A 144,179-nucleotide genomic window follows, 5' to 3' on the forward strand; every position below is an offset into this window, starting at 1 on the left:
TTGACTCTACCCGTCTAGTTGATATCCCAGCCACATACCTGTTGGTGGGTTTTTACAGGATGCTAATTAACAGGGTGCAATGTTCCTGAACAGAAGTGTTTCAGGAACCCCTGGTTTAAGTGGGTGTTAATAAGAATGCACACGGACTGTAAAGATGGCGAAGGGTACAAAAGTCTCCCTGCCCCTCAGTCATCCCTCAGGGGACCTCAACACCATCCCACAAGACGTGAGTGCAGAAATGCCGGCATCTGGTTGGCTTGCTGTGTGAAATGTAGTTAATACCGAGCCTGTTTTAAGTACAGGAGTCAGGAGTCCAACCACCTTATTGCACAATGAGGCCTCCAGGTCAGAATGAAAATGTCAGGATATCAGTACTGGCCACAAATAAGCAAGGTCTGTGGTTGCAGAACAAGTTACATCTGAGCTTCAAAAGGGACACAGGGATGGCAACCTGCGAGGACCCTCATGGGAACCAATGACGTGCTCATGGGAGATTCTAGACACAGCTTCAGTCAGGAAGTCCGAAGACAAGCATTCGCCCACCTCTCGAAACCGACCGTTCTACTCGTTCAGTTCTTACTAACCCAGGGTTGCTCCATTCCAGGGCACACTGCGCAGTGGCTTAAGTCCATGTACAACTCAAATTGTCATTTGTTCTCATCTTTAGTCTGCTTTTCCCCACTGACGAAAAAAGGACTATTTCACTTCAACTAAATTATCATTGTCAGGGCCGGGGAGGAGGCTCAGCGGTAAGAACAGCGGCTGCTCTTGCAGAGGTCGGAAGTTCAATTCTTAGCACCCACATGGCAGCATAAAACCATCTATAACTATAGTCAGAGGGAACCCAATGCCCTCTTCTAGTGTGCATATGTGCATGCAGACCAAAAACCCATATGCATAAAATATATACATTTTAATTAAATCATTGTAATGTTTAAAAGTTTTTTCTCAAGTAATTTCTAGAAGATACCTTACACATGCTAAACAACTGTTAAGCTGCAAAGGCATCATGTACTAAAAGACATAAATGAAAGTCAGCTCCCAGCAAATTCATCTAGTCCATTTTATTGCACTTACTAAGAAGTTTATCAATAACCATTATCAAGAACTACTATGTATCATCTTTTCCACCTATCAATTAAAAGCCTAATCCCTATAGGTTTTTTTCCCCAAAAAAGTTAGTTGCCGGTTATTTTCTCTAGGCATATGTGGGAAGTGGTCATTCTGTTGACCTCCAGGGTTGATCTGGGTAGTTTGGGTGACCCCTCTGCTCTGGGTGGTCTTGGGATAGTCTTCAGATGTAAATGCCATGTAAAAAGGGCTATGTGGCCATGTAATCTCTGCAGTTTTGTTTAGGCCATTGATGGCCCTAGTGAATTGTAAGTTTTAGGAAAGTGTTAAAACCACTTTACGGCCTTCAAAACCAGTACGATTCCTTCCCTGAACTGGAGCGCCTTGGTCTGTTAGCAGTAACAGCCCTTCAGACACCTGTCTCTTGATCTGAAGAAACTAAGCTCTTTGAAGCATTAACAAACTCTGTGAAGACACATGGAATTGCCGTTTGAATACATAAGGCTTAAGAAGAAAGCCAGGCATGGTGATGCAGGCCTTCAGTCTCAGCGCCCAGGAGGCAGGAGCTGACAGCCCTCTGTGATCAAGGGCAGCCTGGTCTACAGACCCAGGGCTACACGTAGGAACAGTGTCTCAAAAAGAACAACAACAAGCCATGTTAGGGGATGAACTGGAAATATTCAATTGTTAATATCAGCCTTTATTGAAAATAGCCAGAGCCAGGCCTGGTGAAAAATGTTAATTTCAGCACTTATGAGGTGGGGGGAATCTGTGAGTTTAAGGCCAGCATGGTCCACATATCATGTTTCTGGTCTATAGAGAGATCCTGTCTCAAACAGGTGGGAGGACAGACATAACAGATGAGATGGTCTAAGAGTCTATTCAAGGAGGGTAAATGGCCCAAATTCAAAGAACAGATTACAGTAAGATGTATAGTAAATGAACAGAACAGAAATACCTTCTCAGTAAGCGTAGTAAGCTATTAACTAAAGTCTTTCACATCTTAAAAGTATGTCTTTTTAAAACACATGTTGTGCATATTGAACCTTGAAATCACCAAATTTGTGTCAGCAAAGAAATCAGTGGGAAAGACTGGGAAGGGACGGAAACCAGGAGAATCTGCAGAGGGTGGCAGGGTGGCAGGGCCAAATTCAGAAAGGAGTCAACGCAAGGGACAGAGTAGAGTACGGCTGGATCTGTGAGTGTGGTGGCCTGGAAAAGAACTAAGTCAGTGGATTGTTAAGGGCGAAAGGCAGCTTACGGCAGGTAGAGCAAAGAGAGAGTATGGGAAACCTAGCGCCAGTCATCACGCGTCTCGATGTACCGAGTAGCTGTGCATTCTCTGGTGGGCAGTTCTGAAAAATGTAAAAGGGAAAACTTTCAACCCTCCCCACCATCGCCGAGTGCTAAGAGTTATTGGTGAACAAAGCATTCGGAGCTTCAGTTTGCACTTTGTGTGGACAGAAACAGCTTAGAGCAAACAGGTCAGGTTACCTGGCACTCAACACAGTGCAAGGTTGTGTAAGAAAGGATTGTGCAAGCTTGGGTAAGAACGCATTGGCTGGTCACTTCCACACTTAAGGCATGGCTCCCTATAGCGTGAGACTGAGAAGCCCAAGATCATGTGGACATTTCTTCGGGATTGAACTGTTTTCTTTCAAAATGAAAGTCCTTCCACTTTGAGTGCCGGTTCTGAACTCCACTCTCAATATCTTCAACAACGAAGCTTTCGATTTTTATGACTGGAATCTCAAACGTCTTGTATCTCACAAAAATCCCCCAGTCATGGCTGCAGTTCTGTTTGGCACAGAATATTTTTGCTTTCTTCTCAAAACTATCATAGATCTTTGGTTTAGGGTGTGGCTTACACACAAAGCGCTCCTTAAAAGCATCTCCAAGCACAGTGTAGTGGGATTTCTAGGAGGAAGAGAGGAAACATAGTTTTAGCAACAGTCCGAAGATGCCTTAAACGCCGCTTAAGGGTGAAGAATGAATGTGATCTCACTAATTTTACAGTTGGAAGAAAAGACTATGGCCAGAATCTCCTGTGGGCCAATTAGGATCCATTTACTGGGCCTCTTGCACCTAAAACAGGAGGAAGCCCAGCTTTCCAACTCAGAAGATCACAAACAAAGTGCAAGTTCAACAGAGGCCAGAAAGGCCAGACCCAGAGCACAGGGTTGACCACCCAAGGGTCACAGGGTATGTGTGAGAAGAGGCTCATACTGGCCACAGACCCCAATGCAGACCCAGTGTCCAGTCCTCCCGGGAAGTGGTCTAAAGGGACCACTGTGAACAAGAAGCCTTTGAAATTGGAGCTGAAAGGACCTTTAACGTCTAAAGAATCAACTCGGAAAGAGGATGTCCCTCATACTAAGTAATATAACCATCCCCTAGCTAGTCAGCCATCCGCCACCCTCCGCTGGTGGCAAGAATGCCGACAGCAAGATTAGTCTCTGGAGGGTTTTTTTTTTGTTGTTGTTGTTGTTGTTGTTGTTGTTTTGCCAACCTTTAGTTAAAAGTTTTGAGGGGACCGTGTGTAATGGTACATGCCTTTAAGTCCCAGCACTTGGGAGGCAGAGACAAGGGGATCTCTACAGAGTGAGTTTCAAGATACCCAGTGCTATAGAGAGAGATCCTGTCTCAAAAAAAAAAAAAAAAAAAAAAAAGAAAGTTTTAAGGGGGAAAGGTCGAAGGCTAACCTGCAAGTGTTAACATTCTTTTTCAAATGAGGTGTATTGTTTTCATTATAAAAGCATTGTCTGTCTCAATAAGGAAATATAGAAAACAAAATAGGAAGAGAGAATTTCACTAGCAGAATTATCACTTTCATATATTTAGCCTTCCCCCCCTTTTGACAAAGATGGACCCACACTGGTCATGACAACGACTCCGTTGCTCACGTTGTGCGCAGCCGTAAGGAAAGCATCTTTATAATTTCATCTTCCGGTTATTTTCCCACTTTACCACTAACTTGCTGGCAGGTTGACACTACACCATGTTCGCTTCGAAATCACAGCCTTAACGTTTTCTCTGGTCTAATCTTCGACAGACAGTAAAGTCGCCTCAGAAGATTTGTGAATGTCTCTAACCCCGTTCCAGTTTACACACGGTTAAACATTCGTTAAAACTAAGAAATCGATTACAGATTTTTATGCCTAATCCTTAGGTTCCTGGAACCAATCAAGGGCATAACACTGTACCTAGCATAGCCTTCGTTCTCTATGCCTGCATTTGAAAAATAAACAAAAATTTAAAAAAACAACCTATTTCTTTGGAGAGTGGTGGCACACGCCTGTAGGCCCTGAACTGGGGAGGCAGGGACACACAGAGGAATCACAGACAGGCTGAAGCCACCCTGGTCTACTTAGCGAGGCTGTCTTTCAGAACACACAGTTGTCCTCGCTTCCGGTGTGCAGTGCACTGATCCATGCATGCAGGGATCTCACCAGAGGAATCAGTATTCCCTTCTGCCCGCACAGTCTTCATCTCTCCATACTCGAGCCTTTGAGTCCCTCCCATCTAACTCTTTGTAAGAGTTGTAATGAATCAGAGACGATAAGCAGGACTCACCCTCCTGTGCTGTGGAACTGTAACCCTTACCCATCCTGCCTGACTGTCTGGAGCAACTACGATTAGACCTCCCTCTACCCTCCCGTGCCAGTGCCACCATTCTGTTTCGTACTTCACTAACATCAGCCTTCTGGCCCCCACATAGAATCAGGGTTTTATTTCTTAATACAGGACCATGGCCAACGCTCGCAACGCCCACAGGAGAAATGGCGTTCTTGCTACATGCATTTCTCTCCAGGAGATGGTAAGATTGGACTCGGGTAAAAAAACTACCGAGGGCCACTCACCTCGACCACTCGAATGTCAGCTGTGTAGCACGCAAAAGTCTTGCACTTTCCACACAGCAGTTTCTTGTTTTCTCTGTCGGGGACGGGCTGTGGTTTGTGTTGACTGTCCCTGAGGAGTTTTTCATCCAGCTGTATGCGGTGAACCTACATGCCAACAGAAAGGTTTTTTGAATGACCATAACTAACACACAAAGATATATATACATGCACATGGCCACAACACACACACACACACACACACACACACACACAGGCACGCACACACACACTCATACCTATTTGTATCATTTTGCTTGTAAAACTCAAGTGAATGATTCCTTTGGCTCCCCAACTCTTTTGTAATTGGCACTCAAATACATTAGTCTTTCAGGGACTGCCATAAACATGCCTTTAAAGAGTCACGTGAGCCATGCTTTCTCCTTCAGTGGTTTGCAAAACATTAGCAATCCTTCACAAATAGACATCATACGGACACTTCAGGCATGAGCAAAAGGAATGGATCAAGGGAAGGAATAGTCCTCTCCCTCTGAATCCTCCCCTCAAGCTCAACATGTAGGGTTGGATTCCAAGACAGCACAGTGCCTGCATAGCACAGCTCCATCTAACTCAAGCGTAGGCTTTCGCTAAGTACAGAAGGAAGCTGCAGTGGACAAACCAAATAAAACTGTGAAGAGTGAGGAGAGGGCAGGCCAGCCAGAAGGACCGGGGCGCTAGGAATAGCAAGCTGGGTTCCCTGGACTTCCTCTTCATCTGAGATGTTCATACTTGAAGCCAAAGCAGCTGACAATCAAAAATGCCTTTGGGCAGCAGAAAAAAGTTCCAAGAGAAGCCTGGTGTCCCTCAGAAAAAGACCAGGAAAGGGGAGCCTAACAAACAAAATCTTTAGGACCTAAAATTTAGACAATATAACTACTTTGCGCCCAGGGTGGGGAGGCCCTGTGGTCTAGTCTCTCCCTACCTGTATCAAAGGAGAACTAAGATTTCTACTTTACAAAACTATAATGCAGTCCCAGTTATCAGGATGGAGCTGGGGTCTTCAGCCACGTGTACTGGAAGCACGCACACACTCACACACATACACACACACACACACTCACACACACAAACACACAACACACTCACACACAACACACACACTCACACACACACAACACACACACTCACACACTCACATACACTCACACACAACATACACACTCACACACTCACACACATACACACACTCACACACAAACACACACACAACACACACTCACACACAACACACACACTCACACACTCACACACAAACACACACATAACACACACTCACACACAACACACACACTCACACACAAACACACACACAACACACACTCACACACAAACACACACACAACACACACTCACACACAACACACACACTCACACACACTCACACACACACAACTCACACACTCACATACACTCACACACAACACACACACACACACATACACACACTCACACACAAACACACACACAACACACACAACACACACACTCACACACATACAACACACACACAACACACACACACATACATACACTCACACACAAACACACACAACACACACTCACACACAACACACACACACAACACACACACTCACACACACAACACACACACACAACACACACAACACACACACTCACACACACAACACACACACTCACACACACAACACACACACTTACACACTCACATACACTCACATACAACACACACACTCACACACAACACACACAACACACACACTCACACACATACATACACTCACACACAAACACACACAACACACACTCACACACAAACACACACACAACACACACTCACACACAACACACACACTCACACACACTCACACACAACTCACACACTCACACACACAACACACACACAACACACACACTCACACACTCACATACACTCACACACAACACACACACTCACACACACAACACACACTCACACACAACACACACACAACACACACACACAACACACACAAACACACACACAACACACACTCACACACAACACACACACAACACACACTCACACACAACACACACACTCACACACTCACATACACTCACACACAACATACACACTCACACACACTCACACACACATACACACACTCACACACAAACACACACACAACACACACTCACACACAACACACACTCACACACACACTCACTCACACAACACACACACACTCACACACACACAACACACACTCACACACACAACACACACACAACACACACTCACACACTCACATACACTCACACACAACACACACTCACACACACATACACACACTCACACACAAACACACACACAACACACACTCACACACAACACACACAACACACACACACAACACACAACACACAACACACACACACACACACACGGCCTACCTGCACAGCAAGAGTGGGCCCCTCCCCTTACCCCCTATCAAAGGCTGGATACCTGCTTTCATGGTGAAAAGACCTAATGAGGTCATGGCCTCCTAACCAAAGTCAAGCTGGAAACCAGCTAACACAAACTAGTAAAGTTCAGAGTCTCCGTAACAGCAAATGAAAACATCTAAGTTCTAAACATCTCTTTTCATATTATGAAACAGGAAGACCCCATGCTGAATGAAAAATGACACTCAGAGACACCAACTCGAAAATGATAAGAATGACATGGTAAGGGAACAGTCACGCACACTTGGTTATGTAAAATATTCGGGCTTATAATGACCCACACACACTAAAAGCCTGGCAGATGGTCTGGACAGCAGACTACAAGGAGCAACTGTGAACTAAAAACTTAAACAAGGGCTCACCCTTGCGCTAATCCTTGTGGCTTCTGGCTTGGATGCTGAAGAAGACTCACCCTCTCTAGGAGCCTGGCGTTTGATCATGCTCCAGTGAGTATATGAACGACACAGAATGGATTTGCTTTTTTTGCTTTTTTTTTTTTTTTTTTTTTTTGGTGTGGAGGGGGCAGACATAGGAAGACTGGGAGGTAAGTAGGATTGGCTGTATAATGTAAGATTCCCAATTAACCAATTAAAAAATAAAAAGCTAGAGCAAATGATGGAAGGACGGCTCAGCATTTAATGACAAGTACTGGCTGGTCTTTCAAAGGGCCTGGGTTCAATTCCCATGGCAGCTGATAACTCTCTGTAGCTCCAGTTCCAGGAAACTTGATGCTCTTTTCTGGCCTCCTTGGTGTACAGACTTATATGCAGGCAAAATACATATATACAATATATGGGTTCCCCAGAGGTCATCTCAGGTATCTTCAGGGTACTGTTGGTAATTGCAATGGGTTCTAAATTCCAATGGGTTAAAGCCATTACTACTATGGTTAAAACTTTAAGGCAAACAGTAGCAACTGGTGAAGATGCTACCAAGGCCCTGCCCCACCTGACTCCACACCTATGGTTGAAAAATAACTCCACACACACACACGTGTGTGTGTATGTATGTATGTATGTATGTATGTATGTATGTATGTATGTGTGTATAGATGTATGTATGTACATGTATATACTTATTTATCAAATAAAATTACCCTGATCAAACAACACAAAGAAAATAGACTGAAACAAAAACAAAAAACAAAAGCCAGACTCTTTGGGACACATGGCTACTGAAGGATGTTTTCACAGCTAACATCCTCATCATCAGAGTCCAGAAACAAAAGAGCAGGATTTGGAAAGTCAGAGAAATCACGGCTGAATAATTCTGAACTGGGAAGAGCAAGATGATGACAGATTCATGAAAGCCAAACAAGCCTCAAATGATATAAAGCAAGACGTTCACCCAAAGGTGCTTATCATCAAACCTCTGGAAACACTTTCTCTGCAAAGGAAAAGCAGTCTGGATGACTGCGGCCGGTTCCCAGAAGTCACACAGGACAGAAGGAAAGGCACAATTATTTCTCAAATGCTAAAAGGATTAATGAGGGGAAATGAAGGCATTCTCAGAAGAAATAAAACTGAGGATTTGCTACCATAAATATAGGTAGAAAATAATCAATGCAAGATCCCGATGGCCTCCCACCCTCAGGCTATCCCAACTGAGCTTCCCCTTCTCCTTTGGTCTCACTGTGTAGCTCTGGCTGGCCTGGAGCTCGCTATGTAGACCAGGCTGGCCTCAAACTCAGAGCCCACCTCTAAAGGGCTGTGGTTAAAGGCATTTCCTACCAGCCTCTAAGATTTTCTTGTTTTTGTAAATAAAATGGAGAGAGGAGTGGAGCTGGGTATGGTGCACAAAGAGTCCAGGTATGGAAATTGGAGAGTCAAAAGTTCAAGGTCATCCTCACCTACACAGGGAGTTCAAAGTACCCGGGCTAAGTGAGGCTCCATCAAAAAGAAAGGGAAAAGAAAAGTGGGGGTATGGTCCTGTTTTCAAGAACCGTTTTCACTCCTGTGAAACCATTGCATGATGTGTACTTCCTCCTAACTCTAATTAATTTTGGATGAATTTCTAGAAGAAACCTTAGGCTTATATGATATATACATTTCTTTATGAACAATTTTAATATTAACTTCCCCCTTTTGTTGTTATTTTATTTTCCTGAGACAGGGTCTCTCCACATAACCCTGGTTGGCCCAGAACTCACTACGTAGACCAGTCTGGCTTTGAACTCCCAGAGATCCCTCTGCCTCCTAAATGCCAAGATTTAAAGTTATGTGCCATCATGCCCAGATGTTAACTTCCTTTGTAAAGATACACATCAAAGTGAATGGAGAGAGGATGGCTCACTGCTTAAGAGCATTGGCTGCTCTTCCCAGATTCCCAGCACCTACATCAAAGCTCATAACCACCTGTAACTCCATATCCAGGGGATCCAAAACCCTCTGAGAGCACTAGACATGATCAGGGTACACAGACATGCAAAGTAGGTAAAATGCTCATTCATATAAAGTAAATAATAAAAGATTAAAAGGTTCAGATCTACTCACTATCTCGGGCAGGCTGAAGCTCGGAGGAACGTGGTGGTAGGAAAGAGTAAATATATAAGTGCTCCCCCATAGATATCCAATTGTCTTTTCATTTGCTTATATGTAATAGCTTTTTCAAATTGTACAGTAAGACTCAATTGAATGCTAGTCATCTCAGGTATCTTCAGGGTACTGTTGGTAATTGCTCTAAATTCCAATGGGTTAAAGCCATTACTACTAGGGTTAAAACTTTAAGGCAAACAGTAGCAACCGGTGAAGATGCCACCAAGGCCCTGCCCCACCTGACTCCACACCTATGGTTGAAAAGAAATAACTACACACAAGGGCAGAGCTGGTTTCTTCTTCCCACACTGTAGTTTTCAAAGATCAGATTCAGGTCATCGAGCTTGGTAGCAAGCACCCTTATCCACTGAGAGTGATGGCTAAAGTTGTATTTTAAGTTTAAATTACTGTGCTTAGGAGATCTATAAAACGGAAATGCCTCTAACCTATAAGCATCATTTGCCCAAAGATAGTTACCTTCCTGAAGTGCTGGGTGGGGGCTGGTGCTCTCATCTGATAGCAAGCCACTTGTTTTGGCTTCTGTGAACAAGCTTGATTACCTCAAATGCTCAGGATGTGCTTGATTACACATAGGTGGGAGATACATAGGCAGGAAGTTAAGTCAGTATGTATACTTGTCCCCGATTGAATGAAGACAAGAATGTAGCCTGGTGGGTTTTGCCTCTATAAGCCTCTAACTAATGTAAGTCAGCATTGTGCTCTGGGAATCACAGGCATGGGCCTGGCCAGTTTCCATCGTCCTGGCCAGTATTTAATAAAGCTTGCTTCAAATTTGGCACAAATATTGTGATAGTTGTCTCATTCTCACCTGGCAAGGTTAACATGAGCCATCCTTTACCCCAACCCCGCCCACACAGGTGGAGAGAGCAAAGTGGAACTGTTATAGCAGCTGTGAGCATATACAACGTGCTGGAAGTCCTTCATTCAAAAGTATCACTCATGTCCTATCTTGGCCCCACGAGGAAGGGAAAACAGACTTCTACATGTAGATTTCAGATCACACTATATGACGGTTGTAACTAGAATGGCCCAATAATCTTTACCTCATTTCCTGAATTACCGTCCTGTTCTGAAGCTATTGCCACAGACATGAGTTCTTGGCTCGCCCTGGACTGTACACGTCAAGCTGCTGAAAGGCAACCAAAGCATTCCCAACTGTTCTAATGATGGTGGAGCAAACGACGTCCAGTTTGCAGGCTCAGTCCAGCCCTACAGGTCTCATTAAATACCACAAAAGGGAGTCTCATGCCAGGAACCGCAGTATCTTTTGGTTTTCTTCCATGGCATTTTCACACAGCTCTGTCATGCTTATCAGCTGCTACTGCCCTCTCCCCACACTGAGCTCCCGCTCATCTCTGGCTGGTCCCCTCCATCCCCCAATATGGCTTCCCATCATGTCACATGAATTCCATCACTCTCCCTTTTATCTCTAATTCTGACCCTTGAGAAGTAGAGACCAGAGGACGAGAAGCTCAAGATCACCTTCAGGTCCATAACAAGTTCAAGGCCAGCCTGAGCTTCTTGAGACCCTCCCAAAAAAAAAAAAAAAAAAAAAAACCAACACGGACAGACAGACAGACACACACACACACACACACACACACACACACACACACACTCAGGACTAACCGTGGTCATTTGTTATTTCTAGTCATATTCTAAAAGAGTAGCACAGAAAAAGAGACTTACCGTCTTTTGAAATTTCACTTCATCCCATGTCTGCAGTCTTAAGATGGACTCATTCATTATTTTTTCCTTGACCATGTTCGCCTTTTCTTTTTCAATCACATCAGCACTGCTGGTCAGGAGGAAGCACTTGCTATCTCGTGCTCTTCCTCTGCCTGCCAGAAAACGTTTTGCGTATTACTGTAAAACTCTGATGTTATGTGAAAACAGATGTGAGAGGTATTTCTAGAATTCGACTTTGATTCACTGCATCCTGCTTTCTAGGGAAGCTGAACCGAAGGGCAGACTCAAACGCAGGTTCCAGCCGGCACATTCAGCAGAGAGATAAAACACCTATGGTGGTTTTCATGGGGCCTCCAACAACACGCTTCTGATTGCACAGCCATATTACCAGCAACACTGATTTACAGATAATCAGGCATGAGCCCTCAGCAATGGCACCATGCATGCCCATTTGACCTTTCTGCAATTTGGAGAGGGGTTTGTACCCCTGGAATGCAGTCGTCAGTGCTGTTGCAGAGACAGATGTAAAGAGATATAATGGGCATTTGAAGGAGCGCTTATCCTAGCTGGAAGAAGTGGGCTACGTGTGGCAGAGACAGAGAAGGACCGAACCTGCAGAGTGGCAGTGTGTGAGAAACTGGACGAGCAGGAAGTGGAGTCTGGCTGGCTGAGCTGCACAATAAACGGAGGAGGATGAAAACCGGATGTGACTGGTGAGTGACAGGCACAGAGATGTTGTTCTGGAAAGGGAATGTGGGGGCTGTGCTTGGGGAAACAAGAAAGAAAAAGGAAGGAAGACTTGGGTCCGAGTACAGGGAGCTACTCACAACAACCGTCAAAGGTCTACTTGCGGACTGGCAAAGCCAGTGGGCATGATATTTTCATGAATATGCCATTGAATGCCGGGCAGGCAGCACCACTGTGGAGAGTCACAGTGGAGTAGCATTGGTAAAACGACAACCACCCAGTCCTGACTAAGTAAGTCATCTTTTAGACCAGTACCAAAGTCAACTGTGCCGTCAATCACACAGTACAGCTCAGGAAAGGAGAAAGGCCAGAGGACAAACACACCCACCGGCCACACGGAATGCGGGCGGGGTGGGAATGACATCAGCTGCCCTCACCTCTGGTTTGGATCATCTTGATGACGTTGCCCACGTACTCATACAGGATGACGAGATTGCACTGAGCAATGTCAATGCCTTCATCAGCGACCGAGGTAGCAATCAGAATATTGTTATCCGCATTGGCTCTGAATGCCTCCAACACACACTTCTGTGCAGGGAGCGTCATCCCTGTGTTGGAGAAAGAGGATACTGAACAGCCCACTCATAAACCGGCTACTAATTAAGAACCATTTAAAACTGGGAAGGTTATTTTCACACACACACACACACACACACACACACACACACACACAGAGCTCAGGTTTCACCATTCACATTAACCTGTGAGCTGGGGACAACTTACTATTTATTGCCCCATTTGACAGATGAAGAGAGTAAGGCACAAACGGTACAACATGCTTCACAAACTAGGAAGCAAAAATGCCACAGATGAGGGACTCTGGAAATGTCCAAACACCAAGCAACCTGTAGCTTTTTAGTAAAAGTTCACATTTTTCCCCCAGGTTAGCTATCAAACGAGAAGGAATCGTCCAGAAAACAGCAATAGCAGAACCACCTTAACCCATTTATTCATTCATCCAACACCCAGTCAGCGGTTATGGGTTATGGCTGGGCAGATAAGAAAATGATGCTTAAAGATTACATTTCTATCTACAAGAATGGTGAGCAGGAAGCCATGGTGGAGGAAGTGGGGTGAGATCTGTAAGATGGGAATGTGGAGGGGAGGGGCACCTCGGGTGCAGATGACAGGGACGGCTGCTCCACAGAAGCAGGAGCTGAGTATGGTCTAAATGCATGACGGAAAGATGCATGAATGCATGGGTGTGTGGGTAGATGTGTAGGTACATGAGGAGCAGACAAAATATCCAAGGGTCTATTTGTATGCCAGTAACAAAGCTTGAAATTCAAGTTGGATTCACTTTGAAGTCCAGCCACATTAGGGTAGTCTCAGACTCGAAACCACACATCCAACACTTGCATCCATTCTGTATTTATGAGATCGAGGAATTCCACTTGGGAAAAGTACAAGAGCAAGGCCCGAGGACGGAGAGAGCGGGAGTGGAAACTTGTTTAAACAGCACTGGCAGGAGGAACAGCGAGGACAGGTCACACAGTGAGATACGACCTGGGACAAGGCTGCCATGAGAACCAGCCACATAGGGTTCTTCCAGGAAATGATAACCTTACTCTCTAGACCACACTTGCTTGAGTTCAGGATTGCCTGGACTGGTTTTTAAAAACTATAAAATAGGCAGTAGATAGGGGGAAAAAATCTACTATGTAAAGAATAGCAGAATGTTTCTATTTCCAGAATTTGGAGAGAGAAATCGGCTTAAGAAGTACTGAGAAAGCAACAGTTGCTGTAAAATTATCTGGCTCTGTGTGTAGGACACAAAAAAGGGCAACTTCCTGCATGCAATGAGACTAGGGTAGCTTTTGGCAGCAGGGAAATGTGCTGGCCTTCTGAGGCACTGCATGTCAGGCAGAGCTCCAGCTGCAGCCGTTCAAGCAGATGCTCCGTGAAGCGAGTCTGCAGACGTGGTTACCATCCCTAATCAGTCGAGTGAAATGAGAAGTGAGTTCATCTGGGCGGGCCTGACCTAGTCTTGTGACCCTTTTTGAAGGAGGGTTTAGGCCTTCCCTGAGTTCAGAGAAGCAAACGGTTCAGGGGTCAGGGTTCCAAACAGCTCATGATCTCCTCCTCCTGATTAATGCCCTACAGGTTTCAGACTTGCACTGCCAGCCTAATTGTGTGTTCATTTTCAAGACATCTCTGTACGGATATAAACACACAGCTGGGTATGATGGCATGGGGGACATTAATTCCCAGCACTCAGGAGGCAGAGGCAGGTGGAGCTCTGAGACATGGAGTGAGTTCCAGGAGAGCCAGGGTTACACAAAGAAACTCTATGTCTAAGTGCATAAACAAACAAACAAGCATACTTACATACATATGTATAATTTAGCAGCTTTATTTCTCTGGTTGAGCTCTAACTGATATAAACACTAAAACAATGCCGTGTGGGATACATTTTATATACTTAGCATACTAAACCTAATTCACTGGGCGTAAATACCTGTTGCCTGGTTTGTTCTGCCACGTCCAGTCAGTATGCCAGGTTTTAGAAAACTCAGTGCAGGATTTTCTTCAATCCATTTCTTCAAAGCCTAAAGGTGAAAAGCAATGGCCAGTTGAACACACTTCCTGTAAACTTTAAACCTTGCACCAATTAGATTTATTGAATGCATATACAGAAAGAGAATGCAATTGAAGATACAAATAGATTTCAGACTGACAAACCCGAAATTCCAAGCAACAATCCATTCTAGTGATACAGAAGTCTGGCTCATTACGTCTTAACTTATGAGATATTTTAAGTGATTAAAGAGACAAGCTTTCAGACACAGAATAAGTGAATTCAGCAAGACTTTAAAGTGAAAGGTCAAGATGTGTAAATCATTGCACAGTACATAGCAGCAGCCGGCAGCTGTGACTTGAAGATCTGTGTGCTGTGTGGAGGTGTACACGATGACCATGTTGGTGAGGAATGTGCATGTGTGTGTACATGCATGTGGAGGCCTGAGGTCAACCTCAGGTATCATGCCTGAAGAGCCACCCATCTTAGCTCTGTGTGAGACTGAGTTAACTCCTTGGGACTTGGGCATTGCCAGTTAGGCTAGTTGGCCCACACACGGGTTGTGCTTAACTCTGCCTCGAAGGCTGGCATTACAAGTATGCTCTACTGTACCTGGAATTTTGGCCAGGTTGTTGAAAGCCAGGCTGACACCTGTACTTTAGACACTTTACTGAGATGTCTTCCCAGCCCACACTGAGAACTATTTGTAAGCACAACTTCAGAATGACAATACTAAAATTAATACCTAGATGTGAGTCTGACAAAATGTTCACAGGACCTCTATACTAAAAATGACAAAGCACTAATAAAACACATGGGTCTAATAAATATTAAAAAACACAAAGCACTAATAAAACACTAATAAAACAAAGGGGGGCTGGAGAGATGGCTCAGTGGTTAGGAGAACTGGCAGCTCTTCCAGAGGACCTGAGTTCAATTTTCAGCACCTACATGGCAACTTACAACTGTGTGTTAACTCCAGTTTCAGGGAATGTCATTCCCTCACCCTGGACACTGTGGGCACTGCATGCACATGGTATACAGACATACATATAGAAGATACCCATATATGTTTAAAAAAAGGACAGCACAGATCACATGACAAGCAACCTTTAACGGCTTCCACATCCTATATTCTAAAAAGACTCTGTAGCTTCTCTCTGAAATATGGGCAATGTGATGTTGGGATATCAATTCCAAGTTTATAAAATGACAGTGACTGTCTACTTGGACCTCTTCTTCTCAGTCTCTCATATTACTCACTGTAGGCAGGGGCAGCTGCCATGTTGGAGGCTCAACTTTTCAAGCCTGCCAACAAACCTGCAAAAGGAGCTGAGAGGTCGGTCCTGAGGCTTGAGCTGACAACAGCCTCATGAGACCTTGAGGTATAAATATCCGGTCATTCCCAGACCCTGACCCATGGATTTTATAAAATAATAAAGCTGGAAATTTTCTGGCTCTGGCTTTGTAGGTAATTTTCTACACAGCAGAAATAATGAAGGAACAATACATAAACAGAGAAATATGCTATGGCTTCAGTCTCAAGACTCAAGACTGTTAAGATGGCTTTCTCCCCATAGCCACAGATTCAGTGTAAGCTCAAGAAAGATCCCAGGAGGGGCTGGGGATTTAGCTCAGTGGTAGAGCGCTTACCTAGGAAGCGCAAGGCCCTGGGTTCGGTCCCCAGCTCCAAAAAAAAAGAACCAAAAAAAAAAAAAAAAAAAAAGAAAGATCCCAGGAGACATTTCTTATAGACGTAGACAATATGATTCAAAATGCACATAAGACAATGGAATGGGGCTTTAAAAGCTTGGAAAAGAGTTAAAGTATTTACATTGTTTCATTTCAAGTTGATTAGAAAGCTAGGGGACTCATAACTCTGGAATGGATTCAAGATTCAAGAATTGATGTTTAGGCAGCGGCTCTCTGCTCCCAGGTCCCGTGGGAGGGGGGCCTCGCCGCCTGGTCGGGTGGGCGCTCCTGGGGCTGCGGAGGGGGGGGACCGCCAGCACTGCCCGCCCCTGCCCACATCCCGGAGGAAACTGTGTGGGGCCTCTGGGTTCCCATGGGGGAGGGCCCGGGAGCAGCGGGACCCCTGCGCCTGGGACACCGCCGGAGCCTGGAGGAGGCGGACCGGATGGACGGTTCTCTGCACCCAGGTCCCGTGGGAGGGAGAGCTAAACCTACAGAGAGGCGGGCGCGCCTGGGAAACCGGAAGAGACTGCACTCTGCACACACATCTCGGACGCCAGAGGAGGGCACCGAACGCCATCTGGAGCCCTGGTGCACGGAGGCTCCCAGAGGGGGCGGCGCATATCTTCCTGGTTGCTGCCGCCACAGAGAGCTCATGGGCAGCACCCCGTGAGCAAACTTGAGCCTCGGGACCACAGGTAGGACCAACTTTTCTGCTGCAAGAAAGCTGCCTGGTGAACTCAAGACACAGGCCCACAGGAACAGCTGAAGACCTGTAGAGAGGAAAAACGCACGAAAGCAGAACACTCTGTCCCCATAACTGGCTGAAAGAAAACAGGAAAACAGGTCTACAGCACTCCTGACACACAGGCTTATAGGACAGTCTAGCCACTGTCAGAAATAGCAGAACAAAGTAACACTAGAGATAATCTGATGGCGAGAGGCAAGCGCAGGAACCCAAGCAACAGAAACCAAGACTACATGGCATCATCGGAGCCCAATTCTCCCACCAAAATAAACATGGAATATCCAAACACACCAGAAAAGCAAGATCTAGTTTCAAAATCATATTTGATCATGATGCTGGAGGACTTCAAGAAAGACGTGAAGAACTCCCTTAGAGAACAAGTAGAAGCCTACAGAGAGGAATCGCAAAAATGCCTGAAAGAATTCCAGGAAAACATAAATAAACAAGTAGAAACCCATAGAGAGGAGACACAAAAATCCTTGAAAGAATTCCAGGAAAACACAATCAAACAGTTGAAGGAATTAAAAATGGAAATAGAAGCAATCAAGAAAGAACACATGGAAACAACCCTGGATATAGAAAATCAAAAGAAGAGACAAGGAGCTGTAGATACAAGCTTCACCAACAGAATACAAGAGATGGAAGAGAGAATCTCGGGAGCAGAAGATTCCATAGAAATCATTGTCTCAACTGTCAAAGATAATGTAAAGCAGAAAAAGCTACTGGTCCAAAACATACAGGAAATCCAGGACTCAATGAGAAGATCAAACCTAAGGATAATAGGTATAGAAGAGAGTGAAGACTCCCAGCTCAAAGGACCAGTAAATATCTTCAACAAAATCATAGAAGAAAACTTCCCTAACCTAAAAAAAGAGATACCCAGAGGCATACAAGAAGCCTACAGAACTCCAAATAGATTGGACCAGAAAAGAAACACCTCCCGTCACATAATTGTCAAAACACCAAATGCACAAAATAAAGAAAGAATATTAAAAGCAGTAAGGGAAAAAGGTCAAGTAACATATAAAGGCAGACCTATCAGAATCACACCAGACTTTTCGCCAGAAACTATGAAGGCCAGAAGATCCTGGACAGATGTCATACAGACCCTAAGAGAACACAAATGCCAGCCCAGGTTACTGTATCCTGCAAAACTCTCAATTAACATAGATGGAGAAACCAAGATATTCCATGACAAAACCAAATTTACACAATATCTTTCTACAAATCCAGCACTACAAAGGATAATAAATGGTAAAGCCCAACATAAGGAGGCAAGCTATACCCTAGAAGAAGCAAGAAACTAATCGTCTTGGCAACAAAACAAAGAGAAGAAAAGCACACAAACATAACCTCACATCCAAATATGAATATAACAGGAAGCAATAATCACTATTCCTTAATATCTCTCAACATCAATGGCCTCAACTCCCCAATAAAAAGACATAGATTAACAAACTGGATACGCAATGAGGACCCTGCATTCTGCTGCCTACAGGAAACACCTCAGAGACAAAGACAGACACTACCTCAGAGTGAAAACAACTTTCCAAGCAAATGGTCAGAAGAAGCAAGCTGGAGTAGCCATTCTAATATCAAATAAAATCAATTTTCAACTAAAAGTCATCAAAAAAGATAAGGAAGGACACTTCATATTCATCAAAGGAAAAATCCACCAAGATGAACTCTCAATCCTAAATATCTATGCCCCAAATACAAGGGCACCTACATACGTAAAAGAAACCTTAATAAAGCTCAAAACACACATTGCACCTCACACAATAATAGTGGGAGATTTCAACACCCCACTCTCATCAATGGACAGGAGCCAGATGTGGATCCCTCCTGAGAGACACAGCCAGAATACAGCAATACAGAGGCGAATGCCAGCAGCAAACCACTGAACTGAGAATAGGACCCCCGTTGAAGGAATCAGAGAAAGAACTGGAAGAGCTTGAAGGGGCTCGAGACCCCATATGTACAACAATGCCAAGCAACCAGAGCTTCCAGGGACTAAGCCACTACCTAAAGACTATACATGGACTGACCCTGGACTCTGACCTCATAGGTAGCAATGAATATCCTAGTAAGAGCACCAGTGGAAGGGGAAGCCCTGGGTCCTGCTAAGACTGAACCCCCAGTGAACTAGACTGTTGGGGGGAGGGCGGCAAGGGGGGGAGGGTTGGGAGGGGAACACCCATAAGGAAGGGGAGGGGGGAGGGGGATGTTTGCCTGGAAACCAAAGAATTATTATTAAGTATTAAATAAATTTAAAAAAAAAGAAAGAAAAAAAAAAGGAAAAACGCTAAAATATAAAATAAGATTTAAAAAAAAAGAGGAAGCAATTTAAAAACAAAAAAAAAAGAGTTGATGTTTAGATCAAAGCAACAGATGTGCAAATCAATAAGAAATAGGAATAAGTCCATCCAAATATAGTCAGGTGGTTCTTCTAAGCAACAAAAGTAATTCAATAAAGGATTGCTTGTCAACAGATAATAGGATGTACAAATCCAAAGGAAAAATGAAATCATTTAACTATACCTCACATTAACACAAAAATTCAAAAACTTCTAGATGACAACAGAGAAAAGACTGTGACCTTAAACTCAAGCCAAAGCCAGAAAAATGGGCCTGAAAGATTCAGTGCGCAGAGACACTATTATGATAATTAAAAAGCAGGCTCTGAGCCGGCAGAAAACACTTCAAGTTGCCTGTCTCACAGAGGACTGTTTTTGGCCAGCCTGCAAAAAGAGTCGTAAAGACGTAACCACCAATGGTAATCTCCTTTTTTCCCACAACTGGGGATTAAAGTCACGCATGCTAGGCAAGCGCTTGACCACTGAGCTGTATCTCCAGCCCTCAGCCCAATTTTAAAACTGGTGTTTAAAATCTGAATAGATAATTTTAAAAAGATGACATCAGGAAAACTGTGATGTATATAAGACATCTGAGCACTAATGATTAATTAGTCGTTAATCAAAACCTACACGACGGCTGGAAGTGGAGATTTTAAATGTTAAAAAGGATGCAGTGCTTACTTGATAGTGCCAAGACTTAAGACTGTGGGTCAATAAAACAATGATTAGTGTCAGAATAAGTAATCAGAACACACACACACGTGTGTGATACCTGATTATTGGGCAGTGAAGAATGGGCAACATTTTCAATAAAGTAGGGCTACTCTGTAAACACACATACACAGACACACACACAGATACACACATACTCACACATACACTCACACACACACACTCACACATAGACACACTTACACATACTCATACTCACACTCACATGCAGGCGTGCGCGCACACACACACACACACACACCACACACACACACACACACACACAGAGCTTACATCCACAAGTGCTCTGGTCTTCACGAAGAGAATGGTCTTGGTCTCCGGCTTTAAGTGGTATTCTTCTTGTAAGATCAAGTAGAGGTCTCTTAGTTTAGGATTCTCGTTGCTGGGATCCCTGGAAACGTTTTCTAGTTCCTCCAGTTTTTCTGCAGATAGAGCATTTTGCAAAAGGCTTACAAATGTTAAAGTTTTAGAACAAACCGTGGCCTTCTATTTCAAACAGTTAACCTCTCCACTGTTAACCAGAAGTCTGAGAATTCAACGGTAATTCCAACGGTAAACCCCTTTAGGAGAGCAGCTGAGCAACATAAAGCTCACACATTCTTTGACACGGTAACCCACAGCTCGGAATTCACTCAGTTCTATTTAGAGAACTCTGGAGAAGATTGCGAGGACAGTCAGTGTTGAGACTATGAGCTAAATACAGAAACCGAGCCAAACGCTGGGTACTGAGAACGGCTCAACAGATCCCAGCTACCAAAGGAGAGAAAGACACTGTTGCTATTAAAATTAATGCGTTATATATACACCCGCTGATATGGAAACATCAAAAAGATATAGTTTTTATTTGTGTTTGTTTGTTTTTTGAGACAGGGTTTCTTTGTGTAGCCCTGGCTGTCCTAGAACTTACTCTGTAGACCAGGCTGGCCCTGAACCCAGAGACCCACCTGCCTGTCTGCCTCCTGAGTGCTGGAATTAAAGGTGTGCACCACCACCACCCAGCTTTCAAAAAGTTATTTTAAGTTAAAAATTGAAGCACAGGATATTTTATCTTTAAAAAAAAATGTATGGGGCTGGGGATTTAGCTCAGTGGTAGAGCGCTTACCTAGGAAGCGCAAGGCCCTGGGTTCGGTCCCCAGCTCCGAAAAAAAGAACCAAAAAAAAAATGTATAAATGTGTACAGAAGCAAACACACACACACACACACACACACACACACACACACACACGCACAATGGTGGTATACTAGAGCCAGATCAAACTAGATTATGATGGTCCATTGTTCAGTTCTTCAGACTTGTGGACCTGGTTCTAAATATAACTATGATTAAAAATTCAGCACCGTATCCGTGCCGCCCAATGTCTTATACTGAAAGCTAATACAACAGATGACCACGCTTGTTAATGTCCTAGCTCATTCTATTACAGTTCACGATTATCTATGCTCTTCGGCGTCCGCTTATCCACAGTGTATGTGTGGCAGAACTGGCCGTGTGTGTTACTGCTCAAGTTTACACAAGCTCACGACGGGGCGATGGGCAGACTGATGACCCTAGAAATACCCACACCGTGGGGAGGAAGCACTTGCTTCCTCCTTTACCGTCAGGCTAGACTTTGTAAAGTGCTACGTATACAGCGGATTAAACTCAGTTATCATTCATGTGTCCCGTACAAATGCAGAAATGTCCCACCCATATTTGAAAAACTATCATCTGGCTCGGAAAGATGTTGCTCCCAGAAGCCAGCGAGGTCCTAACACGCCTCTGCTGTTTCGTTTTGTTCTTCACTCCTGGCATTAACAGAAAATGGAACTGACTTTCATTTCAGAACTCCGTATTGGGTGACTGCAGCCTCTGGTTGGCTCTGGGCACACGGGTACTGAAAAGACCACCAAAGGCATTCTGTGGAACACGAATGGCTAGAAGTGATTCACTGTGAAGAGCTCCACGTTTGTTATTTGTGGGCTGTGTGCCATGCCATCTCCTATATCTGGAAAATTTATAATAAACGTATGCACATATATGTGTATACATTTTCTCCCAGAGAACTATCAGTATATTTACCAACACAGCATGTCACACATATGTACAGTAAATAACGGTATAAACAAAAAAGTTATTAATAGTGATTGCTTCTAGGAAAGGTAATTTGAAAGGAGAAAGAAAACGTGTTCCATTTACTGCCTTCCCACCTTTGGACTATAATATAAGGAGGTAAGGCATTTTCCTCATTATTAGAAGTATGCTAAACTGGGCGATGGTGCCACACACCTTTGATCCCAGCACTCTAGAGGCAGAAGCAGGCAGATCTCTGAGTTTGAGGCCAGCCTGGTCTACAAGGCAAGTTTCAGCACAGCCAGGGCTCCACAGAGAATCTGGAGAAACAGAAAGAAAGAAAGAAAGAAAGAAAGAAAGAAAGAAAGAAAGAAAGAAAGAAAGAAAGAAAGAAAGAAAGAAAGAAAGGAAGGAAGGAAGGAAGGAAGGAAGGAAGGAAGGAAGGAAGGAAGAAAGAAAGAAAGAAAAAAGGAAAGAAAGAAAGAAAGAGAGAGAGAGAGAAAGAAGAAAGGAAGGAAGAAGGAAAGAAAGAAAAAAGAGAAAAAGAAAGAAAGGAAGAAAGAAAGAAAAGAGGGAGGGGGAAGAAAGGGAGGAGAGGAGAGGGAGGAGGAGGGAGGAGAGAGAAGGGAGGGAGGGAGAAAGGAAAAGAAAGAAGGAAGGAGAGAGAGAAAGAACATAAAGAACAGCCTTCTTAACATCATCAGAGCAAGTGCTGGTGTTCTTAAACCTTCTAAACCACTGAATTAATCAGAATGGCACTACTTATTACCTGTGGGAAGCACCTTTTCCAAACCCCACTGTTTCCCCTTTCCCCAAACAGCGGATCTGTCTGAAGGCAGTAGAGTTCTCTGCTGACAACGGTGAGATGTACACACCTGCCACTCAAGCCACCAGACCCCGGTGACTTCCGACCTTGGAAATCATCCTCACCTTCAAACCTCCGCGTAAGATCTTGCTCAGTCTCATCAAATGCTGCTTCTCGGACATCATGGAAGAAGGCTTTGAGGTAATTTAGAGCGTCTTTCATCTGTGCATCCTCGCTGATGATGAGGGCGTCGTTGTATTTCTGTTTGAAATGAAAAGTGAGTCTCAATACGTTTCCAAGGTTGCCTGTGCTCACTACACTCAAGTTCAACTCGCTGTGTTTATTAGCACAAAACTGGCTTGGAGAAGTGTTTCTCATACAGTACAGCTGAGGTTTTAAAGGCGAATGGCCCTTAGAGGGTCTGTAATAAAACAAAAACAAAACAAAACAAAACAACAACAAAAAAACCCTCTGAACCAAAAGCTGGTTTCTATTTTTGACTCAGCTAGAAATTTAAAAGTAGACTCACTTCGGATTATAAAATTCCACCTAGGGAGTGGAGAAACTGCATATCATGAGAAGCAGTAACAAAAGCAAGTCAGCCTTGGCATTTCCCCTTAAACTCCAAGTCATAGTTAGAGTGTACATGGGCCTTTCATAACGGTGGCCCTTACCACCTATGCTGAGGGTCCTTTAAACCTTAAGATTCCACAAACCCACAGTGTCCACACCATGTAAGTCTTTAAATAGTTCCCAGAGCATAGCAAATAGAGCTGGGGGCTCTTACGGTTCCTCCTTCCCTCTGTGTTAACCAGAGCTCCCAGGGTTCTAATACGTGGCTTTATATAAAGTTAAGACCACACAAGCATCAGGATGTGACCACAGAAGCCACTTCTTCAGCTCAATTAGACTGTGGTCAGCAATCGAAAGCTGAGGGAGGCATGGCCTAGGCTCTGAGCCTCTGAGCCTTCGTCCCAGTCATGGAGACTCACTGATAAATGTCAGTCAACAAATGAGGTCGGTGACGACTTGGAAAGGTTCCTCATTAAGCTCTTGGATTTGATGAGAGGCTAATGTTCTCTCGGCTACCACAGAAGAGCCCAGGAGACACGGTGGAGAAGATATGTCCTGGCCACGTACCCGCAAGTGGGAGGTGTACAGAAAGAGCGCCTTGCAGATCCTGCTCTCCTCATCTTTGTCAGGCATCTGAAACACCGTGCATGCTTTGTGAACGGCGACAATCCACTGCTCATATTTCTGGGTGCCAAATTCTCGATTTTGAATTTGAAAGAACTTTCCTAGATCATAAGAACAGAAATAAATAAATAAAAGGTTTGCAAGCACTGGTCCTTCTGATTTTCTTTCCTATTCATTATAAGGAAGAGGTTTATCCTGAGGTAGACTTGAGTCCTCAGCTATGTGTGGGGCAGAGGGTATAAAATAACTATTTACTAAATGACCCAAAATCAAAGTTCATAATTGCATTGAGTTTTCCTAATTTCATGAGGTCAAGATTTCATTTTAAAAAAAAAAAAGGAGGAAACAGATTCAGAAAGACTGTGTAAGGAGCTGGAGTGGTGGCTCAGTAGTTAGGCTCTTGTAGAGGACCCAAGTTCAGTTCCCCCACACTCATATTGTGCGGCTTCCAACCACCTGTAAATCCAGGGGTTTTCAATGCCCTCTTCTGGCCCCTGGAGGGAACAGCACTCATCCCACACATGCACATACACATAATTTTTTAAGTAAATAAATCTTCTATAAAAGGAAAACTAATTAATTTACCCAATGTCGTAATGGTCATATTGTGTGGGTAAGGCAAGAATTCAAACCTAGCTCTGTGGTGTCTAAGGTCTACAGGCTTAAGGGGCTAACAGCAAAGTAGTTCAGAAATAAAATAATAGAGAATGAAGAAGAGGAGGGGGAGGGGCGAGGAGGAGGAGAAACGCACTTTGCCTTTCAAAATGAAGATGCCATTAGAATAACAAGCCTCAAGAGCTTCATCCGAGACCGTTATATAAAACTGGGAGCACCAGGACCCTTCCCAGCATGCTCCACTTTGCTATGAGGTCTGAACACCTCATCTCACAGCGGCATTCACAGCACCAACCACAAGGCGGAGCTCAAACATATCTATCCTGGAAGCATCTGCATGGAAGGCAAGCCTCAACCGCTTGGTTCAGCTGTGGGATCCACAGCGATTCAGACTCTGAGGAGAATGTTGGTGTGGGGAGGGGTGAGAAGGCGGAGGGGAAACAGCCCCAGAGGCCTGATCTATTGTTTCCTGTCCTGGGCTTCTTGAGACAAGCACAGTGCGGTAAAATTCAAAGAAAAGAAATGCATTTTTGCATTAAATGATTCCCCACACCCACTCATTTTCAGTAACATAACACAGGACAGGTACCAACAAGAAACAGTGGCGAGCTCTTCTCTGCCTCCACCCCACGGATAGCGGCTCCGTACGTAGTAGCCTAGGCTACCTCAGACTCAGGCTCCCAGATGCAGAGAGTAGAGATGGTACCACCAAATCCAGCTCACAATGAGAAACTTTCCAAGTTCCACAAGAAATGAGGCAGCTACTGACAGATACTCAATGTGATGAGGTGGGAAATTATTCTAAAGTGCGGATGCCTCGGGAGGCAGGGAGAGGCGGATCTCTGTGTGTTTGAGGCCAGCCTGGTCGACAAAGAGAGTTCCAGGGCAGCCAGGGTTACGCAGAGAGACCGTCTCACAAACAAACCCAACAAAACAACAACAAAAAATAAGTCATATAACTCTATGCCTGTCTGTCTGTCTGTCCATCCACCGCTTTAGTCAGACCGTGTCATCTTGTTCCTAGGTAGTCCGCCTAGCTGTCTCTTTACGGTATATCTTACAGAGTTTCCAAAGCTCTAGAGGAGAGAGCATGCGCACTACCCTACTACTTTAGGGCCCTTAGTGGATTCGTTATCCAAACTCCTCCCCCCGGCGCTGTGCCTTAGCCACTGTTTAAGTGTCTTCGGGATGTTCACGAGGCAGAAGGCTGGTCTGCAGTGTGGTGAGGTTGGGAGGTGGTGGAGACAGTGAGAGGGTGTTAGACCATTGGGGGCACTGCTCTTGGAAGGGATGAATGGTGCTCTAATGGCTGCCCAGTGAGGACGCACATCTTGGGAAGAGGAGGAGGCAGATTTCCTAGTTCAAGACCAGCCTGCACTGAAAACAGAGAGTCTGTCTCAAGAGAGAGAAGAAGAAGAAGAAAGTGAATTTAGATGATTTAAAGACAGTATTTTTCAGGTATGTATGTCTAGATGGATATGTTTTGTATTTAAAAAGAGAAAAGGCAGGAGAGGATTAAAGAATTCTTATAAGGTTCCTAAGTAACCTGGGATTAAGAAAGTCTAAATCTGAGCCAGGTATGGTGGCCCACGCCAGCGACCCTGGGGCTCAGAAGGCTGAAGCAAGAGGACTCCTGCAAGTACAAAACCAGACCTGTTTACATAGCAAGTTTCAGACCAGCCAGGGACACAGGAAGACACCTCGTCTTAAAAACAAGTAGAGAAATGGGGGCTGCTCAGTGGTCCAGAGACCCAGCTACCCTTCCAGAGGACACGGGTTCAATTCTCAGCAGATGTGGCGGCTCACAACGGTCTGCAACTCCAGTTTCAGGGGATCTGGTACAGATCATACACACACATACATGCAGACAAAAACACGTATACAAAGAAAAAATAAATCTTTTGAAAAAGGACTAGAGAAAAAAAGGACGGCAAAAAAAGCGTGAAGAGATAAAGAAGATACAGAGAAAGAAGTGTGTGTGAATGAATGAGAAATCAGTCCACCTCGTGTATAATCCCACCACTGAACTAAAGACACTAATGGGCAATATATGAACATCTCTAAATGGAAGGGACACAGAAAAATGAGGTTTATCTCTCCACGACTTAGCACAGGCTTACCAAGTTCCTCAGAGACGTTCTTCGCCAGCCTCTCTGCCTCCCTCATCAGCTGAGATATGATGCATTTAAACGTGTTCGAAGCCCGTGATTCCACTTTCCTGGAAACTAGGGTCAAAGCAGTGTAAGTACTCTGAAGGAAGCCCAGGTCAGCTGCAGCTATTTCCAAGCCCTGCTCGGTCCTGGTGAAGTCCTCTAAAGTCGCAAGTTCCAAGCTCACTGGTGAGTGGCCCAAATCACAGCAGGCGGTCAAAAGCCTTGAAACCGCCTCCCTGTTGGCCCCACTCTGAATCTAATGTCTCTCCAGGTCTAGTCTAAGCCAGCTTCTCAGTCGAGCTTTCCTGGTGCCTCTACTCTGACAGGTGTGACAGCCTTCTGGTTTCTGCAAATACCACACCCCAGCCACGTTTTCCTGAATCCCTATTTTCCTCCGAGTCCTCCAAGAGCTCCCCCCATTGATGTTAGCATTCATATTTGTGTACTTTGAATAGAAAAAGAACGGCTTGTCACATGTCGTGTTTCAGTGACATGGAGTTCACAGGAACTACCCCTGCGTCACAGAAGGCTGGTTCTTCAAGGAAACAAAGGTGAAACCTGCCCTTCGGAGGTCTGCGATCAGGTGCGGGCAAGGCGTCACTGAGCAAGGGGAGGACACCTCAGTCTCTCTGGGGAAGCTGCTGTAAAATGAACGTGGGAAGGAGGAAGGCGGCACAGGAGCAGCTGTGCACAAAGCAGAGCTGGGACACACCCTCGGGATAGCACATGGAGGTTTGCAGAGCCGGAGAAAGCAAAACACAAAATGACTTTGAAGTCGATAAAGCTCCCAGGGCTGAAATTATAGAGAAATCCTTGAGTGTTGCTAAGGGGCTGGCATGGGTGGGGAGGCACCTTCTTCTCACTCTCCACGAGGGACTCTCAGAAAGAGCCAGGGCTGTGCCCCTCGTTCCCCTGTGCCCACCCTGCCTTGGACTCACAGAGCGAGCGAGCGAGCGAGCGAGTGCTCAGGCCAAGATACAGCCATGTGTAACGACTGTACCTCCCTGCTTACACGGGTAGTTAATAAGTAACAACCATCTGCTGGGGGAGCTCGTTTTTAAAACATGTTCTGGTCTTCTGATGAGAACTACTGTGATCTGGACCGTTCCAACAGCAATGATCAGATACACACAAGAACAAGATGACCCCACAGCACCTGCCTAGGGCTGGGGAGCACAGAGGCCTGGCACAGCCACTAGCTATTCAAGTTATCCAAGTGCTTGACTCTCCTCACTGCTTCCTTTACTCTGTGGCGGGAGCCTGTGGACGGGCTTTAGAGACAAAGAGCAGGGATGTTTGTCCCTTTTCAGGTTACCTTTGAGACTCATGCGTCACTGGGGAGAAGAGGTTGACTGGGGAGAAAGGCAGGAAATGTGACTGTTTCTGAAGTCTGTGGTTAAAAATGCTTTTACCAAACACATACAGCATCCAACTTCACCCGCTGTCTCTGAAGCAGGGAACAGAGGGTTACAAACTCCCAAGGGGTGTGCTGCTGAACCCCACTTACTTTTCTGAGGCTTATAAACAACCTGCTCCAGTTCTTCCACGTTGTCTCTGACTGTGGCAATCACTGAGGCATCGAGGGCGGCACAGAGTTTGCAGATGTGCAGCATGGCTTCCTCCACGGTTTTAGCATCTCCAACACCAACGGAAGCAGTCAGCCCAATGACCTGTAAGGAGCAGGCCAACACTGGCTCTCCCACTTCTCCAGGAAGTTTGTGAGCACAAAGCCACCCCCGAACCCCAAGCTGAAGATCTTGATAAATCTTGTCATCAGATCCCAATCGGCATAAGGACCAAGAGGGAATCTTTCCAGGCGGGGCTATTCCTTTCTTTATCCCTGAGTCTCTTACTAAGGGGGAAAAACATCTCAATGGGAATGAAAAAGAATTGCGTGTCCATTCCAGTCACGTCCATATCGCATGCATTTTCTGTGCCTGGAAAAATACCTTCAACAATCGGTGAAGTTGGAAAATGGCTATTTACAAAGAGCTGTGGCCGGTTGTGGTGGCGCACACCAGTAGGGTTTGCTGAAGGAGGCAGAGGCAAGAGGATCATGAGTTCGAGGCCAGCCTGGGCTACAAAAAGAGCTGTGTAGAGTCAGTAAGATAACGTCCTTCGGTAATCGCGCACCTGAATGATTAGCTCGCCAGTAAGAAATCTATTTACTCTCAACAATACTTGAGGACACCAAACTGTAGGTCCTATAGCTAAATGTCCTTTAACCTGCACTTCCTAAACAGTAATTGTTGGAGCAAAAGAACTGCATATAATTCATGATTTACAGCTTTTTGGACCCCCGAGAGACATAATATCGCCATTCTTTATTGCATCTATCCGTTCTCTACCCCGGCATCAAATCTTCTTCATCCTCTCCAGCCCCGTTATATACAGCTCCACTTCTACATCATTGACTTTCAGCAAAGCTCCTGCTTCTCCTATGATTGACAGAAGGGAGAATTTATACAAAAGACTCCCTTCCCTTCTGTCCCATGCAAGAAAGACCCAGGACATCAGATGGGTGCCACACGTTTCCTGTGCTAAGCCATCAACTTGTGCACTGACAATCTGCCCTCCTGATGTCTCCGGGCCATCTGTCATGACAAACAGCTTGACTATTGTTCCTCACCTCACACTACGCTCATGTGATACTGTAGAGTTTTAAGGTTCTGGGACATGTTGGGTCCATCCATTCCTCCGAGCCCCTGGACACACAATACCCTCTTACTGGAAACCATAAGCCATCTACCTAGCCAATTCCTGCTAGTTCCCTTCATCCCTATGAGGTCTTGCGTTACTATCCCTTATGTTCTGACAACACCCTTTACCTGTCTCTGCAGCGTACTTCATGATAAACAGTGACTATGATGTCCCTGGCTCCCTGTGCAAACGTAACTGTACGAGAGCCAGGACCATGTCTTCTATATTGGTGTCCCAGAGCCTAAACAAGGCACAAGATCCATGGAAGCCCATGGTTTATACAGTTGGCCCTCCAAATCCTGAGGTTATATATCTGTGAATTCACACAACTATGGATCCAAAATATTTTCAAAAACCTCACAAGTACTGAACATGTATGATTTCCCCCACCTTTATTCCCTAAATAATACAGTACAAGAACTATTTGTAAAAAAATTTACATCAGACTCAACAATACTAGTAATCTGGAGATGATTTAAAGTATGCTGGAAGAAAGTGTGTAGATTATATATAAATGCAATGTCATCTCATACAAGAGACTTAAGCAGCCTGGATTTTGTTCTCTGTGAAGGGCACTCACCCTGGACACCAAGGGACAACTCCTTATCAAGTGAATGAACCGACATTGAACACTGAGTTGTAACTGACAGACTGAAACCCCGAGGAGGGCAAGCTCAGATGTTCCTACAGAAGAGCAGCTAAGTGGAACTCTGGAAGACTGCGGCTCTTCTTAGAAGTCACCTGACTGGAAATACCTGAGGCAGTGGGTCGGGTGACCCTCCGAGTTTGTGATCTAGGTATCTGAACATGATCTGGTTGTACGGGTGGTGTTTGCTGGTGTTATGACACTCGTCGAATATCATCAGAGTGAAGACAGACAGCGAGGGGATGGCTCCATTGTTGAGACTGTTCACAAGAATCTGGGGTGTCAGGATGACGATGTCATTGTTTTCAATGATGTGCTGCACTGACACATTATCAGCCGTTGCCCCCGAAATGCCGGCGACATTGTACCTGGGAAGTGACAGAAATCCCTTATCACCAACCATGTTGTGAACAAAGAGACAAAGTGGAAGTCTAGGTCACAGCAGCAATTAAGGAAGCGCCCCCGAGCCCCAAAGAGTACAGCTGAGGAGCACTCGAGCTTTCTCACAGTCCTGATGCAAAGCCAGGGACCAGGAAATGCAAGGGGTTATAACTAACTGATCCAATGATCACAATGTTCCAAGTCATTAGAAGATAAACGATTTTTAAAAGAGTAATAGCCAATAAAGTATAAAATCATTAAAAATGACCAGCGTGGGGGGGGTGGATGGGGAGGGGAACAACCTTATAAAAGGGGAGGGGGAGGAGTTAGGGGGCTGATAGACAGGAAACCGGGAAAGGGAATAACATTTGAAATGTAAATAAGAAATACCCAATTTAATAAAAATGGAAAGAAAAGAAAAGAAAGCCATTGATGATCGGAGATGAGTTTATAGATACAAGTAAGGGCAACCACAGGGCGAAGTTGATTGACTTCTGTTGCATTTGTCTTCAGGAAGACGGAGGTAAACGAAGGTACTAAAAAAAACCTGAACACAAGCTACAGAAATGACCTCGCTTGTGTATCCAAGCAAACCAAAGGGATCAGAGATGGGGGAGGAGCAGAGGGTGCAGAGAAATTATACGGAAAATCTAAAATCACTGTAAAATCAGACATAATGATGATATTCACAATAATTCTATAAATGACAAGGAACGTGATGTTTTCTGCAATACTCATCAATAAAAGAAAGATAAAATCAAAAAAAAAAAAAAAAGACCAGTGCATCACCTAAATGTTAAATTTGGCCACCAAGTTATTAATGGTCAGAGCAATCCATGAGGGCTTAGCATTTCTGGTAAAGTTAAACAAAGAATGTTATTCCACAAAGGAACTACTTCTAAAAGTTAAGTCTGGGGTAATTTTCTTTCTTTTTTTTTTTTTTTTCCGGAGCTGGGGACCGAACCCAGGGCCTTGCGCTTCCTAGGCAAGTGCTCTACCACTGAGCTAAATCCCCAAACCCGGTAATTTTCTTTTAATCATAACACAGAACAGCGAGGCCTGCCAAATGCGCTGGAAGGTAGAAGCAAAAGGATCATCTCGTCTAGGCCAACCTCAGCTACAGAGTGAGTTGGAGGACAGCCCCAGCTACGTGATACCCTACAACAAAACCCCCAAAACCAGACAAAGAGGCTAGAAATTTAAAATAAAAACAAAAGACGAAAGAGGTTGGACTGATCGTAGTACATACCCAAATCTTTCGAAATATCGTGAGAACACAGTGGCCTGCTGTTCATACACAGGGATCTGGTTAGCAAAAAAGACCACTTTCCCTTTCTGTCCGTGCGGAAAGTTTTTAAGATGATGTTCGCATATGAGAAGCGACACAAAGGTTTTTCCACAACCTTTTAGCAAGGGAAGGAAAAAGAAAGAGATAAGCGGTGTTAGCTGTTTTTCCAGGATGGTAATTATTTTTGGCTTCTGTATCACCATTGGGATACAAATAAACGAATCCTTCCTCTGCACAGACAGTGACACTTTAAACCATGGCTTAAAAATGCCACCTTCTCCCTAAGTAACATGCGTTCAAGGAGCAAGGACCAAAAGCAAACTAAAAGAGGGCACTCATCTCCCACCGGCTTCCTTGAGAAACACAGAGAGATTGCTGACCGGACAGCTCTCCCAATGGCAAATACGGAAAAACCCCTTGCTTTGCAGCACCCAAAAGGAAACGAAAAAGCAAAGAGAAGGTTCTGTGAGTTGCAGCAACTAACTCACCAGTAGGAGCACATATTACTGTATTTTTCCCTTTCTTGGCAGGCAGGGCAAGCTCCAGTTGGTAATTTCTTGGTTTCAATGGGCTGTGTGAATTATTAGGAGACGCTTCTGTAATACAGAAGGGACAGAGTTATTGAAGGGTTTGTGCCATTCAGTGGACCTGAGTTCTGATCCTAGCAACAATGCCCCATTTGAGGAGGTTTGGGATCTTGCTTCTTAATAATTGTCCCACTTTCCCCTTTGAAGGACACTCTACTCTCTCAATGACAAAGTATCAACAGCAAGGAGGCAGGGGAAAGGCCAAAGTGAATTATTCTTCCTCTCTCTCTCTCTCTCTCTCTCTCTCTCTCTCTCTCTCCCTTCCTTCCTTCCTTCCTTTTTAAAGATTCATTTATTTATTTTATTTTATGTGTATGAGTACACTGTCACTGTCTTCAGACACACCAGAAGAGGGCATCAGATCCCATTACAGATGTTCATGAGCCATCATGTGGTTGCTAGGAATTGAACTCATGACCTCTGGAAGATCAGTCAGTGCCCTTAAATGCTGAGCCATCTCTCCAGCCCCGTGACTTCTTTCTTAATCATGGAAACATTACTAAGAAAAAGGAAAGCAAGAATGGCCTAATTCAGAACATAGCCACTTGTTACAAAGTAAGAACAGATCTTCAAAAACAGCCAGAAAACCAGCTGTTGGCACCAGGTTCTCAAAGCAACTGAGTGTCTAACCGTCCCACTGTAAAGAAAGACTTTCTAGGTGAAGAAAATCGCCTTTGTTTAAAAGTCATGTATGGATCACTGTGTGTCCGAAATATTTAAATCGACTGTGTATCCCTAGGATGAAAACCTGTGTCATTCACTTGCTGACATCATTTGTAAGATGTGTGTGTGTGTGGTGTGTGTGTGTGTGTGTGTGTGTGTGTGTGTGTGTGTGTGTACACATATATATACTGTTTTTAAGAAATCACATCTTTTAACACTATTCATCATTAATATATCTCCTTCCTGATATATATTTTTTACAAATGTTTTGTTTGTTTGAAAGTTGTCTTACAACTTTCTGGTCTCTCTCTCTCTCTTTTTTTTTTTTTTTTTTAATTAATGCTATGTATGTGAGTACACTGTCACTGTCTTCAGACACACCAGAAGAGGGCATCAGATCCCATTACAGATGGTTGTGAGCCACCATGTGGTTGCTGGGATTTGAACTCAGGACCTCTAGAAGAGCAGTCAGTGCCCTTAACCACTGAGCCATCTCTCTAGCCCTCTAGTCTCTTTATAATAAAGGTGTATTTCAAGGAGCATTAGGGCCCTCGTCCAACCACAGGTAACAGAACAGTAGCCTGTGTGTGAGAAGTTACTGTGAGCCCACACACAGAGGCTGCAAACAGCGGCCACACAGTCACCTCATGCTCTCGGACGGCAGCCCTGGCACCCTGAGACGAGACTGAACAAGTGGCTCAGAAACAAGTATTCTTCAGAGAGAAAAGCTGCTTTGGGATGCCACGGGCACGGTGGTACATATAAAGACACATATACTCCAGGGTAGAAGGCTATAAAAGCAGCAGAGGCTATGGAAGACGGGAACCAGAATTCTGATTATAAGTCTCTATCGCCCCACAAATTCTCTTTCTTTTCTCAATCATCCTTAAAAAGGATTTTTTTTTTTCAAAAGGCTTCAAAGTGCTGGGGAAACACCATCATGGACAAGAACAAGTGATGCTGGGTACCTGAAGGAGGGCCGGGATTCTGACTGAGATTCTGACACTCCGGTTCTTCCTGAATGAAAATCTGTATGCTGGCCATCTCTGTTCCGTCATCCTCAACAGCCTTACAGTCAACCCTTCTGACACCTTTGTGAAGACAAACAAACATACAAACAAACACAAATAAGAGCTTAGAATCTTAACGCTATGTGATTACGGTTTTGGTTGAGGAAGCCCCGAAAAGCTCTTATAACCATGACTTCACAGTTTCTTTCTTTCTTTCTTTCTTTCTTTCTTTCTTTCTTTTTTCTTTTTTTCTTTTTTTCTTTTTTTCGGAGCTGGGGACCGAACCTAGGGCCTTGCGCTTGCTAGGCAAGCGCTCTACCACTGAGCTAAATCCCCAACCCCTTCTTTTTTTTTAAAGATTTATTTATTTATCATATTTATATATGTACACTGTAGCTGTCCTCAGACACACCAGAAGAGGGCATCAGATCTCATTGCAGATGGTTGCGAGCCACCATGTGGTTTCTGGGATTTGAACTCAGGGCCTCTGGGAGAACCGTCAGTGCTCTTAACCTCTGAGCCATCTCTCCAGCCCGCTTTGCAGTTTCTCAACATTTTATTTACTTTTGAAATGGATTTGTTTATTGTGTGTGTCACACATGACACAGTGAGTATGCGGAGGTGGAGGACCCTGTCTGGGGATTGGTTCTCTCTATCATGTAGGGCCTAGACATTGAACTCGGTTCTTCAGGCTCAGTGACAGGAGCTGAGCCATCTCACCAGCCCCACTTTGTCAGCTTAAAACAGCAGCAAGAATCATTTTGAGTTTGAAGGTCACTTGGGTGTTTGAATTCCAGTGTCGCCTAGAACTACGAGACTCCAAGTGTAGAACGTGCAGCTATTAGCAGTGCGTAATCGGAGTCCCTCCCCACTCCATAGCTCAGGACAATGACGCAGGAGAGTCACTCCTGAGCACACTAAAGGGACACTCACGATTTCATCTCTGACCAATGACATAGACAGTTTCTGGAATGACTGATGTTCTAGGTGAGAACTGAACCTAGAAACTCGGGTATTTATCAAGGTCTGGTTTAAAGCAAGAAGTGACTTTCCGGAAGCCAAATAAGGTTGGCTTAATCACAGCAAATCTCTGTTTACGCCTTGCTCTGTTCAGTTCCTGATGGCTTCTGGACAAGAGAACCAGTCAACAGCTATCACTCCCAGCGCTCGGCCTCTACTCTGACAGGGAGATAAGTCTCGCAGTTCGAACCTTTAGGTCTAGAACTCTTATAAATCTCGGCAGGAAGCCTTTATTCTTCCTTCTCCAAATTCTTTGACCTGGGTGGGTTAATTCCATGACTTGTAGCTCCCTTCCTCCCAGGACCCAGCTTGTGTCTTCCCACCGCTTGTGTCCTAGGGCCACGGCTTGAGGTATGTGAAGTGAACAGCGTCTCTGATGGAAAGTAAAGTCGGGGAGAACTGTGGGGCCCAGCATGGTTCAGAGCTCTTTCTCAGAGCAGCCCACCTTTATCGACGAGCCACAGTTCACTAAACTTGCTGTTGTCTTTCTCCAAAGCAAACTGCAAAACCTTTGGCCAGTTCTCCTTATCGGATCTGAGAAGACATTGGACCATCTTCTCCGCACCCGCCATCCTCCCTTTAGTGAAGCAGATCTGGGGGAGACAAAGGCACCACACTGATTGGCCAGCTCAGCCTTTCTCCTTGCAAGCTTTGCTAAAGAAACCACATCTACTCAAGCAGTTCTTGGTAGAGATCACTGTGAGCTCTGGTCGAGGGGCCTTAGCATCTTTTTTTTTTTTTTTTTTTTTTTTTTTTGCCCTACCCAGCACTAGCTTTTAAACTATTCTTCCCTTCACCTTTGTCCTTTATAACGGGCTATCAATATGTCAAGGCAAATGTTATCTTCTGAATCCTTACATCCATTGCCTCTGGCAATCCCAGGGTAAAAAGTTAACCCAGACAACGACCGACCCGTTCACCCTAAGGATATCTCAGCATACAGAGCCATTTGGAAACGCCTAACAACACAGCAGCAGTTTGGTTTGGTTTTTTTCAAAGCAGGTATTCTATGATTTTTATTTCTAATGATCACTAAAATGCATGGTGTATATATTGCTATGCATCAAACTGGCAGATATACTTAGTGCGCACCGTCTCGTTTCACCCTAAGAGCATGCTAATAAGGTACATTTTTCTTCCATTAGCTTCTTAGAGAAGCTAAATGGATTGCCGAACACTAGTTAAGGGACTGAGAGACTGTAATAAATGTAGCTACACGCCAGAGCCTGGCCTATTTTTCTTTTCATTTGTTGCCCTGCTTGACGTGATTTGCATGTGCATAAAACACTATTCAAAGAAAAGGTAAGGGGGCAACTTGAACTGCAAATAGGTCAATTTTCCAATAGTCTTGCACAGAAAATTACCCCATTCACTTTAAAAATTCTATTCTAGTCATTATGTCTTCTAGATGAGAGCTTTTATGGGTTTCGATTATCCTTGGGCCTAAAGCACGACAGAAAACGGGGCATTTCCAATGTGTCAGCATTTTTCTTTAAACTTAGTACCTGTACTGGCTTACCTGTCTGATTTCTTCACATTCCTGATTAATCAAACATTCAGATATTTCAGAAAGGATATCTGTCGGGCTAACTGTGGCCTTAAATTCCGGCTCTAAACGTCTTAAAAGTAATCTGTGTTCCTCTAACTTTTCAAGTTTTTGAAAGTCCCAAGTTTCGATGGCTTCATAAAGTCCACAGTAACCTGGAAAGAAAGAAAAAAATGGGGATTTCTTAAAGCGAGCCCAAGATAAAAACGCTTTCACATCAAAATCACAGGAATTCTATTTGAATACATGGTAAGGGAACTCAAAACCATCTGCAAACACGGCCTCAGTCACTGGACGACGGACAGTCTGGGGAGCAAGCTTGGACGCTAGCTGGTGGCGGCCTTTGGAGGTGACCACACCATGCGGGTCCTGACGTCATCAGTGGCAGCACACTGAGTTCCTACAGAAGGACTGACTGAGAACCGTAGCCCCCTGGCACAGCCTTTGCCACCAGAAAGTGCCTCGTTCTTCCACACATGCTCCCCCCAGGATGCCCTGCCTTATGACACATGGGTGGGGAAGCCACAGATCCACTTGGCTCTCATTTTTCTGCCTTTTATTTCTTCAAGCATTAACTCACAGTAGTTAAAGTCAGCGAATACAGCTATTCATGATTTTCAAAAATGGAAGTAATATTCATTTTTGGTACCCAACAGTTTAGGTCTCCTAAAAGTCATTATCCTTCAGGGTAAAGTCCGAAGGACCGATATGAAGCCTTGCATTTGCCCTTAGAATAACATCTTTAAAATGCCCCTCCATGCACTCCATGCATCAACCCACAATTTATTTTTTTAATATTTATTTTTATTTTATTTTCTGTGTGTCTGTGTACCACGAGTGTGTCTGGTGCCTTAGGAGAACAGATGAGAGTCAGATTCCGGGAACTGAAGTTACAGATGATTGTGAGCCACCATGTGGGTGCTGGGAACCAAACCTGGGTCCTTTGCAAGAGCAGCCAGTGCTCTCAAAGGCAGAACCATCTCCTTGGGCCCCTTGATTTACTTTTAAATTAGTCAAACCCATCCTGTTTAGCCTCTCAGCTGGAAACGGTAAAGAAGACAAGAGGAAATAAGAATCTTACATCCTGCCCTTCACACCATTCCAAGAAAAGATTAAGTCAACGGTCAAGTGAAGAAGGAAAATGACTTCCACCAGAAAGAACCCAAGAGCGCCTGACTCTAGGGTTCTTGGACAGAATCACCAGGCTGCCTGCCTCTAAGACCCACAGTTACTTCATTCAGGAGCTTGAGAAGACAATGGTTTTCTCCCCTATGTACCCAAAACCCAAACCAATCAAAGTAGCACCAGGACCAGGAAGGTAGCTTAGTGGGTAAAGTGCTCACCACACAGGCCTGAGGACCTGAGTTCCTACCCCCAGCTCTCATGCAAAAGCAGGCATAGCAGCGAGACCCTAGAATCCCAGCCAGTCTAGCCAAAAAGGGTAAATTCCGGGTCCAAAGAGAGATCCATTCCCCAAAACATAAGGTGGCAAGCTCCTGAGGAAGACACTTATGTCAACATCTGGGCTGCACAGAAATACCCTCAAACCTGTGTGCACAAGCATGCACATACACATGAACATATCCATGTATTATTACTGCAGCTAGTCTTAGGCTCTGCCTCCTAAAAATCCACAAGCTGGAGACCACTCAAAACATCAGTTCGATGGGGACATTTCAAATTTAAACCACAGCACACAGTTATGCCTAATGCCTAACTCATTCCTGTATGTATAACCACTTACCCCAATGTATTTTCATATTGAAGAGGCTGGTTTTCCCCCTTTTGGGTGGTCATGGTACTCCTGTTGAAGAACCTTTGGCCACATCCCTCAGAGTTTACTTCTGGGCTAGTGGTCTATTTATCTGGCTTTATGACTGTCCCGTACTGTTTTGATTACTGTAGCTCTGTGACATGTTTTGAAACCGGGAAGTATAAGTTCCCCAAGGTTTCCAAGTGTTTTTCTTTTCAATACTTTGGCCATGTACTTTGGCCATGCAATACTGAGATTGCATATGAGTTTCAGAGTAAAATGTCCTATTCCTGTTTAATAAACAGCCCTCCCACCACCGTTTGACAATGCTCTTAACGGCTGAGCCAACTCAGCAACGCAAACATTTACATCTGAGCGGTGGGTCCAGCTTCCAACACAGGAGTGTAAGGTGTCATTCATGTCTGCGTCCCTAAGGTTCCTTTCAGAAGTAGTTTATGGTTTTCAGGTCACAGGTCTTTCCCCTGCTTAGCTGGGCTTATCCCTAACTTTATTTAAAGTTCTCAGTGCTGTTATAAAAGGAATCACTTTATTAAAATCTTTTTGCATTATTCGTTAATACTTAAACTGGCAACCTATCTAGAAGATACCGATTTTATATGCTGAGCCTTTTCTGAATTAATTAGTGTGAACCATTCCTTTACGAAACTCTTAGGGTTGTGCACACAAAGCACCCCATCTGCAAAGAGAAGTGTATTCCACCACTTATGCTCCAAGACAGACATTTTAAAATTCCCTTTCTTGCCTAAACTTGAGACTTTTCCTAGTAAACCTCATGTAACTTCACAGTGAAAGTTAGCTGTGCCACTTTTACTTGGGAGACAAGGTCTTAAATATAATACTCAGGTTAGTTAGAGCCTTCCCCCTACCCCCAAGGAAAACAACTGCTTCTCCGATGGGGCTAGTAAGAGATGAGGGAAATAAGCAAAAGCTGGGTTTACTTTTCTCTTTTTTTTTTTTTTTTTTATTAACTTGAGTATTTCTTATATACATTTCAAGTGTTATTCCCTTTCCCGGTTTCCGGGCAAACATCCCCCTCCCCCCTCCCCTTCCTTATGTTTTTGATAGCTGAGTAATATTCCATTGTGTAGATGTACCACATTTTCTGTATCCATTCCTCTGTTGAAGGGCATCTGGGTTCTTTCCAGTTTCTGGCTATTATAAATAAGGCTGCGATGAACATAGTGGAGCACGTGTCTCTTTTATATGTTGAGGCATTTTTGGGTATATGCCCAAGAGAGGTATAGCTGGATCCTCAGGCAGTTCAATGTCCAATTTTCTGAGGAACCTCCAGACTGATTTCCAGAATGGTTTTACCAGTCTGCAATCCCACCAACAATGGAGGAGTGTTCCTCTTTCTCCACATCCTCGCCAGCATCTGCTGTCACCTGAGTTTTTGATCTTAGCCATTCTCACTGGTGTGAGGTGAAATCTCAGGATTGTTTTGATTTGCATTTCCCTTATGACTAAAGATGTTGAACATTTCTTTAGGTGTTTCTCAGCCATTCGGCATTCCTCAGCTGTGAATTCTTTGTTTAGCTCTGAACCCCATTTTTTGATAGGGTTATTTGTTTCCCTGCGGGCTAACTTCTTGAGTTCTTTGTATATTTTGGATATAAGGCCTCTATCTGTTGTAGGATTGGTAAAGATCTTTTCCCAATCTGTTGGTTGCCGTTTTGTCCTAACCACAGTGTCCTTTGCCTTACAGAAGCTTTGCAGTTTTATGAGATCCCATTTGTCGATTCTTGATCTTAGAGCATAAGCCATTGGTGTTTTGTTCAGGAAATTTTTTCCAGTGCCCATGTGTTCCAGATGCTTCCCTAGTTTTTCTTCTATTTGTTTGAGTGTGTCTGGTTTGATGTGGAGGTCCTTGATCCACTTGGACTTAAGCTTTGTACAGGGTGATAAGGATGGATCGATCTGCATTCTTCTACATGTTGCCCTCCAGTTGAACCAGCACCATTTGCTGAAAATGCTATCTTTTTTCCATTGGATGGTTTTGGCTCCTTTGTCAAAAATCAAGTGACCATAGGTGTGTGGGTTCATTTCTGGGTCTTCAATTCTATTCCATTGGTCTATCTGTCTGTCTCTGTACCAATACCATACAGTTTTTATCACTATTGCTCTGTAATACTGCTTGAGTTCAGGGATAGTGATTCCCCCTGAAGTCCTTTTATTGTTGAGGATAGCTTTAGCTATCCTGGGTTTTTTGTTATTCCAGATGAATTTGCAAATTGTTCTGTCTAACTCTTTGAAGAATTGGATTGGTATTTTGATGGGGATTGCATTGAATCTGTAGATTGCTTTTGGTAAAATGGCCATTTTTACTATATTAATCCTGCCAATCCATGAGCATGGGAGATCTTTCCATCTTCTGAGGTCTTCTTCAATTTCTTTCCTCAGTGTCTTGAAGTTCTTATTGTACAGATCTTCTACTTGCTTGGTTAAAGTCACACCGAGGTACTTTATATTATTTGTGTCTATTATGAAGGGTGTCGTTTCCCTAATTTCTTTCTCGGCTTGTTTCTCTTCTGTATAGAGGAAGGCAACTGATTTATTTGAGTTAATTTTATACCCAGCCACTTTGCTGAAGTTGTTTATCAGCTTTAGTAGTTCTCTGGTGGAACTTTTGGGATCACTTAAATATACTATCATGTCATCTGCAAATAGTGACATTTTGACCTCTTCTTTTCCAATCTGTATCCCCTTGATCTCCTTTTGTTGTCTGATTGCTCTGGCTAGAACTTCAAGAACTATATTGAATAAGTAGGGAGAGAGTGGGCAGCCTTGTCTAGTCCCTGATTTTAGTGGGATTGCTTCAAGTTTCTCTCCATTTAGTTTAATGTTAGCAACTGGTTTGCTGTATATGGCTTTTACTATGTTTAGGTATGGGCCTTGAATTCCTATTCTTTCCAGGACTTTTATCATGAAGGGGTGTTGAATTTTGTCAAATGCTTTCTCAGCATCTAATGAAATGATCATGTGGTTCTGTTCTTTCAGTTTGTTTATATAATGGATCACGTTGATGGTTTTCCGTATATTAAACCATCCCTGCATGCCTGGGATGAAGCCTACTTGATCATGGTGGATGATTGTTTTGATGTGCTCTTGAATTCGGTTTGCCAGAATTTTATTGAGTATTTTTGCGTCGATATTCATAAGGGAAATTGGTCTGAAGTTCTCTTTCTTTGTTGTGTCTTTGTGTGGTTTAGGTATAAGAGTAATTGTGGCTTCGTAGAAGGAATTCGGTAGGGCTCCATCTGTTTCAATTTTGTGGAATAGTTTGGATAATATTGGTATGAGGTCTTCTATGAAGGTTTGATAGAATTCTGCACTGGACCTGGGCTCTTTTTGGTTGGGAGATCTTTAATGACTGCTTCTATTTCCTTAGGAGTTATGGGGTTGTTTAACTGGTTTATCTGTTCCTGATTTAACTTCGATACCTGGTATCTGTCTAGGAAATTGTCCATTTCCTGAAGATTTTCAAGTTTTGTTGAATATAGGTTTTTATAGTAAGATCTGATGATTTTTTGAATTTCCTCTGAATCTGTAGTTATGTCTCCCTTTTCATTTCTGATTTTGTTAATTTGGACGCACTCTCTGTGTCCTCTCGTTAGTCTGGCTAAGGGTTTATCTATCTTGTTGATTTTCTCAAAGAACCAACTTTTGGTTCTGTTGATTCTTTCTATGGTCCTTTTTGTTTCTACTTGGTTGATTTCAGCTCTGAGTTTGATTATTTCCTGCCTTTTACTCCTCCTGGGTGTATTTGCTTCTTTTTGTTCTAGAGCTTTTAGGTGTGCTGTCAAGCTGCTGACATATGCTCTTTCCTGTTTCTTTCTGCAGGCACTCAGCGCTATGAGTTTTCCTCTTAGCACAGCTTTCATTGTGTCCCATAAGTTTGGGTATGTTGTACCTTCATTTTCATTAAATTCTAAAAAGTTTTTAATTTCTTTCTTTATTTCTTCCTTGACCAGGTTATCATTGAGTAGAGCATTGTTCAATTTCCACGTATATGTGGGCATTCTTCCCTTATTGTTATTGAAGACCAGTTTTAGGCCGTGGTGGTCCGATAGCACGCATGGGATTATTTCTATCTTTCTGTACCTGTTGAGGCCCGTTTTTTGACCAATTATATGGTCAATTTTGGAGAAAGTACCACGAGGAGCTGAGAAGAAGGTATATCCTTTTGCTTTAGGATAGAATGTTCTATAAATATCCGTTAAGTCCATTTGGCTCATGACTTCTCTTAGTCTGTCGACATCACTGTTTAATTTCTGTTTCCATGATCTGTCCATTGATGAGAGTGGGGTGTTGAAATCTCCCACTATTATTGTGTGAGGTGCAATGTGTGTTTTGAGCTTTAGTAAGGTTTCTTTTACGTATGTAGGTGCCCTTGTATTTGGGGCATAGATATTTAGGATTGAGAGTTCATCTTGGTGGATTTTTCCTTTGATGAATATGAAGTGTCCTTCCTTATCTTTTTTGATGACTTTTAGTTGGAAATTGATTTTATTTGATATTAGAATGGCTACTCCAGCTTGCTTCTTCTGACCATTTGCTTGGAAAGTTGTTTTCCAGCCTTTCACTCTGAGGTAGTGTCTGTCTTTGTCTCTGAGGTGTGTTTCCTGTAGGCAGCAGAATGCAGGGTCCTCGTTGCATATCCAGTTTGTTAATCTATGTCTTTTTATTGGGGAGTTGAGGCCATTGATATTGAGAGATATTAAGGAATAGTGATTATTGCTTCCCGTTATATTCATATTTGGATGTGAGGTTATGTTTGTGTGCTTTCATTCTCTTTGTTTTGTTGCCAAGACGATTAGTTTCTTGCTTCTTCTAGATTATAGCTTGCCTCCTTATGTTGGGCTTTACCATTTATTATCCTTTGTAGTGCTGGATTTGTAGAAAGATATTGTGTAAATTTGGTTTTGTCATGAAATATCTTGGTTTCTCCATCAATGTTAATTGAGAGTTTTGCTGGATACAGTAACCTGGGCTGGCATTTGTGTTCTCTTAGGGTTTGTATGACATCAGTCCAGGATCTTCTGGCCTTCATAGTTTCTGGCGAGAAGTCTGGTGTGATTCTGATAGGTCTGCCTTTATATGTTACTTGACCTTTTTCCCTTACTGCTTTTAATATTCTTTCTTTATTTTGTGCGTTTGGTGTTTTGACAATTATGTGACGGGAGGTGTTTCTTTTCTGGTCCAATCTATTTGGAGTTCTGTAGGCTTCTTGTATGTCTATGGGTATCTCTTTTTTTAGGTTAGGGAAGTTTTCTTCTATGATTTTGTTGAAGATATTTACTGGTCCTTTGAGCTGGGAGTCTTCACTCTCTTCTATACCTATTATCCTTAGGTTTGATCTTCTCATTGAGTCCTGGATTTCCTGTATGTTTTGGGCCAGTAGCTTTTTCCGCTTTACATTATCTTTGACAGTTGAGACAATGATTTCTATGGAATCTTCTGCTCCTGAGATTCTCTCTTCCATCTCTTGTATTCTGTTGGTGAAGCTTGTATCTACAGCTCCTTGTCTCTTCTTTTGGTTTTCTATATCCAGGGTTGTTTCCATGTGTTCTTTCTTGATTGCTTCTATTTCCATTTTTAATTCCTTCAACTGTTTGTACTTTTCTCTTTATCCCCTGCTGGGTCATTTGAAGCGGTTAGGTAAGGGCTGAGGCGGTGGCTTAGCAAGTGAAGTATAGTGTTCCTGCAGAAGACGGGTCAGATCCCAGCACTCACATCAGAGACTCAACTGCCAGTAAGTCCAGCTCCAGGGGAATGCCTGGTCTCACAAACGCATGCGCACTGTCAGACACAGACACACACAGATACAGACACACACACACACACACACACACACACACACACACACACACACAACCTTTAACACTAAATAAACTGGTAAGATAAGCATGTATCACTGAGACGCAAACTAGATGATATGTCACAATGATGGTCCATGAGGCAGGAAATAGAGACAGTAAGTCAACTACTAATCCTGGAAATAGCAGAGAACCAAGTTTTATAATAAATGGCATTAAACCCTTTCACCTAATTTTAAAAAAAAAAAGGCATTTGTGTTTTATACAACTGCTGCCATCACACTGACAATGTGTGGCTTCCCGAGGGAGAGCAGCACCCGAGAAAGGCAGTGTGTTTGCTCTAACAATATCGTGTTAACTCAATACACGTGTGTACGAATGTGATAGCTCTATCTTGTAGTGGAGAGGCCAGCCATGACTGGTGGAACTCACAGTGATCTGCCTGCCTCTGCCTCCCTGGAGCTGGGATTAAAGGTGTGCTCCTCCACAGCCAGCTGACAAATTTTCTTTGTCGGTTAAACAGTCCACTTCAAAAAGAGGAGCCCGGTGGCTTTCTTTTCTTTAGTGTTCCTTGCATACACTGGGCCTACGTTTTCACATTTCCTCGCTCACTGTTTGTAACTCTGAAGAAAAGTCTTGTCTTCCTTCACCAGTGAGTAAGCTGGAGTGACAGAGAGGCAAGAAATGTAATCACCTAAGCGTAGGGTCCAGGAACGGTCTCACAAACCACAGGGACCCATCTCGGTCAGACAAGGAGAGTTTACTGAGCATACGCCTCAGGACTGGTCAACCAGGGCCACGGTCCAGATTCAGGAACTGAACCATGACACCGAGTTAAGGTCCTACCGGGTTTTTTAAGCCCCAACTCCAAATCACCTGTGCCAAGTTATTCAACCAATCAGGATTCAGGGATAGGGGATTTCCTTAGGAATATGTCTTTGATGTACACTTTTTCCTGTTCCCATTGACTGGGGTATTCAACTGTGACAGGGGACTTGCCTTGTCTAGTATTCATGTCTTAACTTGTCTACCAGGATGGGACTTGTCTAACATTCATGTCTAAACTTTCCAACCAGGGTGTCAGTTACCCGTGTACATGTCTCTTTCTGCCAGGTAAGATGTCAGTTCCCAGGGAGGCCTAGGGAACTTAAGCTTTACTGGACCACTACTCAAAATTGAAGTCATATCCCATCTAGTTTGTCCCTCTTATATTGGAGTCTATCCTATGGGCAGCTTACACCACAAAAGCTTATACACAGGTACAGGAAGTGCTGTTGGGCGGTTGGTTCAGGTCCTGGCTTACTGTGGGTAACTACACAAAACAGTTCTACTGACTTCTATCCAAGGGCACAGAACATAAGAGACTATGTCATCAGTCTTGGCATTAGAAGGTTTCCTAGTAACAGCAGAAACATGTGAGGAAGTTTCCTTACAATGGCAGGCCGTCTAGATAACAGTTACCTAGGCCTTAAATTTTTACCTAGGCCTTAACACTAAGTAGTAACTAACTGACTGGGTGTTGAAGGGTAATTAATGTTCCACTTCCACCCTTCCAATGTCCGTGTAGCAACTCACCCCCACACAGAATCAGTCTCAGGAGACCCAGGTTCTACCTCCAGCATTTCTGCGAAGTAGCAGTGTGACCTCAACAAAGCATCTCCCGGGCCTTCCTTTTCTCACATACAGAGAAGAGGAAGTTGACATGTCTATGATGTCATTCAGCTACATAAAACTGACTCCACACGCTATGGACCTCAGAGACCAAAGAACACACAACACAGTTAGAGTCCAGTGTGAGTCAGCTCTTCCTTTAAGAATTAGAATCTCCCAGGCTGTGGTGCTGTTGAATGCCTTTAATACCGGCACCTGCAGATCTTTGAGTTCAAGGACAGCCTGGTCTATACAGAGAGACACCGTCTCATAAATACAAAAACCAGACAAACATAAACCCTAAAGAATTAGACTATTCCAGTACTGTGTACACCTTCTGTTTCCCACCCCTCTGTCCCTTCACCAGAATATACTGTTTAACGTATCACTCCTTTGGTTTTTGTCTAAATAGTCACGTGGCATTAGTTTCCTTATCTATATGTTTAGTTTGACTCACGTGGAACTTTATAACTATTATAGTTTCTGCTATCAAATTTAAATAATGCATGACTACAATTCAGCTAGGTAGTCATTTATAGACAAGGTCACAAGCTTCACTGCAGGATAACGGAGTACTGTGTAAACACTATAAAACTGGCGTGCTGGTAATACTGCCACCTCTCCTATTAGTTACAACTCTGTAGGTTGCTCTGGCTGTTCCTGGTATAGACCATTCTCTCATCTGCTTCCAAACAGTCTTTACATTTCCTTAAACGATGAGGCATGAGCCACACACAGATGCCACAAGATGAATACCTCTTCTCCTCTCAGCATTCTGACACAGCAGAGTGAAGTACTCTGACTTGGGAGGAAAGAGGAGGAACCAACCTGCATGGTACAGGGCATCCAAAAAGGCCCGGAACCAGCCCTCTGTCTGCAGCTCCAACAGGTACCGGAGGAACAGTGAGGCGGCCTCTATTGGGCCCTTGTTGTTCTTCTCGGCCTGAATGCACTGCACCTCATCTGCGAACAGAAGCAAGGACAAGTGAGCAGCCTGCAGAAGCACCAGTCACAGGAAGATAGAGCAGACCAGCCCTTCCCAGGGGGAGCTGGACAAGCCCTTCCCAGGGGGAGTCATAACAAGTCATAGAACCAGAGGTCCTTTGGAGAAGCAGCAGACTCCACTCATCCGTCTACTCACTCTCCCACCCTGCACTCAAGTTCTCCACAGTAAGCAGAAGTCACAGTGGAGGGTGTCACAGTGGAGGGAGAAAGGCTTTCTCTCCTTCGAAACCCTGAAGCAGCTGCCGGAGTAAGAGGGTGAGTGTGGGAACGAACGCCCCATGGCATCAGTAAGGAGGATAGCGGACGCAGCAAGCACTTTGAATTCCTTTGAATTACGTAAAGTACATTTGTGGTCTTTCATTCCGATTTCTGCCAACAGAGTTTAAGAAACACAGCAGGAAAGTGGTTCCTATGTAATCCTATAAAGACCCCCAAAGACTCTACCACGAACTCTTAACCCTCATAAAAAGTTTCAACAAAGAGGCAGGGTTCAAAGTAAACGTACAGAAACCAGTAATCGCTTATTACATACCAATAACAACCTGGCCTGGCCGAGAAAGACTTCGGGGAAACAGGGCATTCTATTCACAAGTTTCTAACAAACACACAAACCATAAACAACAAACCCTAACCAAAGTGGTGGAAGATCACGACTATGCAAACTTCAAAGACAATGGGGGAGGGGGGGCAATTTCTTGAAGACACTAGAAGATGGAAAGATCTCCCAAGATGGGTAAAATTAATACAAAGCAAAGCGCTCTAGTGCCAAGAAAAATCTATAAATTCAATATAATCCACAATTTAAAAATCTCAATATTTACATCTTCACAGAACTAAACAAACAAACCCTAAAATTCATGAGACTAAAACCAGCACCCTGAGAGGGAAGGATGATACCTTACATGGGGGAGGGGGAGAGTGTGATGGAACGCATGTTGTAAGAAAGCAGAACAGGGTATCATTTCCAGGAGGGAGGGAAACCATCCAGAGAGGGACAGGTAAAGAGGCGGAAGATAAGATTGAAGGACCGGAAGGCAAGTGACCCTGGTGCTAAGGGATGCCTTGGGTCAGTTTCCTCTCTTCAAGCCCCCTCCAGTTATTAGTGTTTTTTCTGCTTCTCTCTAGCACAAGGGGGCGCTGGGACCCCTGGGTAGTGTTCTTTTACTCCTCACTGTATAGCCTGTTAGGCATCGGAACAAAAGGGCATCAGAAATAACCTGCAGTTTCCACCCGGGTCTAACACCAGGAAAGACATCTAGGCTTTAACTTGCAAAAAGAAACATCTAGCCTTTAACTTGCAAAATAAAAAGTAGCTGCCAAAAGTCCTCTGTCACCACTACAAACACCCCCTCCCTTGGGGTGGGGTCGGAGTGGGGGAAGTGTGTTCATTCAGATAGAAGCACCCAGTGCAACTTAACAAAGAGTCTAATATCTACCAATCAAGTCCCCAAAGCTAGAGGTGAACGGCTGTGTTAAACTCTAAACACCGGGAGTCCGGGGAAAGTTTTCCTCCACGGACTTCCGGGCAGCAACGTCTTTTGACAGAATTGTGTGCATGTCAGTCCTCTTGCTTCATGTGGCCCTCACCTCCACCTTTGGCCCTGGCCCAAAGCCTTGCTCTTTGCTCTGTACAGGAGTCTAAGGAGGACCGGCGCATTCTTATTTCTCAATCTCTCGTGACAGGACTATGGGAGGCACACAGCAGTCTAGGTGTAAATAAGAGAAACAGTCTATTTCCTCAGCTTTGAAAATAAATAAGAGTGGCACCTTGCAGGAACTTTGTTCCTGACTATCAATCAAATCAGGATGCTGTCTACTCTTAAAATGGCCCGGGAGTCTCACATACATTTCTAGGATAGTTACCCAAATTGGCTTAAAGAAAGCGGGGGAGGGGCGCGCGGGGGGTGGAAGGGTGGGCAGGGCCTCCAGTTGTTTTTTATCTGAGTATTTCCCCTCCCTAAGGTGGAGAGCCTGAGAGCCCCAGTTGGGGACCACTCACCATCCCGGAGCCAGGAACTCATATAGCTGAGGATGTAGGTGGGGTCCAGAATCTTCTTGATATAGTCTCTGAATGCTTGCAGATTCTGCCGCTGCTCTGCGGTCATTCTGTGGCTCCCCGCGATCTATGAGCGCCCTGGCTCCCCCAAATCCGCCCGGGATGAACGCGGTGAGGACTTTCCAGAGAGTCCAGCAGCTGAAGCAGCACCGGCGGGCGCAAGGAAACCGAAACTGCCTCGGGGCGCTGGGGGGCGGGGATCCAGTTTCGTTTCTGATCCTAGAGAGCCACTGATCCGGTGGGACCTAGAAGTACCTTGGGAACTGCCTTGAAGTTTGGGCGCAGCTTTTGGCGTGGTGTAAGGTGAGCACAATTGAAGTGCACAATTCAGTGAGTTTCGAAAAACAGAATCACCCGTTACCTCTTCCGCGAATTAGCTGGGTCGTACAGTAATCTTTAACCTTTTTTTCCCCTCCCGGGAAGGGTTTCTCCATGTAGCCTTGACTGTCCTGGAACTCCATCTGTAGACTGGCTGCCTCAAACCACAGAGCTCCAATCCCGCCTGCTTCAGCCTCCCAAGTGCTGGGACTAAAGATCTGGTGGTGCCACCGTCGTCGCACCAATATCAGGCCTTATAGAAGAGTTGAGGGAAAGATTGTGGCCCCCGAAGGGGACAGGAACTCCAAAGGAAGACCAACAGGAGTCAACAAACTTGGATCCTTAGGGCTCCCAGAGACTGAACCACCAACCAAAGAGCATACACCGGCTGGACCTAGGCCTCCCAGCACATTTGTAGCGGATGTGAGTTTAGTCTTTATGTGGGTCACAAACAACTGGAGCGGGGGCTATCCCAAAAGCTGTTGTCTGTTTGTGTAATTTGTTTCTTCTAGCTGCGGTGCCTTGGCCTCCTCAGTGGGGAAAGAATGCACCTAGCACTGCAGAGACTTGATATGCCAGGGTCAGGGGATAGTCAGTGGGGCCCCCAACCGCTCAGAGGAGTAGGGGAGGGGGCATGAAGTGACCAGGAGGGGAGCAATAAGTGGGATGTAAAGTAAATACGTTTAAAAAAAAAAAGAACAATAAAAAAAATTTTTTTAAATGCCCTACAGGACTGCGTACAGGCCAATCTTATGGTTTTCTTTATTGAGGGTCCCTCCTCTCTGACGACTTTGGTTTGTGTCAAATTGACCTAAAAGTATCCAGCACACCAGCTCTGGAAGTTATTCAACGCTTCTTTTAGAGTGATTTTACTTTTTGTTTTACTCTTGGTTCTATGGCTTTTTCAAATTAATTTTTTACACAGAAGACTAAACCACCTTTTCCCAGACTTCTAATTGTACTCCCACATATGCTGAAAACCTGTCCTTCCTCCCCTGAATTACCTTGGAACCTTTATCAGGAAGAGAGAGAGAGAGAGAGAGAGAGAGAGAGAGAGAGAGAAACTGACTTTACATGTGTAGATCTGTTTCTCTCTTCCATCTGTTTCTATTTCCTGAGATATATATATATATATATATATATGATTTATTTATAAGTACATTGTAGCTGTCTTCATGCACACCAGAAGAGGACACTGGATTTTATTACATGGTTGTGAGCCACTATGTGTTTGCTGGGAATTGAACTCAGGGCCTCTGGAAGAGCAGTCAGTGCTCTTAACCACTGAGCCATCTCTCTCCAGCCCACAAATCTTGTATATGTCACATTAACTTTATTTATGTTCTTTAATACACAGGTAAATGGAATTGTTCTTAAATTTTTATTTTCAAGTTGTTGCTACCCTACAGAAATACAAGTGGGTTTTGATTGTTGACTTTGTATCATGGTACACTGCTAAATTCACTTATTAGCTCTAGTAACTTCTGTAGATTTCTTAAGCTTTTCTGGTAGGCAATCATGTCACCTGTGAATAGTCTTCTTCCTGCCATGATGTTATGACTTTTATTAATTTCCATTCCTCATGTTTCCCCAGTCTTTATGCCTTTTGTTTCCTTACCTTACCTTGTCAACCTAATGCCTCTAATAGAAAACGGTGACGAGAATTGACAGACTTCACCACTGATCTTGGTGGGAAACAATCAGCACTTCGCTTTGACTGTGATATCAGATGTGGGTGTGGCTTGCGTTCCGTTGCAGTGACAAAACACTGACTGAATGGGTTTATTTGGCCTCCAGTTTTCAAGTCCATCATCAGGGGAAGCCAAGGCAGGAAAAACTCAAGGCTTTAGATCCACCTACCTCTGCCTCCCGAGTGCTGGGATTAAGGCCTGTGACAGGACTACCCTGCTCGGGCCAGAAACTTATTCTTGTAAAGAACAGAGACTTAATAGCTAACAAAGTGTAACAATGTGGCTTCTGAACAACAGTGTAGCGCCCGTTTTGGTTTCACACCAGCTCAGCTTCCTTTCTGACACAGCCCAGGACAACCTGGCTAGGAGTAGTTAGCAGTGCTCCTGAGTGATGGGCGGTCCCATGGTTAAGAAAGACTGGCACAGAGTCCAGTCTGCTGGAGGCCATTTCTCAGCTGAGGTGAGTCAGTCTAGGTTTCCCAAGTTGACAAAAACTGACATTTGCTCTCTGTCAGATTAATGGCACTCTTTCTTTCTACTTTTTAAGTTTTGTTTTGTTTTGTTTTTTTCCATGAATGAGTTTTTGAATGTTTTTCAAATGTCTTTTCCCACATCTATTGCAGTGATCATGTATTTTGTGGACATGCCGATTTTTATAGATTGACTTTCTTTTGTTTTGTTTGGGATAGGATCCTATGTAGCCTAAACTGGTCTAGAACTCAAGATGTAGTCAAAGATGGCTTTTGAACTGTTCCTCCTGCTTCTGCCTCTAGGCCGCTGGGATTACAGGACTGTGCTAACAGGCTTGTCTCATTGGTTGACTTGTGAAGGCTAAATTGGCCTAAAGTTCCTGCAACAATCTCTTGGTGATGACATATCATCCTTTTCACCTACTTGTGGATTCAATGTGCTAGTATTTTCATATAATTGGTTATTTTGAAAGGGGGGGGGGATCTGTGCTCAAAGGTTATTGGCCTGCAATTTTCTTGTAATGCTTTTTGTGCTAGAATCATAACAGTCTATGTACTAGCAGCATCTTTTCTCCTTAAATAATAACAGAATTCACCCATAGACCATTTGAGCTGGGGATCGTGTTAGTCATATCTGTTTGGATTCTATTTCCTTACTTCATACGAGGCTATTCATACTTCATCTTGAATGGACGTTGGGAAATTGTGATTTTTTTTCAAATGCTGACATAATGAGAATCTATTAGATTGGGGCAATTCTAAGACCCAGAAAAGAAACCATAGAAACAGAGAAGAGGACAAGAGCAGCCAGTCACGGGCAGCCACTGAGCATTCTTCCTCTTGAACTGCTCCCCAGGAAAGTCTAGAAAAGGTCATGGCCTAAACCATAACCAATCAAACAAATTTGCTTCTTTTGTGGATTCAACTACAAAAGCAAGACAAAACAGTAAAGACAAAAAGCAAACAACAAACAAAACAAAAGAACTGTTTTTTTTCCACCAACACCTTCCTGCCAAACTCTGAAGCACTTCTAGTTTGGAGATGGCCAACTCACGCCTCACTGTCAGTTGAAATAACCAGGTTAAAAATGTAGCATGCCCCAGGAATCTTCCTGCACAATACATCTGACCTGTTATTCCAAATTGCTGAAGTAGTGGTATAACTTGTCCATGATATTCCTTAATTCTTTTTTAAACCTTTAAAAAAACAACACATCCTTGCTAGACATTAATCAATGTTACTTTTGTTTCACAGAACCAGCTTTTACTGATACATTTCTTCCTTATCATTCCCTTTTCGATTTTATTGATTCTGCTGTCAATATCACTGTTTCTTATGCACTTGCTATTTTTTTCCCATTCTCGTACAAGCTTCTCTGTGTAGCCCTGACTATTCTGAAATTCGATTGGTAGACCAGGGTGGCCTCGAACCCAGAGATCCACCTGCCTTTGCCTCCAGAGTGCTTTTGTAGTAGCTTCTTAAAATAGGATTCTGAATTACTTATTTTATAAAGTTGTCCCTGCATGAAAGCATGCGAGTCACCCCGAGTTTCCCCTTTTCAGATGAGAATCTGGAGCATTCCACAATGCTGTTTTCCTGACATTCCATTTGCAAGTTTCTAGTATTCCTGTGAACTCTTCCTTGATCTCTAAATAAGTATGCTAGGAATCTTCCTAAATAGCTTCATGGTACTCACTTCTGATTCTGACCTGCTGTGGTGACAGACACTGCAATATTAGCCTTTTGAAATTTAGTGAAACTTGCTTAGGGCCTGAGCATATAAGATATTTTGAAATACATCCCAGGTGGCAGTTAAACATAAAAGAACCAGGGCTTGGGAATATGGTTCAGCAGATAAGGTGTTTGCCACACAAGCGTGAGGAACCGAGTTTTATCCCCTGAGCCCACATAAGAACACCAGTTTAGACATGCTTGTAAACACAGCATTGAGGAGGATTTCTGCGGCTCGGTTCATCCCATCTACCCCTAATTGGTGATCTCCAAGCCAGAAAGAAGAGAGACTGTCTCAGGAACATGAGACGATGTTCCTGAGAAGGACACCGTTGGGTACTATATGCAGGAACACATCATGAACCCGCACTGCTTAAGCACGAATAAAAGGAACGGGCAAGTATTGTGTAGCTTTAAGGCACAGTGATTTATTATGTCAATTAAACTACTACTTTGGTTTATAATGACGCCCACATCTGCTACAGTCTTAATAATAATACCCTGTCTCCTAGCTCTATCAAATACAGAGAGGAGAATGTTGAAATCTCCAACTATCACTGTGTTTTCATGGGTCCCTTTGTTGGATCAGCCAGTGTTTCACAAACACTGGAACTGTTACTAGACACTTCCACACTTGGGACTACTCCCTGGTTTTGACAAGTTATGTTTTATGTCGTCTCAAAAGGTCTTGCATCAAAGTCTGCGCTGTGATATTTTTATAGCCATACCCGCTTTCTGTGCTTATTTTTGCATGCCATACTTTTTCTACTCTATCTGTTTCCTTCCTCTGCTTATATGAAAGGTGTTGATCCAGTCTGTATACCCAGCTGGGCATCACTTCCTACTCATTATAGCGATCTTTGCCACTTAATTGAAACAGCAAGCCCAGTTACGTTTAATTATTGGTATGGCTTTAAAGTTTTTATTCTGCTGATTGTTGTACCTGATTTTATTCTTCATTTCTTTGATTTGCATTATTCAAATATAATTTTTTACCTTTCACCTTTTAATCATATATCCCTTTTCATACATCTATGTCTGTGTACATATATGTCTTACTTAGTGGTTGCGCCAAAGATTACACTATACATCCTACTTTATATAGTTCACTTGGAAGTGATACTGTGCATTGTCAGGTAAGAGATCCTTATAGCCACAAAATTCCACCTTCTTGCCACCCCCTCCTATGGGCTGCCATCAGAAACAACCCTTCCATGTGGTGTAAGACAGGACAGATAGAAGCAGTCTGCTGTCCTTTCCTGCCATCTTTCCTGTGTCCTGACCTGCTTCCAGTCTAGGTGCTCGCTCATTGCTGGAGTTCACTGGCTTCCTCCCGACTTCATCATGCCTTCTGCTTCTCAAGTCTGTAGTCGAGGAGGGCTGTTTCACTTTTCATTTCCTTTCTGACATTTTTAATAGTCCTAGGATTTCAGCTGTGCTTCCTCCCTGCTGCTTCATTTTCAGGACTTAAAACTTCTCTCTGCTCATTGTAAACTTTTTGTTTGTTTGTTTGTTTTTTTGTTTACATATGTTTGGTTTTTGGTTTTGTTTTTTGGTAGCCAGGGTCTCACTATGCAGCTCTGGCTGTCCTAGCATTATGTAGATCAGGCTGGCCTCAAACTCAGAGTTCTACCTGCCTCTGCTTCCCAAGTGCTGCAGTTAAAGGTGTGCACCACTGTGCCCAGCATTACATATGCGTTTCTTACAGATGGTTGTGACCCACCACGTGGTTGTGGGAATTGAACTCAGGACCCCTGGAAGAGCAGCCAGTGCTCTTAACCGCTGAGCCATCTCTCCAGCCCTACATATATATTTCTAATAACATCTTTGAAGTCCGAGCCAGGCCTGACAGGACAGGCTTATGGTTTGGCCTGCTTGGGAAATATTAAGACCAGTCTGAATAATTTAGTGACTTCTGTCTCAAAAGGGAAAAAGAATTCGAGGGATGTGACCCTGAGGTAGAGCACTTGCCTAGCAGGCACAAGCCTCTGAGTTCAACTGATCCACAGTAATGGAAAATTTAACTCTTGATTGGAAATTCCATTATTGGGTTACTGTTCTTTCTCTTGACTCTGTGTCCCCTCGCATTTAATTTTATGCAGGGCATTGTGGATAAATTATGGTATTTCCAGATTCTACAACCTTTAATCTTAGGAATGTCACCTTTTGTTCTAACATCTCTCTAAATTATTAGCACTCCCCTTTGAACTCCCAGAAACTTCATTTACACATTGTGACAGCTCTGTTCCAGTTTTGCCCTTGACGGGAATTCAACCCTTAGTCTGGATCTTGATCCTTCATAAAATGGCCTAAGTGTTTCCCAGTCATTCCGGATCCGTAGGCCTCAACCTTCAGAATGTCCTCTGTGGCAGCTCAGACATCCATAGGTTCCCTCATCCTTCTGAGCTTTTCCTCACTCTTATTTATTAGTTGTTACAGTGATTTTGTGGTTTGCCCTGGAGTTCTCTCTATTTTGATGCTAATTCTGCAGCCCCAAGGATGGCTGCCTAGTTACTCTGGACTCTGGTGACTTTATTGGGCAGCGGAAGGGAAGTTGGATGGGAGGAGGAGAGAGAAGGGGTCGGACGAGAAGGAAGAGGCAGCTGAAGACAAGGCATGGAGAAACCGCAAGTTATAAGGGATTTCAGAGCTGGGGAATAGGATAGTAAGGTAGTAGATCTGCGAGCTTGTACTCATATTAGTCAATATTCGGGAGGTTACTGCAACACAGTGACAGCATTCTTCTGTGTAGCCCTGGATGTCTGGACCTTGCTTTGTAGAGCTGGCCTTAAACAGAAGGCTCTCAAAAAAAAAAGAAAGCCAGCTGTTTTTATACAGCACAGTTCCCATTTCTCAAAGGTTCAGTTCTCTACTTTCTTTTGGGTTTTTCCTCCAGTGCCTTTATGTAGCTTTTCTGTTTTGCACACTTGAGACTTACTAGCCTTAAGCTCATGACTGTCTTGGTTCAGCTTCCCGAGTGCTGCAATTACAGGCATGTCACCATGTGTGGCTTAGGTCTGGTGGAAATTTTTTGTCCTAAGTGTTTGAGACAGGGTGTCCCTATGCAGCCCAGATTGGCCTAGAACTTTCCTTGTAGTCCAAGCTGGCTTTTAACTCCATGAGTGCTGGGATTGCAGGGTATGCCACTAGATTAGGCCCGGGCTTTCTGACTGAAACAAATACGATCAGGAACTGTTTTTAGAAGGTAAACGTGGAGCTGGACATAGTGGCTGAACTCGGGAGGTAGAGGCAGGGAGATCTGAGTCTGAGGCCAGCCTGGACTACACAGGGAGTTCCAGATCATCCAGGCTGCACAAGTGAGACCCTGCATCAAAAGAAGAGAAAGGATCACCATACGTCTTGCTTTAAGCTATCAGTGGGAAATGCTGTACCCGTGAATGCAATGGGTTTATTAAACTGAAAGAATAAAAAATGCAGCCAAGAAGTCCGAAGTTTAGAAATGCTATCTCACCCCCTAAGGAGCCCTAAATACCTCAAATTCCAGACCCTGCTCTCTACCTGTAAGTGGAAAGGTCACATTTCTTGAGCCTGCTCTCCCAGGAACTAGATAAAAAGACTTAAGATAAGGCCCTAAGTGTGTGATCCTGACCTAGTAAAGATAACAGAAAGCTTCTTCCAGGAACTAGCTGAGCATAAAGTTAGATTACAATCTTAAGAGCAATCTTGAGAGACAGGAAGCTTCTTGTGATTTTTCACTGGTATTCTCCACATTTTCCAATGACACCATCCCTACCCCTTGGGTTGTGGCTTCTTCCTTTAAATACTCCTCCTCTCAGCTACTCATGGCCGAACTCCTCTGCCCCTGAGTGCACTTCGTGCATAAGAGTCTCGACCCCAGTGCACTGGTTCCTATCTACAAACCTCATGTGATTACAGCAAGGACAGTCTTACGTGAGTTCTTGGGGGGTCTCGTCCTCCCTAGACTTGAGTGAGGTCTCTGGGGGTCTTTCAAAACCACAGCTGTGGGCTGGAGAGATGGCTCAGTGGTTAAGAGCACCGACTGCTCTTCCCAAGGTCCTGAGTTCAAATCCCAGCAACCACATGGTGACTCGCAACCATCTGTAATGAGATCTGATGCCCTCTTCTGGTGTGTCTGAAGACAGCTACAGTGTACTCACATTTATAAAATAAATAAATCTGAAAGAATTTTGATTTAAAAAAAAAAAAAAAACCACAGCTGTAATCTGATTACCAGGGAAAACGTGACCAAGCCGGGAACGGGGTGCCCCAGGATGGTGAGAAGACAGATCTGAAACTCAGACCCTCTCTTGGGCTGCGCTTTATTACTTTGATACGTTTAGAGTACACATCAAAGCATTCCACACAGACACAATTAAAAACCATCCTTAAAATCTGGCCGTCAGAGATGTAGAAAGAAATGTTTACAAACAGAAACGAGCGTCTACCAAATGTGAAGTGACGGAAAGAGAAGTCGTTCATCACAGTGGTGACGCCTAATGGAGCAGGACAGGGCTCTGTGAGTCCTCGAGGATGAGAAGGACTCCACTATTTAAACCCAGAAAGGAGGGGGTGGGTGTCAGGTGTGGGGGCGGAGCTCACAAAAGGGCGGAAAAAAGGAAATAAGTGCTTGTGATCCGGGAACTCTGCGCACTGAGTAGGTGGCAAGAGGTGGTGGGAAAATATAGACATGAACTTAAGTGCAAGTGAAGGATTTTAAGCCAGGGGTGGATGGCACACCTAAATCACTTGTTTATAATCCCCGTCTGAGGAAGATGCGAGGGAACAAAGGTAGAAGAGGGACTAAGTAGGATGCTATAGTACTAGCCGTACTATAGTACTATAGTGCTAGAATCCCGGTCTGAAATGAGTACCGCGGTGTGGAAATGCCTCGGTAAGATGAAGCACGGGGAAGGACAGAAGCAGAAGGGAATCAGCGGTGAACGGGCTATGACGGAGTGGCCGGCACTGTCAAGGGAGAGGAAAAACATCTGGCTGGAGGCCAGCGCCACCGTGACAGAGAAACGAAACTTAAAAGCCTCTCACCCTCTAGTGTGGGAGGTGGACAGAAATGATGCACACAAGCGCAGTGAGAAGAAACAAAGCAGGTGCTACAACGTGGTGTCATGGAGGCTCCACTTATTAGACGGTTTGGTCAGAGAAGACCTTATGAAGGCAGCAAGTGAACTTTTTTTTTTTTTTTTTTTTTTTTGTTCTTTTTTTCGGAGCTGGGGACCGAACCCAGGGCCTTGCGCTTCCTAGGTAAGCGCTCTACCACTGAGCTAAATCCCCAGCCCCCGTGAACTCTTTAGAGTACATTCTACTCATGGTGAACAGAAAATGCAAAGACCCGAGGCAGGAGCACATGACCTGGCAAAAGGGAAGGAGGTGGAGCTGCCAGAGTGGAATGCTAGGGAGAGAGGAGCAGCCAAGGCTACCCCAGGCCTTCCATAGACCACGGGGCTTTGGTCTTAAATACAGTGACACGCCACCACAGGATTTTGAAAGACGGGACAACTTTTTCTTTTTTTAAATAATTGAAGTGACTAGAGGAAGAAGGTACAAGGGAACAAAGGTAGAAGAGGGACTAAGTAAGATGCTATGGTACTAGCCCAGTTTCCTGATGAAAGACTACACTTCCCAGCTTCTCTCTTTGGACTACAGGACCAGAACATAATATGGTTAGGGTTGGGGTTGGGATTAGGTCAAGTATACTGAACATCTCATAGTTTCACTTCCTGTCCTGAATCAGCCCGGAGCATCGGTTCAATAACTCAACAGCAGCTCCCTCGACCATCTCATCCGTGTCCCTTACCGCACACATGCATCAATCTGCAACCATAAAAAGGGGGTGGGGCGTGGCTAGAGAGATGGCTCAGCAGTTAAGAGCACTGGATGTTCTTCCAGAGGTCCAGAGTTCAATTCCCAGCAACCACATGGTGGCTCATGACTATAAAGGATCTGATGCCCTCTTCCTTCTGGCATGCAGGTATGTATGCAGACAGAGCACATAAATAAATGAAAATTAGTCAGAATCCAAAGTTCCTAATACTCTTTTCTGCTTTTCCCACTGATAAACATTTACCAGTTAAAAGAAGTCATAAGCTGGATATGTAGCAGAGGATGGCCTTATCCGCCATCAGAGGGTGGGGAGCCCCTTGGTTATGCAGAGGCTCAATGTACCAGGGTAGGGGAATGCTAGGGTGCTGAGGCAGGAGTGGGTGGGCGGGTGGGGGAGCACCCTCATAGAGGCAGGGGGAAGGGGAGAAGGGATAGGGAGGTTGTGGAAACCGGGAAGGGGGATAACATTCGAAATGTAAATAAATAAAAAAAAGAAATCACAAATCTTAGTGTTCTAAAATTGAAATATTCCACCTCAGGTAGACCTCAACATTAATCGCCAATTCTTTACCCTTAAGTTTTGCCCCTTTAAAGGGCATTTAGCACTCCACTCAAGCCCAGTCCCACTCTTGACCCACTGTTCTGTTTGTTTTCCCTATTTCAGAGAGAAGAGACATTTTAGGCAATGTTCTATTTACCTACAAAGATCTCTGTGCACTTTGCCCCGTGTGCCATTTTGGAAAGCCCATGACTACTGCACTTGCCCGAGGTGTGGGTTCTCTGTCACTTAAACACTTTGCTTTATTATTCCTGCGTTCAACCTTTCCTACTTCAAGGGTTCTGTCCCCCAAACCTCAAGAATTTCCCTCCCTCCCTAGGGTTTTGTGTTTGGGGCTTTATGCAAGCCATGCAGACACCCTACCACTGAACTGTAGTCCAGCTGCAGACGAGGCCGCACAAATCGCCCAGACAGGATTTGAATTTACAATCCCTCTGCCTCAGCCCTTTTGACTAGCTGGGATTACTACCTGTGCCTCTAGGCTCTGGGACCTATCTTAAAACATAAAACAAATCAACCCTTGATTTTAAACACCCCTAGTTTAAACTCAGCGCTCTTCCCTTCTTAACTTTGCATCCTTCCTACAGCATGAACTTGCTCTAAGTCTACTGAAACTGCTCTCTCACCACCAATCCAGTGTATACGGGATGGTGGAATAATCTAATTGCTCATCTCACTTCTAACCTCAGCCTCCTGTTTGCAGTAGGAGTATCTCTCAACACAAAACCTGTTACTCCTCCCTCCCACAGAAATTCAGTCTGTGGCGTTTATTACTTATTCAGCTACCAACTTTTCAGCCTCCGCAAATCCCACCACACTTCATCTACCAGCTTCTCGTTCTCTCTCCCCACTTCATCCGGTGCTAAGCTGTATTCTTGCACAACCTCTCTTCTAATACTAAGTCCTTTTCCTTCCCGCCATCCTGTACTCCTTGTGGTGTTTCACTTTGGATCCAAACTGCAGACAGCCTTATCTGTTCAGCATTTGCAGCAGCAGCAGCATTTGCAGCAGCAGCAGCCACCACTGCTGCTTACATACTGCTCCTCGTGTGCACTAAAATGGATATGGAAGATGGGCTGCACATGTCGTCACTAAATGACTAGGACAAAATCTGTATCAAGAGAGGAAAGGACTGTAAGCCACTGGATACTCCATGGGGCTATTCTAGTAAACGAAAGGAAAACACCCGATTATAAGGGCCACCTACTAAACTACAGGAGGTCATTTAATGATGACCACAAAGAAGCATCGGTAGGTCCTGGACTCAGCAGAGGCAAGCTTACTAGGAAGAGGATGCTCGAAGGACGGCAAAGCTCCTTCCCACAGAGTAACCAAACAGGAAAACTATCAAGAAAAGAGTGGGGGGAAAAGGCACGACTTAACCAAATGATCAAAATGGGGTACAAATGGTCAAAGCTCAGATACGACCACCAACAGATACCCCATACATACCATTCTAGCCAAGTCGGAATGCAGTCACAACAAAGAGATTCACGGTTACTCTGCAAAACACACGCTTCCAAAGTACCAATGTGGTGGCACACGTGTATAGTTAACTGTTCCAGAGTGAAACTAAAAAACAAAGGACATCTTGAGGGAAACTTTTAAGGTATTCACTGTGTCAATATTACATCTCCCTGATGATTGCAACAGTCACATAAACCCATTCTTTAGAAAAACAGGACTATTGGGATGAAGGGAAATCATACATGTAACTTAGCAGTTCAGAAAAAATTACTGCATGCACTACTCACGAGGCAGTCAAGAACGAACTGCCCCTGGATGCTCAGCGATGGATGAGTGGCTTATACTATACGTATTTAACATATCGGTAGGCCATAAAGAATGAGATCCTATCCTCAGTAAAATGAACAGACTTGGCAATGACGTTCCATGAATAAGCTAGACTCAAGCACAAGTGTTGCTGTATTTCTCATGTATCTGGAATCCAGAGGACAGAACATCAAAGCAGACTTCTGGACGAGAGGACCCGTGAGAAAGGGAGGGGGTAGTAAGGATCCTGGATTACGACCGAAGTGTCCTAATAAAACTATCCTGTACACCACATGCTAATAAAAACTCCTAAAGTGGGAGAAAAGCAAATATGTATGTGTGTAGGTAGAGAGAGCATCTAAAGACAGGAACGAGCATGGTGTACATCTACAAACTGCTAGTGAGGAAGGTCCTACAGCCCTGACGGAAATAATTTGGCGATATGAATCAAACACCATAAAAAATGCTACAGACCCTTTATCCGCAGCTGGGAACCAATACAAACATCATGCATTCGAGCTTCCAGTAAAGACAGCTGTGGCAATGGCGTACCGCCTGTGGTCTGATCTTAGGAGACTGTGGGGTATGGTCTGGGCTGAGGAGCAAAGACCAACCCCAGCACCACAGCTGGACTCCAGCACAACCAGGGAGAAGCTGCATGCACGAAAATGTATGGACCCTGACTGCAATGGAAAGGAAATCAAAACTCACAACTGTGAAGGATACCGTGTTACCATGCACTACACTATTAACACTCAATGGATGAACAGAGCAAGGTAACTAGAGAAATCAACACTCAAATAGCATCTCATTCTAGTGAAAACTGTAAAAAAAAAAAAACAAAAACAAAACACAACAACAAACCAACCTACTTAAGAAGCCACACTGCAATTTTCATAATTTGCCAGCTTGCATCATGAAAACTGTAAAAAACAAAACTATGTCATTTGGTGTATAACCACACTGTATTTTAAGCAACTGTGTGCCGCAGTGCTTTACGGCAGCACACACAGCTACGAGACTGGTGTGTACGGGTGTGTAGCCTTTCAGACTGAGGAGGACGTTAGAACTAATTACCAACTGTTTGAGCTCACTGGTAGTCAAAAACCAAAGTCACTTCCAGGGAAAAATGGGGTCCTACACACTGTAGCATAAAATTCGGTTAGAATGTCCAGTTGTCGAATGAGGAAAATGTCCCGTGTGAAGGTTCCGGCAGGCCGTGGAGCAGCCTGGGGAATGGGTTGGTGGGTAAATGAGGTGAGAGGAAGGCGAAGACAAACTTGGAGCCTAGCCTCAGATTTCTAAGCCATAATGTCACTGGATTTTTTAATTTATTATTATTTTGGCCTGATTAAAACATCACAACACAAAAACTACTAAAGCATTTTAAGGAAATGGAAACTTTAAAAAAAAAACTAACAGGTTTTTCCGCATGGTGTCCTAAGAATGAGGGAGGAGGTGGTTATGAGCGGCAGTGAACAAAAGTACACCTGCGGCAGCGTGCAGGCTCCGAGTACTGACTGGCTAGAAGAATTGGTACAAACACAACAGAAATCCTAGAATTGATCTGGTTACTTGCAAAGAAGGCTGACTTGAGAACAAAAGCCTTAGGCACTCTGGCTTACAAACCTAACTACCTTATAACCCCTGAAGAAATAGAAGCAGGGATTAAAACTCTCCCAAAGAACAACAAAGTTCAGGGCCAGATGGCTTTAGTACAAAACTCTACCCAACTCTCAGAGCCTCAACACCAACTGTCCTCACATTATTCCACAAAATAGAAACAAGAAACATCACCCAGCAGTTCATTTTATGAGGCTGCAGTTACCCTGATACACAAACCACATTAAGACGCAACAAAGAGAGCATTACAGACCAATTTCCCTTATGAACACAGATGCAAAGGCCTCAGTAAAATACTTGCAAACCAAATCCAAGAATACATCCAAGATCATCCACCACGATAGAGGTTTGAACAGAGTGATGCAGGGATGGTTCAATCTACATAAATTGATCAATGTAATCCACCTCATAAAACTGGAAGACAAACACCACAGGGTCATATCTCACTACATGCAGAAAACACCTTCGACAAAATCGATAAAATCCAATGCCCCTTTATGATAAAAGTCCTGGAGAGATTAGGGACACAAGGGACACACTTAAACATAATAAAGGTAGTTTGCAGCAAGTCCATAGCCAACATCAATTTAAATGGGCAGAAACTCAAAGCAATATCACTAAAATCGGAATCAAGACAAAGTTGCCCACTCTTCTATTCAATACAGTACTTAAAAGTTTTAGCTAGAACAGAAGACAATGAGTGAAGACCAAAGGGATACAAATTAGAAAGGCGGAAATCAAAGTATTATTGTCAGATACGATAGGATACATAACAGACCCTAAAATTCCACAAAGAGTCGTAGGGCTGATAAAACACTTTCAGCCAAGTGGCTGGATACAAGATTAACTCAAGAATCAGGAGCCTTAGGGCTGGGGATTTAGCTCAGTGGTAGAGCGCTTGCCTAGCAAGCGCAAGGCCCTGGGTTCGGTCCCCAGCTCCGGGGGGGGGGGGGGGCGCGGGGGGGGGGGAAGAATCAGGAGCCTTCCTTTCATACAAATGATCTATCAACTGAGAAAGAAACCAGGGAAGCACCTTTCACAATAGCCTCCAAATAATAAAATAATCTTGGGCTAACTCTAACCAAGCAAGCGAAAGGCTTATATGATAAAAACTTCAAGACACTGAAGAAAGAAATTTTATAGAAAGTATCAGAAGATGGAAAGCCCTCCCATGCTCCTGGGTCAGTAGGATTAATACAGTAAGAATGGCCGTAAGAATGGGCATCCTGTCAAAAGCAATCTACAGACGTAATGCGATCCCCATCACATTCCAACACGATTCTTTACTGATCTTAAGAGGTCAATCTTCAGTTTCAGATAGAAACACAGTAACCTAGGACAGCAAAACCAATCCTGAACTGCTGGTGGTTATCACCAGCCCTGAATGCAAGCTGTCCTTTGGAGTAATAGCAATAAAAACCGCATGGCATTGGCACAAGAGCATACACGTTGGTCAGTGGAATCAAACTGAAGACGCAGACATAAATTCACACACCTACGGACATCTGGATTTTTGTTGTTGTTTTTATAAAAAAAAAAAAAAAGCCAGAAATACACACTGGAGAAAAAGCGTCTTGAATGGCTGCATGTAGAAGAATCCAAATAGATTCATACATCTCACTGTGCACAAAGTTCAAAGTCTAATCAAAGACCACCACATAAAACCAGATACACTCAATCTGTTAGAAAAGTGAGGAATAGTCTTGAACTCACTAGCAGAGGAAAAGACTTTCTGAACAGAACATCATTAGCACAGGAACTTAAGATCAACAATAAATGGGACATCATGAAACTGAAAATATGTGTAAGGCAAAGAACACCATTATCCCCAAAGCAGCAGACTACAGAATGGGAAAAGATTCTTCTAAGAATATATCACTGAGGGCTACTATCCAAAATATATAAAGAACTAAGATAAACTAGGTATCAAGAAAACAACCCAATTAAAAACTGGGGTACAGATCTAAACAGAATTCTCAAGGAGGAAACGCAAATGGCTGAGAAACACACACACACAAATGAAACCATGAAATCTCCACGTATACAGATGGACCTAGAAAAAAGTCATCCTGAGGTAGCCCACACCCAACACAAATATGGAACATACTCATGTATGTGTGGATATTAGCTGTTAAGCCATGACAATCAATCTACAATCCACAGAGCCAGAGGTTAGGTAGAGTACAGGATAAGGAGGGACACACCTTGTTAGGAAAGGGAATTAGAATATACTTATGGATGAGGGGAAGGGAGCTGGAAGGGGAAGTTCAAATGGGGAGGAAGAGGAGAGAGAAGGAAAGAACACAGGAAGAGTCAGCTAAAATTAACAGGCACTTGATGGGTTGTAATAGAAACCTAATACGGTTGAAGCTTCCTATATATATTTGAAAGCAATCCAAATGAAATTGCCAATGGGAGAGAGAGCCCTAACTGGCCATCTCTTGTCACCAAATGAAGTTTTCAACACCAGAATTGGGTTACATCTAATTGAGTTGTTGGCCAAAGGGAATCTGCAAACCTAGGCTGTTGCCAAAATTGGTTGCTCTTCACAAAATGATGGCAAGGACCCACTCAGCAAGAAGCTGAGGTGATGCCCAGAGCCTTCAACCCTATGATCTAGCACCTTCGGTGCAGGAAGGTACTCTGATAATACCAAAGGAGAAATGTAAGCACCAATCAGCCATAAACCCTGACAATGGCATCTAACCTGTAATACACACTACTGTAATGACTGCACGAAGCTTGTGGGACTAATTAACCAGTATCTGGTTTGACTGAAACCCTCCACCCACCATGAGATGGAAACCATACCAGACACATCTTAGGTGACCAAGAAGCCAAGACCAGAGAGCCCGGAGACCCAGGGTAAACTGAATACTAATGATCTTTTAAAATATAGTGATAAAATGACTCCCAAGTTGTTCAGTCACCACCTAAGCTTCTTCTTGCATCAAATACAGACTCATGAGATGTTCTCTGTGACAGACTTTGGAACGCTCAGCCCTACCCAGAATGTCTCCACCACCCCTTCCATCAGAGCCCCAAGAAGAGGAAGAGCCTAAGAGTTGGAGGGGATGGAGGACAGTAAACCAAGGCCATCTAAATCAACAGGATCAAATCGCTACCACCTCAGAGACTGAGGGAGCACACAGAGAACTTGCACGGGTTTGTCCCAGGTCCTTTGCATATATATTACAGCTTCCAATCTAGTGTTTCTATGGAACTCGAGTGTGCAAACAAGTGTCTCGTGTGTTCTCTTGGGTTCTTTTCCTATCCTAATTGTTTTATCTTACTATATTTTGACTATTATTACCCCTTAGGGTCCTAATGAGATACAAAAAGGGAGTGGATTCCAACAGGAGAGGGAGGGAGGGAGGAACTGGGAGTAAAGGGAGGAAAAACACTGCCCTCCCCTCAAGAACCCTTAAAAAAAAAAAAAAGCTTCTTGCATTGACAAAGTCCATTCCTTAATCAAATGATTCTTCCACTATTTCTCACTGTGTGAACCTCAAGCTGTTAACATCAACTTGAGATTCTATTTGAAAGTCATTTTCTTTTGCCTTTTAAGCAGATTTTGAACATTATTTTTACCTTAGTTTCTACACTTTCAACAACCTTGCTTCTAGCATGGTAGGCCCCACTCCTGCCTTTAGATCGCTGAATTCTCTGCCTTTCAGATTCTATTGCTGTCAACTTATTTTCTGAACTCTAATTCAACTATAACTATCACCTCCACCAACATCAGGTTCCCACTACAGTACGATGTATTTACACACTCACATACTTCTCTCCAGAGAACTATATATTCTTTACACAACTGTTTTAACTAATCAGTAAACTCCTGAGGGCAAGGATTCTTTCTGTATGCCTTGCTCTCCTACTAAAACCCAATAGACCGGCCATGAAGCAAGCCTTCCAATTTCTACTGAAGAATGAACACAGGAAACAAGGAAACTGAGGCTTAAATTTAGAGCGAGTTCAAGCTCTGCTGCTCCCCGACAATCCTTTATCACGTTAGATAGACCCAACTTATTTTTGCTAATGATAAAACAAAGAACCTCTTTGTGTGGAAAAATGGCCAAAGCAGGTTTGGCCAGGGCTCCTGTGTTCATAGTAAGTCAGACAGTCCAAAGCCATATTCTCCTGAAGATGGTAAGACTCTCAATGTCACAATTAAAGAACTGAACTAGCCACTGACGCTGGGCCTGTAAATGGTACCCAGTTTTTAAGCCCTTGGCTCTAGAACCTTAAAGAAAGCAATGTTGCACAGAAACCTGTCTTCATTTTTTTTGAGTGTACAGTTTTATTGTCTTTTGAATACACATTTGTTTTACTGCCAGTCCAGATAAACAAGTTTATAAAGAAAATACTAAACTTTGCTTTTGGCAGAAGTCAAGATAACCTGTGCAGATTAAAATGACTTACTTCAGTCTAAGAAATGGTTTTGAATCATACAAATCTTTTATGAAAAATAACTGTCCAAAAGCATTCTCCCAGCTTAACACATTTTCAGAATAACTCCCCCCCCCAAAAAAAATTCAAAAATACTACCATAAAAATATGTCAATACCGTATGGCTTTATGAAATAACTTCTAAATTTTTTGATTTTTATTTAAAAAGGTTCCCAAGTTTTAAATAAACAGCTAGCAACATTTTCTTCACTTAAAAGTGCATATATCTGGGAATGGGACATACATAACTTTTTGAACAAATAATTTTACAAATTAACACACACGAACACTTAAAATATTCTAAGAGGCAAAGTTTTTCCAGAAAAAGTCATCTAGACTGCAATAGATGACCTTTCACCTCTTTCTCTCTATAGCCTCTGGATTATCAAGGAGATGCTTTGGCAGTTTCAGGACATGTCACAGTCTCTACCAGGAGACACTGAGGATAATGAGGTCCGTGGAGATGGCAATGGTCTTGATGGCTCGGTGGGAATAGACGCATTACTGGACTGGCTCTCCACATCAGAGGCGAAGGTGCTATCTTCTCGTACGTCAAGAGTCTGTTCAACTGAGACTGGCGGTGACTCACTGCTCTCCACAGCTTGGCTGGTACTCAAGTCATTAGTAAGTGCCGTAACATCGCACTCCTTGTCCTCGACAGCAAGCTCATCCTCTATCGTGACGACATCTTTAGTTTCAAATGCTTCCGAGGATGGAGTGGAGACTTCATCCTGTCCAGGCTGAGGAAGACTGCTCTGGCTACACTCAACACTTGCCTTCACTCCAGCATCCCCGTCGCTGTCACTGTCGATGGTTATAACCACCGGGGACCGTGAAGTGTTATCTCCATGGTGTTTCCTATGCTTCTTCTTATGTTTCTTCTTCTTCTTCTTATGGTGTTTGCTTGTGTCTGTAGCTTTTCCTTCATAAACTATCTCTACACTTAGGCTCCGTGCCCTCCTTTTCCTCCTCTTGTGTTTTGTCTCTCTGTCTGATGGTCTGCTATCTGAAAAGCTATCGCTCTCGTCTTTAGAACCTCCGTCCAATTTTGATGGCTTTTGGTAATGACTCTCCTTCACTCTGGAAGCAAATGCACGAGACGGTTGTGCCTCCTCATTAGTGTCTTCCAAATGGCGGGTCTTGTACTTCCGCTTCCCTCCAGGCTTCTCATTTCTCATCCGGTCAGGGACAGCTGACGTAGTCCTCGACCTATTACTCGACACGCTCCTCGATCGGTGCCTCTCATAGTAGTAGTATTTCCTTTCACTGTGGTTCTTCCTCCTGGCATTTGTTCTTTCAGAAAAAGACTGAATTCTAAATTCTGGACTTGAAGATTGTCTAGAATAATGGGCTCTTGAAAGAGTCCTCCTCCTGTATGACGACTCATAACCATCTCTGTCCTTGTTTCGGCTATAGTAAGTATATTCCCACTTGTATTTGCTTCCATAATTATTTCTTAAATAATAGCGATCTCGATTTCTGCTTCGTGATCTTCGCTTGCCATGATCACTGCTACGAGACCTTGATCTACTAGTGCTTCCACTACTTAGAGAAAGGGTCTGGCTTCTTCTTGACCAGCTGCTATCTCTAGTTCTTGATCTCTTTTTGTCCTTTCTCGCTCTAGGTTTGCTACTACTCTCCCTGCTTCTGGATCTCTTATTCTTCAATCTTTTCTTCCCATGATGCTTCCTGTGATTCCTCTGATCATGTCCACTTCTACTTTGGGAACGGGAATCTGAACTCCTGGATCTTCCTCCCTTCCTATGTCGATGGTTATATGGGGAACATGCCCTGTCACCTCTTGTAGATGAGCTGTCCCTGGGAGTTGACAATGACGTAGATCGTTTCTCTTCTTTCTTTGAGTTTATTCTTGTGTCCGAATCACAATGGCTTTTACCCATCTGCTCATCTTTTCCAAGGACAGAACGCGGAGATGAAGCTCGACTAGCATCACTATCACCTGAACTGTAAGACTGCTCCTGTTCTTGTGTCTTCACTGTTTCCATTTTTTCATAAGAGCCCAACTCCTCAGAATCAGAAGACAGTTCAACAAGTTCTGGGGTCCGTTCAGCTAATGGCTTAACAAACCCAACAATGACACAATTATCTGATGATGAATCGCTGTCATTGTTTACGTCGTCATTGGCCTGTACTCCTTGTATCTGAGATGCGGCTCCTCCAGAAACAAGTTCTTCATCTGAACTGTCCGAAGAATTTAAAAGGGAAGACACGCCAACATGCACTTGCTCTGAATTTGAATATGACGGTCCAGGAGTTTCATCATCCCATGGTGCCTGCCTGATGGTGGATACATTCACATCTAGCTCTTGGGCTTCAGCCTCATCTGGTGATATTGTAATAACTGAAGAATCAGAACGGCTGCCTTCTTCAGATGAAGGAGGGCAATCATAATTAGCATGCTGGTCAAAAGCTGCCATATTGAAGGGAGATCTAGCAAAACTGATAAACTCGTGTATAAAATGCTCAGTTCGATTAAGCAAAAATGGTCTTAGGTCCGACACAAATGCCTGACTCTCCAAATCATAGCGAGTGACATTACTCATGATGATGTGCTGGACAATATTGACTAACGAGCCATGGGCTCCAAAAAGAACGGTAAGCTCACGTTTTAACCAAGGAACTAATCTGTGAAGGCAAGCTGGATTTCTACGGAAGAACTCAGCTGAAATATCCCTGTAGCGGCCACCGTCTTCGATACTTCTAACTCGAACACCAGCACGATAAAGAGTGCGCCTAAAATTAATAATATCTTGTTCTTGAACTTTCCGCAAAGACCTCTCATCTGTAGCAGTTGGCCCCCTTAATGCCATGTGTCTCATAAATTGAGGAATGTCAACATCTCTAGGTCTTGTTGAGATGCCTAACCCTTCAAACAGCACTCCACTGTCTGGCGGAGTGCTTGTTCTTCTACTGACAGTGCTACTGGGAGAGTAAAGAGAGGCGTTCCGTTCTCTCGTCATAGTTGTCCGGTAGCGGAATCTTCGAACCTCAGGGGCGGTAAAAGAACCATTGTAGGAAGGCCTTAGCACATACTCCTTGAAGTCATCTTCAGCCCTCACAGAATGGAAAATGGAATCAAAGGGCTGCTTACACAGTGGGCACTCGGCTTTGTTTTTTGACCACTCTTGTACACAGCGGAAACAGAACTTATGTAGGCAGCGATCTAAGTAAGACACATTATCAAATCTATCCAAGCATATAGGACACTTAGAATCAGGAGATGCATCGGCCGGTACTGTCTGCTGCAGTTTGCTAGTGCCAGCTTTAGGTGAAAAGTTGTCCATTTTAAATTCCTTGGCAGCTGAGGCCATTATCTGTAAAAGGGAAAGAAATGGATCAGTAACTCAGTAATCGGGTAACTAAACAAAAAAGCTTCATGAAGACTCGGTTCATACTTCAGCAAAAATGGTTTTAACATAAAGACAGTACATAATAAAAGCCTAACAACAGACGAGCTCCAAGATCAGTTTCCTACGATCCAATTCTCTTTGTACCCTCAAGTGTTAGGAAAAGAACCAGTACGTGGTAAGCTCTTAGATATCATACCATAGCCTACATAGTCTTTAAGTATTTGACACAGCACATAAGCACAAAAGCAAACAGGTACCTATGTTCCTCACTCAGACTTAATGAGTAACCTTCCAGTGAGCCAGTTATCTCAGATGTTGTGACCACTATCTTCCCATCCTAGACTGGGCTATTAGAAAAAGAAAAGAGAAAAACCCCTCTTGTCCTCTAATGTTTTCATGTATGGTTTTGTGTTTGTCAGACACATATACCTCTAACACTATGTTCTAATGATTTACTCTATTCATGATATACTGTATATTTATATAAAACAGCATACGAAACAATTTATGTGTACGTAACTTTGCACGTCATACAGTACATTAACTTTTCTGAAACAGCTTTTACAAAGTACTTTACATTTGAGAGATTTCACCTGTTTAAGCACATTCTAGTTTTCAGTGAGAGCCTGACTGAAACATGGTCTTTCAGTGTTAAAGCAGCGGAAGGCAGCAGCTAAGTGAGTGTCAGCTGTGGGGACTGCATGAGACAGACAGCCATCCATTACCATGCATTATGCTCAACCGTGGATCATTCCTAAGTGTTTCTAAGGAGCCTCCACAGCTCCTTTCGCTGTTGTCTTGGTTATGTCGATACTGGGTCTTACTGTGTAGCCCAGACTGCCCTCCCAACCTTAGGCAACACTACCACCTCTGCTTCCTGAGTGCGCTGACTGTACACACAGGCCAGAGCTAACCTTTCTTTTTTGCTGAATCTAAGAGTGAAGCCACAGGTGTATTACATGCTTGGTGTTTCCTTCCTCATTGTCTGCACCCCACACCAGAATGTTAACGATCAGTTTCTCTATATTTATCACATCACGTTGTAGCTTACTTCCGGAATGAGTTGGCCGAGGCTGAAACCAAACATGTATTTCAGCCCCCCCACCCATTAACCCTTTGCTGTGCTAAACGCTCTACTAACCATCTTGTACATATGAAAACAATCCTTTCTTTACAGTTCTCTGAGCATAGTGCTCCTCTTCCACCTCTTCAGAGGGAATGCCTTCTCTCCACATGCTCACGGCTGGCCTCTACTCTTTCTCTCCCTCTCTTCTCCCTCTCTTCCCTACCCCCCATCCCCGCCACTCCAATAAACCTCCTCCACGTGAAAAAAAATAATAAAGTGTGTTCACTTACGTCATCTTGACTTTCTTAGAACCATACCTTAAGAGGTCAATTAATCCAAACAAATGTTTCTTTAATGGTTCAGATATTTCCACTTTCTTTTTAGAACTCTTCATTTCTCTCTATTTTTAATTAACCCACTCAGAAAAAGGGGTTTTTAAGACATTAAAAAAACCAAGAGGGGTTGGGGATTTAGCTCAGCGGTAGAGCGCTTGCCTAGCGAGCGCAAGGCCCTGGGTTCGGTCCCCAGCTCCGAAAAAAAAGAAAAAAAAAAAAAAAAAGAAAGAAAGAGGCAGAATGAACCCGCCCTGTGTACACCTCAGCCAGGCCACTGCGCCCTGTGTACACCTCAGCCAGGCCACTGCGCCCTGTGTACACCTCAGCCAGGCCACAGCGCCCTGTGTACACCTCAGCCAGGCCACAGCGCCCTGTGTACACCTCAGCCAGGCCACTGCGCCCTGTGTACACCTCAGCCAGGCCACTGCGCCCTGTGTACACCTCAGCCAGGCCACAGCGCCCTGTGTACACCTCAGCCAGGCCACAGCGCCCTGTGTACACCTCAGCCAGGCCACAGCGCCCTATGTACACCTCAGCCAGGCCACAGCGCCCTGTGTACACCTCAGCCAGGCCACAGCGCCCTGTGTACACCTCAGCCAGGCCACTGCGCCCTGTGTACACCTCAGCCAGGCCACTGCGCCCTGTGTACACCTCAGCCAGGCCACTGCGCCCTGTGTACACCTCAGCCAGGCCACAGCGCCCTATGTACACCTCAGCCAGGCCACTGCGCCCTGTGTACACCTCAGCCAGGCCACTGCGCCCTGTGTACACCTCACCAGGCCACTGCGCCCTGTGTACACCTCAGCCAGGCCACTGTGCCCTGTGTACACCTCAGCCAGGCCACTGCGCCCTGTGTACACCTCACCAGGCCACTGCACCCTGTGTACACCTCAGCTAGGCCACTGTGCCCTGTGTACACCTCAGCCAGGCCACTGTGCCCTGTGTACACCTCACCAGGCCACTGCACCCTGTGTACACCTCAGCTAGGCCACTGTGCCCTGTGTACACCTCAGCTAGGCCACTGCACCCTGTGTACACCTCAGCTAGGCCACTGTGCCCTGTGTACACCTCAGCCAGGCCACTGTGCCCTGTGTACACCTCAGCCAGGCCACTGTGCCCTGTGTACACCTCAGCCAGGCCACTGTGCCCTGTGTACACCTCAGCCAGGCCACTGTGCCCTGTGTACACCTCAGCCAGGCCACTGTGCCCTGTGTACACCTCACCAGGCCACTGCACCCTGTGTACACCTCAGCCAGGCCACTGCACCCTGTGTACACCTCAGCCAGGCCACTGTGCCCTGTGTACACCTCACCAGGCCACTGTGCCTGGTCTGCATTGTGAATGGGTAGACATGGGGAAAAAAGACAGAACAAAAAACAAAACAAAACAAAACAAACCTCTCCTTTGTAGTGTAGACAGTAAGTGCTCAATGCACACAAACAGCAGAGAGGGAAGAAACGGACAGATGAGGGAATATGGACTGGTACCCAGGCTTTGACTAAACACAGCTCTAAAAGCCAGAGGAATCTGCACTGATTTTAGTTAGTTAACACAATGGAGTAGAGTTGGGGGGGGGGGGGAGATCAGTATAGTTCAAGACAGAGCATATTTTATCTTAATTTGTTTCTCTGAATGGCAGAATTTTAGTGTTTATTGAACATTTCTAATTCACATAAAACTTACAGCCCAGACCTGGGAATGAACATAATAGCTCAGTGGTAGCCCTGGTTTCTATTCCCAGGACTTAGAAAGGGAAACGAAGGGAAAAAGAACAGACCAAGTAGACCTCTGAACTTTCATACAATATTTAGACAGAACTCTGAAGTCACATTAGCCACATCTCTGATGTAATAATTGAGATGGCCGTCGCTGACGGATGAACAAAATGTGGTTTAGTTCTCCAAACATGGTCAAAGTCCGGGTTGGGGAAGTCACTGATCGGCTGAAGGAGAGACCTCCAGATGGCTCTGCCATGTTTCTCTCAGCCTTGGTAAGAGGAGTTTGTGTAGCGCGGGCTCATTACTGGTCATCCAACTGCACCTGTGAGTGCCCAGCCAGAGATGGGACGTCTACATCAACTTCCTCCCACAACACTCAGGGAAAATATACAAGAGGGGAAGACACAATGGAAGGGCCAGAGGACGGGAAGCTCAACGTCTGAGATATGTCATGGCTGTTGTCACAATCAACTCATAGCTGTGGTCACCTGCACAAGTTCAAGCCCGTTAAAAAAATTACAGCCTGGGGCTAGGGAGATGTCTTACAAAGGACCCAGGTCAGCTCCATCATGGTGGCAGCCACAATCAAACACTGATGTGTGTGTGTGTGAGTGTGTGAGTGTGTGAGTGTGTGAGTGTGTGTGTGTGTGTGTGTGTGTGTGTGTGTGTATGTATGTGTGTATGTGTTTTCGAACCACAGCGATGGTTTGGAAAAATTCCCAAAGCCCCACCCTTAACTGGAGATCTATAGGTAGCTGATGGCTGCTGTGGGAGTTCTTTGAGAAGCAGCTACAGGTAGATCGCCCAAGTCCCCTTGGATAACCCTATAGCCATATGGATATAAGCATCACTAACAGGACCCCAGTGGGTTATATAAAAAGAGATATGAACACAAATTTACTAAGTGATAAAAAGTAAGAAAGTACTGACTGCTACAACAAAACATACAATAAATGAAATACACACACACACACACACACACACCCCACCACATATTGTATGGTACCATTCATACAAATGACCAAAGTAGTTTAATAAAGAGGAAAAGATGACTTTAGTGATGAGATTTCTGAGAAGATCAAAGTGTTCCCTAATTACATTTGGGTGATAACCACACACCTTGGTGAATACACTAATGACTATATTCACATAGCTAGGAAACAGATGGGAGATTTATTTGCAAAGACAGACCCACTTATGTTTTGTATTTCATATTCTAGAAGCCTTGTAATGTTCCTCTACCCTAGTAATCCAGGGATTAAGCCCATAAACCAATGCCTCCAGAGCAGACTCATCAGCTCTTCCTTAATAGCCAAGCACAAAACAAAGTCTATTACTTCAGGATGCACTGAACTTTTCCTTTTTTAATCTTCAAATCTGCCAATTCTAACAAAGATTTTAAGAAACCCTTTATACCATAATTTTGGAGAAATTTCAGGGTCAAACATATCTAGGGAAAATAGATGGAGATCATGAACTTCAGGATTTCTTTTTTTTTCTTCAAAGTCAAGGCTTTCTACGGCATTTCCTAAGTTATCACTAGACACAGAACCTAATCATCTGATTGTACTTTTAATACTGAAAAATGCCACTCTTGGGGTGGTGCACTAGGTCTCACTATGTAGCCCTGGATAGCCTGCAGCTCATACATCTGCTTGCCTCTGCCTCTCGAGTGCTAAGATTAAAGGCACGGACACCACCTCCAACTAGAATCAATACTACTTAGTTTGATCTCCCCAGAGACCAAGCTGGAACAAAGTTGAAAGTTATTTCTCAAGTATTCTCAACTGTAAAATCATTGTAGTTTGAAACGGCTTGGCCCAGGGAGTGGCACCATTAGGAGGTATGCACCCTTGTTGGAGGAAGTGTGTCACTGTGGAGGTGGGCTTTGAGACCCTCCTCCTACCTAGTCACCTGGAATACAGTCTGCTTCTGGCTTCCTTTGGATGAAGATGTAGAACTCTCAGCTCATCCAGTGCCATGCCAGCCGGGATGCTGCTGTGCTTCCTCCCTGGGTGATGGACTCAACCTGAGTCTGTATACCAGCCCCAATTAAATGTTATCCTTATGAGGCCTGTCATTGGAGGAGAAGGAAGGATGGGTGGGAGATACGTTTGAAGGAAGAGGAGGAGACTGGAACAGAAAGGAGAAGAGGGAGGGAGGGAGGGAGAGAGAGAAGAAGGAAGGGAGGGAGAGGAAGAGAGAGAGAGAGAGGAAGGAAGGGAGGGGGAGAGAAAGAAGAGAGGGAGGGAGGGAGGGAGGGAGGGAGGTTGGGAGAGAGAAGCTGTGGCAGGACAATGGAGGCTGACATTAAGATTCCGCTCTGTGTATTTACAGGTTGTTATTAATGTTCCTAAGGGATGGATGGTACTGGGCTTTGTATGTTTAGGGGGGCAATTATATCTTATCAGTTGGGTCAAAGAAAAAAAAAGGGATATAATCCGAATAAATACCTAGTATGGGGCTTGATGAATGAATGATTAAGAGTTCAACATAGTTGCCTAAGTTATGGGAAAGTCTGATTTTGGTAGTGATCATCACCTGTATCTCTGACAGGTTTCCAAAGATAATAACAATTATATTTAACATATCTAAGTAAAGTGGCTAAGGACATTCACAAGTAGATAAAACAGAATGATGACTGGTAAAAGCAATCTGCATTCTACTTGTAAATCTGAACGGTTTAATTTTAAAAGTTATAGAAGCTAAACGACCAAATCCCAAATTTAATTCCCTCTTTTTCGGTGGGTGGGTGGTGGGGCTAGACAGGGTTTCTCTGTAGTCCCGGCTGTCCTGGAACTCAAGAGATCTGCCTGCCTCTGACTGCTGGGATTAAAGACGTGCACCACCAGCTTTAATTTCAATTCCAGTAATGAAAGAACTTTATTGGGACCAGGCATCCTGGGATATCCCTGAATTCCCAGATCAATGAAAGATGAAGGCAAGAGGGTCAGAAGATCAAGGTCATCCTTCGCTACATAGGCAATCCCAGACCAGTCTTGGCTACAAGAGTCCCTGCCCAAAAATAGAGGGGTGGGGTTGCTTCGAAGCCATTCCAACGGAAGCCACTCCTCCTAGATAAGCACCGACTGAGTGTGGCTGACTTCGAGCATTGCATCCCATCTATTAAAACTCCAAAACCTCAAGTTCTCTCAAACAGAAACCTCTACCCAGTATTAGCTTAACTCTTTGGCACATATTTTTGTTTTCTCTCCCCTTTAACATGGAAACTTGCTCACCAGTTTCCTTTTTTAACAGTGCTTTCACCTTTGCACTGCCCCTCTCCAATTAACCAATCAGAATCAGCAGCCCAAGAGGAAAGGGCACTACCTAGATGTGTAATGAAGTCACAAGACCTATAAGCCCTGCCCACAATGTGTAGCACTGCACAACTCCCATAGCTTTAAGGGCTTCCTTATTCGAAAAAAACCCACTGTCTCGGATGGAAAGACAACCACACTATGTACATTACATAACCACGATTAACTGAAATGCAAATCCCATTTCACAGACAGGGTCCGGGGCTGGGGACCTGCCAAGGTCACACTTCTAATCAGTGGCAGCAGTTTTGTCCAGACACACTCTTTCCGTCTTCAGTAGCGCTCGAGCCCTTCAGGCGGTGCTAGGAGACACTCCCCTCGCTTGCCCACCGGAGCCGATCCACAGGTGCCCTGCAGCTTGGCGACCCCAGCCCTTGGAAAGGCCCGGACCACAGGGCTGCTCCCTGGCCCACCAACCTCTCACCCATTGTTCCCGGACGACTCACCTCCGAGGACGCGGTGGCAGGGACCGCTGGGCCGCTAGAAGCCAGCTCCCGCCGGCCCAGGAGGCTCGGTCGGTGGCGGCAGGATCCGCGAAGGCGTACCCGGCGGCTTCTGCGCCTCCCCTCCTCGGCAGGCGCCAGAGGGGGCGCTTCACCCTCCTCGCGAGACAGCGGAGACCCCAGTGGCGGCGGCTGCGACCCCTGTGACGTAGAACGCTCATCACCAAAGGCAGTTTGGGGGTGGAGAGAAGGCGAGACCAACCCCCCGAGCCCGCGCAGCAAAACACGGCCCTCCACCCCCGCGCTCTGGACGCATGCGTACAGCAAGCGCACGCAGGAGGCGGGACCTGCGGCACAGACACCAGACCCTGCCCCCACCGCGGGGGGCACAGCACAAACTCCAGAATCACAGCCAAATATGCAGAAACGCTGCCTCTGTATCTAGGGAACCTCACCAGTTTAACAAGTTGTTAGAATCTCTATGGTGTCACAGAGCTCCCAGAGCAACCTGATTCTTACGTCTATTTCAGCTGGGATGAACACTAGGCATCTCTTTCACCCCGCCATAACTCGCCGCGGCCTGCTTTCCGCTTTCCATTCTCGGAAATCACACTAAAATTGTATCTGAGCCCAAAGCGGCGCAGCACAGCCTCTGCCGGCCAGGCCTCCACTGTGCTGAACTGCTAGTTCGCCTGCCAAGCCGCCTTTCTTGGGACTTAGTATTTCAAACTTGCTGCAGTCCTAAGCATTCGATAGACGTCCGGTCAACACTTGTTGACTGACAGATTCACCATCAGCGATCAGAGACAATATTCTATTTGTTCTTGATGAATGGCTCAATTAACAGTTACCAGTTTTAGTTACGTAAAAGAGTAGATGACACTGTTTAAGTCAAACATAAACATGAATGTCTATCCGCATTTTGTGGAAACGGATGTGGGTGTGGGGCGGCAACTTTGATTCTTTCAGGGTGGACTATTTGCAATTAAACTTTTACATGCGCAAGATGGCACACTATTTTGTATTAGTACCGCACTGCAACTGCAGAATAAAGCAGTTAAGGAATTCCTATCTGAGCGCAAAAAAGGCGCGATCTTAGCATTTTCTCTTTTATTCCCTCCTGAAAGGCGGGCTAGGCCTGGATCACGTGATGCGTTTCAACTCCGGGCGGAAGCTGGGGGTGGGGGGGTTGGAGAGCGCGCAGAGCCCCGCTGAAAAATGGCTGCTGCATCCGAGTGTACTGCGCCCCGGAGCGGGCTGTAGGGCCCGCGCCACCCCGTCCCCGCTGCTCCCTTACCATGATGCCGGTGAGTCGCCGAAACCTGGACTGGACTTACTCCTCGGTAGGTACCGGGAACAGGGGAGCTCTAGAGTGCCCCATCCCAGGACCCGCAAGCCGAAGGCAGGCAGTTTGCTCGCAGCTTGGAACTCCAAAACCCATTCCTAAATTGATCGTTCACGCCCTGCCCTCAGCTCCGCCTCTTCCTGGAGGACACGCTTTTCCGCCTCTGACGTCAGTGGTTGCAGGGCCTGCTTGCTTCTAGGCTGCATTTTAGGGTCTGTGAGACCTTTCCTTCTGTAGCTGGTAACCAGGCCTTAGGGAAAGAATCCAGCACATTGATTTTTCTTTTTGCTTTTCCTCCCTCCTTTTAGTTGCTACTTGCAATCGTCTTGCTCTCTTGGGGATTCGTCATCTATGCATCAACTGTAGCTGCACGATGGCAGCTACAAAAGGAGTTTCCAGACAAATTCTTCTGAATGAACTTTTGTAATTCTTAACAAACTGTTCTTTTCCTCAAATGGCACCTATGTAGACTCAAAAGTAAAATTCACAATGCAAATTTGTGTATGGTCTTTTGTGATATGCGTTAACATGCCAATTTTTCGAAAAGGTCCGACAACCCTTTCTGTATCAGGTCGGAGCTTTTCATTCTCGTGCTCCAGACACTTTACATCCTCATGTCAAATCAGTATGTAAACAAAACTATGTGACTACAATGAATTTTGCATCCTACTTATCAAAACAGACAAAAAAGTAGCTAGTAGCCCTGTTTAGTATTTATCTTTCTACTGTTAGTCTCAAATCGGAGACAGTAACAAGTACAGTGACAAGGACAGGAATAAGTTTTATTAATTACTTTTCTAGGAAATAGATTCAGTAAATACAGCACTTTTGAAACATACTTGTGCTGTTACACAAGTTTTTTAAATTTTTAAGAGCTCTTCAATGATGTTTATCAGGAAAATCTCTCATTGGTGGAATTACTTCTCCAGTCTCCAGAATTGTATCACCCTAGGGAAAACAAGGAAGTGCTTAATAGAAAATTTTTTCACTAAATATACATTTTATTGTAAAATATTCCATCATATGCTCAATACAATAAATGACTATAAACATGCTTTACATTTTGTTAACCTAAAGTTAAACCAGGGATGGTGGTGTCCCAGGACTCTAGAGGTAGAGGCAGGGGGATCTCTCTAAGTTTGAAGCCAGCTGGTCTACTACATAGCAAGTTTCAGAGCAGACAAGACAAGATTGACCCTGTCTCAAAGCAAACAAAAAAACAAACAAACAAAAAAAAGACACCTCCCCAAAAGCCCCTTCAAAGTTATTTTGCATTTTACCTAAAACATTTCAATTTGGATGCTAATTTTTTTACCTGTACTGATTTGTATGTGAAGCTAAAAAAAGATTAATCAGATTATTACATGAGGACTTAAAAAATTAAAAAATATAGACATACTAAAGTGAATATTTAGATTGTAGACTATAGTTCTGAAGTATGGATATACTTGTGAGACTATCGCCAAAATCAAGGTAATGACCCTTCTCATTACAAGATTTAGTATTTTATTCTTTAATCTAATGTCTCAACCTCCACCTCCAGGTTTCAGAAAAATACTGTGCATAGGTGGTTACTCTATGCCATTCCATGTTTGGGCACGGCATGAGTTATGCTCTAGCATTCATTTTAATAAGGGCTGGGACAAAGCAGATTGGGAGGACAGCCTGACTCATATAGTCTATCATATCAGGAAGAAGGAAACTTGTTCTTAAGCCAGAGACTTGCAACCTTGTCATGACCTGGTCTATTCTAGAAGACATGGCCATTCTGCAGTTTCTCAAAAGCGAGACTCTGAAACTGGTCAACAACATAGACACAGGGAAGGACTGCTGTAGCAAAAGAGGACATTCAGAAAATAAATGCCACAAAATCACAAACGTGGTCTTCTGAACAGACCCTGTCTTGTCCTTTGACCATGAGTAGCAACATAAACATATAATTAAATAATCAGGCAAGCAAAGAATAAATTAATATTAGTCAGCTAACAAGACCATCAAGTTAATGTCCCACGTTGAGGCTGCCTGGGGTCTGACACACATTGATTACACATAATAAAAGACACTTCCTGTTATTTCCTAAAGCAGAGTCTGAAGTGTGGACTGTTAGCCAAATTTGATGGTTCTCCCTAAAAGTCTCCTGTTGCAGCTGATAACAGATAAATAACATATGCTACTTAATTCATGTTTGAATTTTCCATTTTGGTGGCTTATTCATTACTCATGTTAGCAGTCATTCATTGTGTCGACCATCCTCGGTGCTAGGATTAAAGGCATGAAAGAACTTACATCTTTGTAACATAAAATTTAAATTCACGCTAACATGTCTTAACCTCACAGACTGAGAACTTAGGCACGAAGCCAAGGAAGTTAGAATGGAAACAACAGGACTTGAGTCGTTAGCTGCCTGTGCATGTATCTCTTCAGGCTTGGGCTGTAATCCTTGATCCCTGAAAACCTGGTGGTGCCATCTAGGTAGGGACTCAAGGTCATCAAACAAGGTAGAGAAATACAGTATCCACTCCTCATTTTCCACTATCACACTATCCCTCCTCTTTAAGCTGACAGTAAGAAAAGACCATTTTATTCTAATGAACTTGGCAATCACTTGTAGAATGGGGTCGGGTAACATACAAGCAAAAAATGAGTTTTGAGACTTACTGGAAATATTCTGGGCTTCGTGCCAACAATGGCATATGGTTTAGTCTGCAATAAAAATAAATTTATTGTGTAAATTACAGTGTTAGAATTTTCCTGAAAATATGGTAGATCTTATCCCCAAATTTTTACTTGTCTCCAATTTTCCCAGAACTCTGGGCCCATATTAATCAAACATCTCCACTTGGTTGTCAATAAGCTCTTACTCATCTCCCATCAACACAGTTATCCTTAAACATGGATCACATTTCTGCTCAAAGTTTCAAAATCCTTAAAAAGAAAAAGACCTCTAAAACCCAGCAGGACTCACACCTAGCTAATCATCTGACTTTCTACACTCCCTCCCTTACTGTCCCTTAGTTACAATGGCTCCTTAACTACTAGTCCAATCAATAAAGCCTGCTATGTCCCAGGGCTGTTGTGTTTAGTGATTCCTCTACCTGGAATGTTCTCCAGGCTATCTAATGGTTCCCTCACCTCATTCCAGTCTTAGTATCACCTCTGCAGGGAGGTCAATTAGAGCAGCAGTTCCACCCTTCTCTATTCCTTACCTTACTTATACAGAATTGTCACCTGCTGTGACAACATATGTCTCTTATTCATGTGCTTATTGCTAGTTCACATGCTTAGCTCCAAGACTAGAATAAGCATTTCAGGAGGCAGGGACACAATCTGCTGTGTGTACTGCTGTACCATGTTTACAGTCCTTTGTATACAAAAGAGGTACAGCCTGCATATCTGCGTAAGACAGCATATCAACATATTTAAAAATTATTGCCATGATGTAAGACATAGGCAAGGTAACCAAGATTAAGAGAGAAACATAAGCCTACAATACAAGGAAAATTAAATGTCTTTATCATATGAACTGTTGCCAGGGCCAGTGAGGTGATTCTGGGTAAAAAGCACTTGCTACACGGGCCTGGAAAGGTGAGTTCAATCTCCAGAACCCACATGAAGAGAAAAGGAGACAGCCAATGTCACAAAATTGTCCTCTGACTTCCCACAAACACATTATGGGACATTTGTGGCTCCCATATACAACAATTATACACATTTTAAAATTTTATTTTAAAAAGAACTGTGGCCAAAGTCAGAAAGACACCAAAATGTTTTCTCAGATGTAGAATGCAGTTACTGAAGCAAATGTTACTGTAATGCAGAACTCACCTAAACTAACCACCAGGAAGAATGAAAGATATGAGACCCTAGCAAACATGAAATGTTGGAATATGTCCACTAGTGGCATGAATTCCTCAGAGTAGTAACTACATATTAATGTCTCTTTGCCGACCCAATACTTCAGTTTATTAAATATGTTTCTGCTAGAGAACAGATGTATTTTCAATCTTAAGACAACTTGGTCATAGAGAGGATAAAGGAAACTTCACTTAAGTATAACTAGATAAATGCCAACTTTTAAAAGTTGGGACAGACCTGGAGAGATGGCTTACATGTTAAGAGGAGAAGAATTTCGGTCTGTGCTGTAAAGACTGCTTTTGTGGTATTTTGGTGAAGAATGTGGTTGCTTTTTTGCCTTTGTCTGAAGAGTCAGCCTGAGGCTCAGGTGAAAAGACTTAGATTAATTAAATTGACAAAGGAAGTCTCAGAAACGCCCACTATAGATTTTGTTCTCAGGTTAAGTCTCAAGAAGAGCATTTTAATGACAAAAGGGAAGTTGAAAAAGGAAAAATACAAGTATATGGTTTGAGCATTAAAGGGACACCAGGAAGTGAAGTGGAGCTGAATCCTGTGTTCAAGGATGCTAAATTGAATTAAGGAAGTAAAGACCTTGGGGCAAGATCCCACCCAGCTAAATTAGCTCCAGACAATTTAGTGCAAACCTTTAATCCCAGGAGACGGGACACAGATCTCTTAATTCAAGGTCAGTCTACAGCAAGATCCAGGACAGCCAAGCTTAGGCAGTGAAGGAGTTAGAAAAGAGAAAGCTAGTGATAATGTAAAATAGATCAAGCGGGCCATGTTCCAGCTCCTGCAAGCAGCAGAACTCAGCAGCTTCAGTCATGTGTCCCTGGCTTTATATTCAAGAGAAGAGGGAGAAGACTGGGACAATAGATGCTGGTTACCTGGAGCTAAGAAAGAGACAAGCATCACTGAGGTGAAATCTTCTGGGAAGTGTTTTCTGAGAGCTCAAAAAAGCTGTGTTCCAGAGATAGCCAAGGTTGTACCTCCTGCTGCAGCTGTACTTGGTAATGTGTGAGAGTCACCAGGTGGTACTGGCTTTGAAGGCTTGAAGGTGTCATGAAGAGCAGCTGAGGCTGGGCACTGTGAGAGGCCATGGGAGGCCATTGGTGAAGGTGCACCCTCAGTTGCAGTTGATGGCCCATGACTGAAGGGATCATGCAAAGGAGTTGAGGCTTGCCACCATGAAGAGAGCCTGTGAGAGGCTACTGGTGAAGCCTAGTTGCAACGGAAGACCCCGGTGTATTGGAAATGCCAATATCACCAAGAACAGCTGAGGCAGTGGAGTGGATCAACCAGAGTGTCACAGAGGGCAGAGCTGGAGAAGTGAAGCCAGCCCTTTAGAGGATCGTGTGTGGATCCAAGACATTGAAACAAGCTGCCTCGGACACCCCAAAGATGTTAAAGATGCCAGAGCCACGGCATCTGCTGAGGAAAGCTGCTAACAGGGAGTGGAACCAGCTCAGGAGAAGGAAGTTTGTTGCAGTCAACAAAGATGAAAAAGGAGGTGAAGATCTGAAGACCGCGTGACATCAGACCTGGAGATGGCGGAGTTTGGAGTTTGCCCAGCTGGTTGCCTGTCTTAATTCAGGGATTACAGTTAAGTGATTGGATGGATCTCAGGAGAGACAGAACTTTGGGCTTTTAACTTTGTTGATACTGCTACAGACTGTGGGGACTTGGAAAGTTGGACTAAACGTACTTTTTTATTATGCTAAGTTTAGGTATGGCCTCCAGTGTTCAACACTCAGTGTTTGAACAAGCCCTAGGAGTTCAGAAAGTGGAATGTGGTGGTTTGCATGTGCTTGGCCCAGGGGGGTGGCACTATTAGAAGGTGTGGCCTGGTTGGAGGAAGTGTGTCACTGTGGGGTGGGCTTGGAGACCCTCCTCCTAGTTGTTCCTGGCTTCCTTTGGGTGAAGATGTAGAACTCTCAGCTCCTCCTGCACCAGGCCTGCCTGGATGCTGCTGTACTCCCACCTTGGTGATAATGGACTGAACCTCTGAACCTGTAAGCCAGACCCAACTAAATGTTGTCCTTTATAAAACTCGCACTGATCATGGTGTCTGTTCACAGCCATAAGACCCTTTGGTATCACCCATATTCTATTCTAGCATCAGAGTGTTTATAATGCATAAAATAATCTGGCTACTTCTAGGACTAACAGATTAAGCTCAGGATTATAATGAAAATATATAATGGATAAACTTTTGATTTAAAGTTGAATAAAAAATTGCTTCTTAGAGGCACCACTTTACCATATAAATACCTAAAATCAAGACTGAACAAATAAAATTTATAAATGGGTTTAAAGCACTTAAGAAAATGTGATTACATTTGTAAGTGGAATTGTCTTAGAATTCAAATTCAATTAGTTCAAAGATGGTAGGGAATAGAATAAATTTGTTCCTATTCATCAGAAGTATGGCAGTTTAATTAAAATAAAAGTACATTTAATTTAAAATATAAAGTGACAAACTAAATTCCCAAGTAACGCTCTGCCCAGTTCTGTCCATCATCCACTTGTGGTGTTTCAACCCTGCCTGACAGAAGGCAGCGTTCTTTTCTAAACATCAACATGCTAAAAGAGCAATGAAAGAAGACAGAGAAATGACAAGGCCATGGAGTTGCAAGTGAGCATGGTTCTCAAGCCCGTCAGGACAGAAGTGGAGACTACTCTCCGGCCCTTAGAGAGATGAACTGCTAGTCCATCTTACTGTTCCAGAAGGGTTTTCTTCTGGTTTCTGAAATGGAAACAACTCCATTCAAATCCCTACTGGCACCTACCAATCTTACACACATCAGGCTAGGACAACATGGGCTCCAGAACTATCAAAAAAAAAAAAAAGAAGAAGAAAAAAAACCATTCTGGGCTGGGGATTTAGCTCAGTGGTACAGCGCTTGCCTAGCAAGCACAAGGCCCTGGGTTCAGTTCCCAGCTCCGGAAAAAAAAAAAAAAAAAAGAAGAAGAAGAAGAAAAGAAGAAGAACTATCATGGAAGCATGTAATCCAAACCATTTTGCTTTTCCCCTCCCCCCCAACTTCTAATTTGTACCAAACTGCAACAGCCTCTAGCTGATCTGCCTGGTGTAGAACTTTGCTTCCTTCAATCTGTGTTCAGTGTTTCTCTACATTTCCCTCTCAGTCATCATGTCTTCTCCCATTAACAGTGGAGAATTCTGCTGGGAGTCGAAGCTCATGGCTGTAATCAGTTGAGAACAGAGAGCCAGGGTTCAAGGCGAGCTTGCAGTGTATATGAAGCCAGGTTTCAATACACACACAATAAATGATTCCCTCTGCTTGTTACACATTTAGCTCTCCTCATCTCCCTAGATTTTGAAACGTTCCTAAATTGGTCTCAGCTTATGGAGTCACTAGAGATCCTTTAGCCGTTTCCTCAGTCTGGGGGACATGCTCATCACAGACTTTGTCTGTCCTTCCTGAATTTGTTCCATCATCTTCCTTGGATTTGCTGTCTGTCTTCTAACATAGGACATATTCCTGGATGTCAAATACTTTTATATGTTCTTTCTACAACTATAAAGAGGACTTACTAAGCATTCCATTCATGTTGCTCAAAGAACATATTGTGGGCCAGGGGCATGGTTCACAGGGCAAAGACTTGCTGTTAAGCCTAACGGCCTGAGTTGGATCCCTGGAGACCGCATGGTAGAAGTGGAGAAACCAATCCTTTAAGCTGTCTTCTGACATTCTTTAACCTTCTTAACCTAGTGCTTCTGAAGGTAACAAGCCAATAATCTTTCTCCACTGGAACATTCCTTCACAGGGGCTGCTTCATGCCTCCTTGTGACTGCACTCAGGCGATGTGCACTGGGCAGGAGTGTCAGCAGCTGAGCCGCTTTCCTCGTGCTACGTCTGTCAAGAGCGCAGTTTCAGTCTGCCTCATGGCTGACAGCACTGAGGTGCTGCCTGATGGACTGTAACTTAGAGACAACCCTGTTTCCAGGCCTTCTAAGTGGACATCCTTAGTGACCATGCATACAAGCACATGCCCACATTCACATTCGTGGTTATTTCTCCATCTACCTATGAATACACAGTATTCAGAACTATGAGTTCATACCAGTACTTCCAGTTGATTCCATTCTCCAAGGTGTTCTCCTGTTTCCATCAGTGTGCTTATTTGATCAAGCTCCTCACATATGACACAGGTCCTGTCACCATCACCACAGCTTATGATGTCTAACCTCCTCGCCTTACTTAGGTTCTGCTGTCTTACTCCACCTCAGGTTCCTTACATAACTTCCTTCTCCAATTCCAATATCCTACTCCAGGTTGCTGCCTCTAAGGTTCCCCAAACAGGCCTGCTCAGCCTCCTGTGAGTGGACACAGAGTGCCCCGTTTACAGTATTTACGTTCCAGCACTGTTCCCTCTTCCATGATATCCCAGAAACTACATGCCTAGGATCCAACAGCATGTACCACCCATACTGTGCTGCCCCTTGTCTTTAAACCACGGCAAGGGCCTTCATCAGCCCATGCAAGATCTTTCCATGAAAAAGTTCATAGAGTTTAGACACCCGAGAGTCTAAATGGAGAGAATTATGAGGACTCAGATAAGAACAAAGGGAAGGGACTGGAGACAGGACAAACCTGTTTGGAATGATATCACATACCTGACTGGCGGAAAGAAGCAGCAGAGATCATCTCTATAGCTACTGCTCAGGACTCCAGGGCTAGACATTCTGACCATCTAAACACTACTTCATTGTGTTGCAAACGTTATAAATGTTGTATATATAAGAGTAACCTTTTGATTTTTCAAGCTTTGAAACTACTTGTATATAAGAGTACTTAAAGTCCAATGAAACCTTTTATCCCTCCAAAAAGTCAAGGAACTTTAAAAATCAGCTTAACGTGAGAATATAATTTTCTGAGCACAGCACAGCCACAGGAAATTATTGGACGATATTAAAAATAAGTTCTGGAAAGCATACATTTAAAACGTACTTACAGCCACATGATATTTGACGTAATAGTGGACGAACCAGAGAGGTATGATCACATGGGAAACAGTGAAGAGACTGGTGCGGTACGCCTTGAAGATCTGTGGGGAACACACATACAAAATAAACCTCTGGAGCTGCTGTGCTTACCAACATGTGCTCCTTACTATCCCTAGCATGGGATATCTCATTTGTCAATGTGTGTGGAACAAAAACCAAATCAAACAAACAAAAAATTCCACCACCACCAACAATGTAACAGTGTGATAATTACTTTACAAATTTCTAAATGGAATATATTTTCTGGGGCTAACCTACCTACCTATTTCAATATTTTCACTAACTCTGGGACTTCCTATAGAATATCCATAGAATCTAAGACTTAGGGTAAGTACCATTCTGCAAGACTACTAGACAAAGCTTATAATACGTAGCATTCTGCAAGACATAAGGGCATTCTTGTTCAAGAAACAAACCAACCAACACTTTGTTACTACTACTCCTAGTATTATTAGAAGGAACTGAAAGCAATTCCCACACAGTATTCATTACTCATCACTGATGTGACTTATTAGCAGACGCCAAGAAAATATCTGGTATCCTTACAATAAAAAGTAGTCCTTGAGTGAACGGTTTTTCTGCCTGGCAAAGTCAAGGGATGCAATCTAAAAGTAACTAAAAGCGTGTTAAACGTACACAGTGATAAGTAGAAAGGGGGCTTTTGAGTCTGACAAAGCATACCGAATAGAACCCTGTCTTCGGTTGCAAACCCAGGAGACTGTACTATACCAGCTGGCCCTCGAGTAGCTGGTAGGCGATGGACGCCTCTATCACCTCAACCTTACACAACACCTAAGTGTTCTCAAATACTAAAACCAGGAAAGGTATCTACACTCGAAACAACTGCATGTGCGGCGTCCTGTAAAACCTAAGATCCGACTTCTCAGTACACCCGACAGCCACAGGGGATCATCCTCCCGAAGCCAACCTGCTCCAGGACTCCAGACCCCGGCCCTGAACTCTAGCGACGTGACAGCATCTCCGCTAAATCTGAGGGCCTGGACTGATTGTCCCTTGGGGCCCTCCCGGGTGTGCGGGCTCTGGAGAGGGTCGGGCCTTAATGGAACTGAGAGGAGTGGGAAGGGGTTGGCCGGGTTGCGACCCGGAGTGGGAACCCGGATCTGTGTGGCACATCACTCACCATGTACTTCCACAGGGCCCGGTCCCGCAAAAAGTTATTCCAGAATCGCTCCAGGGGCCACATCCTGCGCGGGGGCAACACGGGCTCCCGGGGGCTCAGCTCTTGGTCCTTCAGCCATCGCCTTCTCAGCTCCCGCAGCTGCTGCAGCCGCAGCTTCTCATCGGGCGTGTACCCCGACATGTCGCCGGCGAGCTTACCAGAGAGTGACAGCGCGCACCCGAACCTGGGGCCGGTCACTTACGCGCGATCCCGCTCCGCAAAGCGACCTTGAGGCGCCTGCAACGGCGCGATGTGATGGCGTCACAGCAGCCCAGCCTCTGGGAGCAAGCTGATTCCTTCGCCGAAAGCAGGTTCTGCTCATGCGCAAAGCCCTCTCTCTGACCCCGGGTTTTAAGAACCCGGATTAAGTACAAGCTCTGGAAGGTCTTTTAGTTATGATTTAAGTGGTCTGTGTTAGAAAGTGTGAGAAGTCCCGGGGGGCTAGAGTTCAAAGAAAGAACTTGTCGGGGAGGGGACCGCAAGGACAAGGGTTTAGGGAACCTCTGCCCCGCCCGCTTGAATTCCCACCTTCTTGACCTAGAGACAATTGCATTCAAGTTCAGCTCCCAGCCCTTTAGTAACTCAAGTGACTTTGAGCAGCTATCTGGGTTTCTTCCCTCCTCTGTACTGCAGAAATAAAGAGCACCTTATTTGGAGGCTTACATGGACTGGCTCACTCTTTGATCCTGCCGTCCCACTTTGTAAGATATCCCAGAGGTATGGTGGTAAACATTTGCAGGGATGTGCACAAATATCCATCACGGCACGATTTGTATTAGCAAAACATTGGAAACCACCTCCCAGATTCCGTAATAGAGGATTAGTGGAAAAGCTTATAGTACTATAAAGCATTGGAATGCTACTGCCATAAATGAGCCTTCTATTCATCACTGTGGAGTGACTTCTACAATCTATTGCTAAGGCAAATAAATAAATAAATAAATAAAACAAACCACCTACATCAAGTAGAAAGAATTGTATATGGTATGCTACCTTTTATCCAAAAGTGGGGATAGTGGAGATTTTATATATATATGCTCACTGAAAATTTTAGTGTAATAAATGAAAATAATTTTGTTATAAGTATTTGTTTTTGGAGACAGGGTCTCATGTAGCGCTTAGGCTAGCTTTTATTTAAGGGAGCCTGGACTTAAACTCCTTATCCCCCTGCCTCCACTACTCATAAGCTGGATGGAACACACCAGTATGCCCAACTTAACAACTGCTTCAAACACCACCACCACCATTATCACCAATATTATATAGGGAAGACAGGATAGAGACAAAAGTAGAAACTAGGGAGTTTAGAGATGGCTTAGCGGTTAAGAACATATGGTGCACTTCCAGAATACCCGACTTAGGAGAATCTGGTTACTTCATGGGGCTTCTGGAACCCGAGGGCTCTCCAGAAGAGAGGAATATGTTCCATAAGCGAACTAGCGCTGGGCAAGTTTGTAAGACTAGAGGCAACTTTTCTCTGGGCAAAGATGAAAACATTTCAGCATCAGTACGTATGAATTGAATGACTTTTAAATTACATCACATATACCAAGTCAAAATATTTTATTTTAAAAAAGCAAAACAAAACCTCATTTGTGACTTTTGGATGGTTTTAAAAACTAACTCATTTTGAAATCTGAGTTTTAAAAAATCAGGCATTTTTTCCTAGTCTTTTGTACAAATTGCATCTTACAGGAACAAAAAGCTTATGGAGAAATTTTCTTCAAAGAAGCATTTTAATACCAAACACGGGAAGAACTCCAGGCCGTTCTAGAACTATTCTACAACCCTTCCTTAATGAATCAGTGCAGCAGCGGTTCTGTAGCTGTGGCCCCTCCTCGAGAGCGCCGCGGCGCCCTCTTGTGGACAGATGTCTTGTTGCCTGTAAAATTGAACTGAAATCTGTAGTTTCTAGAACATTTGAAAAGAGAAGGGCTGTATTACATATGCTCTGACAAGTTTCTTTTTTCAACTCCATTCTGTTAGGTCCATGAGTAAAACAAATAACCCAGATGCACATAACATGGTTTGGGTTTGAATTCTGATATTTTAGGCTTAAAATTCACTACTAATTCTGTATTTAGTTAATTTGGGATTTTGTTGGCTTTTAACATTTCAGTGATATTTTTAAAAGGAAATTTTATTTATTTTTTTTATTTAAATATTTTTATATTAGTATTCTGTGTGTAGCAAGCAGAAAGAAATGCACGTGGGTTTAACGCCTCTCCGTACTTCACAGAATACATTGGCGAGAGGGATGCATATCTCTAAAAGCATTTAAAAATAATGAAAAATGGGGCTGGAAAGATGGCTCAGTGGTTAAGAGCCCCGACTGCTCTTCCAGAGGTCCTGAGTTCAATTCCCAGCAACCACATGGTGGCTCACAACCATCTGTAAAGAGATCTGATGCCCTCTTCTGGTGTGTCTGAAGACAGCTACAGTGTACTTATATATAATAAATGAATAAATCTTTAAAAAAATAATGAAAAATATGCCAGTGGGTAGCTACCATAGTTAGCATCTTACTAAGGTTTGAAATATTAATAGTCTGCTTTTCTCTCTTTGCAGCATCTACTATGAGAATGAAGATAATACACAGCAATCAGGCTATGAACATTCCAGAAAATGCACACATAGTTATTGTAAAAGGCCCCAGAGGAACTCTCCAGAGGGACTTTAATCATATCAATATAGAGCTACGATTCCTTGCAAAGAAAAAGAAGCAGCTTCAGGTTGACAAATGGTTGAAAACACGAAACTAGCCACTGCCCGTACCATCTACAGCCATGTTCAGAACACGATCAAGAGTGTTTGATGGACTTGTGTTTCAAGATGCAATCCTTGTGAGCTCAATTCCCCAACAACAGGAAAACCAGTCTTTGGTTGAAATTTCAAATTTCTTGGGTGAAAAATACATCCAAGGGGTTCAGATGAGGACAGGTGTTGTTTGAGCTGTTTCTCAAGGCCATAAGATGAATTAGTCCTTGAATGAAATGATATTCAACTTGTTTTAAATTCAGCAGGAAGCTACAAGTCAAAAACTAGGATATCAGAGAAGTTTCGAATAGCGTCTATGTGTCAGAAAAAGCAACAGAGGAGCAGGCTGATGAGTAAGACCTGCATCACCCAGCTCCAAAAACTAGATCCTGGTTTCTAAATACAATTTGAGATGTCTTTAGGACCAATAAAAGACTTACTGAAAAGGAATAGAAAAAAAGAAAATAGAAGGGACAGAGGAAATCCTCATACAATACTAAAAAGACACACTCAGATAAGCCCAAATTATGGGGGCTTCATCCAGCTGAGTTCTTTCTGAAACAAAAACACAGTTAGGAGAAAAACAGAATGATGACCAATAAAGAGGCAGAGGGCAGTTTGAACACCACCGTGATATTTTGTGATATTAAGGAGGTATTAGATCTTGTGGTTCTATTTTAAATGGAGCTTCTGGTACTTAGAACACATCCATAACATTTATCCATGGGAGAACATGGTGTCTGGAGCTTAATTCTCAGTAAGGGATGTAGGGTAAAGGAAATACAGTTAGTTAGCAATTGGTGTGTGACAGACAGTCACTGGGGCTCATTGTATTCCTGTCTTTTAATTTTTTTTTGTTAAAACTTGAAATTCTAAGCTGTAAAAAATTCTGTGCTTCGAAGTACTGAGCCATTATTTAGGCTACTATGAATCTGTGTCCTCTTCATGTGAAACTTTTCTTACCTACAGACCTCAACTCCATAATAATGAGGTTCCAATAGCCTCTGGGGGCCTAACCACGCCAGAAAAGTCCCTCAGTAAGGCATTTCACAACCCAAGTAAATGCTGCCTATATTAATGGGGTCAAGTAGATCTAGTAATTTCTTTGAGGGCCGTCATCCTGACTTTCTGTGGAAACCATTTCACTCTCACACTTAAAAATACAGTCAATAATAATAATAATAATAATAATAATAATAATAATAATAATAATAACAACAACAACAGTAAACAGAACCAATGTTTTTAGCACAACATAATTCTTCTTCCACTGGCTACTTCCTAGCATGTTCCACCCGACCCCACCCCATGACCTCAGGCTGTGAAAAAAAATAAAGCAAAGAGAGCCCATTAAGACAGACTCAGACTCAGATGGGCTGCAGGAGTGGGAAAACTGCCATACATTCCCACCAGATGCCACTCCCAGTTGCTGGGATGTTATAAATACAACCCAAAATGGGGGGTTTGTGAAAGGCCTCAGTAGCCAGCCCGGAACCTGGGAAAGGTATAAGCTTAGAGGGCAGAGAGAGGACCGAGGCCAGGAAAGGTGTCTATCAGTAAGCTTGCTTGCACTTTGGATCTGTTGAGAAAGAGTCTACCTTTCCAGCTGTGCTTTTAATGCCCAGAGGGGATTTGGTTTTTCTCCCTGGCAAGGTGTGTTAGTGTTGTTGTAAAAATATATAAAATAGAAAAGAGTAATGTTGTCTATTACCCCACTGCGTCCGCACAGGGGGTGCCCCAGATATCTGCTAGATATCTTGGCGGAAACACATCCCAGCCACACACTTTCCTACACTCAAACCCTCACATAAAAGAACACACAACACAATAATCTTAGATCCAATTGGTAAGATATAATTGCCCACTTAAACATACAATGCCCGGTACTATCCATCCCTTGAGAACGTTAATAACAACCTGTAAATACACAGAGCAGAATCTTAACATCACCTGCCATCTTGTCCTGCCACGGCTTCTCAGCCCCTCTCTCCCTCCTGTCTCCTGTCTCCTCCTCTTCCTTCAAACTTCTCTCCCGCCCATCCTTCCTTCTCCTCCAATGACAGGCCTCCTTCTACCCTGTACCTGCCCCTCACCAGTACTGTACAAATTCAATGGAGAGGTGGTTCTGGTGAAGTCACCTGAGTTCTGAGTCCTGGACTAGGCAGCTGTCCTTGGGGCAGTGGAATTAGCATCAAAATACAGTAACTTCAGGGCAAACCACAACATGTTAGAGCAGACAGGAGGACAGAGCATGAGTTTCATGGGATATAGAAGGGAAGCTGATCTGACAGCAGTCTGGCCACCGGACTAAGTCCAGATGAGAGATCAGCTCACAGGTTAACTTCTAGTTGGATCCTTGTCCCTCTGGGTCAAGAAATGTCAACTAGAGATCCTGGAAATGACTGGTTGAAATCTTTTATGAAAAGAGACACCTTGAGTCCTAGTTTGTTTGGGTTTTTCCCCCCTTCTTTTATCGTGTCTATTGTCTGTATCACCCGGGTAACCACCACATAACACAATACCCAAATTTGCATGTGTTTTTACAATCACACACATAGCTGGAGACCACGTGATGTTCTGGCTTACTGAACAGGGGTTTGGCAGTCATTCAGAGGCAGGAAAATGGTGACTGGTCACTCGTCACACTTTACAACACACAGATTCCATTTTTATACACAGCCTCTAACAGCAGCTCATCTGCCAAATAAGACAAGCAAGTGGAAAACTTAGGTTCTCTCATTATTAAATACGAGTTAACACTTCAGTTTACAGGTTGCAATTAAGCAGATCTGCTCAGCAAAATAATGACTCGGTTAAAAGAAATGCCGTTATTCATAAGGAAGAATGTTAACAGCCCTCTGTGACTCGACTGGCATTCCAGCAGGTGAAAGGTCAACATAATGGAAGATTTCCCAAAGACATTTCCCATGACTCAGTCCAAATCATTGTTTTGGTTGGATTGAAACATATCTATACTGGAGGAGATAGCTCAACGGGTAAAGGACTAGAGTTAGAATCCCTAGCACCTATACAAATGCTTGTCTGCCATGGTGGCCCACCTGTAATCCTAGCCCTAGAGGTAGAGGCAGGGGATCCCAGGAGTAAGCTAGTTGGCTAGACTAGCAGAACTGGTGTTTTCTGGGTTCAAGTGGAAGAACTTGCCTATTGAGATATAAGATGGACAGCATCTGATATCAACCTCTGGACTCCATAATTACGTACACACATGAGCAAACATGCACTTGAACACACACACACACACACACACACACACACACACACGCACACTTGAAATGTATTAGTTTTGTGGATTTGTTTGCAATTAACTTTACGATAATTTTATTTTTGTAGTTGAAACAAACTATACACCCAGTTTAATATTGTTGACTTTGTAAATAAAGGTGCAACAAAACAATTTCCCTCTTCCACACTTTGAAAACAATGTATCTCCTTATACAAGGGTTTCTTCTTTGCTAGAGAGTAAGTAATGACCAGCAGGGAATGACCCAAGGACAATTAGAGTGGATAAACAGATGTAAGCAGATGTGTGTAATGCCCAGTCTTTGGGGACTAGAGTGACAAGTAGCACTGTAAGATTTAAAGCTGGGTGTGATGGTTTAGCACTGGGGGTGTAAGCAGGATGATCAGGAGTTCAAGACTGACCTCAGCTATATAGCAGATTCAAAGCCAGCCCAGGGTATACGGGAGTCCCTATGTAAAGTAATGTTTGAGGATAATGCATAAGAGGACCAAGCTAGTTAAAATATAATCATTCATCTCATATGTGCTTGCTTATGCACACACATGCACATCCGTACACACACACACACACACTTGTGTGTGTGTGTGTGTGTGTGTGTGTGTGTGTGTGTGTACGTGAATACGTTCTACTCACCTCACCTAACACCACAACCTCCCTCAGGACTTTACCATTTGTTGAGCCAGTCCCCTGACTGAATGTTAGCTACCTTTAAAACTATGTTTCTCTCTCTCTCTCTCTCTCTCTCTCTCTCTCTCTCTCTCTCTCTCTCTCTCTCTCTCTGTCTCTCTCTCTCTCTCTCTCTGTCTCTCTCTCTCTCTCCTCTGTCCATCTCTCTCTGTATCTCTCTGTCTCTCTGTCTCTCTGTCTCTCTCTCTCTCTCTCTGTGTGTGTGTGTGTGTGTGTGTGTGTGTGTGTGTGTGTGTGTATTTGTGTGTATGTGTAACAAGGTCTCATTATGTAACCTATGTAACCTAACCTGGAACTCAGACTCCTCAAACCTCAGCCTCTCAAGTTCTGGGGTTATAAGTGTTTGCCACCATACTTGGCTGAGACTACAGGTGTGATGACTTTATATTGTTTAACAAAGAACTAGAGTGAGAGGGGCTAGAGAGTTGGCTCAGTGGTTAAGAGCATGTGGCTCTTGCAGAGGACCTGTGTTTTATTCCCAGCACCAGCATGGTGGCTTGCTGTCTATCTCTACAGTTCCAAAGGAGTACCTGACCGCCTCAGGTACCAGACATGCTCCGGGTACCTATGCATGTGTGTTGACAAAACACTCATGCACACAAACTAAATAAATCTAAAAATTAAAGAAAATAAAATTACTCAGAAAATATCCTCTATTTCACATCTTATCAGACCACTCAGGAACAGGTCTTCAGGATAAAACCTTTAAAACTGAGGAGAAAGAGGCCCTTTTGTTTGTTTTCTCGATTTGGCTTCTTTCATTTTTTTTTATGTGTATGGGTGTTTTGTGTGCATGTATGTTCATGCCCCGTGTGTGTGCCTAGTGCCTGAACAGGCCAGAAAGTAGCATCAGATCCCCTAGAACTGATGGTTGGAGCCATCTTGTGGATGCTGGCAGTTGAAATAGGGTCCTCTGGAAGCATTGTGCTATTAACCACGGAACCACCGCTCCAGTCTCTTGATTTGGGTCATTTGTTGAAATAGTCTCCCTAAATTGCCCACTGACCTCAAGATTCCAAACTTAAGAGACCTCTCTACCTCAGCGTCCTGAGTTACAGGATTCCAGACACATGCCGTGCCCCCTGGGTTCTTTATTTCTTTTACTAGATGAAAATATGAAGAAGCCAAATGCCTGCACATTTTCTACAGCTCTTGTGTATGACTGAATATAAATGCCAGGTCAGGGGCTTTGCATAACTGAAAAGCAGGACCACAAGGTCACTCTGGACCACACATGATCTAACGGGGCGTACCCCTGATGCCTTTCAGAGGAAGTCAGTGCCTCACTGATCTGAGTCCTTCACTACTATAACACCGGAAATAAAGGCTCACTTTTATTTTATTTTATATTTTATTTTTATTTATGTGTACAGGTGTTGTGTCTGCATGTACTTCCTTGTACCACGTACGTGTAATGCCTCAGAGGCCAGAAGAGGGCATCAGACACCCTGGAGTTACTGACGGCTATGAGCTGCCATGAGTGCTGGAACGCAAACCTGGGTCCTCTAGCAGAGCATGCTCATAACTGCTGAACGGTCTCTCCGGCCCCCTTTGGCTCACCTCTGACTGGCCTCCATCTCACAAGCTCTACTCTGAGAAGCAACACACTAATGATAGGGTCACTTGGTCTATCCCGTTCACAGATGGAATGTCTCAGTATCAAAATCCCCCAAATTCTCACAGCCAGTAGGACTTTCTCTGATTATTTTTTTTTCTTAAATCTTAAACAGTATGTCTTAACCAGGATCCAAGTATACCTCACCACACTTCTCTATGTCAGCTTGAGTCTTACCACATCGTCCTTGCAACTGGCTAACTCGAATCGTGTTGGCTCACTGAGTTTTCTCTGAGGTCCTGAGCAGTCAGTTCAGGCATCGACTCATTCAGTAATCATTTTCTGTGGTGTTTCAGACATGAGAGTCATGGACAGATAGTGCACATAGCTGGGTGCATGGGTGGGGCTTCTGTTTGGGTTTGTTGTTTTGTTTTCAAGGTTGTTTGTTTTTGTTTTTTGTTTTTTGTTTGTTTGCTGTAGAAGCCAGGCTGGGACTTATGGATTCTCTCACCTCAGTCTCTCCCAGGTGCTAGGATGTTGCTGTAAAATTATTTAAAAAAAGGTTTCTTTTACCATGCATTAGATCTGGCACCACAGTGCCCCAAGATATCTGGTAGACATCTTCATCTCAGTCAACGAAACCTCTCACCTGCTTTGCTCTACCCCATATCACACTGCTGATGGCTTCTCTCTGAGCCTGGCAACAATCTCTCTACCCATCTAGTTCCCAGGGCAGGCTTCACCATGTCAGAAATACACATCCCAATTCCGTGGCAGTCCAATGTCTCCACCACCACAAACTCTCTTGAACTTAAATCGCCACATGAAAGAACACACAACACAATAACCTCTGATCCAATTGATAAGATATAATTGCCCACCTAAACATATAAAGCCCTGTACACATCCATCCCTTAAGAACATTCATTACAGGGGCTGGGGATTTAGCTCAGTGGTAGAGCGCTTGCCTAGGAAGCGCAAGGCTCTGGGTTCGGTCCCCAACTCCGAAAAAAAGAACCAAAAAAAAAAAAAAAAAAGAACATTCATTACAACCTGTAAACATGCAGAGAGGAATCTTAACATCCGCCTCCATGTTCTCCCATCTGCTTCTTTCTTCTTGCTCCAGTCTCCTCCTCTCTGTAAAACTTTTCTCCCGCCCATCCTTCCTTCTCATCCAGTGACAGGACTCGTTCTATCTTGTACCTGCCTTCAGCTCTAAGGCATCATCCTTACCATCAGGCCTCTCTGTCTCTGTCTCTCTGTCTCTCTGTCTCTGTCTGTCTCAGACAGACAGAGACAGAGAGAGCACCTAAGCCTCGGAGTCTCAGGTATGGCAGCCAATGTTCTATCACTGAACTTTATCTCCCTCCCTCTTTGTACTTTTTATTTTGAGAGAAGCTTTCACTGAGTTCTCCAGGCTGGCCCTGAAGTCACTCTATGATAGCTAGAGTAACCCTGAACCTGTGCTCCTCCTGCTTCAGTCGTCCATGTATCTAGGACCTAATCTTGTTTCGTACGACCTTACTTTTTACTGATCCACTTTTCTCACCATCCACACATATTACTCTATTACTTACCAGGGGACAGACTTTGTCCTTATTCTTCTGATACAGAGTTAAAATAACTCCACATTCACCCCCCCCCCAAGAAAGTAGAGTTTGTGTGGGAGCCAAGTACATACTTGCAATGGGCAGGAATACCAGAGTTATACACCCAATACTGGTGCTGCACAAGGAGACTGGGTTAGCTACACAGGACAGGGATTCACAGCAGAAATGGCAGTGTAAGGCTAGAAGAGGCAGAGCAGTGGCTCTCAATCTGTGGTTCATGACCTCTTGGCAAACCTCTATCTCCAAAAGCATTTACATTACTATTGATAACAGTAGTGGATTACAGTTATAAAGTAGCAACGAAAATAATTTTATGGTTAGGGTCGCCCCAACATGAGGAACTGTATGAAAGGGTCGCAGCATTTGGAATGTTGAGAACCACACTGATCTAGAGGGATAATAAGGTCCTTTTGTCAGCAGTCTGACAAGAAGAAAGGACACACAAGGACACAGTACAGAGAGGCACTTCCTATAATCTCTGAGCGGTTTCCATTTCGGAGCAGGGCGTGCAGTCTTATCTCCTCCCATCTTGAGTGTGCTTTGGGGCAGAACTGAAGATAGCAGCTATCAGAGCAGTGTTTGGCTAGATCCAGCGTGTCTGCGTACTTAACTGATCTGGAGCTCTGACGTAGCTTCAAATTCAATTCTCAGAGATGGTTTTCAGAGCTCTTGTTATCTTGCCTCCATCTTGGCTAACCGTTCGATTCTTCCCTCCCTCCCCCCCCCCCCAAAGCCAATGGCGCATTCCCCTCCTCCTGTAACCAGGCTCGCTTCCTTTCTTCAAAAAGTAGCTTTATGCTAATTTGTCCTCTGCAGACTCCAGCCTCTGCAACCCACTGGTTTCTAATTCCTTTGTTCATCCAAAGGCTTCCTCGGGTGCTGAATGTGGAGCCCTGTAAATAGCTCAGTTGAGAACGCTTTACTAAGGCCACACGTTGTGTACCATGCTATAATGGAAATAAACACACACCATATATCCCAGGCCATCTTGGCATGGAGGTTACTAAGAACTTTAATTAGTGTGGAAGAAGGATTGACAGCGTGAGGTGTCACAGCGTCTTGAAAGAAGGCGTGACGCCGCAGTGAAAGCCGACAGACCCCTTCCTAAATGCTCTACGGCGCAGGCGCCGCACCAGGACTCATCAAGACTAAAGCTGCAGGAAGCGTTCCTACCCAGGATTCACCATCTCCATCACAGCCTGATTATCCGACTCCCAAACTCACACTGCCAGAGTGCTGCGTTGTGTGGTGTGCTTCCCAGCTGTGTTGCCGATGCTTTCGATGTTTACCGACCGCGTGCTTCCTCTGAGACCTGCACAAGTGGGTCAGAAGCCCCAGGCATCTTCCTGAAGGAACGGTCTGTTCTCTCACACACGTCTCTCCCTTGGCTTCGGTCTTCTTCTCTTCCATACTCATCAGTGCACTTAACAAATAAACCCCAAACCTCTAGCTTACGGTAATAAAGTGTGTTCTGTGTCCACATCACAGTCCCCTGAAGGCCATGGGGCTAGAATACGAGGGTAGGTTGTGAGTGGACACTCAGAGCTCCCACGGTCTGACTGGATAATGACAGTTATCAGATGGGGATTTGGAAAAGGCACAGAAAATATGGAGGATATTGTAGACGCCAGGTTCTACCCATATTCCACTTTATCCAAATTCAACCCCAGAACTGCGGGAGAATCTGGCAGATGGAATTTAGCTTTGTCCCAGGGAGAATATAAAATGAATCTGCAGAAGAAACTCTCCACATCCCTTGGCTGTTCTCTCCCACCACTCCGCGGACACGCATTTTGACGCTTCATGGGATGCCAGCAATGTGTGTGGTGCTGTATGAGTTCAGTTGCGTCTCTAACAAGCATATGTACGTGTGTGGCTTCCCATTCTGTGAAAACCGCAGCTTACCTTATACATGAGGTCTTAAGTCTCTGAGACTTCATGGCTGGGGGTGAGGAGCAGTGTGAAAGGCGTCAGGTAAAAACTCAGTTATCCCTGGGACATGAAATCCGTACATAGCTGAACTTTCGAGAAGCGATTGAGTATATATCTGCGTTCAAATTAACCATTGCAGGAGCTGAGATTGGGATGCATTTATCAGTAGGCTGAATGACATCGGAACAATTAATACGCCAACTTCCCCCAGTACTAGCAATCCAAACCAAGGTCTTGGACATGCTAAACACTTGCTGTTCCCCTGAGCTTCATCCCCAACCTCCTCCAATCCTTTTATTTATTTGTTTTGAAACAGAGTCTGGCTGTGTAGTCTAGCCTCCTGCCTTAGCCTCCCAAATTCCGGGATTACCTGTGCCATCACACCCAACTAAATACGTTTTTCAAAGACTCCCGGATAGGTGCCGGGCTGCGTTTCCAGTTACAGGACTCCACTAGGTGGCGCTGTTTAAAAGCGTCCCAAATTCCTGGGAGCGGTAAGGCTTTCTGAAGAACTGCATCTCCGTCCCCCATTCCTGCCTCTGAGAATTTAGGGCGCTTCCTTACCAATTGTAGCTGGTTTTCTTAAAACACTATTGATGTGGTTAAGTGTAATCTTTTAGCATGACATGGAAAATGTTTTGGTAAAATAATTCAGCCTAAAGTTATTTTTTAAAAAAGAGAACAGTATTTCATTTTGAACAAATCATTTAAAATGAAAACAAACAAACAAACCAACCAAAAAAAAAAAAAAAAGAAAAAGCCCTGCCCTGAAATGACAGCCTGTCGCCCAAAGTGCAGCGTCAGCAGCAGGGACTCAGAAGGCAGCCCAAGCTGGAAATTTCCCTTGCTCAAAGTGGATTCTAAAGCCAACACAGATTCTACTCCCCGTTTTTTCTAAGCTCTATTTTGGGATACATATTTTGAAATTCCTAAGGTAATCTGCTAAGTTATATGGATTCTGTCAGCTCCAAATAAGTGCAAATCGCCCAATTAAAATGCTCCCAGTAACTAAAATGTAATTAGAATAAAAACTTCAAACCCAGAATTTAGTAAGCGTCGCCCCATTTGCTATCATAAGGCAAACTGGCAACTGCTGATGAGACAGAAGAGGGACACGATGTCCCTCACATCTATGCATCCATTCACACAGGTGTCCTGGGTCCCAGGTAATGGCTCATAACAGGAACAGGAGGATTCAAACTGGGGAGATGGCTCAGTGATGACTCACTTGCCAGAGTTTGGGTCTTTAGAAGCCAAGGACAAAGCCAGGCTACCATGGTGCCTGTGGGCAATCTTAACACTTAGCTGTCAGAGACAGGGCAGCCTCAGTTGGTTGCTAGCTCAGCCTAGTCAGCTCTCAGGACAGCACACACACACAGCATACACCTGCAGATGCACAAGGGGTTTCATCCGGAAATGCAGAGAGCAAGTTGACGAACCAGAAAATGTTCTTTCTCCCATCTTATGTTCCTTCTCCGATCCTTGGCTTGCTCTAGGGAGGCCAGGGATGGAGCTCCCATTATTTCTGCTCTCACTACCCCACAGGCAAATGTGATAGCAACGTTGGTTTGTTCCCAGCAACGAAGGAGGTCCACACAGGAGTATCTACTCCTACCATCCCTCAGGATTCTTCACATACTTAAATGGAACTTCTACCCTACATTCAACATCACTCAACGGTTCTAAAGTATCAACAACAGTTAACTGAGAAATCAGAACACTGCATTCTGGCTAATACCAGAGCTGTGTAAATGACCTTGGATAGCTTACTGAGAACACCTTCCATTCTTGTTCTCACAAAACCATGGAAGCCACATGTTTCCTACCCACAGACACTTAAGTCCAGAAACGGCTGCATAATTCTCTTGTGTTTTTTGCTTGTGTCAGGAGTTAGAGTAAGGGGTTCAGGGTCAAGAAATTAGGCTTGGCTTGGCTGATGGGTAAGTTATCCCGCCATTGGCCATGATGAAGGACTAGATTTAGCTTCCTTTTCAAAGAACTAGAAACTGAGCAAAATACATGGGACAATGGTTTAAAGACATCAGATAATAGGCAACATGAGTTCTGTGATACATGGTAGAAATGAGAGAAAGGAAGTGAGGCCCCAGCTACCTTGATTCTGTACTGGCAGAAGTTTCTAGGCTGCACTACAGGAAGAGAACTTCCAAACCAAGCAAGACAGAGTCTCTAAGTTTGAGTGACTGGACTGAGGTTTGAGGAGACGATGACAGCTAGAGTCCCTCTCAGACAGGAAAGGCTACATGGAATGCAAACTATGAACTAAAAACTGACCTGAGTAGATAGGAGGGGGACTTCCAGAAGCTGGAGAGATTCCAAGACATCAGTACCAAGCCATGCCAGCATGTGAAAGAGAAAGAGAATGACACCTGTACCCAAGAAACCAATCAATAGCCATGAAGCAAAGTGATAGATGAGGGAGTTATCAATAAATATTCAAAGCCTTAAGACACAAGTCTGTGAACTAAAAATACTGCTAGAATCAAATATAAAACAACAATGGACGATATTCATCGAGTTCATTGTCCATGAACAATGAATGACTGACCTATAAGAGCTCATCCAGATCCAAGAGTCTACCATGATTCTGAAAGAGCTTACCCCTAAACGGGGAGCCGAGTCTCTTACTCCAATCGTGGGATGGGGTGCCCCCAGGAATCACGAGTAGCCATCTTGATGTAACAGCAGGAGGTAGCTTTTATTAACGAGATCCCTATTAGCAGGATCCCGGGTCGACACGTATCCCACACAGGAGACAGAGGAATCGACCCCGAGCTTCCAAACTCGGGGGTTTATATAGGGGCATTCGAGAGGTTACACATGATTGGTCAATTCAAATGGTGCACAGTTATTTTCGGCTCGAAATTACATCAGCAAGGTGTACGTGCTCTCTAGCAGCTCGGCAGGCAGGTAGGGTGGCTCATCTCACTCAGGGGGGTGAAGGAAGGGGAGGGGGTGGCTACAGATGGTCAATGTCCTTGGGGCTGATAGCTGGTTTGGCAGGTCCTATTTCTAACACCCTCTCAGGCACGTCCTAACTTCTTGAAATTTTAATTCTTCAATTCCAGAAATTCTGGAATTATCCAGATTGCTGTCTTACTTCTGTTTAAATAGACTAATTCAAATATTATTAACAATATCATAACTATTACATCATCACTGTTATATCGAGGAAGTGATGTCACTATCCCTGATGTAAACATGTGAGAGGCAGTAATGATGCCTATTGTGTAACTTGTTCCTTCTGATGGAAACGTGGCCTCTTGGGCCTAAGGAGGAAGATCTGTGAAACTCTCAGGAAAGTTAAAAGAATCCAGGAGGAAGTTACAAATCAGGAAGCTTGGGGGGGAGGGGGGCGGTCACAGGAGCAGTAAACTGTTGCTGCAGCAAAGAAGATCACTGGAGGAGCTGCCTGCAAATTGTGCAGGACCTGGAGTGATGCAGCCTTCTTGAGCAGACCCCATGCCAAGATTGAGCTTCCTGGTGATGTAGCTGTCTGAGTCAACCGTGTTCCTGTAAGTAACCACTTATAATCTCATTGTTTAACCAAGCTAGAGAAGTGGGGTCCTGGCTAGCCTGATATTGTTTTGTTAACTCGATACAAGCTAGAGTTATCCAAAAAGAGAAATCTCAGTTAAGGAAATCTCTTTTCCTTGTAGGCAATTCCGTTTGGGAGCTTTCTTTTTATTTGTTTGATCGATTGTTTGTCTGTTTGTTTGTTTGATTGATTGATTGCTGTAGGAGGGCCTAGCTAACCGTGGATGGTATTGAGTTGTGTAAGGAGGCTGAACATGCCATGAAGCACAAGCCAGTTAGTTAGCAGTTTTCCTCCATTGCCTTGTTGCTACATCATAATTGCAATTTTGCTACTGTTATGAACTATAATATAAATATCTGATATGCAGGATACCTGATACCCTGTGAAAGGATTGGTTGACCCCCAGTCATGGCTTCTGGTGGAGAACTGTTGATCTGAGTGTCAGTGGGGAGGTGATAAGAGCATAGTTTGTATATACCATTTTAGTCCTAAGTAAGTCCAGTCTAGTCAACCGTCCTTAATATCTAGTGATTGGGTGTCTTGGGTCCTCATGGAGAAATGGCCTGACGTACCACGTGTCATTCTGGGAACCCTGAGCCACTCAGAACGGACAGGGGAAGCAGAGTTTGTCAGTGCTGCATACACAGACACAGAGACACTAACTGGTTTGCTTACTAGAGAGAGTAGAGGCTTCTATAAACAGTCCACGCACTGTGTCATTTGACAGCAACAGGGTTTGAAAACTTACTTAAGAAATGCAGAGGCCAGCCTAGAAAGATAAGAACCTGAAGGCAAAGTGAATCAATCATGAGGCTAGCACAGAAATATAGCCCTCTTCCACACAGAACAGGGTATCTAAGTGCGGCAAGATGGCCTGAGTGTACAGAAGAGAGGCAGGTTAGGAAGGGAATCCAGCTCACAGAGGGCCAATTTGTAAGAGACACACATCCAAAAGTAAGTATCATTCATTATGTAGTTGAGCGAATCATGGCAGAATTGTCAAGTCTCACAGATGACGTGCCCCTGAAAGGGTGTCGGAGATCCTCTCTGTTGTCCAAAGAGTTGCAATTTGCCTCTAGATTTTTTTGGATAATAAATCCCAGGTGGGGCAAGCAACAGTGTGGGATCATAGATTGTGTTACTAGGAAGATGGTGGAACCATGAACTGGAAACGGAGACCAGAAGGAAGTGTCCTGTGAGCCTGTAAATTACTACACACTTTCTGGCAACCCAGGGAGCTGGTGCCTAAGGGAGAAAGGGAGTGTAATGAAGATTCCAGAAACAGGCAAAAGAGCAAAGTTCCCAAGAATACTGACAGCTATACAGTAGAATGTCTAGTCAAATAAAACAGCACCTCTTGGGAAGATTGACCAAGGTGCTGTAGGAAGGGACCCAAAGCATCTTTCCAGTATCTTTGGTCGAGACCCTGAAACAGTGAACAGAACGGACATACATCACATCTGACATGATGGAGGATGGGGCGGCACAGCAGGGAAGATTTTGGAAAACATGCAATCGGATTCTCTGCCTCCTCGTCTCCACTTTTAGGTACCATGCAAAGACTTATTGGAAATTCTACACGGTGAGAAATTCATAGCCACCTACCCTGTAAAGACTGTCTAAGACAGTTTGGCAGAGGGCAAAGCCGTGGAAATCCACAGGAGTTGTCCCTTTTGTGTACTCTGACTCTGTTGCATCTGCATGTGTTCTCCATCTGTCTCGGGGTTTCACTGCTGTGAAGAGACACCATGACCAAGGCAACTCTTGTAAGGACAGCATTTAATTGGGGCTGGCTTACAGGTGCAGAGCTTCAGTCCACTATCACCAAGGCGGGAGCATGGCAGCATCCAGGCAGGCCTGGTGCAGGAGGAGCTGAGAGTTCTCCATCTTCCTCCGAAGGCTGCTAGCAGAATGCTGACTTCCAGGCAGCTAGAGTGAGCGTCTTAAAGCCACAGTGACACACCCACTCCAACAGGGCCCCACCCTCTAATAGTGCCACTTCCTGGGCCGAGCATACGGAAACCATTGCACCATCTCACTGCATCTTTTGGGATGCCGCCGTCCTCATTGCCCTGCCAGATTCAGCCCCAGCTCAGCACGGTGAGTAACATCAACAGGAGAGTCTGTGTGTCCTGGAAGGCCAGGAAAAGAAGTTACCTCACACCAGCAGAAGAAAGTGCAACTTCTCACCATCAAAACTCTCTCCTTGACTGTGCTCCAACCAGGGCTTCTCTCAGCAACACGGTAACTGCACGCCCCTCCTTGCCTAGATTCTTACCCTGCAAACCCCTACTTCCAGTGTTTCTTTACCTTCCCCCTTTTAATGACATTATTCTGTTTTACGTGTGTGAGGTTTTTGTCTGCATATCTGTGTCCAAGGAGGTCAGAAGAAGGCATCAGATTATCTGGAATTGGAGCTACAGATGGTCGTGGGCCACCATGTAGATTTGGGGAACCAAACCTGAGTGCTCTTAATACTGAGCCATCTCTCCAGCCCCCAACTCCTGCTTCGTGTGCAATTGGTTTAGCTAATTCTCCAAATCCAACTCAAACTTGCAAACCCTAAAGCATCACGAATCCCCACAAAATAAGAAAGAGCCCTTCCCGAGGAAGCAATGATGGTTGTAGGTATGGAGGCTTTGTTGCTATTCATGTAAAAATGCTAACATCCCTAAGTAAAATGGCACTGGTCATTTTACCTCAAGGAGGCCTTAATCTAGAAAGGGGAAAAAAACTCAGAAAGATTAAACATAGGTCCATTAACTATGGCAAACAGGGTTGACAAAAATGACTCACTGGTTGAAGGCACTTGCTCTCAAGACCTGGCTGCCTGAGTTCAAACTCTGAAACCCACTTAAAGGTAGAGGAAAAGGACAGACTCCACAGGTGTACTCCAAGCTCCACTCAGATGGCCTGGCACGTGTGCCCCCTCGTGCTCACAGGAACAGCAGCAACGCCGAGTCCCAGAACTGAAGCCTGATTCTAATGCCCTGTCTGTGGCCCTTGACACAACACTGTATCATTTAAAGAACAATTTGCTGGGAAATATTTAGCTTCAAGACATACATTCTTCAATCTGACAAACCACAGTGGCAGATGAAGCTAAAATGAGCCGGAGTTGAACAAAATAAACCACATAGCCCAGGGCTACTATCAAGGGACGAGGATGTAAAAGAGCGCATGCTCCAGCACTCGGAACGCAGCAGGGTCCGCGCACAGCATTTATGTGATTAGGCTTTTTTCCGGTCTCTTGGGGAAAAATTGTTCTTCTCTTGCTATGGACCCCAGGCTGGCCTTGAATTTGTCGCCTTCTTGGTCCAGCCTCCTGGGCGTTGGAATTACAGGCCACCAGTCCGACAGGGCTTGCCGTTACCGTAATTATTACTGATGATGCCGGGGAGCTTAGGAAACTTTATAAAGTTTGTCCCTGGTGGTTTTCTTTCTTTCTTACCCCCTTCAGTGGTTTTGTATTTCCTGCCTCTTAATTCTGCCAAAATTGGTGAGGGGTCTTCTTAAATTTGGAAATCTAATTTTGGACACTATCTGGAAATGATAGTTATTTTGATTCTTTTGATTCTGCAAAAAATGTGTGCATGTGTGTGAGTGTGTGCATCTGCGAGTGTGTGTGTGTGTGTACGCGCGCGCGCGAATATATGTGCACTATTTCCTTTTCTTTCTCCCTTCCTCCCCCAACTTTCTCTTTTGTCTTCTATTTATTTTCTTATGCTCAGAAACGTCTGTCTCTAGCCTTCCAGTCTGCATGACAATTTGGCATCCTAGGCCGATGGTCAGTCAGTCCTGCTGCCCTCCCACCAAAGCTCCAAAGTGTGCTCACCTGTGTTTTGAGGAAAGCCAGCGGCCCCACCCGCTTCTCCACCTGTAGGTGGTTAGCATTTTCTGCACGGTTGCCAGAGAGAAATCTTCTTTATCTTCTTTATCTTCTTTAGTTAAATGCCTTAATCAATGTCTATTGTTTAATGTAAAAAATGTCTCAGCTAAGCAGTGTACTCTTTCAAGTACAGGTTCGCTTCAGGAAACTGTTCCTTCACAGCACTTCCAAAACTGTTAATTTTCTGTTGAGTAGCGGTAATTGTATTTTGTGTCATCCTGGTCTGAACAGTGTATTCGCTCTCCATTTGAAATTTTAAACTTTCTGCTCTCTGTCGCCAGCAGTGTTTAGGTGTCCTTTTAAAAATTCACTCACTGACTGGCAGCCCCGTTAATTGCGGTTGAGTTCTTCAGCATTTTGTATTTATGTCTCTGTTTTATTGAGATCTTTAGCACAAGGCAATGTGGGGGTAGTCATTCTCTGTTTTTTTTTTTTTTTGGTGGGGGGTTGTTCTCTTGCCAGTATTGTTCCCCACGACCTCTTCTCTAGCCAATTCACACAGTTGACACATTTATTTTTCATTTTTGCTTAAGTGGAATTTGGGCAGCGCCGTGCAAGCTTCTGCTTTCTACAGTTTTCTGTAGCTCTTCCTGGATCTTCTCTTTAGAAATCACTACCCTATAGGAAACCCCAGGGCTAGAAAGCATCTTCTTTTCTGTAGCCCTAGGACAGGAGGTTGGAAGAAGGAAGCTCTCCCCAGAATACCAGCCGTGATGCTCACTGCTGGCCTCAGAGTCTGCCCTTCCAGGTCAGGGAGGTATCCCCTATCCTGTGCTTTTGCTGGATCCTGGAGCTGGGCCAGTGCCTTGGAGAATCCTGCCCACTCCTCTTGGCTCATCAGGGACCTACACTGACCTAGGAGCTCTCTAGCTCCTGTGCATGGTGGCTTCCTCAACCTCTTGGCTCCCAAGATTGTTTCTCTCCACAGCCAGTAACTGAACAGAAGTGGAGGAACATTGTTTCTCCTCTTTGGTCAGCAGGTGTGGTCAGCAGATGTGGGCAGCAGGTGTGGTCAGCAGATGTGGTCAGCAGGTGTGGGCAGCAGGTTGAGAACCACTTTTCAAATGTCCCAACCTAGAGTTTCTTCTTTGATTCCTGATCACTGAGGTTATTTCTTAGACAGTGAAATGAGACAATTCAAACCAGATTAGATTATATTAAAGGCAGGATTTGGAGGAAGCTGCCAGCCGGTGTGTGAGTTCACTGGCCCCAAGGACCGGAGAAGGCCAAGGAAGTTGCCATGGGGAAAGAGGGTAAAAATGGGGTTAGGGGAAGGAGAGAGAGAGAAAGGGCCCAAGCATGGAGAGAAAAGAGGGGAAGAGACCAAAACGTTTTGATTCCATAGAGAGGAACCTCTGGGATAAGGGCAGTCCAGCCCTTGGTTTGGATAGTTTAGGGTGGGGGACAGGGTATGCCAGGTAGGGACTGAGGAATGCTAGGAGAACCTGGAGGCCAGGTCTGCTTTGGTATGTAAGTGTACCTTGGACGTTTTGTCTTTTTTTTAAAGAAGTATTATTTATTTTGTGTATGAGCACACGGTAGCTGTCTTCAGACACACCAGAAGAGGGCATCAAGTCCGATTGCAGACGGTTGTGAGCCACCATGTGGTTGCTGGGAATTGAACTCAGAACCTCTGGAAGAGCAGTCAGTGCTCTTAACCACTGAGCCATCTCCAGTCCAGATATTTTGTCTTTTAGAACAACATCATGTTCCTTTTCTTGGGTTCTGTGGAAGACCCGCTCTCTGACCGACTTCATTTGCCTCAGACTTGAAGCTCAATGGCGTCCTGAGAGGTGAGCTCAGAGGTGTTGCTGGGTTTCAAGCAGGTAGTTCCTGAGCTACTCTTAGGGGGATGGGAGCACAAAGCTGAGGGTCAAAGTAAAAACAAAATTAACGCTGGAATAAACCAAGATTCTTACTTTATTCTGACTTTAAACACCGAAATGGGTGTGAGACCTGGGGTTCTAGCCCGGATCCCACTTAAAGCAACATTTGGTGGCATGCATCTGTAATCCCAGCACTCCTGTGGGGAGATGGGAGGCAGAGGCAGGAGACCCTAACAGAAGCTCACAGGCTAGCTAACCTGAAGTTGAAAAGATGATGCAAACCCCATTTGTCTCCATTTAAGAACCAGGCCTGATTTCAAAAAGAAGGCCATAAGACAGCAGCTCCAGGAACAGACCATAAAACCCAGGCATAAGATCATAAAACCCCCTCCCAAAGAACGGCCTGGGGACAACCACAAGAATGGGAACTATCTTACCTCAGGATGGACCATCTGTGCTGGGCAGCCCTGTCTCATCCTGTGGTTAACTGTTCCTGACATAGGAACGCTGACCACTGACCGCCTGCGACCCCCTAGCACCCACCAGTGAAAGTTTAGATTACCTGATCCTTCTCGGAAACCCCCCTATTCCCTTTAAAAAGACCTGCCGGCCTTTGCCTAGGGTTGCCATTTGGAAGAATGGTTGACCCCCCCACAGGCTGGTTGTTTCTTCAGAATAAACTGTCTTTGTCTTTGTATACTATCCAAGTCTGGGGTCTTCCTTAAGGGATTTTTTTTGGACACCCACAAAGTGAGTTTTGCAGCAGGAACATGAAAGGAGATTCAAGAAGGTGAAGGAGAGAATCCGCCCCTATCTCCACGCAATGCCACACACCCCACACAATAAATAAATAAATAATCAAACAATAAATCAATAAATAATACCTATTTAAAAAAATCAAAGTAGCTTCTCATTTGGTATTTATTTAAATTATATATTTGTTCCCAAGAGATTAAAAAACAAAACAAAACAAAACAACAACAACAACAACAAAAAACCACGTAAGATTTTTACCTTCCCAACATAAAAGAGCACTGAAGACTTCAGGTTAAAAATTTCATACATGGGGTTGGGGATTTAGCTCAGCGGTAGAGCGCTTGCCTAGAGAGCGCAAGGCCCTGGGTTCGGTCCCCAGCTCCGGAAAAAAAAAAGAAAAAAGAAAAATAAAATTTCATACATGACTCAGACTTTAAAAAACAACTTCCAAGTCACCTGTACAATCGCACGGTCTCACAGGCTTATCAGTGGTATTAAGACGGGTTCCAGGCACACTTCATCCTCTCCCAAGACGCCCCCTTCTCGGAGCAGCTGAGAGACCACCCCTGACTCTGCCATCCTTTGCAGTGAGACTAATTCTTTCCTTACTCCAGAGAGAGATTAGCTCTGTGTGTTGACTTCAACAAGACTCGATGTTTTCTCCTCGTGCGTAGCCACGTTTTAAGAAGCACCCCAGGAGACAGTTGGTGCTGTGCGCGGGGATTTAGCTGCTCGGTTCACACCAAGATCAGCAAAAGACCGGATAAATCCCTGGGCGAGGGTTTAATTTTGTTGCCAGAAAAAGAAAAACCCAACTAGTGTTCAGAGTCCATCAGCTCTTTGATATTGCCTCTGCAAAGAGCAATGGTCAGGAAACAGTCCATCTTGGAGTCTGACCTCTCTTGGAGAGCAGCTGCCCAGCTCGGGAGACTGGGTCCTTAGAGCCAGAGCTCACGCTGTTCAGCATTGCTGGGTCACGGGTTCTTGATGGCTGCTTCAATGCTTCTGGGCTTTTGGCAGGTGTGCCTTGCCGTTAGCTTAATTCTCCCTGTGTTCCTTGGGTGAGTCACAATGATTGCTCCACATGTCACCCTAACCCGGTGAGTGTGTTAGGAACAGTGGCTTGTTCATCTCACAATGTAACAATCCCTTCCTAGTCACGGAGCGGTTGCAGAGGGCTATGGTAATCAGCCGTTACCGTAAGGAGTTAGGTCTAATTATAACAGCCGTGCTGCACCTGGGCTCCGGGTTCTGGGCTCGGGAACTGAAACCCAGGTTCCATCCCTACCTGCATGGTGGGGCAAGGAACTGAGCCTCATTAAACCTCACACTCCTTATTTGTAAAATGAAGGCACTTTAAAACCCATTGAGAGGATTCTAAAACCTACTGTACAGAGAATTCTGAGCCCCGTGCCAGGTTCTCAATGATGTGGATGCTGAAGATAATTTGCCTCTGCTATTTAAGCCTAGATGGCAAAGTTATATATCTAACCTGTGTACTGAGTTGCTTACCAATGAAAATTCTTATAACAAAGCACCTTTTCAAACTGATGACTTTTATTACATATATGCGCGCGCGCGCACACACACACACACACACACACACACGCACGTGCGCGGATCTTTTGTAATTTATGTATTTATTTATTTATTTTTGGTGCTAAGACTGAACCCAGGGCCTTCACTTGTTACATAAACAACTTACCATTGAGCTGAGTGTAACTCAAGCAAGCCTGGAGCTCACTATGCAATCGTGGCACTGTATTTATCATTTAGAGACTCACATTTTACCCATTTTCCCACAGAGTCAGCCTGTCTGCTGGCAATTTCACATTTTGGCTATTAGAACAGACCAGCTCTACATAATTCTGGGTTAAACAAGATATTTGTTTCTCATAGCGAAGTCTAAATAAGTAATTCAGGGTTAATATGCTGGTCCTGAAATCAAACCCCGAAATTCAGGTCCCCTTTTTCTCAGTTCCTTGCCCATCTCTGAATTTTATCTCTCTGGCTAAAAATCGCTACTCTAGCTTTTACCAGCAATTGCAATTTCCTGTCAGTAGCAGTGTGGATCGAGGTAAAAAGTTGTTTCATATCTTCTCTTTAAAAGCACCCATCTGACTTAAACCCAGAACACTGTTAAATATTGAGGGTTTTTTGTTTGTTTGTTTGTCTTGTTTTTTACAAGAGTAGTAGAGCTCCAGAGTTGAATACACAGGTGGAAGCTGTATACGGAGTCTCAGCTTCTTACAGAGAAGAACTCATCTAGTTCTTGAACTATGACTGGAGATATCAGCTCTGCACTTCAGGGTATACAAAGGCAGTATGGGATCTGATAAGGCCTTTCTTTTTTTTTTTTTTTTTTTGGTTCTTTTTTTCGGAGCTGGGGACTGAACCCAGGGCCCTGTGCTTCCTAGGTAAGCGCTCTACCACTGAGCTAAATCCCCAGCCCCAAGGCCTTTCTTTATAATATTTACAAAGTCAGTGCTTTTAAAAATCGGATGATAATACCAAGTATTGACCAATGGAAGGTAAGTCTCACCACTATCCAACCCACTTGTTTTGTTGCTGTGATCAACACCCATGAAGAAACTTAAAAGAAAAAAGGTGTGTTTGGGGTTATGTTTAAGAAGAAACAACCCATCATCCTATGGAAGGCAGGGCAGCTGCAGAGTCAGGTGACTGGTCACATTGTAGCACAAACAGGAAGCAGAAGGACAGGAAGTCGGGCTGGGCTGAGCCCCTCAAAGGAACTCAGGGAACTACTTCTCCACAGAGGCTCTATCTACTGCAAGGCCTGCTCTCACCTGGGGACCAAGTAATTAAGCAGGAACTTTGGTTTTCATTCGAACCACAACTCGTAAAAATGTGAAACAATGTAGCCACTTCATAAAGTATGTGGCATTTTCTTAAAATGTTAAAGTTACCATATAATCATAGGATTTCTTTTACCTACACACAAGAAATGAAATCTATGTTTTCTTAAAGACCTGTATATAAATGTTTATAGAAACATTATATATAATATCCCCCAAGTAGAAACAACTCCACTATTTGTTAACTGGTGAATTGATCAATTATGGTATGTCCATACAATTGAATGCTATTCCAGCAATATAAAGGAACAAAAAAACACCAGCATAAGCTTCAAATGAATGCCTCTCAAAAACATTGACAAGTGACAGATAGGCACAAACGGTCATATGGCACTTTACACTTTCACTTACATGTTGGTTTCACTTATATGAAACCAACATACACTGTAGATTTGTGGTTGACTGAGATGGGGATTTGAAATGGGGAGTTATTTAGACTGGGCACAAGGTTTCTTTATTGGAATGATAGAAATGTTCTAAGATTGGGGCTGGCAAGATGGGTCACAGGACAAACACATTTGCTTGAAGGCTTGGGGGCATGAGTTCAAGTCTTGGAACCATATAAAGGTGAAAGGAAAATATCATGAAATTGTCCTCTGACCTCCACACGTGCCCACACAAATCACACACAGAGAATAACAGTTAAAATGTTAAAGTGTTTTATGATTTATTTGTTTCATTTTATGTGCATGAATGTTTTGCCTACATGTAGGTACATGTACCACACGTGTGCTTGGTGCCTGTGGAAGTCAAAAAACAGGGTCAGATACCCTGGAACTGGAGCTATTTATTAGTGGTTCTGAGCCGCCATGTGGGCGCTAGAAAACAAACTTTAGGTCCTCTGCAAGAGCAAGAAGTGTTCTAGGCTGCTGAGCCTCTCTAGCCCCAGTAAATAACTTTCAAAATGTTCTAAGATTTGTCTGTGATAGCGGTTGTAAAATTGTAAATGACTTTTTTGGTTTCATGTGGTATATTAGATTGATTAACAGAACAATTACGTTCCAGCGACTTCAAATATTCAACACGCATTGCCTCAGTGACCATTCTATTAAAGTTCATGATATATCCGATCTCAGAGCACGGCCATATGCTGATTATTCTGCTTTAAAAAGTGGCTTTTGTTTTCTGATAAACCTACTGAAGTCACTTGGCTGCATCAGTCTCGGTCCTGCTACCACCTCAACCATTTCTTAATCCCACACAACGAATGCCATGAGATCACCAGATGTCTCATAACGTTTAGATAACGATATCTCTGACTGTGGTTCGCCTAGAAGCTTGAGACTCTCTGAGAGCTAAGGGCATGCCAGAATGAGTTGCCATAGAAATTAAGTGGTAAAAAGAACCGTGGCCCTGGCCTCTAGCATGGAGAAAGGTGAGCCAGGAGTGTAGTAGCAAAGAGAGGGAAATAGGAAGCCAAGAGGAGAGCCATCATGTTGGGCTCTGTGTGGAGAACTGACTTGATCATAAAGGGAGGAGAGTGAACCGAGTTCATAACAAAATGACCCACCTGGGTGGTCTCTTCCTGATATCCCTGACGTTTAGTTCCCTGCAGCTCTCATGAGACCAGAGTCACACCATGAAAACTGGGTTCCATTCACTCCTCACGTACCGGCCAGCAGATATTTCTTGAGCCCTCTTGCTGCCATGGGTAGGGATGCTCCAAGGAGCCCAAACTTGGTTTGTGTTGTCCTGAGGCTCATTCAAGACAAGATTCATCTAGGTATTTAAGGTTACTTTCTTCAGCCCCGATAGCTTTTGGGTAAACTATTCAGAACTCACATGAGTGTTACCCTTTGCAAACTTCTTCAAGATAAAGACAATAAATATGCCTGTGGTCATTTAAATAAGCAGTGTCCCCCATGCACACATGCATTGAATGCTTGTCTGCAGTTGTGTCACTGTTTGGGAAAGCTGTGGGACCTTTAGGAGGTGTGGCCTTGCTGAGGGCGTGGGCTTTGTTCTAGCTTCACCCTCTTGCCCTTGAGTCATATCACTGCCTTAGTTACTGTTCCGTTGTGTGAACAGACACTGTGATGAATGCAATCATGGAAGGGAACCTCTAATTGGAGGCTTGCTTAGTTCTAGGGGATTAGGAGACTTTGCTCATTAGGTCAGGGAGCAAACAATCATGATGCTGGCTGGAGCAGTAGTTAAAAGCCTTACATCCTAATTCACAGGCAGCAGGCAGAGAGACGCTGGACCTGGTGTGGGCTTTTGAAACCTTAGAGCCCACTCCCAGAGATCCACCTTCTCCGATAAGACCACAGTTCCTAATCCTTTCCAAACAGTTCTACTAACTGGGGACTGAACACATGAGTGCCTGGGAGCTATTTTCATTCAAACCACACACTCCGCAGTTTAGAATCATGGAAGTTACACCATGCTTGCTCTGAGCTTACCCTCTGGGAGCACTGACAACTTTCCCACTTGGTTCTCAGAGCTCCAGGAGGCCACAGAGAGAAGCTCTGGGATTCCACGGAGAAGTATGGGGCCATCTGTCTCCATTCTTCCTACTATCCATCATGACACCAAGCTGGTGCTAAGGCCTGTGGATCCTCCAGGCTACCTCCTGCACCGGTTCTATACCATCCGGACATCACACAGAGAACAGTCATCTAGCTAAATCCTGCCCAAATGCTTTACCCGTGAAATGGGTTTCATGAGGTCAATTAAAATAGTAATTTTATCTGTGATTGTTGTATAGCAATATATAAGTGAATCCCACAGCAGAGAAATGTTAACTCATTTAAGAAAGCAAATGTCTTAGTGTCCAAATACTGGTCCATTGTGTGAGTGTACCACATTTTTATTAGCCGTGCAGCACTTGATGGGCATTTAGACTGACCAGCAGTGGACACTGCAGCAGCAAACATCTCTACGGTGGGACAGAGAGTGTGCTGGGTATATGCTTAAGAGCAATATCGTTGGATCATGTGGTAGATGTATTTTTAGGTTTTATGACAAACCTCCACATTAATTTCCATATGCACCCACTCCCACTAGCAGTAAATAATTCCCGCACCCACGCCAGCATTTATCATCGTTTGTTTTTGTGTGATCTTAGCCATTCTGACTGGGGTGGGAAAAAAAATTCCAAAGCAGTTTTAATTTGCCCTTCTCTGATAGCTAAGGATTTTGAAAACCTTTAAAATGTCTTTCAGCCATTCATACTTCTTCTTTTGAGACCTCTCCAGTTCCATGCTCCACTTTTAAGCTGGGTTGCTTGTCTTCCTGATATTCAATTTTCTTCGTAAATTCTACACATTAACCCTCTGTCAGATATATAGTGAGCACAGATTTATGCAAGGGAATATTGCCAAGGTCCCATGGGGAGTGGCTTCCAAGGGACAGGAAATAGAACATAGTGATATGAAGATTGAAAAGAAAGAACGGAACAGAAAGGGTTAAATTGGAGTGGAAGATGGGAGGGGAGGGAGGGGTAAATAACACTAAAGCCCTTTAAAAAATCATATGGAAGCCTACCTACTGCATACTACTGCGTATTGTAACATACACACACGCACACACACATACACACGCACACACACGCACACTCATACACACGCACACACACGCACACTCATACACACGCACACACACGCACACTCATACACACGCACACACACGCACACTCATACACACGCACACATACACGCACACTCATACACACGCACACACACATACACACACATACACACACACGCACACATACACGCACACTCATACACACGCACACTCATACACACGCACACACACATACACACACATACACACACACTCGCGCACACACACATACACACACACACGCGCGCGCACACACACACACACACAGTTAAAGCTGTATCAAGTGACACTGTTCATGCTAGATACCAAAGGCAAACAAATTAAAGGCTCGGTGCCAGGAACTGGTTTCTTCTTTTGGAGTTGTTGATCAGTGCTATCTCACAGAGGCTTAAACACCACAGGGTATATTGCCAAGGACCTTGGTTACCTTCTATACTTTGATTTTAAGATCCCATGACTGAGGACACTGCATACTTTAGTCTCGGAACATGTAGTTATTTATCTGTCTGGTAATGAAGCTGCTTCATCCTCACTGGTCAGCCTTCATAGTGTTGGAAAGTGATGCACACTGTCTTATAGAAAAATAGGCACCGATCTTGCTCAGGTGTGAACCCCGCAAGCTACAAGAGTAAGAGGCAAGAAATCCCCATTGGTGCTATAGTGGCTGAACAGCCTAGGCTTACCCAAATGCTTCCTGACTGGATTCTTAAGTGCCACAAGATAAGGCCCATGCTTGGCACCATTGTTGGGACCAAGAGCTTGTGGCTAGACAAGTCATAGACTCTAGAGAAGAGCCTGCCACTGTTATTCCACTAAATGAACATAGCATTACATCGACTCCTAATGACTTATTAATATACCTGTAGAGTCTCACCTATTTCAAACCTCATCGGAGAAATTTCTCTTTGCAGTGGACAGTGATCAGCACAGATACTTGAGGATGGTCAAGGTACACAGAATAAACGACTATGGAGACTTACGTGCTAACTGGGAGATCTACGACACATCCCCAGAAGAAGAACACGGAGAGAGTAGAAGAGGCAGAGTTAGTGGATGGCTACACGGAAACGGTGTCTTCTGGACACAGCGGGACAGTTACACACATGAACTCACAGCTCTTATGACAGAATACACAAGACTTACACAAGTCCAAGCCAGACCAAGTTCCAAGATGGACGGGGGCATGGACTGTAAGCATGAATTCCCGTCCCAGATGAAGAGCTATTGGCAATCCGTAGTTGTTGGGAGAGGGAGAGACAATTGTTTTTAAAGAATATATTCCTGGTAAGTCATCTATGATCCAGCAGAAGGCCCCACACCCAAGTATATGTGGGCAACACAATTGGACTTGATAGGTATTAAAAAAAAATAGGGCACAAAGTTGGATGGATAGGGAAGGGGGAGTGGTTCTGAGAGGAGGTGGGGGAGGGAGTAATAGTCTCAAATTTGTAGAGGTAATAAACATTAATAAAGGAAGAAACATAGCAAAAGAAAGTATTAGATATATAATCTATATATTCCCCACATGTTATGGATGTAAATATCCAGTCTTGCTAACTCAGCAGCAGAAAACTGTCATCCGTATGAGAGCAATGTTGTATAACCTCTCTGGAAGGCAATTTGGCAATATGCAATCAAGTAGAAAACACACAGACATGATCCAGAAATGTCATGCGTACGTGTTCCTCCTTAGGAGAATCCAAGAAGGGCACGATAGTCTAGATGTGAAGACGTTTCCCTTCATGTCTATAAAACAGAGAAAACTGTTGACCTAGTGCTCACTAATCAGGACTGCTGATGTGTCCCTCCAGTGACCCACAGCTGTTAGAGGAGAAGCCTGGACAACATCAGCCACCTTGGTCAGAGATCCTGAGATCCTCTCCTCCTTCCCCGGAGTCTTTCTCTCTCTCTGTGTGTTTGTCTTCCTCTTTTCATGTTCTACTTTCATAAAGGAATAAAGATAGAATATTTAAATTTTTTTAAAACCCACAAAGATACAGTATTTAAAAGGAGCACTCAGCCTAACTGAAGTTCCATTTTTGGGTCTGAGTGACAAGAGCTCCCTGGCTTGTCCTCTCCGAATGTGTGCTGCTTCCTCGTGGGACCGCACAAGAGCAGTGATTTTGCAGCCACTAGAATTCACATGGTAAGGATCCAGTGTCCTAGACGTTTGCCTCTCAAATTATAAATACCTCTCTACCTTCAAAGAGCTGTGTTTATGGAAATGTTATCTATGGTTGAACTTCATAAACAGACCAATTACATAGTGCCTAGGCGACCCTGGATTTAACAGTATAATATGAAGAGCCTTTTCTTCACCAGCAGTTGAATCTATGTTATGCGTTACCCCGAGTCTCCACTGTCTTACCTCTGGCTCCTTGATTTGCTTTGTCTTAGGGAGGGTACCAGGTCATGGTTGTCTCTTACCTCTGCCTTATGTACTTGTTTCTTTGTGTTATTCATTAAATGGTACCAAGTAGGGAGACACTAGGCATAGCCAAGACATTGTCACGCCCAGACCAGAAGTCTCCAGACTTCCAAGTATGTCAATATCGTCTTCAAATCTTTCTTCCTACAGATGAGCAGGTAGTCATGGCAACAGCTGCGTGTTGGTGTTAATAAGAAGTCTTACAAGGAGGAAAAATCTTTTAATGTAAAGGTAGGACTGTGTCTTATTTATTTAAACCTGTTGTTCATTCCATTATTAAATGAGTTTCTTTCTCAAGCTGCCTTCAGAGCAGGGTGACAATACCTGTTTTTAAAAACTAACTGGGGTATTAGGAATGGGAGGGAAGAGCAACTCCACGTCTCCCTCTACCTTCTTCTGGCTCTGTGCCTGGGGCTTGAACTGGCCTGAGGGGATGAAAGTCCATCACTGAGAGGCCACGGAGATGCTAACACAGGGGTTCACTTCATGTGTTTGCATGTGTTACATGCCACCATGCTAAAACACGTAAGCCCATACCTGCCTCCCTAGTTGCTATGGATTCCAAAAGAAATAAGGAAATGTTATTTGATAAGAGAAAATTGATTTATTCACAACTTCGCCAGAAGTGGGCAGTTATAGTTACGTAGGTTGTGCCTTTCAGTGTTCCCTATTGCTCTATGATGTTCTCTGAAGTGTGTATATCAGTTTTAAAACAAGTTAATATTACAAAAAAAGAATCTAGGAGGCCACTGAACATGAGCACTTGAGCTCTGGTTGAAACCAGGTGATGGAGAGCAATGAAAGGGGGACATAAGATGCCTGTCCACAGGCTACCCCTGAGGAGGCAGGGCTGTGCCAAGGTAGCTATACAGAGGTTGACAGGGTGATTGCAGCAATCCTATTGGGACTTTCAAGCTTTTGGATGGCAATCAATACAGAAAGGACATCAACAGGCCTTACAAGACAAACGAGAGGAAGCACTTATTGACCCGGAGACCCACCGATTAGCTAAAGCACAAACGCGCTACAAATTGTTGCAGGTTACGGAGGCCGTGAGTCCATTCACACAGCCACCACAGAATGACACCGGAAGCTGGCCACTCTGACTTTAGGGTCCCAACGCTGTGGAAGCTGCATAAGGAGTTGAAGATATGAGCGGCAACACATTCTGAGACGGCTTGGTCACAGGGATGCAGGCGATGAACTCCTAGGACTCAGGCATCCACTGAACGCTCTTAAATTAGGCTGGGCGGCGGTGGCTCACGCCTTTAATCCCAACACTTGGGAGGCAGAGGCAGGCAGATTTCGGAGTTCAAGGTCTACAGAGTGAGTTCCAGGACAGCCAGCTACACAGAAAAACCTTGTCTCAAAAAACAAAATGAGAGAAAGAAGAGTCTAAATTACAGGCTTTGCATCCTAAGCCCTCTCCCTCATTTCTTTTGTACTTGGGGAAATACTATTTTCACTTTTTCCTGATTTCCTTGTTTCTCAGTCTGTGTGCTTTACAGTTTTAATGGAAATTGTTTCCTTGGTTCCTTATGTTCTTAGGCAACTACTAGTGTGTTTAAAACAAAAGATGTAGGGAATCCTTGTATTTAAAACCTTGTGTTAACTGGGTAATTATGGATGTGCTCTTTAGGCAAAGGTGATTTGTTATATGTATAATATATTATATATACTATATATACCATGCCAATGGACTTCAAGGAGAATTCTTCTGGAACACTTATTTGAAACACTCCTTTTTACTTATATTTTTCTATTTCTTGTTTGTTTGGAAACATAGTTTCACATATCCCTACCAGCTTTGAACTCCTGATCCAAGACCTACCTCCCAGGCGTTGGCGTTCCAACCATGTGCCACCATGCCTGTCTAATGTCATGATTTGTCCTTATTGCAAAACTCTACTCTAGACGTCTAAGTGCTAGCCATTATATAAATTGGACATCTTAAAAATCCTACTTTAAGGGGTTGGGGATTTAGCTCAGTGGTAGAGCGCTTACCTAGGAAGCGCAAGGCCCTGGGTTCGGTCCCCAGCTCCGGGAAAAAAAAAATCCTACTTTAAAGTTTAAATATGGTCAATTGGTAGCTCCCATTCATTAACAAACAAAAGTCATTCTTTATATTATATGTGATCTATTTTATACATAGGCTCAATATACACTTGTAAGTCATATTTCATTTCTATGTATGGAAATAATTGACTTAAGAATTATCTTATTGAACTTAAAATTGTATGAGAAAAACATATTACCTTCTGAATCATTATCTTAGGGCCTTTGTGGTTATTTAGGGGAGTCCTCTAAGCATATATCTGCCTTAGTAGAGATTAGGAGTTTGTGCTCCAGGAGTAAATACTTTGGTTTGTGTGTGTGTGTGTGTGTGTGTGTGTGTGTGTGTGTGTGTGTGTGTGTGTGAGTGTGTGTGTGTGTGTGTGTGTGTGTGTGTGTATGCAGTGAACAACTTCTACTTTAGTTTGACAAGAAAGAACTGGAATCTCACTCGATGCCTCATCAGTTCTGTTTCTTTTTTCATGCAGAAGAAAGATTATTAAAAACAGCAATGACAGTAATAATAAAGTATGAGCTGAGCCAAGGTTTAACATGCAGAAAAGGCTTACCTTAGCCATTGGACGTGGCATATTCAGAAAGATAAAAACCCAGGTATGTTATTGTGAAGTGTGCTTTGTTCTGAGGAGGCATTCTTTTCTTGCAACATAATAAAAATTATTAATAGCAACTGACAGCTGCTAAGAAGTTTTTGGAATCAGTGAGTTCTTCCATTGTTTCTAACACTGACTTTCTTTTGGAACTGCAGGACTTTGGGTAGATAAGGAGTCGAACAGCAAAACGTTGAAAACATTGTAAGAAGAATAGAAATGACAAAATCTCAGTGAGAGAGCCCACATCCCTAAAAGAATTAAAAGGATCAAACTGGATGTATTCAAAAGAAGCGTCTTTATGTTGCAGTCACAGCAGGAGCCCAGGCTCTGGACAGGCAAGTCAGCTGCCAGCATGGACATTCTGAGGGTAGAGGGACAGCAAAACTCTGCACACTTCCAAGTTTAAAAAACAAACAAACAAACAAACAAATTAAATAAATAAACAGGGTATAGCTATGCAGTCGAGGATTATCGGCGCACATCACAGAGCCTCCAATTCAAACTTCAGTGATTCGACGATCAACAATGACACGATCATTCCTCTTTTTTCCTTCTTTGGTATGAAGCCCATTTCCCTTTTGCATGCTACTGCTTTTACAGAGCACGGAGGCTTCTACAGGATAATGTGTGAGTACTGGTTATCAGGTTATGAAGATGTGGAACCACATGGTTTCCCCTAGTTCTTCTGAATTCTTCTGTGTTATCTCCCACTGCTCTTGGGAACTTGTCAAATCCACTAATTACACAGGGACTAAAAAAGTGGTTGCAGTCACTCTTCCATATGTACATACATGCACATACGTAAAAATTTGAAGGAAATATATTTTAATACATAAGTGAGTAAAACTTTTTTTTCAGTTTTTCTTTTCTTTTTTGAAAAAACATTTATTTATTATTTATTTATTTATTTTTTTCGGAGCTGGGGATCGAACCCAGGGCCTTGCACTTGCTAGGCAAGCGCTCTACCACTGAGCTAAATCCCCAACCCTTTTTTTTTTTTCTAAACTTTTTGAGATTTATTTATTTAATGTATGTGAGTACACTGTAGCTGCCTTCAGACACACCAGAAGAGGGCACCAGATTTCATTACAGATGGTTGTGAGGCACCATGTGGTTGCTGGGAATTGAACTCAGGACCTCTGGAAGAGCAGTCAGTGCTCTTAACCACTAAGCCATCTCTCCAGCCCTATTTATTATTTATTTATTTAATATATGTGCGAGTATACCGTCCCTGTGTTCTTTTTTTTTTTTTTCAGGGCAATTGTTTTTATTTTTTATTTTTTCTTCCATTTTTATTAAATTGGGTATTTCTTATTTACATTTCAAATGTTATTCTCTTTCCCGGTTTCCTGTCCATCAGCCCCCAACCCCTCCCCCTCCCCTTCTATATGGGTGCTCCCCTCCCCATCCTACCCCCATTACCGCCCGCCCCCCAATAATCCCCTACACTGGGGGTTCAGCCTTGGCAGGACCAAGGGCTTCCCCTTCCACTGGAGTAAAACTGTTTTAAAATAGAGGACTAAGCTATGCTTCTTCTAATGACGTCAGCCTTAAGCCTAAAGCTCCGTACCTTAGAAATTAATGTAACATATTTTAAAAATTAAAATTTTATTTATTCATTTACTTATTTTTATTTATTTATCCATTTTGGTTGTGCATATGTTGTGCATGCACTTGTGCATGGCAAGGGTGGGAAGTCAGAGGGCAACCCACAGGAGTTGGGTCTCTCCCTCCACTGTGTGTGTCCCAGGGATTGGACTCAGGTCATCAGGCTTAGCAGCAAGTACCTTTACCTGCTGAACTGTCAGACTGGCCCTAAACTTAGCGTATTTTAAAAATAGTTGTCATAGGAGTTCTCAGAGGTACCCTCAAACAAGACAGGGCACTGCCATTGAACTTGGCGGCCCACCATAACTTGATAGTAAGACTATTGCTGAAGACACTGTATGGTTTGGATGCACTAGATTTGGAGAAATGAAGCTAATACCTACCTAGAAGCTTCCTGTCTTCTGGCTAGCTTTCGGGGTGTCATGTAGGTTGCTGGTGGTGGGTGGAAGCCATCACAAGCTTTATCAAGCTATAAACCCTGAGGGCTACAATGCTCATGGGTGCAATAGTATTTCAAATGTTTCCTACTTTCTAACTGAATTTAAGACTCACTCCATTGAAGAAACTCATGCCTAGCTCTGTAAATCTGGTCAAGAACCTGTGACTGGGGAGCGCATAGGCCCCAGAGGGTGAACCTACTACAATTATTTTGCTCACGGGACACACTATCAAACTGCTCTCATCAATGTCTTTATGCAGCAGGTGGCAGTTTATATAGACTCACAGCCTGCGAAGAATAAATGTCTTTGGAGTGTTCAGACTCAAATAGGAAATGTATACAATACTCTGTCCCTCAGAGGTTCAGGGCATAGCTCAGAAGAAGTGAGAGAAAGACTATGAGAGCCAGAGGTAGGGGAGTATCACAGCAAAAAGATGTCTTCCGGACATGACAGATCAGTTACACTCATGATCTCACAGCAGCTGTGATGTCTGCACAAGATCTGTACAAGCTTAAGCCAGTCAGCATTCCAGCATGGATGGGGGAGGGGCACACAAGCCCCCACCCCTAGATGAAGAGCTGCAGACGTTTGATGGATGCTATGAGAGAGGCAATTTCTTCTGAGGTGTTACCCCCGTAGGCTGACTACTTCAGTGGATAGCCCCACACACATGCAGGTATTGGCAGCACTAATTGGACTCAGTGAGTTATTAAAAAAAAAAACAAGAAGAAATAGAAGACGGAGAAGGAGGGGGAAAGGACATTAAGTTGGAGGATGGTGAAAGGGGGGATTCTGCAGAAGTTAGGGGAGAGCGGGAAGGATACAAACAGAATACATTGTATTCATGCGTGCAACTCTCAAAGAATACATTCTAAAAGTGAAGGAAAGAACCCAAGTTAGCAGCAAGGCAAACGGGTGGGTGCTGGGCTGTGTGCTTGCAAGTGGAGAGTCATCACAAGGACAAGGTCCTGCCAACACAGCAAAGTCCTGCTGCTGCTGCTTCTGCTGCTGCTGCTCTGGGTGCCAATCAGCAGGGCTACTGGGCCGGCCTCCCAGCAAAGGCCTTTCTGAGAAGGCGTCTTTAACTCTCCACCTGTGTCCCAGCAGACTAACAACCAAACCTCAGAGGACAGCAGAAATGACAGAAAGGGCCAAGTCATATGAGGAAAGCAACGAATGAAGCTGAAGGAAGAAATGTGAAGCATTTGGGGCTACCTGCCCTTCACTGACTTTGGAGTCTGTCATTATCTTGCTCTCAGGGCTTCTGAAATGTTCTCTCAGTAATTCAGAGACTACTGAAATATCAGAGTAGTTCTGAAAGGGTCACCGTGAGCTCTTTACAAAGTGATTCTTTCAAGAAAGTATTATAGAGAATGATTCCGCTGTGTGTCTGTAAACTGTTTACTTATCCATTTATCAATTGAAAAAAAACCCCGGTCATTTCTGTTAATATAAATATTTGTAAATTAGTTCCTGCATGGACACGTCCCCCTGTTGGTTATGGTTTGGATGCAGTCTGCCACCCACGGGTTCATGTGATGGGATGATGGTGAGAGGTGGCCAGAAGCCCTTAGAAGGAGGGGACTGGAGAAGGGCAATTAAGTCATCAAAGGAACTGCAGCTCATTGCAAACAAATTTCTGACTTTCTCTCTCTCTCTGGCTTTCCCTTTCCCTTGCACTCTCATCATGAAGCCATTTAACCATGCTGGCAACTGCCACGACAGGATGTAGATTAAGCCAATGCCAGCACCATGCCACTTAGATGTCAGCTTCCCAAACTATGAGGGATAAACCTCCTTCTTGAGTAAAAGATGCATTTATTTAATTGTGTGTATGTATGTGTGCCTGTGTGACTTTGTGTGTACTATGTGCATACTTAGTGTCCACAGAGGCCAGAGCGTATCAGCTTCCCTAGAACTGGAGTTACAGGTGATTATGAGTCACCTGATATAGATGCTGGAACTGAACCCAGATCCTCTGCCTGAGCAGCAAGTGCTCTTAACTGCTGAGCCATGCCTTCAGCCTCTAAATCTCCTTTACTAATTACCCACCCAGTCTGAGGTATTTTTCTTATAGCAACAGAAAACTGGTGAATACAATCTCTCTTGGGTAAATATCTAGAAGTGGGGTTTCTGTGTCATATATGCTTGCCTTAAGTTTTCTGATGCATGTGTATTTACGTGTGCTTGTCTGTCTGTACATGCGTCCTGTAAGTGTAGGTTCCCTCAGAGGAACCAAACCCCTGTCCTCTGAGAGTGCTCTGAATTTGCTGGGCCATTTCTCCAGCACCATCTCTACTTTTTAATAAGTGTCAATGTTAGCATTTTGTCTAAGCTCCACCCCACAGTTACCTGGCAACAGCCAGGTGTTCCTGACCCACTGTAAAAGGGGCTGCTTGCCCCCTCTGCGCTCTCCAGCTCTTGCCATTTTGCTCCTGCTCTGTCCCCTCTTGCTTCCCTTCCTCTCCCCCATCCCCTTCCCCCCTCTCTCCATGTGCTCATGGATGGCCTCTACTTCTCTGCTCTCTCTTTTTGCCTTTCTCTGCCTCTCCTACCCTCTCAATTCCCCTCCTCGTACTCTGAATAGAATATTCTGTAACTATACCATCATGTGGGGGGAGGGGTGCCTCGGCATGGGCCCGCTGAGGAACGCCCTTCCCCATACCTCACCACACTCCCTTTATCATTAAAAAACACATCAGTCAGCCCATTGTCTAAAGTAGGTATAGCACTGTGCATGCCTATAGTCATGTCACAAGCTCTTGACCGACTTCCCTCTTGTAGACGGAGCCTTCTATGTAATTAGAAAGTGGTTGGTGATCTCCATAAGAGTTATGCCACTACTATGTTATGACGTAAGTGGACATATATTATGACGTTATTATACACCACAGGATCTGCAGATGGCAATCCTCCTGCTCTAGGTTCCCCAGAACTGAAATTACAGGCTTGCACCACCACATCCCACTTATTTATGACTTTTAAAGTAGGGGTGCTGGAGAACTGAGCTCGGGTCCATACAGCCAGCACTGTACTGCTGAGCTATCTTCTCAGGCCCCCAAATCATGTTTTAAATCCACATACACACAGCTTATTTCATGCTAATATAAGTTTTCAACTGTTCTTTTCTTAAATTTATTTATAACCAAAAATATCTGTGAACTACCTTATTTTTTATAGTTTAACTATACATTGTCTAGCATTTTTTTTTACATCATCTACTGGGCAGTGATTTCTAATATGTAATCAATTAGTTATGTATGTGTGTACATATATATATATATGTATTTTATAATACAAATGTATGTATGTATATATTCCCAACTATATAATTAACTAATAGTGAACAATGTACACTCTTTTCATCTTAATTTTCTTACTTAAAATAGATCTTAGAAATTAAATCATAGTTTATAAAGAAATCCCCATCCTCTGTCTCAGTGCAGCATACCTATTGGATGGGCGTACCAGTCACCAGCAGACAGATGTGTAGCTCATTCCCACACTTGGCTGCTTCACCGTGGTGTGATGAGGGGTCTTGCTTACGCATCATTCCATGCTTTCAGTTAATGTTTGGACTAGACACTTGCAAGAAGTCCTGGGTTAAAGAGTACAGGCAGATACCATGGAGGCTTTTGCTAAACTCTACTCCACAGGGCTTGGACCAACGTTCCTTCCTGACAGCTAGTATGTGAGAGGGACCATCCCCCAGGCCTCAGCATCAGAGTGTGGCCAGATGTTTGTCAAAGACACAATGTATTTGATTTTGTATTACGCAGGATACAGAGCATCTTTTCACCCCAGGTCCCCATCTCTTTCCTTTCTCTGGGATGAGTTCATGACTATTGTTCTAAGACTTAGTTTTACCATTTTATGAGTTTTAGAAACTTTTACTACTTTAAGGCTATTTACATTTTTTATGTAGTGTAAACTGGAAAGATCTCGCCAGTCTTCGCCATCATTTCAAGTTGTGCCCACACCCTGCGGTACCCTGGGATTCTTTCTGCATTCAACGTGGGTTTTTCACCTTTGCTGTCAAGACAGCTGAGGGTGGTCCAACAGTTCTGCTTTGTCATACCTTCCATTTTCCTATGGCTACGTTTAACACTTTCTATTTTGATTTTATCCTCTGCACCACGATGTATCTAAACATGTATTTCTCCTTTTTTCTTTTTTTTTTTAATTTTTTTTTTATTAACTTGAGTATTTCTTATATACATTTCGAGTGTTATTCCCTTTCCCGGTTTCCGGGCAAACATCCCCCTCCCCCCTCCCCTTCCTTATGGGTGTTCCCCTCCCAACCCTCCCCCCATTGCCGCCCTCCCCCCATAGACTAGTTCACTGGGGGTTCAGTCTTAGCAGGACCCAGGGCTTCCCCTTCCACTGGTGCTCTTACTAGGATATTCATTGCTACCTATGGGGTCAGAGTCCAGGGTCAGTCCATGTATAGTCTTTAGGTAGTGGCTTAGTCCCTGGAAGCTCTGGTTGCTTGGCATTGTTGTACTTTTGGGGTCTCAAGCCCCTTCAAGCTCTTCCAGTTCTTTCTCTGATTCCTTCAATAGGGGACCTATTCTCAGTTCAGTGGTTTGCTGCTGGCATTCGCCTCTGTATTTGCTGTATTCTGGCTGTGTCTCTCAGGAGCGATCTACATCCGGCTCCTGTCGGTCTGCACTTCTTTGCTTCATCCATCTTGTCTAATTGGGTGGCTGTATATGTATGGGCCACATGTGGGGCAGGCTCTGAATGGGTGTTCCTTCAGTCTCTGTTTTAATCTTTGCCTCTCCCTTCCCTGCCAGGGGTATTCTTTTTCCTCATTTAAAGAAGGAGTGAAGCATTCACATTTTGATCATCCGTCTTGAGTTTCGTTTGTTCTAGGGATCTAGGGTAATTCAAGCATTTGGGCTAATAGCCACTTATCAATGAGTGCATACCATGTATGTCTTTCTGTGATTGGGTTAGCTCACTCAGGATGATATTTTCCAGTTCCAACCATTTGCCTACGAATTTCATAAACTCGTTGTTTTTGATAACTGAGTAATATTCCATTGTGTAGATGTACCACATTTTCTGTATCCATTCCTCTGTTGAAGGGCATCTGGGTTCTTTCGTATTTCTCCTTTTTAAAAATCCAGTTTAGCTCCACTTGACCCCTTTGGACTTGGTGAATAACAAAAATTAATATTTTTTTTGTTCAGCTCCAAGAAATTCTTTGAGGTTGTCTTTTCAAATGTCGCCTGCAGTTAGTGTCTCATCTCTTTTCATCCATTAGCCCCAGGTAGATGAATGTTAAGTCTTCTCACTTGACCCTCTGCTTCTTAATCCACATTTCCTATTATTTGTAAAGTTCTTCAGGTTTTGTTCTATGTTTCCTTCTGATCCAGCTTCCAGCTCACAAACTTGTGTCCAGCGGCATGGAACCTATTCATTTTGAAATGTGTTTACACTATTTTTCAACTCTATAATTTCTGATTCGCTCTTCGCCAGTTTGCACTGTCCATTCTTAGGATTTGGGCAACATATTTATGACAAGCTGTAACAGAGCTGATCCCTCCAGACTGAATGTGGTCATGGGCTTTCCTGAAGCACAGCAGCTATGGTGACCACATGAGTCCCTCAGGAGACCAGCCCTATCGACATTCTCTCATGGAGTAGTCGTGGGACTCAAGAACTCTCATCCGCACAGGCCCCTCTCCTCCTCAAGATCCAATCACCCCTATAGAAAGAGAATATCTGTGAGGTACCACCATAAAAAAGAGTAGACAAAGTAGACCTACTCTGAGTCAGAGCTGCTCTGAAGTTGTCTAGGATCTTTCCAGTAGCGTTGCTGCCTGTGAGCATCTATGTCCCTGTAGGTAAAACCCACTGGTCCACTAAACTGGATGGAATCCTTCCTTTGGTCTTTGTCAGTGTCCTCTCTTTGTAAGATCACTACACCTTTTTAAATGTCTCCCCAGGAAAAGACACACCGTACAAGCATATCAATATTAGCGATTAATAGCATTTGTTTGCTATTGCTAATATCTGTATTACTAATTGTCCTAGGATTCCATTCTTTCTTTATGTGGATGAGTGTCAATGTCCCCTATATACATGCAGGTGCTTACAGGGACCAGAAGAGGGTCTCTTAGAACTGAAGTTCTAGGAAGTCGTGACCTGCCAACAAAATATGGGTTCTGGAAACCAAACTTAGGTCTTCTGGAAGAGCAGTGTATTGGTCAATGTTCTTTAAAGGAACAGAAATGGTTATATATCTAGACTTATTAGAGCGGCTTCCAGGCTGTGGTCCAGGTAGTCCAACAATGGCTGTCTCCCTACGGAAAGGCCAAGAATCCTGTAGTTGTTCAGTTCACAAGACTGAATATTTCAGCAGTCCCAATCTAGTGCTAGAGGGCCGGGGGCTTCCTATTAGAATCCTAACAGAGCTGTCGTTCTTTGGTCTGCATTGGAATCCCAGTGAATTAGGTTCTAATGCTGCCGAAGGAATGCTTTAACAACAAGGGTGGGAGTAAGAAGCAGGCAAGAAGCAAACTCTCCTCCCCTCCTTTTTTTTTTTTTAAACATAGAACAACTCAGCAAAATAAAATTCCAGTTTATTGTTGGACATTGTTTCACACATGCATCAAACAGGCCAAATAAATAAATAAATAGCAATTTCATAGACCAAAAAAAGGGAAAAAAGTCTTTTCATCTTTGATTTTTTTAACCATCTCATACAAACCAACTACTTATAGTACAGCTAGGTACATACACAAAAAAAAGCTACTGGAATGCTCAGAATAAGATTGTCTTTTTGTCGTTGTTTTTGGTTTTTTTACAAGGTTTTTTTTCTCCTTTGAGAGTACAATGAACATGGTCACCACAAGTACAGTCTGAAGTAGGACAGAAAACGCTCTGAAGGCTGGTTTGGTCACCCATTACCATTAAAAATGGCTGACCCCTAACAATATGTACAAAAATATAAAATGTAAATACAAAATACAAACAAATTTTCCTTTTAACGTGTTTTTAAGAAAAAAAAAGCAGGGCCTGGGAAGTTCTGGTTCTTTTCTCCTCCCATGTTGCCAATTCATGTGGTGGTTTTGGTGGGGTGGTGGAGAGCGCGTGTCACCTGTGGGTGGCATTGCCCGCAGTGGGTGGGCCAGGCCTGCTTCTCTACGCGAAGGTGACCCCGTTTAAATTCTGAGACGAGAAGTGGAGGGTGAATAGGTCACGGTGCGTAAGGTTAGCTTTTCCGTTTGCTGTCTGGTCATCCTCATCAGTCTTCTGCTTCTTGGTGTCAACATCATCACCCTCATCATCCTCAGCTACCGGCTTGCCCGCAGGAGCCTCAGCTTCCTCATCTTCATCTCCATCCTCTTCCTCACCATCACCTTCCTCCTCCTCCTCCTCCCCACCTTCTTCCTCTTCTTCATCTACCTTTGTCAGCCTCCTGCTCCCCATTTTCCTCATTTTGAGCGTTCCCATTGGCAGGCGCACGTCTTCCATTCTCTGCCTCCTCCCCAGCTTCCTTCTCCTTCAAGTCCTTGGTGGTGATCTCGGAGCTGCTGTCCACTGCCGCGTCCGACATGGTGGGGCACGCCGGTGGTCCGATGCTACGAGTAAGGAATTAGTCGAGTTTCGAGGACTCTGGCGAAAGAGCTGCCGGGGAGTCCGCGTTGGAGGAGACGGTGGGTGGCAGTGGGTGGCGAAGGTGGCTGCAGTGAGCGCAGAGCATGACCCGGGGAACAATGCAAAGATGGCTTTTCGGAGCAGCCAGTGGGGGCGACATCTCCCTTCTTTCATCTTACAAGGGCTTCCACCAGAATGTGGGGCCTAGGTTTAGTGTCCTTCTTCCCGCCTCAAATGATCTAATATAGAAAATTCTTCCCAGACATGCCCATCTGCTGGAATTTTAGTTGATTCCAGCTATAGTCAAGTTGACAACAAAGATGAGGCAGTAAGTACTCTAACCACCGAGCCACATCTCCAGCCCTGCATTACTGCTTTCGTTGATTACTGTCTTGCTCGGTTCTGTTAGGGTCCATGAATCACTGAAGAATGAAACTCCTGTCTCAAATCGTATGAAAAAGCAAAGAGTGTTTATTTCTGCATTCAGGGGCCCAATGCCACCGGGATGGAAGGACCCTGACTGAATTTGCAGATTCTGTTTCAAAGCTAAAAGGAGGGACATTGGGGAGGCGCAGGTGATCTGTATCTTGATAGCTGGGTGCTATCTCTGGGGGCCTGGGTGATGCTATGACTCAGACTAACTACTCTTGCTTCATGCCAAGGAAGGGTAGCCCTGTAGCTCTTGGCCTCTTGGCCACAAGCTTGGCTAACTGTCCTTTCACAAGCTGGGGGCATACAAGCCTGCGGTTGTTCAGTAAGTGACTTGCCCAGTTCTGGGAAGTAGAAACTCAGGTCTGGTCTCCTGAACTGCTAGTTTGCAGCCTGTCATGGAGTCGACCTGTCCAGGGCCAATCCACTCCTTTCAGTTCTTCTGGCTTGACATGTCTTCATTCTTCATTTTGCTTTATAAATCTCCCATTATGTCAAATTAGTATTTCAAGTCTGTTTTTTAGAGGAAATCCAAAACAATGCAATTTTCTGCCACAACTGCTTTTCATTTCCTTGCCCCCGAACACTTCTGAGTATGTTATCAGCCTGGAACAATAAAATAAACCCATACCCCATGTTTCTGGGTCATTATCTTTATTTCAAGCCAGAGAGAAGGGTATCGCGTCAGGATCCCTGTCTTCAGAGGGATGAACGCCAAGCCCCAAACCTTCAGCAGCTGAGTCCTCAGAAGCTTCACTCTGTGTCTCAGCTGCATCCCGTGAGCTGCCAAAGAGCCTCGGAGCCAAAATGGCGGCGCCTGCGGTTTCAGAAGCCTCAACAGTGGCTTCCCAGATCACCGTGGGCACTGCTTCAGGGCTGCTTTTTAGCCATCAGCAAATCCTGCTTTCTGAAAGTGTTCTGGTCTATTTCTTTGAACTCTAATTATTTCCTTGTTCCAATTGCTTCCCATATTGTTAGGTATTATGGTTTGAATGCCAAATGCTCCCCACAGGCCCATGTGTTTGAACACTCGGTCTTCAGGCAGCTGGTGGCCTTTTGAGGGGTGGGGGCTGTAGAACCCTTGATAGAAGGCATGGCTTTTAGAGATGGATCGCTAGCCGAGTGCCTTTGAGAGTACAGTCTGCTTTGCTTCTGGCCCAAGCTCTGCTCGGCTCAGTGCTAAGTGAGAAAGAAGGCTCTCACTGTCACTGACCAAACCTCCTCAGCTGATATGGCGGCCCCCTTACCCGGATAGGCCACGTCCTCCAAATCATGAATCAAAATGACCTTAAGTTGTACATGAGCTCCTTTTCTTCTTGCTGCAACTTTTTGACCAGGAGCAACCTAAGGGAGAAAAGGTTTACTGGGCTCATAGTTGAAGGCATGGTCCAGAAATCCTAGCTCCAGGATTGGGATTTGACTTCAAGAACTTACTATTATGGGAAGGATCAGAAAGAGAGAGAAAAAAGGGGGGGGGGATATCACTGCTCAGGGAGCTTTCTCTTTCCCTTTTTTCATTCAGTCTGAGACCTCCGCTCATGGGATGGAAATACCTGTATTCACAGTAGGTCTCCAGTCCCTCAGTAAACATCCCAACAGGCACGCTCACAGGCACGCCTCCTTAATTATCTGTATCCTTTTTTCTTTAACTTTTAGACTTACTGTGCGTGTGTGCGTGCGCGAGTACATGCGTGAATGTGTGTGTTCATGTGCGTGTGTGTCTGTGTGTATCCCCATGTGTGTGTCTGTGCGCGTGCGCGTGTGCGTGCACAGGAGAGGGTTGGTCCAACTTTTAAAATTGTCTTCATTCGAGAGAATGATTGGAAACATCTAGTCTGCCAGACTTTGAATTTAAAACATGGGCTAACATGGGCTAACATGTTGATAAAAATAAGCATATTATGCCAGTGTTCTACAAAAGAAAAAATAATAATAAAATAAGGCACAATAAGGGAGCTAGCAGTGTCGGGGATGAAAGAAACAGATGCCAAGGAGAGCTTTTTAAAGCAATGACACCTGACCAGATAACCATGGGATGTGAGAGGACCGATTGTGCTGGGCAGTTTTGGGGGTAGCTGGAGCAGTGTGTCTAGGGGTACAGAGAGAGAGGTAAAATTTTGAGGCAAGAACAGTAGTTAAGGGGAAGTCGTGTTAAGCTCGAAAATCATTATAGTACATGATACATATCACTCTGAATGAGATGGGAAGACATTAGAATTTTGGGGCAAAAGTGACTATATATTTTCTGTTTAAATAGCTCACTTATGCCTACATCAGGAACCTCCCATCGGGGCTGGGGATTTAGCTCAGTGGTAGAGCGCTTGCCTAGCAAGCACAAGGCCCTGGGTTCGGTCCCCAGCTCCGGAAAAAAAAAAAGGAACTCCCTCAGAGGATGGAGTGAAGGTGAAGACCCAGCAGGAAAATTGCTGGAATGATTCAGGTGAGAGAGTGAGGCAGAAGGAAGGGTGTTTAGAGATACTACTTTTCATTAAGTCTGACTCCAACTCCATAAGAAAGTGTGTGCCCATCGTATAGATGGATAAAGCTGGGGGGGGCAGGTTTATTTGGTGAAGATCACGTCTGTCACACATCACACTGCAGAATCACTTCTCTGGGCTTCCAAAGCATGTGCTGTTTTAGATAGCTTCCTAAGAGTTGGCCTTGGGAGTACCCCACTGTGACCTCCACTCATCTAGACTAGATCAGAAGCACAAGTTTGTGGGGAGTCCAGGCTTACAAAGGTATAGAATTTATTCTTTTCTTTCACCTACACAATGGAGGCATTGTATATCACAAAGGGTTAGTGCTCATATAAGCTGCCGGCATAGGGTTCATCGTCACTCCTGGTTCTTCTCTAGGTGGAATTTGAGCATCTCGCCACCCTGAGATGTTATCTCACTATACCTCTGTGGCATGAGAATCAGAAGGAGCTGGGTCCTGGCTGATTGTCTCCTCAGTGGCCCCAGGAACTCAGGCTCACTAATTACCAGTCAACCTTGGGTCAACGAAGTTGCCAGGCTCAGCAAGGCTGCCATTTCCTCCCACAGGATTCTTTCCAGTTTGTTGGCAGTGGTACCCAGGGGTGGCTGGAGAGCTCTGATAACAGCCTGCTGGGCTGATTCCAGCACAGTGGCTCTGACTCCGTGGAAGACTTGTCAGAAGGTGAACAAATTACTGACAAAGGAAGTTAATAATGGCCACTCCAGAAACTGCCTCCTCCAGGTTGCCTTCACAACTATTTAAAGCATCACCTTGGAGCTAACTGAGACACCAGAAAACAAAACAAACCCCATGAATGGAAATTAACAACCAGTCCGTGACCCATTTAAGGAGACCTGTCTCTCATGAAAGGCCTGCCGGAGAGCGCACCCTAAGCTAATGGTATTGTCATCTCAGGGATGGAAGTTATATGCAGGGCTTTTCTCATCTCCATTTCTGAGAGCTTCTCCTAGCTACTTACTACTTCATAAAGCACAAGACAGGAAGAGCTGGGATAGCTGACTGGCAGAAATCATTGTGGGTATTGACATGTTAAAGTTACTTGCTTACTATGCAGTATCCAAGTCATGAAATGTGAGTGAGACAGTGTGTGTTTCCGTAAGCAGAAGAAAAGTTTTGGCATAGTCAGAGTGATTCGCAGGTGTTCTTTCAAGACCTTGCAAGCCTCGCATTTAATCAACTTCCTTAATGACATATATTTTGTTATTTCATCTATATTTTTGTCTAACACTAACAGAAATACAATGTGAGGTACATACATCATTGTGAAGTTCCTAATAACCTCAAAATCAGAAATAAGTGACATTAACTTTAATAAATTATCTTATCTACTAAAATATTACTTTAATATGTATCAATATAAAATTGTATTAATCAGATATATTATACTTTTTTACATAATTGAATTGTAATTACTTTCCCACCTCTTTTCTTCCTTCAAGCCCCTCTTTGGTAATCTCCTTGAACCCTTCCTATGTATGTCCCCTCACTTAAGTTGATAGCCTACTTTTTTCTGATTTTTTTTTCAGAGCTGAGGACCGAACCCAGGGCCTTGTGCTTGCTAGGCTAAATCCCCAACCCCCCTTTTTTCTGATTATTACTTTTACACATATACATACACACAAGTCTGTCTACCTGTATACACACACAGACAGACGCATAAATTTTATAACCTGCCGACTCACTTTTTTTGGTGGTGTGTATATGGTTTTACTGCTGACCACTCTGTATTGGACAATCAAAATGGGGTCTCATCCCTGGGAGTGGCTAAATCTCTGTCACCCAGCTGTTGTTAGTTACCTAAAGTTCTTTCTCTAGCTGTGGGACCCTGTACAAATAAGTTGCAGGAAAAACTTCCTCTTCCACATTAACATGTCCGTTGATACTGGCACTGTTCTGGTCTTAAATGTAGGTTAGGCTGTTTCACAGCAGACTTCTTGGTATTCCGACTCTAACACCCTTTCTGCCCCTTCTGCAATGTTCTCTGAGCCATCTATAGATGAGGGAGCTATGATATAGATGTGTCCATTGAGGTGGGGCTTCCCACTGTCTGTTGATCTTTTGCATTGTGTCCAGTTGTCATTTTCTCTGTTAGTCTCCATTTTCTGAAGGGAGAGTTCTTTGATGAGGGGTAATAGTGTAGCTGGGGAAAGTGGCTTGTATACAGAGGGCTCCTGGGCTGATGTGGAACAAGGTTAGTGGGTTTGCAGATCTCTTTTTTTGTGATAAGTTTTGTCTGACACACATACTAATTCTCAGCTAGGACTACTCACACTTCAAAGGATAGCATCCTTTAGACAGTGATTGCCTTACCGGATGGAACAGGTCCATGTTAATAAGTTGCAGGGAAAAACAGGTAAGCAAGTAGTATCACATGGTCAAGACTCCAGAGAAAAGTATACACAGACAGGCTTACGGGATCTCTTCTGTAAAATAAATCTTGTTTCCTTAAGAATCACGTAGAGATTCAACAACAGCTAGTCCACAGCACCTTGGTGGAGGACAGTAGGAGCAAGGGGAAGATACTCACATTGCAAAGCATCTTAAAGACAAAGAGTGCTATAAACTAACAGTGATCAACCAAGACAGGACCTGGGAACGGGTTGTTGTGACGGTGATGGACTCGTGGGGCGAAGAATGCATCACTTCTGACATTCTTTAGAATCATGATGTTTTCTACCTCCACTTGCATTGAATACTATTGAAGTGCTTTACCCGATTGTAAATATTCTTCAGAAATAAGTTGGCCTTGACATTTATCCGTGTTACAATCTTGGGAACATATTTCTTTCAGTGCCGAATCATACCCTGAGCTCAGAAGCACAGCTGTAAGACTAGAAGTTGAAGTGAGAGGTTATTAATTGTTTCAGGAAGTATGCAGCGTGGTTTCAAACACGGGGTTTAGAGTCTAGAAGACCCAGATATTCATTCAGGTCTCTGAGAGATTTTCAGAGATGGAGGCTTTCAGTTACTTGTAGAAATTGTGGCTCCTAATGTGGTCCTTAAACTCTACATGATGGAGACACAAATATACCTATAACCCCTAATTGGTAAATTTCCCGAGACTCTGTGTGTGTGTGTGTGTGTGTGTGTGTGTGTGTGTGTGTGTGAGAGAGAGTGTGTGTGTGTGTGTGTGTGTGTGAGAGAGAGTGTGTGTGTGTATGTGTGTGTGTGTGTGAGAGAGAGAGAGAGAGTGTGTGTGTGTGTGTGAGAGAGAGAGAGAGTGTGTGTGTGTGTGAGAGAGAGAGTGTGTGTGTGTGTGAGAGAGAGAGAGAGAGAGTGTGTGTGTGTGTGTGAGAGAGAGAGAGAGAGAGTGTGTGTGTGTGTGTGTGTGAGAGAGAGAGAGTGTGTGTGTGTGAGAGAGAGAGTGTGTGTGTGTGTGTGTGTGTGTGAGAGAGAGAGAGAGAGAGAGAGAGAGAGAGTGTGTGTGTAAAGCTCATGAAAGCTTAGCCTCTGTCTTGGCTCACTAAAATGATATTTTTGAGATATATTTTTATTTTATGTGTATGGGTGTTTTGTCTGCCTGTCTGTCCGTCCATCTGTCTGTCTGTCTGTCTGTGTTCCACTTCCAGGCCTGGTACCCATGAAGGCCAGAAGAGAGCATCAGATCCCCTAGAATGAGGGGCTATAGATGGTGTGGTCTGCCTTGTGGGTGCTGGGAAACAAACTCAGATACCCAGGAAGAGCAGTCAGTACTCTTAACCACTGAGTTATCTCTCCATCTCATTATTATTATTGTGGCTGTTGTTTGTGGCCTTGAAGGGCTGCAGATTGAACCCAGGGCATCGTGCATTCTAGGCAAGCTTTGGACCACTGAGCTAGACTCCCAGCCATCTTTTAACTTGTTATTTTGAGACAGTGTCTCACAAAATTACCCAGTTGGGCCTTGAACTTAGTCTGGCTTCATTAGTTTGGATCATAGTGGTGCAGCTACTCATGTCTAGTAGAATGTTTGGGTCAACTTCTTTGTATTGGTGGGGTTTTCCTTATAGCAACAGCCAAATAAATGGCAACCCAAAATAATATTTTCCCTCTGACTCTGAAGTAGTCTCTCAAGTAGGAACAAAAGCCCCTAAAACCCACTAATGTACTCCCCTCAGTCCTCAGCAGCAACGGTGAGAGCTTAGAAGGAGAGAACAGACACATTCTTGCCAGGGCTCCCGGAGGAGCTGGGTAGATGTCTACAGTACACCATGGCTCACATTAATTCGGGCTCCATTGTGTGACCAGAAGTCCTGCCTGTTTTGAAAGTCTTCTGACAACAAGACGCTTACAGCTATACCTGCAGGAGGACCAGGGGGGCCCAGAGGCACTGTTACTTTGTGCTATTTCCCTATACTAAAAATACAGGAGTCATTTTCTAATAAATGTACACATGTAAGGCATCATTTTCTAAAAAGTGGACAGGAATTAAAAGCCCGCAGCATTGGTTTTACTGGATATCTGTGCTCAGTGTTAGGGACCTTCAGATAGTGGTGCTTGGAGGACACACATCCTTCTAACACTGCATCATTTACACCTCAGCTTATTTTGTAAACCACATCTTCTGTCCCTCCAGGCCACATGGTAGTATTTCTGGGATGTTCTGGCCAGAGTATTTAGGCCAGCACCACTCTCTGAGGTCCTGTTTTTTCTTTTGTCTGACATGACTGCCCCAAATCAACTGTTGTACAATAGCCTTGGCTCCTAAATTCTGCCTTTGCTGTTGGTACTCCCAGAATAACCAGAGCCATTCCTGTTTGAGAAAAGCATTGAGTGCTCAGAGACAGAGAGTCCTGGATTTTCCCCTTGCTCCCGTCAGTTCTCAGCAGGGTGATCTTGATCATTTTTCTTAAAACCTTACTGAGGCTCTGTTTTTATTATTATTAATAACATTAAATGATAATAATGTGTGACGCTTCAGGGCATATGGTATGAAAAGCACTTATGGATAGTTATAATAAGTATTATCTCACCTTATTCACTGTATGAAATAGGTATATCACTGTCTTTATTTTACAGAAGGAGAAAAATAATCCCCTAGTTACATAGTAAGTAGCAGAAGTGAGAACCGAGTCTGGGCCTAGTACCCCTTGGCCATGGCTACACAGAGCACCCCATAGAGATCCTTATTTATACCTTCTAAACTAGGTTATGTAAGTAGCTGAACCAGAATAATAACACTGATCCCCAGAGAATCAACACAACTCTTTTTTTTTTTTTTCCCGGAGCTGGGGACCAAACCCAGGGCCTTGTGCTTGTTAGGCAAGCGCTCTACCACTGAGCTAAATCCCCAACCAACACAACTCTTTTTTATTATTATTTATACACATTTTAAATAAGCCCCACATTTAATATTTGCATCTGTAACTGCTACCTATCACTTTCTATTAGGCTCCTGTTAGGATTGGGGACCACACCACTGCAAGCTCCTCCTGATTCTGGAGACAGATGCCTGCTGGTGACCGCCCGCGGCAGCTTACCTAAAAGCCCATGACAGGCTGGGCAAGCTCCCAGCTGCTGAAATTAGCCTGCAGGATCCTTGTAGGCAAAGGTATATTTTAGGACAGCGAGATGGAACAGTATCACAGAACGGCAAGTGCTCAGAACCCAGCCCTGTCCTCACCTCCTCAAGTGTCCACATGGAACCCAGTTTGGTACATTGCTTGGATAACACAAAAGAGTCTATTTATCTGTATATCAACCAAGAGCTATGTCCACTCAACCCTCTGATGACTCTTCTGATAAATTTTAATTGTAATCAAATTCTTTTCTTTAGAGGACTGTATGTTTCAGTCAGCAAATTCATTCACTGCGGATACTTTCATTAACAGCTAAGCCCTCCAGGACGATGATCTGGATCATCCGTGATAATGATGACAAGTAATAATGCTTCCTAATAAATTATCATGAGTGATCGGTGTGACTCAATAGCTCAGTGTGGAATGAACTTTCTGATCTAGGTTGGGAATAAGAAAGAAGAAAACTTGGAATGCTTTTCCCCCAACACCACTGCAAGTGTGTGCCTCAGATTAGGAAGCAGCTCATGCCATTCTCAAGGTCATTCCTTGACTAGAGGTGAATGGGTCTTGACTTCCAGGCTAGTGAAGACGCATTAATTCACACCCATATTCTGTAGAACAACTCTGGCAGGAATCCATCATCCCTCTATCTTCAGATGCTACCCCATAGTCTGTACCCACAGGAAGAACATAAAACATTTTTTTTTGGTTCTTTTTTTCGGGGCTGGGGACCGAACCCAGGGCCTTGCGCTTCCTAGGTAAGCGCTCTACCACTGAGCTAAATCCCCAGCCCCGAACCTAAAACATTTATTGAATAGAAAGTACAGATAGGGCTCAGTGGTTAAAGCACTTGCCACAAATGCAATAGGGCCAAAGTTTGCACACCCAGAACCTACAGAAATGCCAAGTAGTCCTGGAAGCCTGCCTACAATTCTAGAATGCAGAGACAGGGGCTCTCCAAACAAGCCTGCTAGCAAGACTGAGGTGAGCTGTATCCATTTGGTTTAGAGACCCTGCCTCAAATTGCACAAGTTAGAAGAGTAATCTGGGAAGGGTTATTCCCCACTTCAATCATAAGCTTTGACATATGTACACACAAGATGCCCATACAATGAAAATGAACATGCACACGCACACGTGCGCGCACACACACCACACACACACACGCACACACACACACACACACACACAAAAGGAAACAGGAGGGGAAGGGGAAGACATAATTCAAATTTGAGAAAAGTCTAAAGAAACATAGACATTTCATGCACCCAGCCTTTCATTGCATCTGCACGGCCATTCCAGTTAACACCTGCCCTGTTTCACAGACAAAGAACTGGGACTTGACTGAAACCAGCCATGCAGAAGAAATAGCACCAGCATTTGGTGCTAGACTTTGTGACTCCAGGCCCTTTCTGCCTCCTCCCAATATTAGTTTATTAAAACTTACATAAGTCTTCCCAACAGAAAGAACCTAACGATCTCTTGGTTCTGTAAGCCTTCCAGAAACTTCGTTCTACAATATTCCCAGTGAAGCATTTTAAGTAAAGACATAGCATTTGGCTCAGCTAGAAGGAGGCAGAAACCATGGTCCTTACCCTTGAGGAATTAGTCTTCCTTCTGGCTGATAAACTAAAATTATTCAGAGAGATATTGGTTAGAGTGTGGCTGCTGGCACAAAATACATCGCTAAGTGGAGTAATAATAAATTACAAACTCAAGCATCTTCCCTACTGTTTCTGTTTGCAGTGTATTGTTACAGAGATAAATTCTCTAACTAGCACAGGGGAAAAAAAAAATCAGCCCAGCTCGGCATTTTTCGAAGATCAACAGCCATGTGTCAAATGGATTTGTAATTTGGTTCATAACAGTAAAAGATCTGAACCCATCATCTTGCTTATCTGTTGAGATAGGGTCTCATGTAGCCCAGGCTAGTCTTGAACTCTCCATGGAGCCGCAGATGACCTTGAACTCCTCATCTTTCGGCCTCTATTGAGGGCTGGGATTGTAGTGTCATCACACCTGTCTTGAACCCTGTATCTGATTCCTCCATCTATTCAGAGGCTCCCTTAATGGTTCCCGTGCCACCTCTCATTAAAATCTCAATATCCTCCTGCTTTTAATTCTTTACTCTCTCTCTCTCTCTCTCTCCCTCCTGCCTTCCCTGCCTCCTTTCCTCAATCTTTACCCCTTTGTATTTATTACACCAGAAAGCTACATTCGATGGCTTGCATACGCTTGGCCTAGGCAGTGGCACTATTAGGAAGTGTGCCCTTGTTGGAGTGGGTGTGGCCTTGTTGGAAGAAGTGTGCCACTGTGGGCATGGGCTTTAAGACGTTCATCCTAGCTCACTGGAAGCCAGTCTTCTGTTTGGCTTTGAAACAAGATGTAGCACTCTCAGTCCTAATTAAATGCTGTCCTTATAAGAGTTGCCTTGGTCATGGTGTCTGTTCACAGTGGTAAAACTCTAACTATGACACTATCCATGCTGGAAACTTCTAACATTATAAATATAGCAAACTACAGAAAAGCCAGAATTAAAGTTTGAATTTTACTTTTTTTTTTTTTTTTGGTAAGGAAGGGGTAAAAAAAAGTACACCAACCCAGAGAGAAAAAGGACTGAGTCTTCTGATTCTTCCCTTTCCCTCCTCTCTCGCCTTACAAAAACTTTGTCCCCACTTTATTTTTTTACTGATCAATCATGGTCTTGATCTAACTTGCGCCAGCCCTCACCTACATATAGACATCAACCTACACCCATAGGCTTATATATTTAAATACTTGGTTCCTAGTTGGTGGGACTGTTTGGGAAGAGTTAGGAGAGGGGGTCTTGTCAGAGGAGGCGTGTTACTGGGGATGAGCTTTGAGTTTTCAAAAGCCCCTATCAAACCCAGGGTGCTCTCTCTGCTTTATGACTGTGTCTCAAGATGTGAGCTCTCAACCATTGCACCAGCACCATATCTGCCTGCTGCTGAACTTCCAACCATGATGGTCATACTGGGAACCAAGTGTTCAAATATATAAGCCTATGGGGGCTATTCTTATTCAAATCACACTACCATCTGACCTTGACCACCCCTGCAATAGGCAGTCATCACAGGGACGGTGCAATAGCAGTTTCCTAGTCTTTCCCAGGGGACTCAGTCCTCAGGGGCTCTCTGGGTTGGTGTACTTTTACCATCTGGAATGGTAAGGCCCTA

The 144,179-nt window shown here is 44.1% G+C and overlaps 4 protein-coding genes, 2 long non-coding RNA genes and 1 pseudogene across 6 annotated transcripts; 2 read left to right on the forward strand and 5 right to left on the reverse strand.

Annotated features, from left to right (window-relative positions):
- Window positions 1–1,016: 1,016 nt before the first annotated feature.
- Rig1 (RNA sensor RIG-1) lies at window positions 1,017–49,614 on the reverse strand. Its single transcript, NM_001395071.1, has 18 exons — window positions 49,378–49,614; window positions 47,202–47,336; window positions 37,107–37,288; window positions 36,033–36,180; window positions 34,526–34,648; window positions 32,796–32,903; window positions 32,269–32,422; window positions 30,748–31,006; window positions 28,800–28,962; window positions 27,260–27,364; window positions 24,468–24,625; window positions 23,453–23,588; window positions 20,745–20,893; window positions 14,883–14,973; window positions 12,802–12,972; window positions 11,678–11,829; window positions 4,932–5,075; window positions 1,017–2,988 (listed from the first exon to the last, which is right to left on the reverse strand). The coding sequence occupies exons 1-18, from the start codon at window positions 49,481–49,483 to the stop codon at window positions 2,692–2,694; spliced, it is 2,781 nt and encodes a 926-aa protein (NP_001382000.1). The 5' UTR covers window positions 49,484–49,614; the 3' UTR covers window positions 1,017–2,691.
- Window positions 49,602–50,480, forward strand: LOC120102855 (uncharacterized). Its single transcript, XR_005504715.2, has 2 exons — window positions 49,602–49,737; window positions 49,858–50,480. It is a non-coding gene; the product is annotated as an uncharacterized LOC120102855 (long non-coding RNA).
- Window positions 50,481–67,694: 17,214 nt separating this feature from the next.
- On the reverse strand, window positions 67,695–79,598 carry Topors (TOP1 binding arginine/serine rich protein, E3 ubiquitin ligase). The gene is made up of 3 exons (NM_001108658.1): window positions 79,422–79,598; window positions 78,128–78,325; window positions 67,695–71,206 (listed from the first exon to the last, which is right to left on the reverse strand). The coding sequence occupies exons 1-3, from the start codon at window positions 79,422–79,424 to the stop codon at window positions 68,279–68,281; spliced, it is 3,129 nt and encodes a 1,042-aa protein (NP_001102128.1). The 5' UTR covers window positions 79,425–79,598; the 3' UTR covers window positions 67,695–68,278.
- Window positions 79,298–79,965, forward strand: Smim27 (small integral membrane protein 27). Its single transcript, NM_001401225.1, has 2 exons — window positions 79,298–79,467; window positions 79,778–79,965. Exons 1-2 carry the CDS (start codon window positions 79,423–79,425, stop codon window positions 79,880–79,882), a joined length of 150 nt encoding a protein of 49 aa, NP_001388154.1. The 5' UTR covers window positions 79,298–79,422; the 3' UTR covers window positions 79,883–79,965.
- Window positions 79,966–80,203: 238 nt separating this feature from the next.
- Window positions 80,204–89,771, reverse strand: Ndufb6 (NADH:ubiquinone oxidoreductase subunit B6). Its single transcript, NM_001106646.1, has 4 exons — window positions 89,495–89,771; window positions 88,302–88,394; window positions 82,128–82,172; window positions 80,204–80,417 (listed from the first exon to the last, which is right to left on the reverse strand). Exons 1-4 carry the CDS (start codon window positions 89,672–89,674, stop codon window positions 80,349–80,351), a joined length of 387 nt encoding a protein of 128 aa, NP_001100116.1. The 5' UTR covers window positions 89,675–89,771; the 3' UTR covers window positions 80,204–80,348.
- A 20,498-nt stretch (window positions 89,772–110,269) lies between these two features.
- LOC134478960 (uncharacterized) lies at window positions 110,270–112,351 on the reverse strand. The gene is made up of 2 exons (XR_010051787.1): window positions 111,820–112,351; window positions 110,270–110,647 (listed from the first exon to the last, which is right to left on the reverse strand). It is a non-coding gene; the product is annotated as an uncharacterized LOC134478960 (long non-coding RNA).
- Window positions 112,352–132,191: 19,840 nt separating this feature from the next.
- On the reverse strand, window positions 132,192–132,639 carry Ptma-ps2 (prothymosin alpha, pseudogene 2; annotated as a pseudogene).
- Between the last annotated feature and the right edge of the window lie 11,540 nt (window positions 132,640–144,179).

Source organism: Rattus norvegicus, chromosome 5 (genome assembly GCF_036323735.1).
Source record: "Rattus norvegicus strain BN/NHsdMcwi chromosome 5, GRCr8, whole genome shotgun sequence".
Taxonomy (NCBI): domain Eukaryota; kingdom Metazoa; phylum Chordata; class Mammalia; order Rodentia; family Muridae; genus Rattus; species Rattus norvegicus.

Bases quoted from the DNA above. Each gene is read 5' to 3' on its own strand.
- Rig1 (NM_001395071.1), bottom strand. From the start codon at position 49,483: ATGACCGCAGAGCAGCGGCAGAATCTGCAAGCATTCAGAGACTATATC. The intron at 37,289-47,201 runs GTTGGTTCCTCC...CTTTCTTTCCAG, and splicing joins GGATGCCCTGTACCATGCAG to GTTACTGTGGACTTTATGAA. The intron at 28,963-30,747 runs GTATTTCCAGTC...TGCTCCTTACAG, and splicing joins CACCCGACCCACTGCCTCAG to GTCATTGGGCTGACTGCTTC.
- Smim27 (NM_001401225.1), top strand. From the start codon at position 79,423: ATGATGCCGGTGAGTCGCCGAAACCTGGACTGGACTTACTCCTCG. The intron at 79,468-79,777 runs GTAGGTACCGGG...CCCTCCTTTTAG, and splicing joins TGGACTGGACTTACTCCTCG to TTGCTACTTGCAATCGTCTT.
- Topors (NM_001108658.1), bottom strand. The intron at 71,207-78,127 runs GTGAGTCGTCCG...TCCCTTTTACAG, and splicing joins CTGCCACCGCGTCCTCGGAG to ATAATGGCCTCAGCTGCCAA.
- Ndufb6 (NM_001106646.1), bottom strand. From the start codon at position 89,674: ATGTCGGGGTACACGCCCGATGAGAAGCTGCGGCTGCAGCAGCTGCGG. The intron at 88,395-89,494 runs GTGAGTGATGTG...TGTTCCCCACAG, and splicing joins GGGCCCTGTGGAAGTACATG to ATCTTCAAGGCGTACCGCAC. The intron at 80,418-82,127 runs GTAAGTCTCAAA...TGTTTTCCCTAG, and splicing joins CGAAGCCCAGAATATTTCCA to GGTGATACAATTCTGGAGAC.